General features: G+C 40.7%; 8 protein-coding genes across 9 annotated transcripts in view; 4 read left to right on the top strand and 4 right to left on the bottom strand.

Moving 5' to 3' along the window:
• Window positions 1-16,786: 16,786 nt before the first annotated feature.
• LOC113148398 (heat shock protein 30-like) lies at window positions 16,787-17,615 on the bottom strand. Its single transcript, XM_026340098.1, has one exon. The coding sequence runs from the start codon at window positions 17,541-17,543 to the stop codon at window positions 16,890-16,892; it is 654 nt and encodes a 217-aa protein (XP_026195883.1). The 5' UTR covers window positions 17,544-17,615; the 3' UTR covers window positions 16,787-16,889.
• Window positions 17,616-19,653: 2,038 nt separating this feature from the next.
• LOC113148411 (heat shock protein 30-like) lies at window positions 19,654-20,436 on the bottom strand. Its single transcript, XM_026340112.1, has one exon. The coding sequence runs from the start codon at window positions 20,408-20,410 to the stop codon at window positions 19,757-19,759; it is 654 nt and encodes a 217-aa protein (XP_026195897.1). The 5' UTR covers window positions 20,411-20,436; the 3' UTR covers window positions 19,654-19,756.
• Window positions 20,437-21,571: 1,135 nt separating this feature from the next.
• stbd1 (starch binding domain 1) lies at window positions 21,572-26,693 on the top strand. The gene is made up of 3 exons (XM_026340558.1): window positions 21,572-22,114; window positions 22,984-23,132; window positions 23,382-26,693. The coding sequence occupies exons 1-3, from the start codon at window positions 21,592-21,594 to the stop codon at window positions 25,713-25,715; spliced, it is 3,006 nt and encodes a 1,001-aa protein (XP_026196343.1). The 5' UTR covers window positions 21,572-21,591; the 3' UTR covers window positions 25,716-26,693.
• A 3,446-nt stretch (window positions 26,694-30,139) lies between these two features.
• LOC113147697 (phospholipid-transporting ATPase ID-like) lies at window positions 30,140-40,514 on the bottom strand. Its single transcript, XM_026338860.1, has 28 exons — window positions 40,182-40,514; window positions 39,191-39,274; window positions 39,019-39,077; window positions 38,799-38,912; window positions 38,375-38,473; window positions 38,184-38,245; window positions 38,011-38,083; window positions 37,848-37,918; window positions 37,691-37,773; window positions 37,026-37,184; window positions 36,308-36,396; window positions 36,004-36,197; window positions 35,704-35,912; window positions 35,564-35,607; window positions 35,302-35,467; window positions 34,986-35,174; window positions 34,506-34,621; window positions 34,232-34,396; window positions 33,961-34,072; window positions 33,685-33,790; window positions 33,294-33,444; window positions 32,872-33,055; window positions 32,539-32,762; window positions 32,332-32,415; window positions 31,952-32,197; window positions 31,642-31,780; window positions 31,366-31,496; window positions 30,140-31,194 (listed from the first exon to the last, which is right to left on the bottom strand). The coding sequence occupies exons 2-28, from the start codon at window positions 39,243-39,245 to the stop codon at window positions 30,928-30,930; spliced, it is 3,591 nt and encodes a 1,196-aa protein (XP_026194645.1). The 5' UTR covers window positions 39,246-39,274; window positions 40,182-40,514; the 3' UTR covers window positions 30,140-30,927.
• Window positions 40,515-42,076: 1,562 nt separating this feature from the next.
• On the bottom strand, window positions 42,077-92,614 carry LOC113147915 (protein unc-13 homolog B). 2 transcript variants are annotated; one of them, XM_026339242.2, is made up of 39 exons: window positions 92,589-92,614; window positions 87,782-87,881; window positions 86,134-86,251; window positions 85,640-85,763; window positions 83,084-83,157; window positions 82,660-82,717; window positions 80,899-81,112; window positions 68,059-68,352; window positions 67,860-67,950; window positions 61,825-61,874; window positions 61,562-61,640; window positions 61,277-61,282; window positions 60,606-60,680; window positions 60,242-60,461; window positions 59,883-60,110; window positions 59,603-59,744; window positions 59,173-59,342; window positions 56,825-56,940; window positions 56,509-56,672; window positions 55,826-55,976; window positions 55,659-55,727; window positions 55,229-55,318; window positions 54,578-54,715; window positions 54,223-54,353; window positions 53,914-53,999; window positions 53,001-53,127; window positions 52,721-52,817; window positions 52,395-52,538; window positions 51,945-52,022; window positions 51,721-51,798; window positions 46,841-46,929; window positions 46,601-46,747; window positions 46,199-46,322; window positions 46,053-46,106; window positions 45,819-45,896; window positions 45,499-45,646; window positions 44,914-45,006; window positions 44,625-44,784; window positions 42,077-44,394 (listed from the first exon to the last, which is right to left on the bottom strand). In XM_026339242.2, exons 2-39 carry the CDS (start codon window positions 87,784-87,786, stop codon window positions 44,109-44,111), a joined length of 4,596 nt encoding a protein of 1,531 aa, XP_026195027.1. In that variant the 5' UTR covers window positions 87,787-87,881; window positions 92,589-92,614; the 3' UTR covers window positions 42,077-44,108. The 2 variants fall into 2 exon arrangements, with proteins under 2 accessions (XP_026195027.1, XP_033181725.1); XM_033325834.1 differs by lacking the exon at window positions 61,277-61,282.
• An 8,753-nt stretch (window positions 92,615-101,367) lies between these two features.
• LOC113147720 (stomatin-like protein 2, mitochondrial) lies at window positions 101,368-105,043 on the top strand. The gene is made up of 10 exons (XM_026338897.1): window positions 101,368-101,518; window positions 102,405-102,557; window positions 102,653-102,752; window positions 102,874-102,932; window positions 103,077-103,178; window positions 103,289-103,423; window positions 103,533-103,677; window positions 103,828-103,907; window positions 104,015-104,143; window positions 104,274-105,043. The coding sequence occupies exons 1-10, from the start codon at window positions 101,477-101,479 to the stop codon at window positions 104,379-104,381; spliced, it is 1,053 nt and encodes a 350-aa protein (XP_026194682.1). The 5' UTR covers window positions 101,368-101,476; the 3' UTR covers window positions 104,382-105,043.
• A 550-nt stretch (window positions 105,044-105,593) lies between these two features.
• On the top strand, window positions 105,594-113,199 carry pigo (phosphatidylinositol glycan anchor biosynthesis, class O). Its single transcript, XM_026340236.1, has 11 exons — window positions 105,594-105,847; window positions 106,038-106,516; window positions 106,914-107,057; window positions 107,181-107,304; window positions 107,489-107,648; window positions 108,555-108,737; window positions 108,876-110,472; window positions 110,593-110,796; window positions 110,927-111,111; window positions 111,248-111,318; window positions 111,612-113,199. Exons 2-11 carry the CDS (start codon window positions 106,039-106,041, stop codon window positions 111,739-111,741), a joined length of 3,276 nt encoding a protein of 1,091 aa, XP_026196021.1. The 5' UTR covers window positions 105,594-105,847; window position 106,038; the 3' UTR covers window positions 111,742-113,199.
• A 21,078-nt stretch (window positions 113,200-134,277) lies between these two features.
• phf24 (PHD finger protein 24) overlaps window positions 134,278-144,179 on the top strand; it is a 21,924-nt gene continuing 12,022 nt past the window's right edge. Inside the window, exons 1-2 of the mRNA XM_026340081.1 lie at window positions 134,278-134,471; window positions 143,169-143,590. Coding sequence (XP_026195866.1) covers window positions 143,171-143,590 — 420 coding nt within the window. The 5' untranslated portion in view covers window positions 134,278-134,471; window positions 143,169-143,170. The remainder of the gene's footprint in view (window positions 134,472-143,168; window positions 143,591-144,179) is intronic.

A 144,179-nucleotide genomic window follows, 5' to 3' on the forward strand; every position in this document is an offset into this window, starting at 1 on the left:
CTGCTTGGCATGCAGACTTCATTTTTGCATCTAGTCACAAAGCCAACGCAAATATTTGTGTGCAGGAAGTAACAGCACAGGATGTTGTCAACAAAGTCCTTGTATGAGGTTCATGGGTGAGGTTTGGACTGGTCCACTGTACGTCCTGAAAAGTATTCCTTATGCATATGAATGCAGTAGTTTACAAACAAAATCAACAAAAAGTTTGATAAAAGTAAATATCCAACCACTTATATATAGCCAAACCATCTTTCTGTGATAAGTAACACTAACCCATGTAGAAGCATGGCTTTGCGGCTCGATATGTCAGTCTGTTGGTCGTCCCATTACTTCAGTCCAGACTGAAATATCTTTCATCTTCTCTAGTTCATGTTTTTTGCTTTTGGTGAAATGTCCCCACAACTTAATGAATTGCCATGAAATTGGGTGTCTAGTCATGATTTCTGAACAAATATCTGCAATGATTTCTAAACAAATAGACGTAAGCCTCAGCTGTGCTAAGGACTAATTAACAGATATTCTCACGCTGGCAAACAAATCAATATGGAGAACATGGTCAACTTCTTTTTGAGCATATTAAAATGCTAATGCTAACATTTACTGTGGCTCAAGGCACCACTGTGCTTAAGTACACTTGACAATGTGCCAAAACAAAAACCAAACTAAATGGTATGAAGCCTTTTCCCTCTCTGTGTGATATTTAGTTATGCAGATAAGGGAGGCCTGACATTTTGATTGTGTGTATTTAAGCAGACAAAGGTCCTTTAGTATGAACTCTACTGGTCAACAAAAGTTATTTTACATTCTCAAGCAATGAATGGCAACTCAAATCACTTCAGTTTCACAGATTGTGTTGACTGTGAGAGAGAAGAAACAAAGAAAACTACACCTAAACAGTTAAGAGGTTTGGGCACAGCAGAAAGAAGGAGAGGAAGGCATGGGGATTTCAAAGGGGAGTTCAATTTCAGTGGGAGAGCCAGAGCAAAAGAGAGCGAGGGGTTAGGTTGGGTGAAATGGAAGGAAAAAAAAGCAGAAGGTGGGTGGGGGGTCGGGGGGTCGAGGGGGAGACTACATAAACAGCCTGGGGGCAGGGAGATGAATGACATCACAGAGTAAACACAAGTCATATGGAGGAGCGTGAAGAGTGGTGATTATGGTGATCACTGATACAGATGCAATATGCTTGGATATGAAAGACGGACTGACTTCATCTGATTGGCCTCAAAAAAGAGGCTGAAAGGAAAGGATATAAATTGCTGTCCCCGCCGTATCTCTAATGTACAGTATTTTATGACCGCGTGCACAGTTCCTGCAGCACTTTATTATCTTTCATTACTTGGGTACTAAGCAACAAAAATGGATAATTTACAGGTGTTGACAGAGAGGACTTCCTGTGTTTGGGAGAAAAAATTGGAGTGAGGGGGACAAGTTTGCTCATTCAGTGATAGAAAAGAGGAAAAAAAAAGTTTATTTATTTGTTCATTTAGTTTAATTTAGCGTAGCGCTTTAGTAAACCTTGGGTTCTCCAAAAGAAGACAAGCTCCTGTAGCTACAAGATAAAAATTGTGACGACTGCAGTCCAACTTACACAGACCAAATGATGGACCGGTGATGTCCTGCTGGGTAACCGTGTATGCATGTGCCCTAGTCAACATCTCTCTCTCACACACGCACACACACACATATCACTATCTTCTCTTATTGTCAGGGTAGAGAAGAGCTATGAGCTAGAGATGACAGGTTAGCCATGGTGACGTCCTCTGTCGCAGGTGGTGATATGCAGTACCAGCCTCGCTCTGTCAATAAGCGCATCGGTGATGAAGTGTACCCTTTGTTATCAATGAACAGCCTCCAAATGCTGGCACCTAGACAACACAGTTTTGCAGCCATTGTCTCTCATCGCCGCTGTTGTACTTGAACGTGCTTTCTCAGGGGCTTCAGCTCTCACGCCACACATCTAGACGAACCGACCGGCTTTTATTCCACAGCTTGAGCTCCACGGGCACAGAAATAAAAACGTATGTGAGAATGGGTAAAATAAATAAGTTGCAATAATCACTTTCTGACAGAAAGTTAACTTAGAAAACTGATAAATATAAGGTTGACATAGGAGAACAGCTCTGTCCAACTGTAAGTGAATCTGCCAGCACTTTTACCAATTAAGATTTCATCCTTCTCTGCTGCTCTGCTGTACAATCTAAGCATATGGGTAACATATAATCTTCCAGACTGTTTCTTGGATGAGCAGTTGCTAGACAACCACTTAAACTTTTAGAAACGTATGACTCCCTGGGAAAACAGCAATATCTAGTTACGTTTTTGTACAGATTGAACAAACAAGATATAACTTGTTCATCAATGAGCTTGAGAGGCAATAAAGTCAGATTTGTTTTAGTTTTCCAGTCCTGTTTATGTAAAGTTCACTAGCCATCTGCCGGTTGTTGACTTGTGGTGTATTTAATGGATAAACGTATATATTAAAGTGTTGTCTACACTATTATTCAAAGGTTTAGGGTCAAATTTCTTTGTTTATGAAAGGAATATTTGATTGAATATTTGTTGTGTAACCAAGCCAACCAAAAAGTCAAAAGACACCATGGGCTAATAAATACTAAATAGTTTCTCCACAAGTGGACCACTTCTTCAATCCTAATCCATCACATTTGAATGCAGACACATACACACATGAACCACAAATTAAGGCAGAAGTGCACCCAGGTAAACAAACATGCAGTCACACAGTCACTACCATAGAGTGAGAGGCAATCAGGCTCAAATGCACGCGCACGCACACACACACACGCACACACACACACACACAGCTGTTATATCACAGCTGTTTGTTATTGAGACAGCGAGGTCAGTGAGGTCTGTTCTTTATAGTGTCTTAGACTCTCACTAAGAGCTTGTCCTCATCCATGTAGATGGATTGAAATGCTCTCATTTTGACCCACAGCAGTTTCAACACTTGATGACTTTTTTTAATAGGAAGAAGAACTCAAAAATTGATTTAAGAGTTGCAGTACCACTGCATCTAAAGACTGTCAACAGAGGCACAACTAGCCTAGTACTTTCTGAAAATGAAAAATTAATATTGATTATTCAAATTTCAAAATCTGTCAAATAATAAACGTGCATTATTTCAGACACAAATTCCTCTCACAAGTTATTTGAACTATTTGTCTTCTTGAATTATCTTTTCCAAATGAGTGATGAGGAAGTAATGTGTCATTTCCGACTGACAAGACTTAACTACCAGTTGTAAGGTAAAGTGGCAGGTAACATCTGTCTGTTTAGTCAACCCACATCACCTCCCACCCTTTATTTTCTTGGTTCCAGTGTCAGAAAAGATCTTTAGTTGTCAATGCTTTAATTATAAAGTAATCCCAAACAAGAAGTGTAATGTAATAGATTCGATTGTTTTGTCACAGAACCTCTGTTTTAAAATTGCCCTTGACCAATGATGCTAATCAGATCATCACAGTTGGTACCTTTGTGTTATTGCATACCTCTTAATTCAAAGCAGGTCAGGAGCCACGCTAGGATGCTAATGTAGCCCCCATCAGTCCAGTGCAGTATGGAAAAGCCATTATAGCTGACAGAAAGGCCTTGTATTTGGAGAGCTAAGCTCAGGTTCACATCAGGAACCAATTAGCTTCAACTGCTTTCCTCAGAAAGCAGCTGAAAACCCCACCACCACCAACACCACCCACCTCTACCTTTTTTCTGTGTGTCCATCCCCCCACCTCTCTTCTTCCTCTTTCTCTGTCATTCCCCTCTCTGGCCAGTGCCTACCACTCTCTATCCCTCCCTTTCCTTCCTTTATTCATCCCGCTCTCCTTCTCCGTTGTTGGCACCTCACTCTTTCGCCAGCCCTCCTCTTCCTTCCTGTCTCCCTTTCTATCTGCTTTCACTCTTTTCTCCCCCACCCTTTCCTGCCAACTAGTTTTACTTTTACATTTTTTGCCACTAATTTACAGAATTTTCTCACTTCATCATTCTTGTCATAATCTTTACTTACCAACTTGTCCAGCTCTTTCTACACTTTCACCCTGTCTCTTTTTTTCTTAGTCACATCTTACAGAACAGTCTAAGAAAATTACTATGATCATTGTAATGCAATGATTCACCATCACCACTCATCACATAATAATTCATCACAACTGATACCACACAGATTCCAAGAGATATTATAAGCAAGTGGGCTTCATGCAGGAACCTACATATGATCTTCATCATCTTGGTATAATGATTTAAACAGTTTAGTTAATTAGTCTGGCAGCTACATCAGGATCTTTAAATTATGCTTCATACATTACCCATGTCTGCAATGGTAGACATGTGTAGACAGCCACTAATGAGCCATCTCCCTGGTCTCAACCCAGGATTGACAGTTTAACCTCACCTTCTCTTTCATATTCCCTCGTCCATCTCATAAACTTTCACACGCAAATCATGAACCACGTTGGTTTACAAAAACCTTATTAGCATTGAATTTCAATGTCAAGCCATGCACCAAGCAAACCTCACACGTCAGGCACATTGTGACAAGCAAATAACCTGTATGACAAGATGTCCAGGATTTCCTCCAGAAATGTTTTGTCTTTTTTTATTTTCCTTTTAAAAATCTGGTTAAATCTGACAGGGTCACTGTAAATTTGCTGAACTATAGGAACCAGAATTTGAGTTGTAAAAGGGTACATCGTTCTGTAATCTAGTAATCCAGTAAGTACTGGCGCAGACATACAGTAAAGGGGATTTGGGTTTGAGCTTCACCTGTTTGTAAAACTAAATTAGTAATTGGTTTAATTAAAAGTAAGTTTACATCAGAAAATCACAGGTTTCACATTGAAATATACTGAATCTCTACCCGCAGGCATGCATGTGGTCAGCAACAGAGAATACACATGCACACAGCTGCACAGATCCACGCTGAGCGGTGCCATGTCTGTGGTTAAAAGCCTAGTGGTGTGGTACCATGTAAATACTCCACTCAGTGGCATGGTTGTGGTAACCCTCACACAGTTTCTCCCTGTTGCTCCCTATTTATCATTCCCTTCCTCTACCAGTCTTTCTGTTTTGTCATCCCTCTTTATTATGCCACTTTGTTATTATCTTCTGTGTCTTGTAAATATGTACAATTGCTTTTATCTGCACATTTCAAATTCGATTTTGCAGACGTCAGTCAGCATCGTAGACGGCACGAGAATATTTGCAGTTCGACATGCAGCTTCAGGCATGACATAGAAATGAAATAACAGGTAAATGCAGGCTCCCTCATACACACACACACACACACATAGAGAGAGAGACATTCTTGGATAAAGAGCTATTTGTTTTAATGGGTGAAGGGAGGATGTGGATCTACCACCCATTGTGTCACTGTGCTGACTGCTGCGGTTCTCAGGCATTGTGTGAAGAAAGTTAGCCCTTAAAACTCCACATTACAGACAATCATCCCTAAAAACTGCTTTAGCCACAGCTGGAGATCTGTTAGTGTGCACAAGTCCAATATACAGTTAATTAAACAAGAGCCCTGGTCAAGTTGTTCGTATTAAGTTAAATACCAGACAGTAGAGCATTGAACCAAATCTTTGTCAGCAATGTAGACGAGCTGCCTAGATGGTAGAATACACACACACACACACACACACACACTCACACTCACATAATGTTTATTATTCATAATACACAGTACGCTGGTCCAATTTAAACAGCTTAAGTTGACCAAACTCACAGGTTAGAAATGAATATGTACTCTACGTATGAAATCCCTTTTGTATTTATTGGACAGATGTTATCCTCCAGCACCAGCCTCCTTCAGATTGGTGTTGTTGTTCTTCTTAAATGTTACTGAGTAAAAAAGGAAGCAAATGTAATTTTTTATAATGAAGACTCGAAGGACAACGCTGGGAAATTCAAGCTACTCTCATGTAATAGTTAACTGTGAAGAGACAAACAGCTAAGACGCAGTATGAATAGGTTTAAAACTTTAAAAACACAGTATACGTTTCCTATCAGGAAAACATATTTAATTCTCGCTGTAGACAAGTAGCAGATAAAATCTAGTTCAATGTATTTTTTTTCCCCTCTTCCACAAAGCTGGAGTCTGGCATGTCGGTCAAGGCACTTGGGGCAAAGGTCACTGAGGTTATCTTGTAAGGGTCAAAGGCTTTACAACTGAAGACCAACTGGAGATGTTTGATTTGTAACAGGCAAGAGCCAAGGAAAGTTGAAATACAAGGAACACGTCCAGAGGGCATTGTTGGTTGGGCGAGAAAAGCACTTTGGGTAAGGTTTGTTTTGTGTCAATTTGTGTGTGAAGTGTCTTTTTGAATTATTCTCTATTAATATTTCAGTTTTTCTCACAGTGGACGTACTGATTAAGATTTTAGTTACGGTACACAAGTGAAATAATTAGATTCAACTGCATAGGGGTATGTACACAATCGAAATCAGCTACAAAAATAAATGTGCTTAGGGCTAGGCTGGCAGCACCGTGTTTATTCTACGGCAAATTGAATGAAAGACTTGCCTTTTTGTGCTGTTATTCAAATCTGTCAACATCTCCTCTGTATTTTATTACAATCCTCTTGCATTGTCACCTTCAGCTATCTTTCATTCTTTTTTGTACCTATCAATACTTTTGGTTCTTTTTGGTTTCTTTTATTTCTCATAGTGTTTTCCATTAAAGTTTCATCCTCAGTCCTATCTCTCTTTCTCTCTCTGTTGTGGCTGTGTACACGTATGTGTGTGTGTTTCCCCTGCAGTATGGTTAGTGTGATTTATGGGGAAGCTGCAGACTGCGGAGAGACTCTGGTTTCAGCTTTGAAGTCGCTGTGACCACAGGACCTCTGACTAACACACACACACACACACACACACAGAGGACCTGTGGATTAAACACACACTCTAAGTTCCTATGCCAGAATCCCAAGTCAGCAAGGGAGAGATGTGACAGACAGAGGGAGAGAGAGAGAGAGAGAGAGGGCGCACAAGAGAAAGAGGGCAAGGGAGGAAAGAGAGGAGCGATATAAAGACCTAAAGCAAGAGAGATGGAGGGATGGGGTGAGAGAGGGAGGAAGAGGGAGAGGGGGGAAGGAAATGGTCCCTGCCCACAGAGGTAAAAGACTCCCTTGTCTGTTTCAACAAAGTCACATTTTAGCCCTCTTTGGTCTCTTTAGTTTCTCTTTCAGTCCTGCTTGTCATTTACTCCAGATTGCCAGACATTCCATGGGCTCTATTTTCCTGCAGGAGCAACGCCAGCGTTAGACCAGAACTGCACTTTCTGTGTGCAAGTCTGTGTTTGTGTGTGTGTGTGTGTGTGTGTCTATCTTTTGCAAACCAAGCGAACTGGTTGTGCACCGGTGTGAGAGAAGAGGCGTGGCCGTGCTCCTGGTCATTACGAGGTGTATTACAACGGAAACAGTTATAGTGATAAAAAGAAAAATGATCAATTGACCAATTTCCTACTTATTAGTGTAATGCTGACTTCTGCAGAGGTGTTCTATATTAAATCCAAACATCCAAATATTGATTCAAAATGTTTTTGCAGCATGTGAAAAAGATGATTAGATTATTACGTTTACTGTCTTTCCTTCCTTCTGTCCTTCAGGTGAAAACTTGTGGACAGAGGAAAATGAAAAGAAGTGGTAAAATCCCACACTAAACTGTACTGGCACAGGACCGACAGAGCTCAACATGAACTGACCGGTTACATATAATAATTGCTAAATCAATCTCAGACCTGATCCTCAACGTTAATACACTGACACATAATTAAATATAGGCTCAGGGCAGCATCTCATCTAAGATTAAAGTTGGGTACTATCTGAACCAGTGTCCTCAAAGCTAAAGGTGTTGGTCTTCTTTTACTTTGGAAAGTGGCTACACCTCCCAATGACATGTATTTATGTACAGTTGCTTGATAAGAGACATTGCTGACTTGCGTAAATCTACCATCTTCTTTCTGGGGTCTGCACTGAGCTCTTTGGAGCTTCCTATTGCACTGCATGTTTATTCCAGTTCAGTAGACCATTTTCATGTTGGCACAGAGAAGCCAGCAGCTGTAGACAGTCAGAGGCCTTGGGTTGTAATGGTATGATGTGGTGTGTTATGTAGAATTTAGATCCTGTGCTGATTTAAGAAAACCCTAAATGAATTAAAACACATGCAGAGAAGATCAGTCTCACACAGAGATCCTCTGAAGTCATCACTGGTTAGCGTGTGCGTGTGTGTGTGTGTGATGGTGGAGGAGGTTTGCTGGACAGGGGAGGAGGCATGCATGATACTCTGTGTGATGCTCTTTGTGGCATGTAAAGAATGTGTAAGGGCACACACACACACACACACACACACACACACACACACACACACACACACACACACATACACACAGGAGCTGCTGTGCATTTACATCAAAGTGGTGACATTTAGCACCCGACTTCAGTCAGAGGTCAATCACTGCGGATCACCCACCGTCAAAGGGGGGGGGGGGTAAGAATGCCACTTCTTCTTGTGTGTTAGAGAGACGCAGACAGAAAGGGACAGTTGCCAAAGAGAGAAACGGAGAGAGCATATGGCTTCGGCGTTTTGCATGTCACAAGGTCAAAGGAGCCTCTTCACTCACGTCCTCTGACACACTGGGAGGTACGTCAGTGATTTTACCTGCTGCAGGTTAATGCAGGTTAAATATCCTGCCAAGCAAGGAGCTCGGCGTTCGTAAAACATGAACAGTACACAAAATGTCATTTATTTAATGACGTCAAGTGTTTTTAGGTCACTGTGTTTGTCTGACCCAAATCCTTTTGTTGCCTACAATAATCATTTATGTATTGCTACGGGAATTATTTATAGGAGGAATATCCCTGTTTATGTTCCTATTTTAGTTTCTGCATGCACATATGTTTATTTGGCTTGTAAATGTTTATGTCTGTCTATATATGAGTGTGCCGAGCGTGCATGCTTGTTGGTGAACACGTGTAAAGTTGCCAGAGCTGCCTATGAATTCATTAGAAGGTCTATCACACCATATTTATTCAAATATGTATTTGTGACCAATGTTACTAGATGATTTGTGACAATGCTGCAGGTCAGTGGATACTGACGTTTTTCGGCAAATGGCTTTTGTAGCGTAATATTTGATTACACACACAGGGTGTTAAAAATCAATGCTACTTGTGTCAAGTGCCTAACATGAGAGGGGAACAAATGAAATAAAAAGGGGGGCAGGGGTTGTAAAAATGAGGAAAATGTGAATAAATACAAGCAATGTGACAAAGATTAACCGCTTCACAGACTCACACACACACAGACACACAGGAAGAAAGCTGAGTCAAGCCAAGAGAGCCCATAAAAACATGTATTTAGTCCAAGGCAAATACAGAGGAATTGATCAGGGAGGAAGCGAGAATGAGACACTTTTCCCTCGCACTGCAAGCAGAGCAGCACTCTGACGTTGATCCCCGCTCACTGCTCATTTCAAACAACAAAAACTTGATGAAAAAAATAATAATAATTTTTAGTTTATTTGCTCTGCATCACTTTCACACTTTCCTTCCCGTCACATTTAAGTAACAGTTTCAAGTAGAAGAAGAGCAATAAAATACCAAACCGTGACTGCTTTTTCCGTTTTGTGACGAGAGCGCTGCTATTTGGAGTTGCGCCACCTGAACAGGCAAAAGCAATCACTGTTTTAATGCAGGAGTCAATGTCGTGCAGCGTTTTCTGCACTTGGGCCTTCGTCGCTTTCATCAGTGGTTCAATCTGAGGTCAGGGGGAAAACACACTGTGTTCCCTTCTGTCAAAGTCGTGTCTCACTGTTTTCCTGTCTCCAAGTTTCTCTCCTCCCATGTCTGTGTGTTACTGTGTGTATGGAAAAAAAAGTTTGTCACAAATTTCTATTTTTCTTAACACAGTGGCCAAAGTGTTTTCTGTTTGCTTTGATTTCTGCTCAGGAATACACATGATCACCATTTTAGCCACCTGTCAACAGAGTGAGAGGATGAACCATCATTTTAAAGGTACACAGAGTTATATCAGAATCAGTCCAAGTAAAGAAGAAGTCATCTCTAAACTGCAGATGTAAATACATGACTGCTGACATTAAATCACACAAACCTTTATCTACTGTAGTGCTGTAGTTAGTGGACCACACTGCAGGCACAATCAGACACTCAGTCTCCGTGAGGATGGAAGATAATTTGAAAACATTCATATCCAATCATTTGCAGATGAAAACATCTCTCTGATGTCTGTGTAAGGTCGATATGTGAAATCAAAGCAGAGCTTAGCCAGGCCTGCAATCACTGCGCTGTGTAATGGGAGGTTAGAGTATCATGACGGTACTTGGGTATTATCTGGTTACCGTGTCCTGCTGGTTATTCAAACAGAGCGCGAGCTTTCTCTGTGAAAGGAAGGTTGTAGGTGAGGGCAGGTGGCAGGGGAAAGTAAAAGAGGAAAGAGGAAAGCAGGGAAGGTCGATTTCCACCCAGCTGATTGTGCCTCTCATCTTGCATCCTACATCCTTTGACCTGGAAGTCGCTGAAGTTTCAAACTCATGGAGAACACTCAAATCCCTGGGATATTAAAAAGGCTTCCACATGTAAGGGACCAACAGAGTTAAACGTGTACAAACACCACACAGCCTTATTGAATGCAGGGCCTCGTTCATTTAACGAATATGCTGCTTCACAAATTACGCTCGCTACAAACCACTTTTTCCATGGTGGAAGTTGCAATAAATCCTTTTCTTTAAATCACCCAAACATGTAAAAGCAATATGACTTCACTCTTTCTGCTGCTGGGAACTACAACACTGGGGGACATAATTAAACTGGTTCAGCAGTATCAAGTGTTGGACCGACGGCCACGGAGACGCTGAGTGAGAGAAGTGAGTTGTGTATGAGTGAGGCTACATAGTGGAAAAGCAGGGTTTTGGAAACATGATTTCCTGTGGAAACAGTGATGTCATGATGGGTCTGTCTTTCACTATTTCACGTGCACGCACGCACACAGTCATTGTCTGCGTGAAGCAGGTTCTCTCTTGCAGCCACTCTGTTAATATCATTAACATAGCTTTTCCATGTCAACACTGCTTTGTGTTGTATTTTTTCATCCAGTTTTATGCCCGACTTTACTACAGTAGCTGTGGAACAAAGTTTGTCATTGCAATTCATCAGAGACTGATACATCACAACAGGAAGATGTATCAGTTTAGAACAGTCTTCATTCAGTACTTAATTTCTTTATTGGCTGTGTCATGAATCTGTTTTAATCGTTTGTATATGTATATGTACAATCAGTTTCACAAAGTGGATGTTGGTTCTCTTAAGTCACACTTGAAAGTGTCTCTCAATTCATTTGTCCATCACTGTGATGCTGCAAGTCGGCGAGAGTTCATGTACCATAACGTTATTACCAATAGTTCCATTATACTGTATGTATGTAGGCAGAGGCCACAATAACTATGACACAAGGAGGAGAGAGAGGAGGGAGCTTTGCCACATTATTATAATAAAATGATATTATATAAGTAGCATTGCATTCATTCTTTAACTGTATCAGTGTTTTCTGATCTGATCAAGGCCTAAACTGTTTTTGTGTGATTCCCTCTTGAGCTCTATATGTGGTATATGTAGTGCTACTTGTTGAGCTATTGTGGGGTAATTCCTGGTGAGCTAACTGAGCACATGCCTGCACTCATCAGCAGCAATAGCCACCGAAACTTGCTGACTTTCTGTTTTTCTTTCAGAAAGCTACTGTAGCTTGCGTGAGACAACACATCTAATATGATAACTTTCATCATATTGGACCCTCTTCCATTCCTGTAACGTCAAAACAGCACAAATCCACTAAACGAAGACACCAACATAACAACTCGATTCACTTCAGTCTGAACGGACTCACATTCAGTCATTGTTACAGTAGGAACACAAACAAATGCCACATGTTTTGGTATTGCTGTGGCAGATGTTAAAATGCACCAAGTATGTTTTATTACCCTCAAATCCACAGGCGCCAAATTTATTATATTGAGGGGGATGTCTCTAAAAAACACAGGGAAAAATCTAAGACACTCTAAACGTATCACAGAAAACCATCAGTAAAACCTGTGGGACCAAGACACAGAGTTTAACGTGACATCATGGATGTGGCACTTGTGCCTTTAAGCAAACTCCCGATGCAAGTTCAGAAGAGCACAAAACAACTATTGTGAGCTTCTCTTTTCATATGTGCAAAAATAATCCCGAGGTTTTCAGAGGGATCGCGAGACACAATTGAAAACAGATTCCCCCAACACACACTCACATGAGATGGTTATCCCTACAGGGCGAAAGAAATCTAGCTATTGAGTGTGTTGGCTCACTGCATGTTGCTATGGGATGAGTTCAATATTACAAATGACACATGTCCCTGCATGAGAACGATTCACAGACAATGTACCAAACGCTGTGAGTGCTATTTAGGAAGCAACTGGACTGGAGCCACTGTCTGAATGTTCTCATCCAGGAAGGTAGTCTCACTCAGCCAGGTATCCTGCCTCCTAGGGGGAGTGGGTGCCTCTCTTTTTTGCGCATTTAACTATGAATGCTTCTGCTACCCAGTCCTTTTTTTTTTTTTTATCCATTCTCAGTTGCTCTTGCTGGGAAAAGATTGTTCTTGGAAAACGACTAATGTAAAAACTTTTTATGACCCTGTTAGAGCTTTCAGACGCAAAGCTCGTCCTACTGCTACAAGCTTAAAGACAATGTTTGGCCACATATGGCCCCTGGATCGCTGTCTGCAGCCAAGTTTTATTGACGTCTTGTGCCAAGATCTCAGCTGATCAATTTCAGATCCATGTGAAATAATGTGTTGGGATTTTACTTCACTCTAACAAGGCCACTTTTTTTTTTTTTTTTTTTTTTAGTTTTCCTTTGCTGACTTGCCAACCTTTCAACAGTGAAACCACACACATTACTATTTTTACATAATTCCTGGTGCGTAGTTATTTATACGTTTAAGAAGAGATATAGGAAAAAAAACAGTGGATTAATTTTGCATGTCTGTTCCTCCCCCTGTAGTATTTATCCAAGCTGGCTTTAAAGCTAGTTTTCCATTCTGCCTCAGTGGCACAAATTCAGCTCACAGTCCATGACCTCTTAGTGTGTGTGTGTGTGTGTGTTTTTTTTTTCTCCTGCTCACCGTTTTTGTGTTTCTTTCCTAATCCCCAGGTTTTGCTGTTTCTGTGATATTCTCATAGTATTCAAATAAATATAACTTCATTCTCCCTTAATTTGTCTTTGTTTAATTCAAAATAAATGCATTTTATCTTAACTTATGGTACATTTCTCTTCACCCCTTCATCTGTTTTTTTAATAACGTAATTCTTATGTTTCTTCTCTTTCTCTGCTCCGTCTATCTCCCCGTGCGTTGGCCTCAGTTCTCCATCTCAGTTTTTGTTTTCTCGATGTCTCACTGTTCTCAAAAAACACACACACGGTGAATGTGTTGCTGGCTCTATTACAGATAACATCTCCCAGCTTATGGCTTGCGTTGGGATATTTCAGCTGACTTAACAATCACGCCAGTAAAACGTACACTTCTGCACTAATACACTTTTAACCTGCCACTCACACACACACACACACACACACACACACACACATATGGTCCACTCTCACTTCCACCTCGTCTGATAGCAACACACTCTGGTGTGTTTTTGTGAGCATGCGGCTTTACGTGTGTTTACGCCCTGCACGCTGACCTTATATGTGACTTTGACGGTGTGTGTGTGTTCGTCTACATGCATGTGTGTGAATGTGTTAGGGGATACAGACCACGATTGTTCTCTCTGGGTGTTAGCTTTCGGAGCAGGAAGTGCACATTCAGGTCAGGGGGGGATCTAGGCATGGTCAGCCTGCCCACATCTGTTCGAATACCACAGACCCTCAGAATCACACAGGAAATATGTGCAAGTGTGTGCATGTGTGTGAGCGTCTATGACACAGAAGCTGTTTGTGAGCACAGTTTATAAAAATATTTGATCTTTCGTTGCATGTAACGTGTTCCCACAATAACTCACAGAGGGAAGTTTGTCATGTACCTGCAGTAGTGTTACTGCAGAGGTTCAGTGCTGGATGGAGATTCAAAATAGCACAGTGGAGTATTAAACAGCTGATACAAGACAATTATTATAATAGCGCAGGCCTCATAAAGTATCTTTGCATTCTTTAATCTACTTTTTATAGAAATATTCAAGAACAAATTAAAGCTAATTCAAACAAATCTTCCAAAGAAAGCAAAGGATGTTGTCTTCTCTTTAACTGTATCAGTGTTTTCTGATGTGAGCAGCAAGACAAATCTGTTTTTGCGTGATTCCCTCTTGAGCTCTATATTATCTGTGCAGCTGTGTTGCGATTAAAACCGAGAAAAGATCATGGCTGTAGCATAAAGCGCACATTTCTTGTTTTGGCACTGAATGATAACATTGGACGCAAACGTCGCTGTGCAGAATCATCCAGTGTGGGCCGTCGTTTGTAAAATACCATAAAATCAAATCCTCATACCCCTACGATGCCAGCTGGAATCAGACAGCACTTGATCATTGGACGTTGCCTCGGCCTCTTTCCCTGATGTGTTCAGCATGGGAACAGCTTTGCATGACAGACTTTTCTTTCAGGTTAACACACAGATGTGCACGTAGAAGTGCCAAATGTTTCCAGGCCACATGAGCAGTTGTTAACACATTTTCAGACCCTTAACATGATTCTTCTAGTCTAGACTTCATCTAGTCGACTTTTTTACTGTAGTTATTATATTAATTCTATTATTATATTAAGTTACTATTATAATGTATTCAGAAAAATACTTCAGCAGTGTAATATTGGATTTGCAAATTAATAATAATAATAATAATTTCACATTGAATAAACTAGTGTTTAAATTGTCTGCAGCAGAGTCTGTGAAATCTGGACCTTTGGCCACTTTTATGGGCCAAACACTAAAAACACTCAATCCTACATTTCCCATAATGCAACTTGATAGCATCTTCATTCTCTCCTGGTAAGCATCTGTGTCTTTCCAAACATTCATACTGTAAAACAAAAGACAATACAGTAAACACTGGCACTACACTGTATATACAGCACCACCTGTAACACTTCCAGTCTGACCTCTTTCTTAGATGATGATGCAGGTTGTTAAATCGAGTCAGAGGCTTTTCCTTCATGTTACAAGTAGATTTAGCTACAATTCAACCTTTTTATATGTACAGTATGTATCAGGCAAATAAGGGAAGGTTAGCAAAATGTTTAATTCCTACTGCAAACGTGTACTGCAAAGGATTAGAGTTTGAAGATTCAAGAGTGAACTTGATTTGCAGCTGCTTTGTCCCAGCTGCAAATCAAGTTCAAACATAAAGGAAAGAATCCACAACCAGAGAAGAAGACTGACTCATGGGCTTTTGTAATAGCAATAAAAGCTGTCCGCTTCAAACACACCCCGTTGATTAAGAGTCAATTAAAGTGTCTGAGACGAGGGAAATGAGTGGAGGGGTAAGGATGGGGGGGGGATGTGAGGTGAATGTGACAAAGGGTGGGAGAGAGGGAGGCCAAGACCAAGAGAAAAGAGTAACCTTTAAGTAAAGAAGGAGATGGATGAGAACAATGGGGGCTGGGAGGGAAATGTTCCTTGAGGAAAGAAAACATAAAAGAGTGAGTAAATGTTCCCATGTGTCGCTGGCGTCAAAATAAAAGTCCACATCTTGCAGGAGGAGCGAGGAGATGAAAGCAAAGGACACCAAGTAAAAGAGACGTCATGGCAACGCCCAACCCTACTGTCACTGAGGAAGTAGGAGTAGGAGAGGAGAGGAGAGGAGAGGAGAGGAGAGGAGAGGAGAGGAGAGGAGAGGAGAGGAGAGGAGAGCACTGGTGTGAGGGTGGTAGACAATCTTGACAAGAAGAGAGATGGCTGGAGAAGAGATCAAAGCCAGAATTCAAAGCCGGACAAGAAAAGATAAAGGAACGAACTCAGGAGTAACCTCTGATATTTAAGGATTCGGTGAATAAGCATTTTGTCAACATCGCCATGATAAGCAAACAAAAGCAAAGTAAGTCCCTGAAGAAAGTTTGTCTCCTCCTCTGCCCACGTGCTGCCACGTTTATGAGACAATCCATCTATTCATGGAAAAGAATAAGCTGTGACAGCCAGACAGGAGCCAGGGAGAGACCATGAACCCATGAAACAACAGAAACAAGAAAAGAGAACAATAATGGAAGGGCAAGGTCAATAATGGTGCCCAGTTATTTATGATAAGTCTGGGAATTATTATTATGAATAAGGAATATTACTTTACATTTTATGTATTTTTTGTTTCATTCAGTCTCCAACTTGACAAACCCGTGATTCCATTTCAGATGTTTTTTACATTTGAATCATCTCCGACGTTGGAGAAGTAAAATATTACACTAAGACACATGATGATGTTTTCTGCAATATTACAAAATACACATCATCAACATCAGTAGTAGTAATAGTAATAGTAGAGAAGGGGGACTGTTTGTCTTTGCTCCGGGACAAGATGCTCATTGATCTCAGCTCTATACTGGACTGAAGATGACATCTAGTGGATGGTGATCAGCTACTGCAGCTCCTCAATTCAACATTTGTCTTTTACTTTTTAGACGTAAAATAGTTGTTGAAATATCACATGAAAGCAAAACTTAACAACATTTAATGTATTTATTGATAGTTTATTGATTTATAGTGAAGAACTAATGTACAAATATCTTTGTATGATGTTTACATTTGTACAAATTCAGTCATTTACAGGTTATTAAGAGCTACAAAAATACAAAAGGACGTGAAGCCACAAAGTGACGTTTGATTAAAACAAAATGTGTTTGACATCAGCAGCAGTGAGATGAGTCCATGTGTTCAGGTTTGTCCTGTGTGCTGTTGTGTGTCTCTGTGCTGCTGCCTTGTGTGTGTGAACACACACTCTGCTGGGTTTGCTCCTCTGAGCTCCTCCTGATAGTCAGCTCTCTCTCAGCCTCCTCCACACTCGGGACTTTGGCTGCCTGGATGTGGAGCTTCCCGTCTGGATCCATGGAGCAGGTGACGGCTTCAGGGTTCAGTCCTTCAGGCAGATCAAACTCCTGTCTCAGCTCCTGCAGTCGGTAAGAGTAGGAGCCTTTCCCGTCCTCCTGCTTCTTCTCCGTCCTCCCGCTGACCCTCAGCTTCCTGCCCACCTGCCTGACACACAGCTCCTCTGGAGAGAAACCTCGAGTGTCCAGGGTCAGGTCAAAGTGCTCTCCGTCTTTCTCCAGCTGGAAGGAGACCGGCTGCAGGGCCACGCTGCTTTGGAAAGGCTCCGTCTCCTCCAGGATCTTGTGTTGAACTCTGTCCATCAGCTCCAGACTGCTGCGCAGCTCCTGTAGGTTTCTCTGCAGTAGATGCTGCTGGTGGAGCAGAGGTCGGACCTCTGGCCACAGGCTGCGTGCGGGACAGTAGAAGTCCATGAAGGGACTGAGGGTGGGCTGAAGTGAACCAGAGCAAAGCATCTTCACAGAGTGTTTCAGCGTGTTGAGTCCTCTTGTTGGAGATGAAACACTGTCACCGTGTCTGTTCTCTTCGCTGCTGCTTGTGCTGCTTTCTGTCTCAGCAGTGGGACCGTCCCAGCTTTTCTACTCTACGTGGAGGAGCTCCAGAGAGTTCAGGAGCTTTCCTGTCGTTACCACAAGTCTCCAGCAGGTGGTGCTACCAGATATTTCTGGTTCTTTCAGGAAGTTTCTTCTGATCAAATCTCACATTGAGCTGCTCAAAGAAAACTGTTCACATGTTTTTACTGGTTAGAAACTCATTAGTGGAGAAAAATGTCAAAGTGACTGAACATCTGTTTTATCATTTGTCAGTACAAATATTAATTGTCATAAATCAACTTCTTCTTAATTTATTTTTAATGTTTTGTTTTTTTAAATAGACCTATATCCATCTAGTTTTTGGACATGAGAGAACAACAATAAACTGTGTCGTTAATTCAGAGGTTTGTTTTAATTACACAGTATCAAAGCTCTCTAATACATGTTGGTGTTTGCTTCCATCATTTAAACTGACAATGATCCACTGAAATACTTGATGTGTTTCTGTTCTGCATTGGTCACATGTGGAATTAACATATCTCTTTGATTTGTTTGTTCACTAATCTTTTCCTACTATTAAGAAGATATGTTAACTTATTGCTGGATATTTTAATAACAATCATTTTACAGATATTTACAGACGTGGAGGAAATTGTTGCTACTTTTCCATTAAAGAAGGAAAAACCCACAATGTTCACAATGAAACTGGAACCTGACAGAAGTTATAATAAATGAAATGTATTAAAAATTAACTTGTGAAAAATTCAGACATTGCTTTCGATTTGTGGTTTAACTGAAGCATTTAAAAAAACAAACCAATGAAACTGGTCTGGACAAAAATGGTGGTACCTAGAAAATAACTTGACCACAGGAACATGTTTAAATTAAAGTGTCACAGGTGTCTTCACACTTGTAGTCGGTCGTTCTGCCTGTTTAAAGGGTGAAAAGTGGTCACTGTGCTGTTTGGTATCATGGTGTGAACCTCACTCAACATAGACCTCAGAGATCAGGAGCAACCATTTCATCATACTGGACCTCAGTGATGTCACGCTGGTCGGATCCTGTCAGTGGGTGTGAAACACCTGAGTCCACCACACACTCCACCTGATTCAAACACACACTCCACCTGATTCAAACACACACTCCACCTGATTCAAACACACACTCCACCTGATTCAAACACACACTCCACCTGAGTCCACCACACACTCCACCTGATTCAAACACAAACTTCACCTGATTCAAACACACACTCCACCTGATTCAAACACACACTCCACCTGATTCAAACACACACTCCACCTGATTCAAACACAAACTTCACCTGATTCGTGAACATCTGTTATAAATATATGAATGAGTGAAGAGAAGTCACCGTGATGCAGTCAACCAATGAGCAGCTCGCACCTGCACCACTTAGCAGCTCTGCATTATTATTATGAATATGTAATATTACTTTTAATTCTATATTATCTCTCACGTTCAGTCTCCTACTTGACAGACTGTTGATTTCATTTCTGATGTTTTTCACATTTGAATCATCTCAGCAGCTGAAGAGGTAAATTATTTACCCTAAGACACCTTCTACTCAGGTGATGCTTTCTGCAATGTGACAAAAGACATCATCATCATCATCGTCATCATCATCATCATCATCATCATCGTCATCATCATCATCATCATCATCATCATCATCATCATCATCAGTAGTAGTAGTAGTAGAGCAGGGGGACTGTTTGTCTTTGTTCCTGCTCACAGTTTGCTTCTCTCCATACTTTCAAACTATAGAGTAGCTGAACAGGACAAGATGCTCATTGATCTGAGCTCTATACTCGATTGAAGATGACATCTAATGAATGGTGATCAGCTACTGCAGCTCCTCAATTCAACGTTTGTCTTTTACTTTTTAGACTTAAAATAGTTGTTGAAATATCACATGAAAGCAAAACTTAACAACATTTAATGTATTTATTGATAGTTTATTGATTTATAGTGAAGAACTAATGTACAAATATCTTTGTATGATGTTTACATTTGTACAAATTCAGTCATTTACAGGTTATTAAGAGCTACAAAAATACAAAAGGACGTGAAGCCACAAAGTGACGTTTGATTAAAACAAAATGTGTTTTACATCAGCAGCAGGGAGATGAGTCCATGTGTTCAGGTTTGTCCTGTGTGCTGTTGTGTGTCTCTGTGCTGCTGCCTTGTGTGTGTGAACACACACTCTGCTGGGTTTGCTCCTCTGAGCTCCTCCTGATAGTCAGCTCTCTCTCAGCCTCCTCCACACTCGGGACTTTGGCTGCCTGGATGTGGAGCTTCCCGTCTGGATCCATGGAGCAGGTGATGGCTTCAGGGTTCAGTCCTTCAGGCAGATCAAACTCCTGTCTCAGCTCCTGCAGTCGGTAAGAGTAGGAGCCTTTCCCGTCCTCCTGCTTCTTCTCCGTCTTCCCGCTGACCCTCAGCTTCCTGCCCACCTGCCTGACACACAGCTCCTCTGGAGAGAAACCTCGAGTGTCCAGGGTCAGGCCAAAGTGCTCTCCGTCTTTCTCCAGCTGGAAGGAGACCGGCTGCAGGGCCACGCTGCTTTGGAAAGGCTCCGTCTCCTCCAGGATCTTGTGTTGAACTCTGTCCATCAGCTCCAGACCGCTGCGCAGCTCCTGTAGGTTTCTCTGCAGCAGATGCTGCTGGTGGAGCAGAGGTCGGACCTCTGGCCACAGGCTGCGTGCGGGACAGTAGAAGTCCATGAAGGGACTGAGGGTGGGCTGAAGTGAACCAGAGCAAAGCATCTTCAGAGTGTTTCAGCGTGTTGAGTCCTCTTGTTGGAGATGAAACACTGTCACCGTGTCTGTTCTCTTCGCTGCTGCTTGTGCTGCTTTCTGTCTCAGCAGTGGGACTGTCCCAGCTTTTCTACTCTACGTGGAGGAGCTCCAGAGAGTTCAGGAGCTTTCCTGTCGTTACCACAAGTCTCCAGCAGGTGGTGCTACCAGATATTTCTGGTTCTTTCAGGAAGTTTCTTCTGATCAAATCTCACATTGAGCTGCTCACAGAAAACTGTTCACATGTTTTTACTGGTTAGAAACTCATTAGTGGAGAAAAATGTCAAAGTGACTGAACATCTGTTTTATCCTTTGTCAGTACAAATATTAACGTCGTGATAAATTAACTTCTGCATGATTCATTTTTAACTTTTGTTTTTCCAAATTCTATTAAAAAAGGAAAAACCCACCATGTTCACAATGGAACTCGAACCTGACAGATGTAATAATAATAATTACATATTAATAATAATAATAATAAAAGTGGTCACTGTGCTTTATCTCATCAGGTTGTGAACTAAACTCAACACAGACCTCAGAGTTTAACAGCAAGTCTCCAGCAGGTGGCGCTGTAGCAAAGCAGGACTCATGTTACCTGGCTTCTCAGGTTTGATTCTGAATTGTTCAAAATTTCTTATTTTCACTTTTAATCATTATTAACAGTTTTTGAAAAGAACATCTGTGAAAAACAGTAGATAAAAATATGTCATGACATTTTATTTCAGTTTTCAGACAAAATATAGTTTTGAATGAATGAAGCATTAAACACTTATACTGTATGATAAAATAAAATAAACTACTTTAAAATACTTTAATTTATGTTATATTTATTTTTTTAGACAAATACCGACTTTTTTTTTTTAAGATAAATGATTTTCATCATACTGGACCTCAGTGATGTCACACTGATCTAATCCTGTCAGTGGGTGTGAAACACCTGATTCAAACACACACTCCACCTGATTCAAACACACACTCCACCTGATTCAAACACACACTCCACCTGATTCAAACACACACTCCACCTGATTCAAACACACACTCCACCTGATTCAAACACACACTCCACCTGATTCAAACACACACTCCACCTGATTCAAACACACACTCCACCTGATTCGTGATCGTGAACGTCTGTTAGAAATATATGAATGAGTCAATGCGCGTCCCCGCGACGCGCTCAACCAATCAGCGGCTCGCACCTGCAGCACTCAGCAGCTCTGCAGCAACAAGAGGTGACAGCGGAAAACGTGCAGAGGACAGCGCGTCGTCCAGCAGCCTGCAGCTCCTCCAGCTCCTCCGGTCGGACCCGTCAGGCCTCCGTGCGCACAGAGACACAGTCGTTAGAGTCCAGATCATCATCTCAGGCTGAAATGAAAAACAGCAACGCCGTGGCTGTGGAGAGACGCGTGGATCTGGCCTCGCTCTTCTGCATGATCGGCCGTCACGGCCCCGCCGTGGCCCTGGCCGTCGTAGCGATGGTGTCCGTGCTGGCTGCGTTCATCATTTACCGGACCGTGAGGGGGAAGCGGAGGAAGGCCACAGCCACAGCCGCAGCCACAGCCGCCGACGGCGGCGACAGCAGGAGCCCCGGAGCGGTGACGGACGCGCCGTCGAGCCGAGCGCGGCACGATCCGAGTCCCGAGGAATCGACCAGCTCTGCGGGCTCAACAGGTAAATGATCCAGAAATAACCGGAGCACAGGTTGGATGGTGTGGGTTCCAGGTGTGGGAGCTACCAGAGGGATAGGATGTGATCGTGATTCGGTTTGGTTGAAGATAATAAAGTTTAAAAAACAGTGGAACAGGAGTGACTGAGAAATGATCACAGGCTGCTGCAGGTAATGTTACTATTACACAACATCCAGCTGTTACAGTTCTAATCCTGGAAATGATAATGATCAAATGGACATTTGTGGCCTATATGAGGTATTGTTAGAAATAAAACCACATCTACTGTATGTCTAAAATAGTTAAACACTTACAGCAGTGTATCATTTTTCACCAGTGTCCTGCATTGTTAATACTACTTATATTTAATACTCTAATAACTTTTAGGAACATTTTTGGAAACAACTTTTGCTTTTAATTGCACATTTTACTTATTTATTGAAGAGTCTCAGTTAAAGTGTGAAGTTCAAAATCAGTACAAACGTGCCATCACAGAACTCCCCCCTTAAATATTAGTTTTAATTTGGCATGATGTCAACATTGTGATTGGTGAGGGAACAGGAACACTCAACAACAAAGCCTTTGTTTTGTCTTTTTCAATCATTGATAGCATTGATTACTTGTCCTGTGATGTACTGTCCTGTCATTTTACAAAGGTACAAAGGTGGATATGACATCAAAAAGTATCTTACTTGTTTTTTTATCTGTCTTTTGTAAACAGAGAAAAACCACATCATCATAATCAAAAATAAAATGCAGTATAAGAAAATTTGAATTAAAGTATAGTAAAAGCTGCATTCATGTTTGTATCCTCTAAATGAATCAGATAAAAATCCACCCGCTAAAGCTGAACCATTTGAATGTCTTGACCAGATGTGAGCGACGAGGCCCCGTCAGACGGGAAGGAGGATGCTTATCTGATTCAGAGTCATCCCAATATCCGACTGCGCCGCGCTGCTCCTGATCAAAAGAAGCCTCCACCTCCAGAGAGTGACAAGCACGCCGCTACAGATGACACACAGGTGACGGCAGCCGTGCCAGACGCTATCACAGATAGCAGGGATGTAGGCAGAGGACAATCTGAGCCTGCAAAGCAATGCTTACCCAGAAACACTGACCTGACATAGACCTCATTCTCTCTGAGATTTCAGATTAGCATAGTCTGGGAAAACATTCCCTTGTGTACTCGATATAAAGTCTTGGCATGATTGTACCTGCAGTATTGTCTGACAGTTACTCCATATAAACTTTTCTCTTTATGCCTTTTTCAGATGTTTAAAGTAGAGCACAAGAATGAGGATCAGACCACGGACAAGGATGTTTCAGGCAAGCGAACCAGACAAGAGGAGGAAAACCTACAGCATGCTTTGAACCGTCCAGCGTACTGTGATGAAACCCCTCACATGAGTGAAAATATTGATGACCGACTGCGAGATAATGAGTGCAGTCCAGAGACTAACAATGAACAGCCTGTCGTTCAAAGTAAACATGTACCTTCCCCTCTCATATGCTATGACAAAGATGAAAAGTGTAAGGAAGAAATGAATCCTCCAGAAGTTACTCTTCACAATACACGTGCCGGAAATAATCAGCTCTCTTCAAAAGAAGAAAAGAATGAGGGTAAGGACGAAGTGATGACACCAGTAGAGGGTATCAACGGGGCTGATGATGGTGGTCCGGCTTCTGACGTGACAGAGGATGTTTTAGACAAAGACCACTTAAACAATTTCCCAGCTGTCAGTTTTGGCACCAACTCCCCTGAGTTGGACAAGCAAGAGGTAGAGACGGTCAAACAAAAGGATGGCCTGACATGCCATCCAGCGAATGTTCTCCCCATTGAGGTTGATCGAGTGAAAGAGAAAATGGTGACAAGTGACATCATTGCAGGCCGTGGAGAAGAATGCGACAGTTCAAGTCTGGTGCACAGCTCATCTCTGCCCTGTTTGAGTGAGCCCTTAAAGGTTGACGATCACAGCCCACCAGGTACTACTGACGCAAAAGCACAAGTCTCAGGCATTTTTGAGTTCGAGGACTGTCAGCGTGTACAAATTGAAGTGAAGGAAGACCAGTCTGACTTGGTATTTCCCAAGAAAGAAATTCAGTGTGAGAAGAATGAAAGCGTTGACCATCAAGACCAACAAACCATGATGAATGATGATGCTTTCGACGAGGCAAGTGACACTACTGCTCCTGATACATATGCATGTGATGAGAATATTGTTGCTCCTACACCTGCTGAAGTATCTTGTCCACGCGTCTTGTCGTGCTACAAAGACCAACAGTGTTTCCAGATGATAAATAACGAAGTCTTTGACTCTTGCCTTAACCTACCGTCCATCAGCGAAGTCCAGCAAAGTGACCACATGGAAAATGTGGAAGAATCTATCAAGTCAAGGGCTGATTCTGCTACTGATGCAGCTGCATATGATAATGCTACTACTACTGCTCCTATAACCTCTGAGTGTGTGTCTCGTCCTGATACGCTGCCTTCCATCGGACACCAACAAAGTGACCAAGTACACAACAACGAAGGCTTTTCTGAAGTTACATCTGGTCTTGCTCCTGTCTTGACTAATGACATTTGTAAAATGAACCTCCTGTCTTTTGAGCAAAGTCAGCTGAGAGACCATGACAAGGACAACACTTCATATCCTGGTGTTGGAGTAGAGAGTGGAATTTCAAGCATGGCTGTCAGCCCTGATTTGCAAGATGCTGGTAATGAGTTTGACATGCTCACCTCTGACGATGTAGCTTCATCTGGTACAGCATTTGAGTCCTACCAATCAGATTTCCTACAGAAACCCCATAGTGAGCCCACAGACTGGGCTAAGTATGAGTCATCTGCAGCCAACGAGGATATGTTTGGCCATGAGATTGAGGATCGTTACCACGGTGCACTGGACCAGTTTATGGCGCAGATTGCAACAAGTGTTACAACATTCACTAGTGAACTGAAAAAGAAGACAGAAATAAAATGTGTTATTGAAGGCACAGAGGTTAAAGGGTGCAGTGGAGTAAGTGCTCAGAAGAAAGTGGAAGTAGAAACGGAGAAAGAAGAGGAGTATGAAAAGACTGAAATCAGTATAATGGAGGCAACTATGGACAATAATGAATGGATCACAGATAGCAACTACCACGTTCTTCCCTGGATGAACATTTCCGTCTCATCTTCTGCTCAAGACAACACAAAAACCAGCCAGACTCCCACTGATAAAACCCACAGCTCCCCTCTCACAGATGCTGCTTGTAAGGTTACAGATACCACACCTTCCACTGAAGTCAAACCAACCAACACTCTGTCTCTCATCGAGGACAACACAGAAAATAGCAAAAAGGTTGTGGCAGTGCAGCCCATGCCCCAGAGCGTCAACGTGACCTTCCGCATCCACTACCTCACTTGTTCGCCGTACCAGACGGTGGCTGTCACGGGGAACCAGCAGGAGCTAGGAAACTGGAAGGAATTCATCCCACTAGAGAGGAGCCAAGGACGGGCACTGGGCCACTGTGATCAGCCTGCCCGCAGAGAGCCATGTGGAATGGAAGTTTGTGGTGTTGGACAAGGGCGAGGTGTGTCGCTGGGAGGAGTGTGGCAACCGCCTCCTTGAGACTGGCTTCGGAGATGACCTGATCGTGCACAAGTGGTGGGGACTCTTGTAGGAATTTGAGAGGAGAAAGCTGCAGAGGTGAGAAGGAGATTGAAAGATTTTGTGCTGGATACTGGACCAGGTACAATTCTAATAGGTCAGCACTGGTGTGGTAATTTGGGGAATAAAAAGATATCAGTATATCTAGGTTTCCTGTTTTTAGCTTTTCTCTGCAACTGATAGATCACTCAAACAAGTGTCGCAACCCTACTGACTGCAGTTACAATTAGAGACATAGGAAAAAGAAAAAACACAAGACATATCTAGCTCAGTTTTAACTTGGATAGCTTGATGTATTTTGACCTGTATATTCCCACGAGATAAATTGTCATATAATAGGACTTCTCTCAGAGGAGGAAACGTCTTCCTTTTTTATATACGACAAGATGTTTGATTATGCAAATTGCGCCTCTTTAAAAGTGGGTGAAGAGTTTTAATTTATATAAATTATATTATCCATTTGCTGCTTCCCAACAATCTATAAGGAATAAATGCACATAGTTCACTTTTACTACAGCAATAATCGAAGCAATATTTGTTCTGCAAGCTGTATGACTGGTGTTATCAGGTATTCTAACGTGTTCACCACTAAACTGTGACGGTTGTAACTTTGATGCTGCTTATTACATGTGGGACACTGCATGCAGGGTTGTCCCATTGTTGTTTTATGAATGTGCCTTTTTAAACATGATTTTTCTATTAATGTGTTGTAATGAATCAAAAAAAAGTGCATCTTTGCTGGCTTTCATTTCTTTGTTTCACTTTTGTTGAATTACAATAACGGTACATTTTGTTAAACGTATGCTATTCTCAATCAGCGTAGAATATAGTGTATCTATCAGATCTCATCACAGTATCTTAATATGCAATATTGTGAGGATAATGTTACTCTTGAATATAATCACGATGGAATTGCTAAATAATAAAATAAATAAATTTTCCAAGTCTCATAGCTGCGTGTACACTTCTTCTACAGGTTAACTTGAATATCTTTTGTAGGTATCTTAAGCATTTTCTTCAAATGAGTTGTTCCTAGTAGTATTTGAACTATTTTAGGAGACAGGTTCATTCAGTGCCCAAAAGCAAAATTGTTAATTCACTAATCTCCCAATTTGCATCAGAAAATCTATTGTGCGTGAGAAAATGGCAAACTATCAGATTTAATTTATACTGCAGTCATTCAAACTATTAACTCTCAAAAATATGAACATTAGTGAAAAATGTTAGATTTTTATTAGCAAACTTTGGTGGAATAAAAACAGGATTCTTTTTTTTTTTTTTTAAGGTACAGTGAAGATATTATTTAATTACTAGACAAGTGTGCTTGTTTTTTTGAAGAGAGACATTCTGTCTTAATGTTGCTTTCTAAATTTACAAGTACGTTAATCATCAACTGCTCTTGCAACAAAGCAGGCAGAGTCAGTCTCAGGTCTAGTGATGTAATGCGCTGGCAATCTACTGAAATGTTATTTATTTAAAGAAAAGCCAAGATCCTGACCTTGTTTTGTGTCCAGCTGGCTCAGAGGTGGCTCATGCTGGGGAAAGCATCATTAGCAGGTGAATGATCGTGTCGAGCTCCATGCTGAAGGTGACTGTGCTATATCTGGAAAATCACTGCTTTTCTTCTTTTATTTAGTGTCTTTGGAATTAGTGAACAGTGCACACTCACACTTATGGACGTGCAAAATGCAACTCTCTACCAGACCCCGCAAATGATTGATCTGCACTGAAGTGACCACGAGGCGCTATTTCAGGCCAAACCAAATGTAAGCAGTGCCGACAGAGGAGAGGAAGGTGCATTATGGGGTGAAAAAGAGTTTTAATGAGTTTTTCATTTGTAAATTGGACGTTAATGATTCATTGGCAATGCAGCAAATGGGAGAACTCAGAGACAGTCATGCACAGTAATTACTAACAAAGCACAACAATTGGCAAAGGCGCACAAATCATCATCAGCGTGAATGAGCAAGAAAAGAAAACGACAGGTGATGACAACAGCAAGAACAGGCTGTGATTAAAGCAACTGTGCGTCTAATGTAGTCATTTGAAAGACTCCTCTGCCTAATAGTTATTGGAGCCTTGAGGATCGAACCCTGAACCTAGATATGATTAACACCTTTCACCTCTTAGCCAAACAAGACCGTGTGGACCTTACTTCAAATGGGGTCAATAGGACTGTGTGCAGCTGTGACTCACGTGATTTCTGGTGTTTTTTTCTATCTAAAAACACCAGTTTAGGAAACCTTTGCCGGTTTGACCCAGTGTGGAGAGCCAGAAATAACAAAACATGATGGTCTATGGAAGCAGTGTTTATACTAAAGGAACACCAACTAATGTTATCTCCTGGGTCATGAGTGTTGGTTTTGTGGAGCGTACACGCTGTACACCGCCTCACCCCCCACTCGCTGCTGTGAGTGTGCGCACTTTCTAAGGTTGAAGGTAAATCCTTTATTTAGACACGGGGCTTTCAACTGACACCACTCAGGTTCTACTTATAGATAACTCTCTTTGTACGTCTCATATACACAGACAGACAAACATCTAAACAGTTAAGACACCGGTGGACCAGAGTTTGATCTCTGTTAAGGCAAAAGTCTTAACGCGGAGTCATCGGTCCAATCAGGAAACCCCCAAAGGTTACATACAGAGTCAAGTGAACGACACCTTCAAATCAGCACCTCACAATGCTTATTCACTGGATGTAACTTTCTGCTGGTTTGTTTGCCAGCTGAACCTATGATTTCCCATTTTCACCACTGGGAGATCTTGAGCATGCCCAGTACATTTCAGAGTAATCTGTCCCATTGACTTTAGGAACTTGTTGTAGGCATTTAAGGAAACAAAAACTAATTTCAAATATTGCTGTTACATTTCTAGATTGCATTTCAGATTTCTTGTAGTGGATTAAAAAAATGCTGATTGCTGGAAAACTATGACTTGATTTCCATTTGCAGCTTTAGGAACTGAACAGTGAACTCCCAGTCAGACGACATTTTAAGGTTTGGTGCTTCACAGAAATGCAGGACTGAACACAGAGTGATCCTCAGTTCAAGCTGGACCCGCCAAGTGTGAGATTCTCTTTCTCCTGAAGCTCAGCGTGCTGTCTCCTCTTACAGGCACCAACCAGTCAGACCAATCTGCCGCTTTCCACACTTTCAACTTTGACCTGGGAGGATTGTATGATAATATCTGAGTGTGTGCATGTACCTCTGTGTGTTCTGTGTGTCATTTCTACTTCACTGAGTCGTTTTTACAGGTTTGTACGTATGTAGCTTATTGTGACTGATGCAGTCCATCACAGCATTTTCACTTTTTTTTTCTCTGTTCCTGATTCCTCCTAGTTTCAGTGTGTCAGTGCATTACTGCATGTCATGGTTGTGGTTAGGGGTGTGTCACATATGTAGGCTATTTATACAGCATGTCAGTCCACTGTTGGCTCATGCAATGACCTTCACTGGAGACTGTCAAACCTGCTGACTTTGCAGCATAGCCATAAGAGGAAGAGCAATAAGCAAGGGTTAAATTGGAGGGGAAAAAGCTATACTGTATGAGCTAGGTTTTATTTTTGAGCCATTTGCTGAATCTACTGCATTATGCTAGGTATATGTGCCATTTTTCTAGTGCGAAGTGTTGTGCAGAATCCCATAGTACACTAACTCTTAGTCTTTTATGAAAGAAATATACAATAAACTGAGATTGTGTTTCTCGAAGTACCCATTTCTTCTTACATCCATAATCTAAAATATGCTACTGTACACCAACCTGCTTTATTATTGCATAGATCAGAAAGCAAACAAAGCTCTTCTGGATCTGTGCCATACTGGGACAGCCCTTCACCAGCAATGTCATCATTCACTGTCCCAAATGACACTCTGCAGCTGTGGGCTGAATGCAGTAGGTCTGTGTGTGTGTGTGTGTGTGTGTGTGTGTGTGTGTGTGTGTGTGTGTGTGTGTGTGTGCAGTACAGTGTGAGATGCATGGCAGAAAGGAGTGAGTGAAAGTGCACACCATAGCTGCATACATAATGCAAACACATCTTGAAGCGCCCCAAAAGAGGTCAGTTTATAAAATATATAGGACACACAGATATTTCCATCCCTCATTCAGATTCAACTCAACTCTCATGATACAAATACTACACTGTAGTATCTGTGCTTGCACTGTATGAATATTATCATTATTAATTTATCCTCAGTTTTGTGATGTTGTTATGTGTCTGTGGGGCTTCGTACACGTGCAGGACATAGTGAAGTGCATTTCCCGTGTTGCATCAAAAAGCAAATAAAAGAGCTTTTTTTTCATATTTTATATAAAAGCACAGAATTCTCCTGTAAAATATTTGTTTTTTTATTTACAAATGATCTCCCAAGTAGACACTGGGACAATTCAGTCAAAACAAACATGAGGCAACAGAGACATCTGCTCAGATGGGATGTTAAGAGGTCTAAAACAATAAAATGAAGGTCATAATGGCAAAATACAGTAGATGGCAGGACTGAAAAGGGTATGTTGTATAAGATTAGTGCTGTATACTGGCCTAGCTCTGGCCCTACTATGCTATGGTTCCAAAGACAACAGTGACCCCTAGCTGTGAATACTAATACTATCACTTTCTGCGTGATGACACAAGAAAATTCAAGCAGTGTTAACAATCTACCAAACATGAGCGCAAGTTCATCTCACTGGAATTTGTGGTTTCACAAGTAAGCACAATTTGGATACAGTCGACCTCGACTTGTTTTTGCGAGGTCGAATCTTGTTTATCCCACAGCTGTCCATCACAGTGAGCATCTCCTGTACATTCAAATCTGTATCACCTAAAGTAGTTCTCCACACAATGACTGAAAGCTGTAATCATGTAATTAATAAAAAAACAATATCTATCTGGATGGTTTAAATTCTACAACGGTCTGGTGCTCTTTGGCAAATGGTTGTTTATGTACAGTTTATGAAAGTTACATTGTGCAAAAACCACCAATGTGGTCCTTTAAGGCTGCTTGCACAGTGATATCAACATCCATCCATTTAAAGTCAGAATCTATTTTAAGTGTTTTTAAGTGTAAATTTTGGAAACTATCCAGGTAGTAAACTTTACCCTGTGCACCCTAACAGGAGTTTAAGCCACAGTACAAACTTTGGTCCCACATACTTATTATCTGAAGCGGTGCTTTCTCTAAGGGCTCTGTGCCTCCTCTGCCTCCTCTGTGATTGTGCGGTAGTGCTGCGGCTGATTCTGAGCCAGAGGAGAGTCCGTCTGGATATAAAGGACCGGACGACTCTTTATGGGTCGTTTCAGGAGGAACCTTCGAGATGTTACCAGATCACCATAACCCTGGGAGTGGGAGAAGGCATAGCCTGACCGACGGGTGCTGATTCGTCTGGCAGGTGGTCGGCGAGGTGCAGGAGTCGGCACCACCTCCTTTTGTACCTTATTTCTCACCTAGAACAAGAAGGGAGAGAAGTATCTACTGTAAATTACACAACCCCCCTGCATTAGGCATTGATGACGCCCTCAGGATAAACTGTGCTATATTGGACCAAATATAGATCAACGCTGATTATAAAAATACTCCCAAATACTACCATAATACAGTATTGTTTGTTACTTTACCTTGTCATTGATGGTGGGCCGAAGCTGAGTAAGTATGAAGCGGAAAGCCACCACAGGCAAAGTACAGAGGAGAGAAGTCAGTAATATGGTCAGCCACACGTTAGGCTGGTTCAGAGAGTTCCTTGCTGTGCCTGGGCTCCCAGAAAAATCAGACCAGAAGTCACAACAACATAGTGAAAAGGCTTTAAAGAATGATAATGATTATTAACCAGGGCACGAATGTTCTCAGGAGACCATTGTTCTCCCTGCTGCAATGAATGAGCTGAATGTACTCACCGATGAAGGGGAAAGAGGAGGTGAAGATGAGGAACATGCCATTGCTGTACATGGTGAATGTGATAGCAAAGTAGGCGGCCAGACTGCCCCACACAAAAAACTGGTTCACTGCTGTCCAGTAATGGGTGTCGAGGCACAGCTGGAAAAATTCATTCACAGTATAAATGTGGACATATTCATTCACAGTGTGTGTTATAAAATATATATCATATCTCCTAGTCGTGTAATCTATTACAATAGCATGTGAGGCTATTTGATAAAGAAATCAAGGTACTTCCACTTGTTCTGGTGACAGAGCAGCATTCCTCACCTGGATGCTCACTACAACTAACAGACATGTCTGTGCCAGTAAAGCGAAGGACTGATAGTCGGCGATGTCTTTGCCATCATCCCGGACTGTGTCGTGCATGGCGGCCCAGGGGATAAAGAGGAGAACGAGGGAGCTGTAGCAGCTGTGGATCATACAGCGAACAAAAGCTTTTTTATTGAAGTACTGGTTCAGCTGGCCTGGAGAGTAGAGCTGAGGATACTGGAAACTCCAACGGTCGTTCACATCCTGCAGAAACAGAGGATTAGAGAGAAGAGACGAGAAGATGCAGAGGATACACAAGCAAAGGAGGGGAATTACTAAAAACCTAATGTATACCTAGAGTATTTTAAATAGAGGTAACTCGTGGCTTTAGTACATACCTGGTCAAAGAGGCTCATGCCAAGCACAGGAAGTGCTGTGTAAATCAGGTTGTACAGGGTTATGTACCACTCGTCATACACAGTCTGGGAACAAAAGAACATGGAAACTGTAACGTAGACATATACTCATATTCTTTAAGGTGTGCGTCTTAAGTTTTACATCACACCAGCTCTGTGGTTCAGTTAATGTCGTAGCATTCTCGTCACCTGTGCAGAGAAGCCGCAGAAGAAGGCGTACCAGAAATGCACAAAAGTGAAGGTGAAGTTCTTGTAAAAGAAATATCGCAGGAACTTGCACATGCGTAGATAGGACCAGCGACCGTGCACCAGCAGGAGGCGCTGAAGGTAACGGAACTGGGCAAAGGAGTAGTCACTGGAAAGAACCGCCTGCATGCCCTCCTGACCGCTGATACCTACACCAATATGAGCAGCTGCAGGACAGAAGGGAAAGCCAGAAACAGGATTCCCACAATGAGTAACTGTAAGTATTTCCCCAGGTTCTACTGTGAAATACACAGTATCTGAAGTGAACGAGGTTACCCTTGATCATGCTGACATCGTTGGCCCCATCTCCAATGGCCAGAGTGACGGCCTGCTTGTATTTCTTCACCACTTGAACAACCTGAGCTTTCTGCAGAGGGGTGACTCTGCAGCAAATCACTGTCTGACACATGCACGCTGTCCTCAGCAGCTCCAGCTGCAGGTTGTTCTCCAGCGCGAAGGCCTGAGGACAAGAGGTAAAGTGTATAATTGTACTCTGTTTCCCACAGTGTGGTGACAGCTAGACTGGTGCATTTTTTTGGGGTCAAGCCTCCAAAATAGTTGTATTTAAAAAAAAAAAAAAAAAGAAGGCCATCCAACAGGACTTTTCTGGATCGAGGACAAATGGAGACAAAAGGGAACATTTTGTTGTTAATTAGCAGTTGCTGGAAATAGTGAAGTGCCTGAAAAAGCCTCCCTACCAGACTGTGTCCATTTATAACTAGGCCATATTCTCCATCTGCCCTCTCATCCTGCAAACACTCTGTCTTCTGAAGCCAGAACAGGCCTGCACGACTTTTAATCACAGATGGCTCCTCTGCTGTGTCTGGACACATTTTCCTTCTTGCGTTCCTAAAAGAAAAGAGACATGGACATTTTTATTTATTTGTTTATTTATTGTATTTTTATCCAAAGGACTGTCTGTCTTAATGACAGTTTGACAATAAGTAAACATGATATACATGAGTATGTATGGTGCTCTGTATTTTAAGGTTCTTCAAAACCAACAATACAAGATGAATGTTGAATCAGCTTCTGTTCAACACAACACACACTATGTGCTACAGTCTTTTTTTTTTATCACTGACTTACTGTAGCTCCTCTTTGACTCCTTCTGCCGTATTGGCTGCCACAATGAAAACGTCCTTCATCTCCTCTCTCAGCATGTTGCAGGAATAGCCAATATTCTCTGCTGTTTCTGTGTCAGAAATAGTTACTGTCACAGTGGTGCAGTTAATCTGTCAAACATCCCAATTAAACATGCTTCAGGGTATTAGGATCTGTTATATGAACCCTTGGAAACTGGACACGCCCGCTCCTGACACCTTGCTCATCTTAAAATGCATGGCTTGAACGTGTGACACTAACCCTGTTTATCTCCAGTCAACACCCAGATTTTGATGTCAGCTTTTGCCAGTTGTTCTATGGTCTGTGGGACTCCCTCCTGCAGCTTGTCCTCCACTGCCGTTGCTCCCAACAGCTAAAACAACACAGTACAGTGGGGTAGAGGAAGGAAATGTGAGAAGGAAATGTTTTGCACAGTTTTATTCTGTGATAAGAAATAAGAGCATTAATCATTCGCTTCTTTTGTAGGATACAGCAAACATAATATGACATTCTTCTCTAGATAAGCACTAACCAGCATGTCTTTCTCTATCTCTTCATAAAGTTCATCAAGCCTCTCCTCCCGTCCGTCAATGGCAGTGCTGGCCTCATGGTGGCGCTTTTTCCACTCATCCATGTACCCCTTATCCAAGTCCTTGTAGGCCAGGACCAGCGTGCGGAGGCCATCCCCTGCATACTCCTGTTTTTGTTGGACAGTTTAAAGCCCTGACATTTTTTCATAATAGTTCATACTGTACATCATTTTATTGGGAAAAACAAAGAGAACAAATCCAGGCGGCATCACTTACATTGAGGTGTCCAGTGGTAACTTCCATCAGTTTGTTACAGGATGGGTGCAGCCTTTCGTAGATGATGGTGTCAGCTCCTTTGCAGAATAAGGTCAGTTTGCCCTCAGGGCTGCTTACTGGAAGTAAGAGTGAAAGTAAATTATCAAGGAGAGTCATTATGCTTCAGATAAAAAAAATAAAACAAAAAACTTATCAGTGTTGCAGTGATTATTATTGGAACAGATTACATAAATGAAACTGAACCTTTTGAAAAGAATAATATAAGATTGATATCATGCTGCAGACATACAGTAAATCACAGTTGTGCTTGACTGTGCCAAGTGGATTTTAAAATATGGCGCCATTTAATTATAATCAAGTAGGCAACAAGTTGTCTAAAAAGAAATGACTCCTCCAAAACCCAATAATGATTCAAGCATCATTATCTAGAAACATATTAAACATTAAACACAGAAATGTCTCGTCTCTACTCTCTCTCACCTATGACTGACATCCTTTTGCGCACATTATTGAAGTCAAGCACAGCCAGAAGCTCATAGGTGACCTGTTTGCCCATCTCAATGACCGTGATGCTCTCTGGGGTGCGGGAGCGAAACACAAACCCAAAGTTTCTCGCTGCCGTGACCAGGGCACCTTCATCAGGGGACTGAGCCTGATAGAAGAGCTCTCCTGCAGATAAAAAAGGAGAGGGGGGAGAGTGTTAAAGACGTGGTATAGACATTGTCAAATCTTACACAGAGTGGCTGTAATATGTGGCGCCATGTAGTAATACAGATGTCCATTAGAGGACGCTCACCCTCTTTCTTTTCCTCAGGCATGACAGTGTGACACAGAGCCAGCAAGCGGAAGAAGGCTTGAGCCTCTGGGTTTCCCTCCCTCACCGTCTCCACCAGACTGTGGTCGTGAAAGACAAATTTTGGATCAGCCAGCTGGTTCCAGGAAAAGTCCACTTTCTCCGTCTTCTGCAAAGAAAAAATAATAATAACAAGACTTTGATTAATATATCATTTGCACAAAGAAAATATATATACTATCAGGTAGCAGTGTTCGTCTCTCACCTCTGTTATTTCTACCCTTTGTCTAGCAAAGTCGAACAGCTCCCCTGGAAGACAGAGAAATACGCCACAGATCAATCATTCATTCCACGCTGGTGCGTCCTATAACTCTGCAGGTCTTTTACATGCACAGTTCTGTTCACCATAAGCTTTCCCATTGATGGAGCACTTGTTGAAAGTCATGATGTTCTGAGTCAGGGTGCCCGTCTTGTCGCTGAAGATGTATTTGATCTGTCCAAGCTCCTCGTTGAGCGTGGTGGTCCTCGCCTGGGCAGGAGTGTCACTCTTGGGGTAATACATCTTCCTGTCCCAGTCTATGTAGAAGCTATTCCCCAGGCGGATGATCTCCACACTGGCACACACATAACACGGCACATGCAAGGACACTTTTCATGATAACTTTTGGGTTTCTCCTTTAGTCTTCTTTCCTTTAGTGAACGTACCTGACATAGAGAGAAATGGGCACAACCGTGTTGAGGATGATGACGTAGGACCAGAAGGAGAGGAAGGCTGAGAGGCCAGCACCAGCCCCTGATTCACGAGGGAGGAACACTGTGAACACAGAGCCTTCATTCACCTCCCAGATCGCATTGCCGATGGCCAGAACAGTACACATAGACGCAAGGAAACCGAAGATCTGGTAGATTAAAGATGCCACACAGCAGAAATGAAGAGAGGTTTGATTTTAGCCACACTAAGTCTAATTGCATTGATTTGTTTTGCATAATTCATGGATGTTAAACTCACACACAACACCAGGACATTCATCAGGTGATCAATGCTGGTTCGTTTGAATGTGGTTTTTCCACTGTTCTGCATCAGCTTGGTGTCAGGACCTGGAAAGGTTTAGAGTCTTGTTTAAATATCCTATCGACTGTGCAGACAGACACAAGTTTTCTACAGTTTTTGCTGTCAAACTACAGAGTATTAGTAGTAGTAGTGGTGCGTCTTATGTTCACTCAACTGAACAGACTGCTGGACGTTAAAGACCAATACATTTATATTATTCAAAATAAATATATAAAATGGGAACTCAATGCAGGTTGTGCCAAAGTGGTAATAAAACAGAGTCAAAGATAAGGAGCCTGAAGCGAGCAGCGAAGTTAATGATTATCTTTTAGTTTCATTTATTAATAATTGCTGCCATTTGTCAGTCTTTTGTTTTTTATCTCATCAATTTTTTTTAACAATGCCCTAAGTTACTTTTTAACAGTGACTTATGGCATTAAAAGGATAATTTTGATGTATCTCAGAGGTGGATAAACATTTGACTATTTATCTCCAAATTATGATATTTATCGTTTTAATCTTTTCTTTTTCCATCCCATAGGGCTGGTGTGGTCTGTGTTTATTCTCTTAGAACTAGAATAAAAGGTTTGCTGGAATCACAAGTGCTCATTTGCGCCTCACTCCTTACACGTGACACAACTACATTACACTAAAAGTTCCTGAGGAAAGAGTTTACCCCCGAAGATGACCAGACCGAAGCACCACTCAGTGTTCCTCAGAGTACAGCCTCTCAGCAGCACCTTGTCATTGTCCAAGGCGTATGTCTGTCCATCCAGAGTCAGGCTCCCTTTGAACTTGTCTAGACGGTTGTTCGGAGGCTCACATCGCACTTCACCTGACGGATAGAGATGATGTGAGGGAAAGTTTAGGTTGAAAATATTGGGGAGTACAGCCATGTCATGTCAAGTTACAGGCAGTAGTGAGGACAGAAACCGGGGAAATACCAGATACTGCTGGTATGGAAAAAAGGACATTTACTCTGGTACTGTACTTAAAATCATATTTAGGATTATTAGGAGTATGTCCTGTTTTTGGCTACTTAATACTCCCACTCCCCGACATCTCAGACAGCAATATCATTCTTATTTCACTCCACCCATTTTTTTCCTGCTATTGAAATAAAAAATGCTTTTCAAATTCCATTTCCACAGGTAAAATGACCAATTTATAAAATAAACTAATCAGTAGTGTTGTAGCAATTGTCAACACCTTGTTTGTACATTAACAAATTGGTAATATGGTGCCATTTTGCATCATTGGTACTTTATATTTTGTCATATAATTCTTTCTGCCAATATGTTTACATTTATTTTAAAATTTGGATGTAGGGTTGGCTCTCACCAGTGAAGCCTGCCAGTGCCTCGATGCTGTCTCCCATATCTCCAGTTACAGTCAGGGCCTGTTTCACCTTCAGATTGGTTTCACTGTTGGACACCAATGGGACATGGTAAGGACGAGAAAACCAAGACAATGTGAGACAGCAATGCAGCACACTCACCCATCTAACTCAGCTGTTTCCACATAGACCAGATTGAGAGGCTCACTGCTGGACAGCAACAGAAGGTCTGCCTGATAGATTCAAGTGTTAAATACAGACTACACTGTTAGATCCTGTTAAATAGTGTCTCTACTGGGAACTTGGATTCAGTGCAGTTACTTACTGTGACAAACTGATTATTCTCCAGTTTGATTATGTCTCCAACCTGAACGTTCATCCATTTTTCATTTCTCAGTCTGCCAGACAAATGTAAACATGGCATCAACATCATGTCAAGTAAACAAATACAGCATTAACTGCATGTGCAATGTGAAACTTATATCTTTAGTGACTCACTCGCCATCAATGAGGACGTTGACCCGGCGATTATTCACTTGATTGTCACTTTTGTGTCTGTTCTACTCGTTTGACATAAGAGAAAACAGTTTGTTTACATGCTTGACTGTAGTTCTATAATTTCTGTCTTAGCATTGTGCAGGATTCACACAACAAAGAGGTATTTTTCAGTGTTGCCCCGATAGACTCACTATGTCATCGCTGGCATCCTTGACCGCTGTGATAGCCAGCACCAGGATGAGAGGGACAGCCGTGGTGAACCAAGAGAGGGAGGAGATTTGTGGGATTAGCTGTCAACAGAACACACACACATACATGCACACACACACGCGCACACACACACACACACACACACACATACACACACAAACATATTTAAAAAGCTTCAATACATTAATACGTTGCATCTGTAGGATTAAATGATGCACTACTAAGATAGGAATCTGGAAGCTAAGGTCCCAGCAAACACTCAGTGTTGGATGGATGTTCAGATTAAGTGAGTTGGGCCAAGCTCAGTTTTGGGATGCACATTGTAAAGGTACATTCACTCGAATGTAACAGACCAAGTTTCTCTGTTAAAATCCTCAGTCAATCGCACAGTGACTGTAACGGTACCTGAAGAATGAAGAGGAACAGGAAGTAGGCATTGGCGAGCCTCCTGAACTGCTCAAAGAGGTTAAGAGGCAGGAAGGTGAAAATGTTGTATTTGGAGGTCTTGATGGCGTTGTTCTAAAGTAGAGGAGAGTGACAGATGATGTTACAGTGGGGAGACAATTCAGTTATGTTAAGGACAGAGCATAAAAAACGCGGTGAGTACATGTTCTTATCCACTCACAGCATAGTGGTAGGACAGGTTGAAAGGTCTGTCATTGGCTCGCAGGTGTCTTTCCTCCTCTGTGAAAAAATAAAAGATGGAAGGCAAGAGATGGAAGACTTTATGTTAAGAGCAGCTCTAGAAATGCAAATGTCTTTTATTTCATTTAAACGTTGCATGCATGGGATCTCACCTTGCTTTTTCTCTTTTCCACACAACTGGCCGAAGTACGATGCTACAGATCCCATCTTTAGCTCTGTGTCTCCATATTTCACAGCTACAGAAAGAGCATGTGTGTATGACATGCATGATAGTTAGTGATTTTCTTGGCAGTACATGTAAATTGCGATAGCAACTGAAAGAGGAAACGGAGGCGAAAGTAAAAGGGAAGCAATCTATTTACACAGGGTCACATACACGTGTAGTTCAGTCTAATAAATGTAAAGTCACATAGTTAACGTGTTATTGATAAATCGGATTCTCGCTTATATTATCCCGGTTAAAAACAGACTTTTGTGATAAATGCAGCCAACGATGTACTAAATACAGTGATGTCTCGTGTGTGGCTCTCTTCGAATCGTTCCATAGCATCTCTATTGGGTTGAGGTCTGCGCTCGTTAAATGACATATAATAACAATAAAAGACATGCACAGGGTTCAAAGGAAACACAAATGAAACATCTGTCTTTGGGGTAATGTCAGGTAACATCTAGAGAATCCTCCAGACTTTATGACACAGGGCTGTAAAGATACAGCCACTCCTTTCTCAACCCTTTGTACCAGAGTAAAATCTCTGGCAGATAAACATGACCCCACAGATTAAGACAATGATACGCACATTTGTCTTGATCACCAATCTACGGTCACAATACCACACAAAGAATTATAGAACAAAATCTAGCTTTAAAATAATCTAGTTTAAGGCTCATAGTTCCTGTATCTTGGTCCTGCTGTGCCACACAAACACAAAGAGGTTCCACTCTCTCATATTCTTGAAATTGATCTTCATTATTGTAAATTAGAAGTGATTGAGCCACTAGGCCTCAACTGTGATTAGCCATGTATTTCAAATAGATCCCCCTTTCCAAAGGCTTCAAAATGAGACTCTTTATTGTCTTTGCCCATAAAAGATCTGTGCTTCCTATATCATTTCAAGTGAAAACAAACGAAAAGCAACCACATACCTCAAACATAAAAGAAAAAGAAAATGTCTCTTCTGTTGTTTAAGTCCTCAACACAGAGACACAGGATAAACAGAAAATGAGAGGGAAAAAGGCTCAATCCATTGCTTCCGTCTCAGATTAGGTCAAACCCAGGCCCTTCTCTGGTCTCTGTTTGGATGTCCAGGCACTGGCCTAAACCCAGTCTGAGAAAGGGGGTTCGACTGGGGCCTCCAGCTGGATGAAATGTGCAGGATGAACGAAGGTGAAGTGCTGGAGTTGTGAGAGAGGCCCCTACATTAGAGGTTTCAGGTTCTTGGGAGGAAGAGCTGGGATCCCTGTGCGCCTAACCGCTCAGGGCTTGAGCAAACAGTGCAGCGATCTTTGGACCTGGATGGTGAAAGGGGGCAGTAAAACAACAGTGCAGGTGAATGGCTCCAACCAATGAGAGGCCATCATAAAGGCTGTGGTCTGGGCAGTCAGGTGTGTAACACACCCTGTGAAGCGTGCGCATGCTCCAGCTGAGGACTTTTTCCATTTTCAACATCACCTCTGTTGAGATCCACGTCCAAGTACTTTCAGAAACGCAATATAATACCTGGGCTCGAACACAAAGGAACACTGTGTCGTCCAGGGGACCTCAACATGAACCGCTTGCTACATTAGTGATTGTGTTTATGCATGTGTTCAGGTGTGTGCGCTCTCCACCTGCTAACGCTCAGACATGAACACATACTGTACCTTCACGCATGTACAAATGACCTGCAGAAATAACGTGGTACTGTGAAGTGGTACAATAAAACGGTTCTGATGTACTGCAACTATTGGAAAATATCCAGGAAAACAGAAGATCGTACAAGAGCACTCACTGGATGCAACCAAAATGATTTATCACATTTCATGACTGCATGGTGATGTATGAAATGTCACCGTCATTTTGGCATTTTTGCAGAAGGTGACACTTCACAATAAGGATAGATTTATTAACACTTGTAAATGCAGTAACAAGCACTAACTAACAGCTTAGTAATAGGTAACTGTTGCTTCCACTAATCACTAACTAATGGTGTTTATGTTAACTAAAGCGTTACCTTTGATCTGATATAATAGTTGATAATGATGCTGTTAACATTACTTTATGCAGTATTAACCATTAACTTACAGTTAAACACAACAATAAGCATAAAGTAACTGTTAACAGTCTTTGTTAACAGTTAGTTAAATCTTTCCTGTCTCTCTTTCTCCCAATTAATGTTTATAGACGTGTAATTACTGACCACTTACTTGTCCATCCTCTGACTTCTGGTTGCTAAAGGCTGAGATCAGTTGACTACCCAGTCAACGCATACAACCTGAGAGTCATGAAAGTGCAAACTGTGTTTAAAAAAAAGAAGAAAAAAACGAAATAGTTTACACAGAATGGAAATGAAATATTTCTTAATTGCTTTTTATTATTCTGCTGACTTCTTGCCATGTCTTTGGCTCAGTGGTCTTGCCTTCATCAGTTCATGCCAATGTCTACATCTTTTATGACAACCACTGGCAAACTAAACTTTTCTGGTCAAAAGGAATTTCTTTCTGTTGATGGTCAAACATGTCCTGTTCTCCTCCTCATATATGAGGTGGTTGAACATATTCAATTCACGCTCCCGTCTTTTCTTGGCTTCAAACACAACTTGCAAATGTTTGATTCACATTTCCAAGTGACATAGCCCGGACTGATAGTAGGTTATTGAGGCAGATGTCTCAATGTCATTGTGAATAAGTAACAAACACCACAAGGTGCTTCTAATATTAAAATAAAGGTCTCATTGAGCTGTTATTAAAAGGGACTGTACCTTGTTAGAAATGCCTTGTGGTCAAATGCAGATTTTGTGTAAAGTCACAAAATCACCATCAAAAGAAAGACAGTAGACATATTTATAGATACCTGTCAAATAGTTTATACAAAATTCATTAATCGGAATGTTTACATGATGACAACAACTTTTCAATGACAAAGAATACAAAGAAAACACAACAAAAATGCAGTTACTGTGACAAAGTGTAATTGTTAACTATTGCAGTGATTTAGTGATAGTGCAAGGGTTAACAAATATACAAAACATAGAAAAAAATCAAGATCAAAAGTGAACATTTGCAACTTGGCACAAGGAACATATATGTCACATAATGTCTATGAAACTTAACTCATAAACCAATAACATGTTATTCACAAGAATTAGTGTAGTGTAACAAAGAGGTGAATGACGTCGTGCTTTTTATAGTTTCTACAGAGGGTGGACAGTTTAAAAATAACACATTGGAGGTTCTCATAGCTATATCTTTCCTTCATTTTTATGTGTTTCCATCAGTTAGGAACAAATTCACTGGCAACACATCTCACTCACATAAAACTCAAACACATCTCACAATACAGTGATCAACATCACAAACTAATGAGGAGTTAATAAGGGAAGCGTACAAAATGTAACACAGACTGCAAAAAAAGTCCAGCCTACAAATACTCATCATAGTCAATAATTGAAGATAAAAAGTACAAAATAATAAGGAGCATCACTTATTTGACATCATTGTGGGCAAAGAGGTGACCACTTCTGATTGCTGAGGGCCAAAGAAAATACAAGGATAAAAAGAAAGATTTTAAAAGATACACGACGAGACTTTTCACCAAAGTAAGGCCACTAAAAATAGTAGAAGACAACTGAGCAGGAAGTTGCATGTAAACCATAAATAATTCTACACTCCATACTATGTGCTGAGCATCCAAATGTCCCGACATCCTTATTTATTTAAAGACAATGTTGTTACCTGAAAGTTCAACATGTAAAATTAAACTTCATTTACAATTCTGAAAGATGTTCTTATCTTATAAGAAACTTTAGGTTGCCACTTTATTCTGAGGGTGTATATCTGGCCGTGGATAGAAGCTGCTGTGTATGTGTATAATGATACAAAACTGAATCTTCCAAATTGTGCAAATTCTCAAACACACTGATCTGGGAAGAAATAAAAAGCAGCAGTAAAAACATTTTAAACATGGGCTTTGAAAAGCACAGGCAACAATAAATATGTATAAAAATAAATAAATAAAATGGCTACACCACCATGGTTATACTAAGCCACATGAGCTGAGAGTTTAAATAGGTATCACCTATACCATCCACACTGATGAGTTCATGTTACTTTATTCTTCCATCTACAATAAATTGGATTGTTTTTGATTGTTCACCTAAACTTGGAATAACGAGGCACATATTTAACTGACAAATACTTCAAATGAACGGCTTAGTTAAGGGTTATTACTTTATGTACCTTCTCTTTAAACCTTACCTCTATATGACTGATTTGTCAAATATAATCATCTTCTCTTCTAATATTTGACTTGAACTGTCTCCTAGCTATGAGTTTCTCAAACAAAAGACCCTATTTTTTAATAAATCAATATTTTCACATTTACTCAAACATCACAGTGGCGCTATAGAATAGGGCATTCAAAAGACTTCACACTTTCACAGCTTGCACAGTGTAAGGCATCAAACACATGACCACTTTAGGTACGGGTTACTGTACGACAACATTTGGGAGGTGTGGGAACTTGTGGGGCTATGGCGTAAGTAGAGTGGGTACAAAAACTGGTTGAATGACTGTGTAAATGCTCACCGCCTAGTGAGACAGCTGGTGACTGTGAAGGTTGGGTGAGTCAGTGTCTGTAAGGATGTGTGCGGTACAGCAGCTCAGTAAATATTGAGACTTGTTTGAAGAACACGGAAAGTGAGTGTTTGCCTAAAATACCCAGATTATTGTGTTGGTGGGCTTGGCAAGGTGCCACCAGTCAACAACAGCTAAGACACATCAAAGTTTTAAGAAAGAATTCACAAATAACCCCCTGCTTTTTGAGATCCTCCCCTATCATTCAATCTGTCTTTGACTTTCAATCTCCAGCTCTCCTCATCTGCCTTCCTCAGCCGATCGGGTTTCTGATTTCAGCCTAACAAACTCCTTGGCCACATCGTCGTTGGACCGCTGGGAGAGTATTCGCATGGCAGTGAGGCCGGTGTCGTCCATGTGGATGCGTTGTCCCAGCGCGCACCAGCAGGCACAGTTACCCTTCTCCATGATGTCTCTTAACTGTATCACAGTCAAGCCCACCACTCGGTCTGCACGGCCAAAGCAGTAATCTTTGACGCAGACTTGCAGCTCGTAGCACTCAAAGCCATCCTGGTTACCAAGAACACTGTGGACAGAGAACACAGAGTTTTGTACATCCAGTTATTCAATAACATTAGAGAAACAGGGTTAGTCAACTGTAAGATAATCTTCTTCTTAACAATGAACAGAAGAGATTTCTTCTCATTAGAAATCAGTCATCTGTCGACTTTAGGAAAATAAAATAAAAACTTCAGTGATTTTTTGCCTTGTTCCTAAACAATTTCCAGAAGCAAATACAGCTGTTTCTGTGCTTACAAGTGGAAGGTCTCGTTGAACTTGGGAGACCAGCTGTTGTTCTTGGATTTTGTCTGAAATTTGCGCTTTTTGTCGCTGAGGTGAGGACCGATCATGGTGACCTCTGTGAAGGGCCGGAACATACCAGACGTTTGCCATTTCAAATCACTGGCTCCCATAACTGTAGTAATACATGTAAACACACACAGCTATGTTAACAAATGCACATGGTAACAATTAAGACAGATGGTGTAACCAGATGAGTAAATGTTGTACATTTCAATGCAATTATAAGGAAACTCAAACTGACCTTTGACTGTAACTTTCCTCTCCCCTTTCCCTGAAGGAGTGTACAGCTCAATCTGGACAGACACCTCACCTATTGGTTTGTCCACTGCCAGACCTAGTTTAAGCCAGAAACATGAATGAGCATTCATTTGGCCTAATAAAGGCAAAAAACTAACTTTAATTCACAATACAGAATCACTATGATTAGGGGATACAGGTAGGAAGGTTGGATTAGGGTTGACCTACTGTATCTACCTAGTGGTACAGAGTGACAAAATGTACAAAGGGAGTGTGGGAAGGGAAGGAGAGGAGGGCTGGCAGATGATTTCAATGAAACCTACCCCTGCTGGGCTGTATTTTTTCATTAGGAGTTAACCTAATACCCTTTCCATTGTGCACTGGCACAGAGGCAGCACAGGAGATAAAGAAAACAGCAATAACATGACAAAAAATTCCAGCATTGAATTCACAAAACACAGGTTCAAACGTGAAAGTGTTCAGTGAAAGTTATCTTAAACCAAACACAGATTGTTCAGCTGGCACCCTCTCCTGGTCTACTATGTGAAAAGTTTTCTTCCTATGCCCTTCAGGAAGTGACTTCAACTACCTTGTGCATGCTGGGTGGTCACAAAAGTCTTGATGAGTGTGTCTGTTGTCTGAGTGTAGAGGGACAGAGCGTGGCGTAGCGAGGACAGTTCAGGGCTCTTCTCCAGGAATGCCTTTTTCAGCCCGTTCCCTCCAGCATGGAAGTATTGCTACCAATGAAATAGAGGGTTAGTCAGTGCATAAACATCTGTAGAAAAACGTTTGGAGGTTCACTCCTCATCTCATCCAGTGTACATGATTAATGGATGAATAGTTGGCAAAGCTAATTTGACCCCTTCACACTGCATCCTAATGAAACCAAAGCCTGCAGTATTAACTGACCTTGATAGTGTCCAGTGCCACATCCATGACAGCACACTGCCTGGGAGACAAGCTTTTAGCCTCCCCTGCCATGTGATCCTGCACAACCAAGTGATGAGAATAGAGATGAGTTAGACCCATAAAATTAGCATTCTCTCAATGAGTGATTCTATGGTCGGTTCTGTAGAGGCTTGTTAACACTGAGCCCCAGAAGGGAATTTAACATAGAGTGAAAAATATGAAGGCTTATAATACCTTGAGTTTGGAGAGCTGACCCAGTTCTTTTGCAGCTGAGAGGATATGTGAGCCCTGGAAAAAACAAAACAAGAAGTTGCTACTTTTCATTGTATTTCATCACTGAAAAGTCAACAAATGCTGAAGCAAACAAACATTAGACATACAAAGGTATCATTGCCCTGTGGCAGGACTATGGTCTTCTCCAGGCTGCTCATTACAATCCTCCACAGTTCCTTGAGCACGCGCTTTAATACAGTCTTCTCACATACAGTTGCAAACAGTGTCAGCCTGCAAAGAACATGCAAACACACAACACAAAAGTTACAAAACTCTGTTTTAGTGTGGACTTAAGAGAGTGAAGACAGGGGTTTTCCTGGGAGGAATAGGATAAACTACCCAAATCTAGATTTGCAAAGCTTACAGAGACTTCTACAAAATACTAAATTTATGGTTGAGTACTTTTATAACATGACAGATTCCAGTTTTTGATTAATAATTTAAAAGCACACAAACACTTTAGATTATTAATTAATAGAAGGAAAGTTCATTTTAATTATCGCACTCACTTTCCATCTAGGAAATCCATGAGCGGCCGCAACATGTTGTCAGAGTCGGCTTCCACTTGGTTTTTGTTGTTTGCATTGAGAGGTCCTTTGATTTGATATAGAAGAGACGCCATCTGCCGCATACAGTCGTTGATACGGCTCTGGAAACTGGGAAGAAAGAAAATGAATGATCAGCACTAATGCGTGCAAATTCACTGAATTAACTGCATTTGTTTGTGTATGTGTGTACTGCATATGTACCTGTTCCCAAATGTACTGCTAAGCTCATCCAGCACATTGTTCAACTTCACCTGCAGGTCATTCAATAAGTCACTGGCCTCAGTGTCCATCTGCAAAAAGACAGAAAGCAGCTTTCAGAAACCTGCAAAATGCGGAGAATATATGAGCAGACTTTCCTCCGCACATGTAGGATGTAGGAACAGCAGTTCATAAAAGGATTTTACATCAGGTTTTAGTCATTACCTTTTAACTTCTTACACCTGCGTTTCAATGAAAATGCTACAAATAAGCTACAAATAACCAGTAGTTGTGCCACATCATGTCATTATCAAAATAGGCAAGGCATCGGTCAAGCCAGTCTGCAGTGCTTTACACAATATCAAAGGATGTCAAAAGGATGAGAGGCAGAAATCGTAATTTAGATTTCTCTCTGGCTGCACCACTGTAATGGTGGTATTCTCTGTTCATGTAACTGGGACACCATAAAAAAGCAGCATGAAAATGTTTAAATTTAACACAAACATCTGAGAAAACCCACTTTTTAACTCGGAAGTCTCTAACTGCTAAAGGATCACATTGAAAAAAAGTTATTACGAGAGTGCCATTTACAAGTAGTGACTCTTACAAGCACAGAATGAGGGAACAAGTGGGAAAGATCCTTGTATTTCCTTTAGTATGCCTAACCAAAGCATACTGTGGTATCATCTAAAGAAGCACTGCCTTCAGGGGAGCTAAGCCATATAGATGCAGGCATGGTGTGGCTCATTAAGTCAATGATCCAATAGCCTTGTGATTCACGGCCTGTCAGGTCACCATTAGTGAGGAGAGAAGTTTCTGGTACGTGGCACAATGGGAAAGCTTCAGGGGAAGGAAACGGCATCTAGAAATGGATTGTGTTCTATTTGTACTGTGCTGGATGTACTTTGTCTTGCCTGCAAGTATTTCTGTATGGAAGGCAACATTAATATGCATGTGTCTGCACACCCTCACTCATCTTTTCTTCAAATGCATTTTCAGACTACAGCAGCACAGAAAGGTGGAAGGTAACACAGGACAACCTCAGGTAACTGGCATTACCCTTTCAAGGGTTGACTTTTATTTATATTAAGTGGAAACCCACCAATGATGATTACACAAAGTGCTCTGACAGCATGTAACCTACCTTTTCTACCGGAGTATCCATCTTTGTGTGGTGTAAATGTTTTGAGATAAAAAAAAAAAAAAGGAATAGAAATGGAAAGTGTCAAAAAAAACCTTTAGTTTCTATAAGCTTAACAAAATAAAAATGCCTATACAATAACATCATAAATGCTCCATGTTTTTCATACTGGAAAACATTTGTTGGATTTAAAACATCACACCCACCTTGTCCTTCACAGCATATTACAAAAAATGTAAATAAATACATTTGATTTTTTTAGGAATTTAAGATGAAATACATTTATGGGGAAATGAGTGACCAGTCTTGAGGAAAGACCAAGGAAAATGCTGCTGAATGTAGGGAAATCGCCACAGGTGACATGAAAATATGTTCACAATTAACTCCGCCTGTTCTCATGGTGGAGTGTTTTTTGTCAGTAAGGCTAAATATCACTGTGATGGTGCTGGAAGTAGGATCAGAAGGGAAATGGCGCATGGGAATAACTTGGACTCCAAGCACAATGTGATGTTGTTAAAACCACTTCAGACTGCAACAAACCTCAACCTCAGTTTTCTCTCCTTCCTCCCCTATTTCCTCCTCCTCCTCCTCCTCAATGTCCTCAGACTAGAAGTGGTAGTGAAAAGATAAAATGTCAACGATATACAACAACTTGTAAGGAAATATAATGTACATAAATATATTTATATAATATATTGTGTAAATATATATAAAAGATATGTAAAATATGTAAATTGCTAGCAGTAGAAAAATAAAACGTTTGTCAACCTTTTGGAATTCTGTTGTTTTCTGCATTAATTTGTCATTAAATGTAATCTGATCTTCATCTAAGTCAAGAGTAATAACAAATACCATGTGCCTAAGGTAATAACACAAAATAATTCTGATTGTTTATTTCTTTATTGAGAACAATGAGCATGGTTGCAGTCTGGGCTCTTACTTGGCCACTCGAAAAGGTGGAGTTTGTATTTCTGAAGCCATTTAGTTGTGGGCTCCAGTGTTTTGGGTCTTCTTGTGTGTGCCTAACTTTACATTCATGAATTTCTAAAGTCTTTGACATCACTTTGTGACCCTTTCCAGCTTTTTGTAACTCAACAATTACTGATCATAGATCCTCTGAAAGCTCCCTTTGGCGAGTCATGTCTCACATAAGCATATTCTTCTTTGAGCGGAGCAAACTCATAGTGCTAGTGGATTCTTTTTTTTCACTAGCACTATAAGGTTTTTATGGTTGTTTTATTAAAGACGTGAAAGATCAGAATTCCTTTTGTGTTATTATTTTAGGCACACAAGATCAGATCACATTTCATCACATATTAATGCAGAAAACCATGAAATTCCAAAAGGTTCACATACTTTTTTTTCTTGCTAATGTAATGAACTGTAAGGAGGAACTAGCTTAGTAGAGTGACTTCTGTGACTGCATAGGTAGGCTGCCTTTTAATAATAATTTGAAATTTATTACAAACCAAATAGTTATATTATTAGTTTATATATTATATTGATTTCATTACACATCAATAGTACTTGGACAAACTGACACTGAAAACAGATTTATATAGATATTTAGTAGCAGCTGGTTAGTGTAGTGGTAACATCACCGCATCCCATGTGGGAGACTGGGTTTCAAATCCCAGCTGTGGCCTAACTCCAGTAGGGGTCCTTAGGCGAGACCTCCTCACGCTTAGCCTGCCTACCATTGTACCCTACTTGTAAGTTGCTTTAGATAAAAGCGTCTGCCAAATGTAATTTAGGTGCAGTAGATGTGCTCCCTCCTGTCTTCTAATACTGTTTGTGTGTGTTGATTGCTGTTTTCATTGTATTTGGATTGGAAGTTCATTTATTCATTAAAAAGTGGAGATTCTGCACTCACTCTGTTATTTTCCTAAATGTCTTTCCTTTGCTATGGCTGGGTTGCTAGTCCTGTTTTCGCAGCTTTGTATCTGTTAGTATTAGTTGGAATGTTGGATTAGGTTTAGGGGACGCACCCAGCCATTGTGTGGATTGCCTGTGGGACTTTCCCGTTTTGTTTATGTTGTCCAGTCTGACATTTCCTTGTCCCCCCCCCTTTTTTTTACCAGTTTGTTTTCTTCTATTTGTTTTGTGTGTGTGTGGTTTAATGTAAATTTTGCTAGATATTTTTGTCAGTATTTTCATTTCTGTTGAGTTGTGCTTCAACTGTTGTCATGTGAGATGTTTTTATAGCAACTAAGATTATATTCTTCTGTCATTTGAGCGGAATATTACAAACTTGGTTCAACAAACTTTTTCATTTTCAAAGATTTTCTGCACACATCACAAGTAGAAATTACTGATTACACAAAGAAGATCAGTGTTCAATTGATGAGAGATAAAGGTTCAAATAAACCAGGTTTAAGCATAACGATAAGAAAACAAAAGGAAATCCATTTTACATGCAATTACTGTTGCATGTATGGTCAGCTACAGAGAAAGAAGAATTAAAATAAAAAAATTACACCATGATGAGCTTAAACTCTGTAGAACATGAATACTTGATGTTCAAAGCATTTCTGAAGCCACTTTGTCTTTTAGTAAGCTTTGGTGCAGTCAATTTGTCTAAATGAATGATTCTTTTCCCAAGCAAAAAATGTGGTTAAGCTGATTTTAATTTTTCAATCAAAAGCAGTGAGTCTAAAATAATCTTGCCATATACCATTGTTATTCTTTTAGATATAAACATGGATGACTTAAAATTCAATAGGAAAGCACAGAATGGGACAACTACGCATATATATGTAATAGACTATCTAATAGAAAAATATTCACTTTCACTCTGAATTTCACGAGTTAAAATATATCAATTACTGAATCTACAATGAACACTGAATCACATCTAGTACACTGCTAGTATTCACAGTACACACCAGAGCCTTTGCTTCCTCATCCTCAGCTATGACCTGCTGTCAGAGCCAGAGGCAGAGGAAATAATCAATAGAGTGAAATACTGTACCATAAAATCTAAAGATGCACTTTCATGTAAATACATAACTGCCTATATAAGCCCTGCTCAGACAGTGATGAAAACATACCTCCTCTCCTGCCTCTTCCCCCTCCTCTTCCACCAGTTCATTTTGCTTTAGTTGTAAAGTGAACAAACTGGTTGAAACTTAAACTATAGTGTCCAACAGCTACAGTCTTACAACCTATAAACACCACTAAAAGACTATACTACAGCTACACTAAACATGGGAAAGCACTACCTGCAAACATGTTAGTGATTTAAAGCAAAGAGTGGTCACTGCTGTAAGAGGCTACCAATTGTCCTTATTATAGCTGTGCTTAGGACACTCACATGGTAGACTTATTTAAGATTAAATTAGATTAAACAGCATATCTGTTGTAATATTCTCTATTAGGCAGCACTAATCTTTGTAACACATCAGGACAGCAAACAGACCTTTCTAAACAACAACATAAACAAGATCCACTATGGCCTATGCAACTTTACAACTATGATCATGGTCTCTTAACTACTGCTAATGTACATACCCGAGCTTCATCAGTTGCAATCTGATAAACAAAACACACACAAATCCAACCGTTGTACAAGAAAACTGTTCTAAATAATACATTTTAATTATTATTAAATTTTAATTTTTTTGTCTTTTTCTATTGAGAATAAGCCATTAACGCTAATCAGAATGAATAGTGTCACCCATTTTTAAATGACACACATTACACTCTGGTACCCTCACATCCACACCTTTTTCTTGTGACCTACCTGTTTGGCACCCATTGACTCAAACATCTTCTCCAGCTGGATTCGGAGTTGCTGGACATTATTCATCAATACACAGGGCTACAAGGGGGGACAGACAAAAAAGAGATTCAGTCAATGTCTATTGTTTTTTTGTACACCCAGAGTACACACAGTAGCTTCAATTCATTTAATAACTCAGGTACATAATGGCACTGATTTTACACAAAACAAGGGTAAAAACTTACAATCTTTTCCTTGTCTATATATGAAGGAAAATTCTTAGTGAGAATGGAACTGTACTGAAGAAGGACTTTGGCAATAGTCTGCAAAAATGATGAGAAAGAAATCATTAAACTGAGCATGAAACATAAAAGATGTAGCTTCATTTCAAATAGATTCAAAATATATTACGCTTTTGGGGAGCATGTCCTTGGATTCTTCTACTTGAGTATTAGAAACATTCCCAGTTGTCCCTTAATGCATTCCCAACATAAAACTGTGCTGTCGCTTCTTACCAAAAAAAGGTGTATAATGCCCAAATATTCATTTCTGTTGTTAATGAGAAAATTTTAATTCCCTTCACAATGAATTTGAATGTCCCTCCAGACAATGCTGAAGCTATTCTGTAATTTCCCTTATATGAGTTGCAGACTCAAACTGATGTATTTTAGAAAAGGTCAACTGTTGTGAGTTACCTTGGAGAAGCGGCGACTGTACTGGGCCATGACGTTAGGGTCAGGACATTCCAGTTTTTTTATGATCTCAAAGCTCTGGTTAAGCTGGGTGAAAACGTCCACCACAGAGCAGGAGAACAGGGCATGCTCAGATGTCTGTTGGAACTGAAAGCGCATACGTGAAAAACACCAATAAACACATTAAATATCCTTAGTTGTTAGCACCATTTATTAGGTGTATACATCAAACGTGGGTGTGTAAAGATGTACTTTACCATCCCCAATTTACAATGTCTAAGAAAACATAACATTTGGCCGAGGTAAAAGCTCAATTTTAATTTTCTTACTCCATCTTTTTTGTCTCTTTCCAGAGCGCCATGCATAAACTCCATAGACACATCCTCATTTTCGTCCAACCACTGTAGCACAAATTGTAGAAACCATCTACAAAAAATAAAATAAAATAAAAAAATAAATAAAGATGGCAGTTAGTTGTTTTTTTTTTACTTTCTTCACAATAATGAAGAAACCTTCAACTTTTACTGCTCATATATAGTATCTCTAACCCACACCTGAAATATGGGACAATAAATCAGAAGTTCAAAATGTTTTCACACAAGCACTTACGATGGGTAGTCAGGAACAACACCCATAAAGTTTGGCAGGTCCTTGACATATTCATTGTAGAGCCACTTGACCTTAAAGTGCAAGTTCATGTAGTCGGTGCTTTTACACAGTCTGTGCTTCTCGTGCTCTGCAGATAGGACATAGAGAGCCGGTGAGGTTTCTGATAAGTTTGTGTCTGGTGAGTGGAAGAGAATCAGAACCTGTTTCTAAAGAAATCATTTTCACAGTTGTTTCCATCTGATTCCTAAATCATCAGTGAGTCAGTTAGCTAACACAAGCAGGCCGACAGACTGCTAGTATACCTTACATAGAAATAGGACTAATCAAAATATCATCTGCATGTAAAATGTCTTCTAAAATGCAGACTGTCATTAAAAAATATATCTGTACAATTTAAATCACTGCAGATTTAAAAATGAAGAAGCTACTCCTCCTGTACTTTATGCAGTCGATTTATCTTAAAGGGGTTGGGATAAATGCTTAGTCCCTCTGGGGACAGGTGGTGCTGTGTAGTAAAATACTGAGCAGTGCAGAGAAGCTTCTGAGGTCTCCTGTATGAACAGATTTCAAAACCTGCACAGTTATTATTGCACTCTTTCAGTTCTTAAATTAACACTTTATTGACCCCCTATTATACATTTTTACCTAACTTGCTGGGTATTTTCCATTTCATTGGAACTTACTCTTAAGCTTTGAATGTTTTTCATTTAATTTCTAGTAGAATGCAACACAGCAGAACAATACCCTAAAGACTGTGATGTAGCTCTACCAGATACTAGAGAAGCTGCTCCAAGGAAATGGCATTGAGAGATATGATGACAGAGGTAAACATCACATCACGCTAATGAATTTTTACTTTATTGTGTTACTGATACAGAAAAACTACACACCTTGAGTGGACAAGAATACTTACCTTCCATAGCGTACTTCATGTCTTGCGCAAACAATGTCCACATAACCTCTGCTGACACTTTTCCTACATTTAATTCTTGAGGGAACCTGAAGACAAAGTGACAGTTTGAAAGTAATACAAGTATAATATTAAATCTACTAAATTCTGAGACCATGTAAAGGAAAATATGCCAGGGTATATGAACTTAATTGTTCTGAACTTCAAGAATAGTTTATTAAGGAAAACAAATGAAAAATGTATTGAAGTGGTCTGTATGCTCCTGCTATTTTAATACAGGAAACATACAGAGAGTGTAAGCCAGTTACTTACTGGTTGAGCACAGGTGTATAGGAGTTTCTGTCCTCCTCAATGATCGAGACAATGAGCATGATTAGTTTGGGCCAGAAGTCCAAATTCTTGATACTCGGACCCTGCTCCTCTAAAGGAAGCTCCTCTTTGTTCTGGATTAGAAAAGAAAACACAGTTAGTAAATACAAGGTTAAATTCAAGTTAACATGGACTGTTTACAGTAGGCTAGTTTTTAGTTAGTTATAACATTGAAATTTCCCCACTGTGGGACAAATAAAGGTTTATCTTATCTTATCTAGACATGTCTTTGGGCTAACATTGTTTTGGGTCTTGCTGATGGACATTGTGTTAGTTGGATAATTATTATGTAGCTCACTGTGTCCACAGGTTGGTACTGTCTGCTGTACAGTTCGTGGCAGTTATCAAAGATGTAGTCATACGTAGAGTTGAGACACGCCTTAACACAGTCCCGCACAACCTGGCTGGCTCTGGGAGGAGACTGTAATTCCTGGACCTGGTCAACACATGAAGATAGAAACACTGGCAGTGAATGACTTCAAACCCTAACTTGCACTTTAATCAGCTTGTTAAACAGAATACTGTGCATCCTATTAATTATGTAGTGACCTTACTGCCAAGCTATGGCATATAAAAATCAACCAGTTTTTGTGATCCTGTTGACGGCAACTATAGAAAAGACTTCTACTTTTCCTTTCAGGGGTCACCACAGAAAATCATCTGCCTCTTTTTAACCCCTCTTCTCTCACATCAACTAACTTCATGTCCTCTCTCACTACATCCATAAATCTCCTCTTTAGTCTTCCTCTAGACCTCCTGCCTGGCATATATAACATATTCTGTTATTCTGGCCAACCTCCATTACTCTGCTTCGTCATGATCAGCTTTATTCCTCCGTAGTTGCCACAGCTCTGCACATCATCTTTGTTCTTAAAAATCGCCACGTTAAAGAAGATCTACAGAAAACTATAGGAAAGACACAGTTCCAATAAATAACAAATCGTGCTACCTTCATCCTAAAGAAGGTGATACTGGTTAGAAGGTCCACAGTGGATTTCAAATCCTGCAGGCGATCCTTACTGCTGGCAGGGAAGTGGTTCTACAGGACAAAAATATGTTTACAATAACATTACAATGTCAGTAAGACATGAAGATAAGCTTTGCGTTCAACATAAAAATATTTTATACTACAGTGATCATCAGAAAATGTTTCAAAAAAATTTAACATGGTGCAACATGACAAAAAGTAACTTTTGGAAATGTTTTGATTTGACAAATATTTTACATTAATAGCTTTTTTAGGTTAATATGTGTAAACACTCATAAATAAAACATTATCATTATTATCATATAACATTATCAGCAATTCTGAAGCTATATGTCAATGTCAAGGCAGCAATATTGGTAATAGTTTTATTGAAGAACAATCATAATGTTACCCTGTATGTTGAGAGGTCAATGCGCAAGGAATTGTGTAGCTGGTCTAAGAGCTTGACAAAACGCTCTTTCTGCGTAGTAAAGAGAAGAAATAAATAAATAATGACAGTATATGTATTACATGTTAACAGAAAATGCTTGTGTTTGCAGGTGTTACAGTAATACCAACCCCAAAATTGGAGGCAGCAAAGCGGTCAGAGGCAGACACATTGGTAGAGGCAGTTGTGTGGGCGTAGAAGGCATTGATATTAGCCAGCAAGGTGCTCATCACTGCAGGAACACCAGGACACATATACTTTGATGACAGACATGCAAAGTGCCTGTAAAAGAAAAGCAGAAACTGAATTTGGTAAAGATCTAGGATGCAAGGCTTACTTTTGTCTCATTTGTACCTGTTCACACTTACAAAGACATTTCATGGAGAAGAGGCTTTGGCAAAGCAACACAAGTGAACAGCATGAATAGCTAAGGCTTTATTTGGTCAGCCTATGTCCTCTCAAGGGTCTTGTTTTTACTTAATGATGTCTATTAGGACGGGACATTTCATCTTCCAATTAGGTAGCTGGCACGTTTAGGCTGACGTATGGCCCACTAGAGTGCGCTTTCTGTGAATGATGAGTGGAGCTAACAGGCATCTGTATGGTGCATGACATTTCATGGAGACAAATCCATCCTCAGTCCATTTATAATCGACTTTCTTTCATTTGGAGGCCAATGAGGAATGACAATAGCGAAGAGAAGCACTTTGGTATGAGGAAAAAAAATGCAGAAAGACAGGACAAGGAGGAGTGGGGATGAAGAGACAGCAGTAAGGGGACAGTGTATATGTTCCCTGTCATATCTGAGACTCACGTCATGGCCTGGTAGATGGACTCTATCCCATAGCGCATGGCAAACTCATCCACTATTTCCTGTGCCACATCGTCAAAGTAAACTTTCCATGCATCGTCTCCACGAGCCTCTGGGATTTTCACCACACCCTGGCCAAGCATATCGGTTGAATGGTGGAAAAGATTCTGTAATAAACAGAAACAATGTGTTAAAGTCACACATGTGAAGGAAAACAGTACTTTATCAGTATATGTTTAGTATACAAATGGGTTAAAACCTTTCAGTAGGGTGATGTTTTTTTTGGTAGTGAATACATTCAAACAAATCCGACTAATACCTCATGCAAACAGGTGTACTGCACATGATATGGAGCTACTTTCTCCTCTCCTTTGATCTCCACGTTTATTTGGAGGCGGATGGCACCTGACACTGCTGATTTGTCGGTTCTCTTCTCTGTAATTTAACACAAATACTGAGATGTGGTTACATGATCACACAAGCACATAAGTATCTGCACGTTCTTGATTCATAACTCCAATCTAAATCTGTGACACAGAGGCACATGAAACCAGGTCTGTTAACACAACACTAATTACAGACTACTAACATGGCAGTTCTATTGTAAGGGGCTTCTACAGTTTGATGGCAGGGCAACGACGACAACGCTAATAGAAGTCCTCCAGCTGATAGTGAGAGAGACAATGGCAGTGGGCTGTATGAATCTGTGCCTTATCACCACAGACACTTGAGCTAGAGCTTCTCTGGAGGTGGAGTACTTGGCTGCTCACCCCTGCTATTTGCCCTGACAGGCACATCGTTAGGGGTAATTTGTACATGTCGACAGAGTGGTCGATTTCCGACTGGAGTGCTGCTATTTGATAATCACATATCAAGAGAAGACAGGGGACGAGTAAGGGAGGCTGGGAACGGAGAAGCAGATGACAGAGACCAAAATGTCTGAAATGGATTAATATCAAATGACTTAGTTTGAAATTCTAATTCCTAATTAATCTTAGCCACATTTTGTTCATATTATCAGAAGGAGAATATTCCATTAAGCACTTTCTATTCTATAAACAACAGCAGATTCATGGGTACATTCATATTCAATGCCATGAGGTCTCAGTGGCATATTTATTACTACCATAGTGAAATCAATTTCACTTCAATCAAGTAGAAACACTCTGTGCTTATAAACTGAAGACCTCAGTTCAACATACAATATGGATGTGGAAATGCGGAGTATTTTTAAAGGACAGAGCTCAGAGTAATATACCATGATGCATAGGGTGGTTACTTCTATTAATCAACTTCTGGGTAGCATTTATAGATCAACAGATTTGGATAAAAGCAATTTGACAACATCTGGCAACACAACACAGATGCCAAGCTCGTAATTCAGAGATATCATTCTAAATATCTTGCAGTTTATCTGCTTTATTATAAATGAGAATTTATTTTATACATTTTATCCTGAGATACATCCAATCTCCCTTTATTCAAGCAATGTAACCAGCCCTTCAAAAACAGCATAAGGGACTGGTTTAAGTGGAATTTCTTCCTACAACAGCATAAACAAAATTAAATTTGGAAAAAAAAAGATCATTTGCCATATTAAAAGATAACACCACTATAAATGCTTATGTGATAATAGTGTAATTTTTTATATGAGGCATTTACATTTCTGAGCATGCACAGCAGCACAAGCCCAATGTCTGACAGCAAGAGCAGCTTGTCAGCCTCCAAAGACAATCTAGACAATTCTAACAATGCCTGAATAAGGCAAATATCATTATGAAGGGATGCTGCAAAGTCAAACTAAAGTCAGACTAAACAGGAAACTACCAAGTGCCGAGTTTTCAAGTGCCTTGGTTTTTTTCTTTTAACTATACTGTTGGTACTGTGTAATAGCTCCGTCTCTCTCTAATCTTTCCGCCTGTACCCATCACTCTTTAGCTACATACAGCAAAATAAATACATAAATATATAATTGTCGGTATACAGTTAAGACCTGTGAGCCATGCTTGTGAAATAAGTCCACTTCCACTAACCGGGTTCCTTAAGTGCATGTAAACTCTACTATCTATAACGTGGGCTTTAGTGCACCTTGTTAAACACATCGCTCAACGCAAAACAGACATAAGTAATGAAGTTAAAAGAATGGCTGCATTTCCAGGTGACAGAATTTTTAGATGAAGTATGCGGTATGATTTTTATAATCATACAGCAAAAAACAATCAAAACAAATCATAATCAGATCATATGATTCCACAGCATAAAAATAATGTCAATGACTCACATTAATGATAAGCATTCAAATAAACATATACTGATCAGGCACAACAAAAAAACAACCTGGGACAGGACCAGACAGGGGTCAGCATACTGTAGGAACTTTGACTAGCTAACTGATAATTATTATTAATGCACATAATGTATTTTATCACACCTTTCCCCATGCTGACCCCTGTCCACTACAATATTAAAACAACCAGATTGCTAATCTGTGTATATATAAAATGAGAATATCAGAATTTAATTTCAGATGACTTACAAAGCATGTTTAGATCGACACAGTCTAAACTGAATGTCTATATTCATAGACATGGAGTTTAGACATTGCTCCTCTGTAAATATTCAGTATTTTTCAAAGAGCCTTTAAACACGACAAGACAGCATACTGACCAAGGTTGTACCAGACGTCCATTTCTCCGCTCAGTGTTCGAACTTCAATAATGCTCTGGCCAAGGAAATCATCCGATTCCCTCTTTAGACGCTGCTTCACTCTTGACTTGATGTCATCATCCTCGTCCCATACGCGGACTTTGATTCGGTCTGAGGAATTGTGGCACTCGCTAAAAAATAACATTTACAAACTTGAGACTTTGATTCGGTCTGAGGAATTGTGGCACTCGCTAAAAAATAACATTTACAAACTTGAGAATAATGTGATACTGGTTAAAATTTCAAAGAAAATATATTGTTTTTTGAAAATGCGATTACAAAACTATTGCATAGCACATAATAGCGGTACTCACATTGAAAAGAAGTTTACAAGTAAAGTTTTACATTTTACATATGGTCGTCATACAACCAGGAAATGTGGGCGACTTACAAGTGGAACTTTTCCTCCCAGACAGGATTAAGGTTTCCATAAATGGTTTTAGTTCTCTTCTTGGTCTTTCCCACCTGAACAGTGACATATGGATCACTGGATCCTGTCTTGTCTTTAGCCTGAAGTCCTTGGGCACAAACAACTAACATGATGGTGAAACAAAGACACCAGGAAGACATATGAGTACATAAGCGGATCACAACTTGTACTTGTACTTTTGATGCTTAAAAGGTGCAGTTTCAATAAAAAACAATGTGGTTGAATGAACTGCGAGGCATACCTGTGATGGTAATCTTTGCTGACCACTTGGAAGTCCCATCTAGTACGCTCTGTTTAATAGTCTTCATCTGCTGTGCATGAATGGCTTTGCTGATAACAAACACTTCTCTGATAAGTTCAAAGATTTCTGGTTTGTTCCTTTCTCTGATCTTCATTCTGTCCTTCATGGCCATAATGATATTCTGAGTTCGGTCTTCAGCTCCATGCTTAGAGCTCTTCTCTGCAGCACCTAATCATTTAACAAAAAAGTCCATGGATTTAGAATCAATTGAAATGTCTGTTGTAGTAGCAGTATGGACACTTCAGAGTTGAGCTCAGAACCTGACAACTTCTGTTAAATATTTTCTGGGCAGTACTCACGCTGTAAACAGTCAGCATTCAGCAATTCTTGGCACTTCTCATGGCATTTCACCCCACACTCAGAGCAACGCATGCCTTGGCGGGCAATTCCCCACAACAGCCCCTCGCACTCATAGCAATATGTTGGTGTAGTGGCAGTCCACACTTCAAAGTTATGTGGTGTAGTGCAAGATATAGGGTAGATAAGAGCCTGTAGGGTCTTCTTGTAGACATGGTTTTTCTGCAGAAGGGAGAAAGTTTTTCACTTGCTAATACACAGGGGCATCATAAAAGAAAAATACACTTTAAATGCATACTTTTTGTTGTGTAAATGATGATATTATCAACCTTTAAAGACAACAAAAAATATAAGTCTTATATTCACCAGCTCCTCATCCTTGATTGAGGACCTTGCAGCCATAGCAGATGCAATCCCCGCCTTCCTGGCTTGGACAAGGGCCTAAACAACAGTTGAAAAAATGATTTATTTTTTATATTCAATAAACGCATATAGCGACCACAACCAAGCACACCTCCAAAATAAAACTATGAAGTATGAAATTCAGTATAGTTTAAAAAGGTTGCCAGGAGCGTTATAAAGGTGGTGAGTAGGGTTATGTTTCTGCCAATGCGAATTCAATCCAAATGACTTAAAAACCCATGTGAGTATTATTAGTTTCACAAAACTAGTGAAAAGGAGAAGGATATACCAATGCAAAAAATAAAAATCAACACTATTAAATTTTGTGTTAGTAATATATTTAATACATATGTACTTTGTTGACTGCCATAGTTCAGCACATAAGAAAATCCAAACCAAAAGGGAAAAGAAAGATTTCTTGACTATTAATTTTAATGATAATATGAAGTAGGAAGAAAAGCTATTTATGACGAATCATGCAAATGTTATAATTTGTGTTAAACAAGAGGTCTGCGATCAAACACATAAACATGCTATAGCGATACATGTTTGAGGTAATTACCATTTTATCCGTCCTAATTGATATTTTGTACTTAAGTAGGAAAGGGAGTGGCATCTGGGTTCTATTAACTTACCATAGCCTGACCAAGGAGAGTGAATGCATTCAAGAGAGTTGTGGGAAATAGTTTGAGGTTTAAAAAAGGAGGGAGAGAGAAATTAGCAGTCTGATTTCATATTTATCTCCATTTGTTGATAACAATCTCATCCCAAATTCTGCCTAAAGGTGAAATAACAACTATAATGTCTGTAGTGGTCTCAAAAATAGAAAGACATGTGCCCACAAAGAAAGAACACAAACACGTCAATGCATGTCATACTGTACTGTACATATAGCATAGAAATTACAGATTAGTACTGACCACATCGCTGACCAAGGGAATAGGCTTCTTCTTACGCAGGTCTGGCATGCTATCAATTCCATACAGACCAGATCCTCCTCTGTGCACCAAGGAAAATAGTACCAAAGTGAATAAAAAGGCCTCACATAACAATCACAACATTGTACATCTATGACGTAGCCATACAGGAATTTAAATGATACATATTGCTGCCGGTCAAGTTATTTATTAAAATGTCACAAAAATGTCCAGCAAACCGTCTGCAGGCGTTAATTACAACTTACCCTGGTTTGACCCAAGCCTGTCTAGCATGTGGTTCTTCTTCATCTCGAACCTACAAGATTAAAAAGGTGACAATTTAAAATACTTATAATATAGCAGAAAATTAAAGGAAGACAGAGACAATAGGAAGTTAAATTTGGTTGAGTTTCACCTCTCTGATGTTACAGAACATGCAAAGTCAAATGAAAGTGATGATGGTTTTAGAACAGAAAATACTGCAACATAATTCAATTGCATAAGACATCATGTGAAATATTTTGTGGAAACAACAAAATTCAATAATATATTGTAATTTACAAGTCAAGATGCAAAGAAGATTTATTTAAATAAATCTGATGCTTTAACTGCTTTAAGAGACAAACTAGATAACTAGCAAGCAGACTTTAGTTAGGCATTCACAAACCATCAAAATATTAACTTGGAACTATGAGTTTCTAATAGTGTTTACAAACTGGGGAAAACGTAACACAAATGCACTTATACTATGTAATACTGATGGTAATCATACTCTAAAGCAACAACAAGAATAGAGCAATAATAAAGTATTTATTTTACAGTATACCTGAAGTTATCTAACAGTCAAACTGAGTATGTTTTCATTATATAAATATCTACCTATATGATAATCTTGCATGCACACAAGCACTGGAAATTGATAAAAATAAAGAAGGGAGAAAATGAGTGAAAGTGTCAATCTAAAAAATAAATAAACAAACTTAAATATGGAGCTAATGTTATATGAGTAACCTGATTATCTTCTCTCCCATACTCTGCAAAGGAAAAAATAAATCACAGAATAATTAGAAATCATGTGGAAATACTACAAACACATTTGAGCATCTTTGCAGAACAGTGTTAATGAGAGACAACAAATCAATTATTGCTTTTCACATCAAGTATTGATCAATAAATATTATGCTCTATATGAATTCGTAGAAGTAGATATTTCTACAAGATAATTGTATAGTGCAGATTTGCATTTAATTGGACTGTTACCCAATTTGAGACAAATGTATTACTTTATCTAAAAGCATCCTTAAAAATACCTGGTATGAACTCGTCTTGAGACTGTGATCCCTGAGACCCTTGAGAGCCGTGAGAGCCCTGGGACCCTTGAGCAGATTTGGACAGTCTATGATGCGTTTGTCTCTTTTCCCTCAGAATGCGCTGAAAATTAGCAATACGCTCTCTGTGGCTGGCATCAATAGGCTTCCCTTGGCCAAACTCATCAAGAATGTGGTTTTCCCTAATTGGACTTAACCCCACCTCATCTGTAGTGAGCACTGGACCCAATGGTCTCTCATTCTGCCTTGGAGGACTATGGGCAAATTTTGAGAGATCCGTATTAGTTGCGCATTCTTCTTTGCTCTTAGATACCTCTACAGAGGGATACTTAGCAGGGGTGTGGAGAGAATGTGGGGATGCTTGACGACTGCATGGCAGGTTCTCAGGATTGTCATTACAACCTACATAGACAGAAGCCTTGCTGTCTTTCTTTGGACTTCCAAATTGAGTGTGATTCTCTGTCAGACTAACTTCGCAATCTATGTACTCTGTACTGCTTTGCTTGTCCTTGGGTTCCCAGGTTTGCCTGACAGGGGATGCAGAAGCCTCAGATCCACTATCATCTTCAACACCTTCAGGGTTGGATCCTTCCAACTTTTTTAAAGCCCCTTTTAAAGCTGACTTGAAAGACACAACAGCCTTGCTAAAGGTTTTTACATCAAAACCCACAGTGTGCATCTTGGGTGTGCCCTGAGAATCAATGTCAGGAGACTCCTGTGACTCCTGTGAAGATCCTTCTGCTTCATCCTTAGAGATGCTGGGATCTGTCCACTCCTTGTCCAAACTGTCAGCTGATCCAAAATCAAGAGTGTCACCAGAAGATGGACAATCATCACCCATTGAATGTTGCTCAATGTAACTATCATCACAATCTGTTAACAGGACAGTGGAGCAGCTGAGGCTTCTGGAGGGTCCACTGTCAAGTTCATTTGCACAAGCATCCACAGTGTGATAACCTGAACTGCGTGAATATGGACAGTTTGTAGCACAGTCACATTCTGGGTTTTCTTTTTCAGTTTGTAATTTGAGAGGCCTGCAATCCACCATACTTGAAGAACTGGAAGGAGAGTTGTAATGCTGTCCAAACAGCAAAGAGAGGTGCTCAGAACTATTATGTGAAGAATTACCTGGTGTGCTGCTTTGTGTTTCCTCTGTGCCACACTTATTCCAAACACCTAGACAATTCTCTAGTGTTTCTGCACTATTTACACAAGAACAGAGGTCATCCTCATGCCAGTCTTCTCCACTAATACAATGCTGCATATCAACAGAAAGCCAACGGTCTAACTCAGTGTCACCAGAAAGAAAGCGTGCCCCTGGACAGTTGAAACTTTGACAAGATGACAAAGAGCTGGTGCTGTGGTAGTCATTATCAAGATGAAGCTCTAGATACAAGTCAGGTTTTGTAGGCCCTGATTTCATGTGCCTATGCATGTTTGACTTCTGCTCTTGATTGTGTTCGTCTGTTTCCTGGTTTGATTGGAGAGTGACTTTATTAGAGCATAAGTGTTCGGGTGATCTGTGAGATGGTACACATGCTAAATCTTTTCCACATTCTTCACAACTGAACTGACCGGTGTCTCTCCCATGAAAACAAGTGACTGCATTTTGTCTACCCAGGCTTCCTTGCCTGACACGGGGCATCTGAGAAATAGGACTTGTATAAGGTGCAGCTGAAGCCCCAGAATACAGCTCACCTATTTCACTGAGGACTGCATCAACACAACAAGAGACTTCATCCACTGAGCCTCGTACAGATGTTAGGTATTGTCGCAGATCCGAAATTTCTTCCTGAATCTTGTTGATGCCTTTCAGCTCTTTCAGAATATTTTCCACTATGTTACTAGAGTCATGATCAGCACCTTCATGCTCCATCGTTTTCTCCTCTTCTTCATTTTTGGTTCTTTCAATGAGCCTGGGTGTGTTATCCTCTTGAACCACAGTTTCATCCTGGCAATGAGAATTGCCGTTTTCCCCATATGGGGTGAAGTCTGCTTTACTGCAAGCACCATCCACTGATGAGAGGTCCGGAAGAAAGTTGTCATCTGGACAGTGCAGGCATTTCTGCAGTGATCTATGCAAGCTTTGCCCCACTTTAGGGCTCTGTGATCTCTTTGTCTGAAGGTCTTGTTGGTTAGATGATGAAGGTAATAACTCCGATTTGTAGGTTTCATCCTGTCTACTTATGTGTCCTCTGGGGAACATCCCTGAGTAGTGGAACTCTTGATCAGCTGTTCTCACACATGGACAAACCACTGCCTTAGTAACTCTGCCTTAGGACGGTGTAAACATAAGTCAGCATTTTAAACTCCAAATGACTACCAATGTGACTGACAAGAGAAAACCATATAATAGTATAAAGTTATTTAGTTTAATAAAGAACTAAAAATCTCCAAGCAAATACAAATAACTTATAGCTTAACTTCAGAATCACATTTGTAGCTAATTTATTTTGGCTCAGTTGCTATATTATGTGTCTATCATAAAACAACAACCAAATGATCACTAAATTGCCACAATCTGAAGAAATACTATCTAATCTTTCAGCCTGGCAATTACCTGGAGCCCAGCTGCATTGCAATGATTGCAAGCTGGACAAAGGCATGACACAACAAAGTACAGAAAGTAAAGAAAATACATTTGAAACTATCTATTGATATGACCATACAAATGCAATGTATTTGCTCTCCTTTCAATCTTCTATATTTTAATTAAAATTGTAAGATGAAATAAACAGTATTATTTTTTGAATAACAATCTAGACATTACAGAGGGAAAATAAACACAAATCAAAAAAAGAAATTCACACTGTCACTTTTTACTGTATATATTTCCTTTAAAACATGGTGGTAGCACAAATCCAGCATTTTTATCAGAGACTTCTTTCACAAATATTGACTGTACCTTTTCTGAACAGTAAATAAGTGATAGACAGTGTTGCTTTAACTGAATCTTCCCCTGCCAGTTTTGGTCAGAGTGGCAAAGGAATGAATGCCATACAGCTGCACAGATGTCTGTAATTAGGGTGCTTTAGAAAGACAGCATTGTAATTAGATGATAGGTCAATTCTTTCATCTAAGGCCATGTCATTCTTTCACACCCATGCCAGCTGCATGGCTCGATAGCTTTGACCCATTACCTACAGTGTATGCACTACAGGGATAATCGAATAGCCTAAAATATACAATTTGAATCTCTCTGATGGCACTGCATAGTGCAGTCTGAATATGCATCAAAATAAATTATTGCATGTCAACAACTGATTAAAAATCATAAATAAATATGATCATGTTTACAATACAGCAAAATGCCCACATTGAGCAAGTATCTCTACATAAGAATGTAAAAATAATGTTGCTTGAAACTCTGGGATTAACTGGGATAAAATACCATAATCTTGAGTTAAACCTTGGTAAGGTCTTCTGAACATGTTGATTTAACTTATATGGTTTAATTACAACATTAAACAATCTTCAACACCATATAATAGTTATTAGATATCTGGCCTAAGAATGATACATGTAGATTTGCTGTAAATTTCTCTACCATTATAATTAACTAGCTGACTAAAATTATTCTGCAAATTTAATTCATAAGACAATATAACAAGATTACAAAAATGCAATTTACCTTAAGTTTACATTTCTGAAGTAAATTCCCTATTCCATTAAGGAAGTTATTCCAACTAGTGAATAGTTATTAATTATACTAATCACACTTGCAATGGAGGTCACCAATAGGTATTTGAGCACTCAAGGTGTGTGCTAGCCTGATAAGGGTTTGGAAGGCAGAAAAGTAAAATGAAGTGTGCCAGAATAGAAGTTTCCTAACACTACTGAATTCACAAATATTAAGCTCAACTGATTTAATTCAGCTGAATATAATCAAATGAATGGAACCAGCATATGCAAAATTTATTGGGAAATTGTAAAATTCCACTATAAAATACTTTTTTTTATGTTCTGTCATTTTGGTCAATTCTTTAAAATTCTAACTTTTTTTTAAATAGTCAGTCCCATTTCTCTGTCCAGTCATAGTAATACCCTGAAACAACCTCTTTTCTAACATTACTAAATAGTCTTTCACTTGGATAAATCCAAGACATCTTACATGGAAGTAAGTGTAAGCCTTACCTTATAGAAAAAAAAATATAACCACGTAAAACCTGTAATTATCATCTTGCAAGATCAATTAAATCCATATAGATGATCAGTAACAGCGACTTCCATATTTTTCTTCTAAAGGTATCAGCAGGTGTGTAATTGGATTTCTTTTTCATTTGCCTTAAGCAAACCATAAGATCTTAACTGTTGGAGATCCCAAAGCGCTGCATTTCTACCCCTGGAACAGAAACTACATGAGTGGTAGACCACGATCACACAGCAGCTCACCCACGGTTAAAAAGCTCCCCTCCCACCGCCTTGCACACTTGCTCTGCTCTCTCTCTCTCCTTCTGCCCTCTGAAATGTATTTCAGCAGAAAGCTAATCTGATGATTTAAGCCTGCTAGATCTAAGTCTTATTTATAGGTCTCTTTCCACATCTGCCAGCTGCTGCTAATGTGATATAAAATATTAACTTTCAATCCAAAGAATTATTTTTTAATTCCAGTTTTTAAAAGTATAACCATGCTTGACAAACACATTTAGGCGCAAATATATATATATATATATATATATATATATATATATATATATATATATATATATATATATATATATATATATATATATACACACACATACACAAAGGTTTTGAAAAACTGTGGTTAAAATATGATTATGATAGATGTTCAGTGCATATTCTTAAACAACCAGAGAAGTTTAACTCAACCAATTTCAACAAAGTACAGGTGCTTTTAAATGTCTCTGTTATCTCTTGTAAATATGTAAGTCTTTGTTTGTTTGTTTGGTAAGAAAGCCATACCTAAAGGCACTGAGAGGATGGAGGATCTGAAAAGAACCGCTACCTACCTCCCGGAGTTGGACTCTGACTTTATTGATTGCCTTCAACCAACGAACTCTAGATGGGGAGAATGGTAATGGTGGCCCCTCATCATCAAACCTGGGTTTTTAGAATTAAGGAGTAAAGTGGCAGAAAGAGGTGAAGACTCACAATAATGTTTATTATAACAAATATAAATTTAACTTGAGTTTGGTACAAAATCCCTACCTTTGTAATTTAGAGGATCCTCTTTCTGCTAGCATGTCCTTTTTCAGGCCTTGTCCCATTTCAGGGGACAGTCTGTGCATATCCTGCTCGCTGACCATAGAGTTTCCATTCATGGGAATATGTCCATTAGAATGTGACTTTCCATTGTTGGAGGGGTGCAAGCCAGTATTGTGGTATGAGTGGAAGGACTCCTCCAGTTCTGACCCTCCAGTGCTCTCCTGGCCAGCCTCACTAAGTTGGGAACTTGTCTGGCTCAGGTTTCCTGATGACCCAAAGCGACTACTTTCCACTGGACTACAATGGTGAAAAAACAGTGAGGAAAACAATGTTAAAATACTTTTTAAGATTAGAATTGGGTGGTTTGTCTATTCTCTCTAGCAAAAGCTAGATAAGAGGGAGCTGTTACAAAATAATTATAATCACTGTAATTTAAGAAATAATTTAAATGCTCGAAGGTAAGTACGTTCAATAGGTTTTGGACTGTAATAAATCCCACCAATCTAATAAAATTATTTGGTAACATTCAAATCCGGCTGTTAACAGCATCCTCTCTAAAGGATTAATAGGTACAGTACACAGACCACGTCATGTTTTAAATGACACCCAACCTTGCAGGAGGCTGTTCCAGGATAGAAAATAACAAAAATGTCAAAACGTGATCAGTGTGTTAGTATGTGCATTATGCAGTGCATATGATTTTCTACATTAGAGTTGCAATTTTATGGGTGCAACATATGAATTATGCTGCAACTTTTATCCCTTACAAAATTTTTTTCTTTTTGCAGACAATTACCTCATACTGCATTTTTTATTGTCAGTATTTTCTTTTACCTCTCCACAAAACAGAACACAAAGAGTGCATGGTGTATGATGGCTAGTATGACAAAGATACTGGGTTGACTGTTTTTTACGAAATGTGGCATTTCACAACAGATTTTATTTTAAATGCAATTTCAGATATATGGTAAAATGGTAAGGATTTAAAATATATAATTTACTTTAATAGCCAACAGCCACCAAAATAAAAATCATTTTGAATCCACAATTTGCTGTCATATCTCTCTCATAGGTGCAGCAAATTAGATTATCTATCCTAAATAAACTTTTGAAAGAAAAAATCAGAAGTATGTAAATTTAGTTTTTGAATTCTGTTTTGAAATGACACGCGAAATTACAGATGCCACACACAATATGCCTTAATATCATAAAATACAAACACATACACTCACAACCTAAATATTAAACTAGTGAGGGTTGATTGTGGAGCTGGACAGAGAGCACATTTTTCCAAAATGTTAATGTATCACAAACAATAAGGGGTATGCCATTTATTATGCTTTTACTAGCCTTTTTGCAATCAATAGATCCTTCTTGGACTGGTTGTCCAGCTGCACTCCAGAGGTAGGACCTGCAGAGGGGTAGGTTTCTACAAGCCTTTCCATCTCCTTTGGGATCAGGGATGTTGAAGGATCTACTTCAGGAGTGGATATACAAATCTGGGGGTTTGCTATATCATCTGTAGAACCTACCGATTCATGCTTTTGAGCACCAGCTGTTGCCACCTTTTGTACAGTATGAGTTTCATCACCTGTTGACATGTTGTTAGTTTTGGGTTGAGAAGTTACAACTGGGGCAGCTTCTGGCTTAGGTGGCTCTGCCTGCCAAGGAAAGCCTATCTTTGTGCCAAATAGTGAAGTAGTAGACGGCTCCGGCTTTCCAGCAACAAGTTTTTCCTCTTTAAACAGGCTTTCAGAAAGTGTTTTTATTCCTGAAAACAGACCACTGCTTACTTCTGTTTTGGGCACTGATGGAAGACTTGATGCTATTGTTGGTGAAAAAAGGGATCCAAGAGTTTTGCCTGCATCATTTTGTGTTGATATGAACCCAAACAGAGACTTGGCTTGAGGTGGTTGTGCATTATTGGGCAACGGATTAACTTGAGGAGCTAATTCAGGATCTGTCTGTCGATTATCAGGTGGGATTACTTCCGCGCTTTCTTTAATCTCAGGGACTTCTTTAATGGGCATAGGCTTCTCATGTGTTATTACTTCCTCAACAGCTGGCTTTTGTATAGCAATGCCATCTAACTGATGGGTGGGGTCACATGAAGAACTTATTGAACCACTTGAAAAGGTTTCTGGACAAGCTCCAATGACATTACTACTTGTTAAACTGTCAGATTTTATTTGATTGTTATTTGGTAAAACTGAGTCCACCATTTTATTGATCCCAGTCTCAGTGCCAGATGGAGCTACTTTTGATGGCACACTTTCATTCTTAATCTGTGGTTGTGGAATCGGGCTAGTTGTTGGCTTTGGTTCAGTTGGCATTGGTTGGCATGGTTTAGATGCCTGTCCCATAGTCCCAAATAAAGATCCACCTATGCCACCAAGTACTGATGCTCCGGTCTGTGATCCTGCAGTCTGAGCAGTGACTCCTCCAAACATTCCTCCAAGTAAAGAACCACCAGAGTGTCCTCCACCAAACATCCCACTTAATACTGACCCTCCAGTGGTGGTGGTAGTGGTTTGCGGACCAGACTGAGGAGTGGACCCTTTGAATAAACCACCTAGTAATGATGCCCCTGAATGTGGGGCTGCTGCCTGGGTGTTTGACCCTCCAAAAATGCCCCCTAGTAGTGATTCGGCTGTCTGACCCGTGGCAGCTTGGGGTGCCGTTCCTCCCAGTCCAAAAAGAGATTTTTTCTGCTGCTGGTGACTTTCACTGTGAACAGCCGCTGGTTTGAAAAGGGAGGACATAAAGCCTGTAACAGCATCGGCTGATGAGTCACCAACACATCTCTCTGGTTCTGAAGGCATCTGTAGTCCCTGGACCATAGGACTTGATGACTGGGTAACTGGAGTTTCCTCATCTACTTTATGTGTTATTATATCTTGACTGGACTGACCACAGACAAACTCTGTTCTTACAGGTTGTTGTACTGGTTCATGGACTGGAGATTCTTTGGATTGTATACCTTTAACTAAAGCAGTTACCTTTTCATTATCTTGACATTTAACTTCTTCAATGTCCTGTGCTTTGCTTTCGATAATAGTAACAATTTCAGGTGTTTCAAGATGAGCTAGAGGTGAAGTAGGTCTACTGTCATCAGTGGGTTTTGTTAGAATAGGTATATCTGGGCAGTGGTGTGTAAGAGCTGTAGTCAACATCGAATTGTCCAGATGTTCATGATCAGATGTTGGAATAGTATTTGCTGTGGCTGGTAAAGGTGGAGTCAATCCTCCAAATGAGCTGCTGTGCAAACTTTTACCTAGTGTTTCATTAGGACCAGATGTTCCAGGTGAACTATTCCCCAAAATAGAATCATCAGACCGTACACTACAAGTTTGAGAGGATGATACTCCAAAAATACCTCCTAGTATGGAGCTACTATTCTGGGATGTTGACGTTTGGGTGGCAGCTCCACCAAAAATTCCACTGAAGGACCCACTAGTTTGAGATGCTGTATTTGAAGCTGCTGGTCCTCCAAAAATCCCACCCAAAATAGAGCCTCCAGGCTGAGATCCAGCAGCCTGGGGAGCAGATCCAAATAAGCCTCCAAATAAGGATGCCCCTGCCTGAGATTCTGTTGTTGGTGGAGCAGAACCCCCATTCCTAGTAGGACTACTTTGAGGAGAAGTCTGAGGTGCTGACCCTCTAAAGATACCCCCTAGTAATGATCCTCCTGTTTGAGAAGCTGGTATCTGAGGTGAAGAGCCTCCAAACATTGCCCCTAGCAGTGAGCTTCCTGGCTGTGAAGCGGGCGAAGAGGGCTGGGAGGCAGATCCTGCAAACACAGAAAACAAACCTTTGGTTGGTGGGTCCTTGGGGTCTGATGTTCCAGATGCAGACTCTTTAGGTGGATGAACTGTCTGGCTCGCACTAGGTTCAGTGCTGGGCCCAGAAAATAATGAAAGCAAACGTTTTCCTGAAACATCTGAAATAAATCCAACTTGGGAAGATGCTGTCTGGGTGCCTGATCCACTGATCATAGACAAAAGGCCAGAAGTTGGTGGCTTGTTACAGGAAGCAGGATCTTGGGCTGCACCCTCTGCACTTATTTCCTTTCGCACAAATTCTGTATTTGGTTCCACAGATGCGATATCAGTACCATCAATTGTCGCACTCTTTGTAGTGGTATTTGTGGTATCAAGTGTAGTATCGATGGGTAGACTAGAAAGTACTCCTCCAAAGTTAGAATTAGCTTTGTTCCTTAAAATTTCAGTTGATTCACCAGTAGTCGCTGTCTCTGTAGCATGGCTACTGCAAACAGATGGCATTTGCGAAGTACCCTGTTGTAAATTATGAGCTATAGTCTCTTGGGTAGAAGTAACAACAGCAGATGATAAATTAGGGATTTGTAGTGGAGGTGATATAACATTATTGATAACTGAGGGTATGTTCTTTTCATGTTCTTTGGCTGCTGCAGTCACTGGCATAGAAGACACGTTTGTACTTCCACCAGCTCCTGGTGTCTGAGAACTGTGGCCACTAAACATGGAAAACAGAGCTTTTCCTGGACTTTCATTAGAGGCTGGGAGACCACCCAATATTCCAGCAAAAACAGATGTGACTGGCTGCCCTTGTGTTTGTGGTTTAGACTGTGTCTGAGGTTCTCCATGTTGAGTTTGTGATTGAGCTACTCTTTGCTGAGATGATGTTGTTGATGGCTGAGACTGAGGAGGAGTGGGATCACTAAACATTGACAACAGTCCCTTTACTGGGCTTTCAGTTGAACTTGCTGACCCAGACAAAATTCCACCTAGAAGAGACCCTGTTTGGGCTTGAGACTGTTGGGAGGTGGGACCTGAAAACATGGAAAGGAATCCTGTAGATGTTGGCTCTTTTGGAGGAACAGTTCCCGGTTTCTGTGCCACAGAAGTAGGCTTGGATTGGGAAGAAGGCTGAGGAGGACTTAATCCTCCAAACATTGATAATAAACTTTTACCTAGTGATTCTTGCTGAGGAGGTTGTGGAGGATTCACTTGTGACAAGGGCTCCGTTTTAGGTGTAGTCTGTGGAGGATTTGGTCCACTAAACATTGATAATATACTTTTACCTAGTGATTCCTCTTGTGGAGGTGTTTGAGGGGTGGATCCCGACTGGGCACCAGCTGTCAACATCTCTCCAATTGAAAATCCGAATAGTCCACCAGAAGGTTTAGATCCTGCATCCTGTTTTGTCTGTTCTGTAGGTGGCAGAGTTTCTGACTGGCTTGCAGCAGGTCCTGTAGAAGAACTGACAGAAAGTACCTGGGATACACTTTTGTTAGGTGGCTGGCTTTGCATGGAATGGAAAGTACTACTTTGGTCCATTGTTTGTTGTCTCTGTATACCTTTAGATCTTGGTGTTGATGTCAGTGATCCCTCTGTAACACTAGGTTTCATTTGTTGTTTTTGTGGCGCAGAGGGCTCAGTACTAAATAGGTTGCTAATTGATCCAAAAATGTTTGACACTCCTTTAGCTTCTCTAGATGTCGCAGTGTTGCTTGGTAAAGAAGCAGTGCTGCCAGGTTTGCTCTGCTGATTGGGAGATGTCTGATTATGTTTCTGGTGATCTGGCTTAGTTTCCTCGAATCCTACTGCAGATTTCAGAAAGTTCATAAAGCCTGCCTGTGACTCTTCAGATTGTTTATCCACTGGCTTATCAGTTGCAAGCTCACTAGATTGTATAGGTTTAATAGGAGACTCCCTGGAACCTAAGGGCATTGTAACATTGGGCTGTGTTGGTGGGGCAGCCTGCTGTACCATGGTAGTCTGACGTGAAAGTCGAGGTTTCTGCAAAGTTGTATGCACTTGTGCTGAGGGAGTCACTTGCACAGTTGTCGGTACTGTGGGCAAAATTCTTCCCTGTGCAGTAGGTGACCTCTGCATTTCTTTAAAGCTTTCTGGTTGACTTACAGCAACATTAGATTCTTCTTTGATTATCTTTGACTTCAAAGTTTGGAAACCCGATGAAAGAATGTTTTTAGGATTTTTGTCAGGAACTTCATCATGGAAGGATGTGCTAGTTTTGTTTAATTCCACCTGTGATGATTTTCCCACAAAAGATGATATGAGGGATGAAATAGTTTTGACTTGATGATTAGGTTGTCTTGCAAAAACCCTTTTTCTCCATTCTTCCTCTGATACATCATCTACATGCTTCACTGTAACTCCAGTGGATGGCCTCCGCTGTTGGCTAGGTTGATAACAGCTGTAAGGCATATGCTGATTGGAATTTGCAATAGGAGAAGAGTTCAGAGAAATAGCAACCTTTTGAGCAAGAAATGTCTTTGTTTCATGGTTGTTCCAATAAGGGCCAATGTGGTCCTTATTATGACAGGAAAGGTCAATAGCACCTTTGCATTGGTCTTCATAGACATAGCAGTGCTGTCTTGGATCCATCCTGACTTTGTTTAATCTGTAAGATGTGAAATCTAAACATTGTTGCCCTTGTGATGTGAATGAATTTTCAAACATTTGAGAGAACTGCTCAAGATTTAAATTCATTATTTGATTTCCTTTTCTATAGGCAGCAGATAAATCTAGTGGGGCATTAAGAAGCTGAGAATCACTATGATCTTGTCCAGGTAGCCAAAGAAGCTCATCCTCATTGTAAAGTGGAATTTTAAAGCCACAGACTAAAACCATTTCGTTGTGCAGCCAAGCACTGGGAAATTTATCTAAATTGTGTGCATCTCCCCAAGACTCACCATCAGGGACACATGCATATACATATTCACCTGCTGCATCTGTAAGCAAGGCATAGATGTACTCATGATCTGTGTAAACAAAGTAGCCACAATCACCATCATCTGCGGCCCACCACATTCCTTGCTCCAAAAGCGAAAGCCACTGCTGATACCATTCAATGTCCTCTAGGTACAGGGAGTCTTCTGCATCAGCATTGGCATTTGGAGGACACTTTGAATCTATTGGTTTGTTCAAATTAAAATGACTCTGATGGATCATGCCATTGGTAGAACTTTGTAGAACTTCATTATCCATTCCATACTGCCAGTTAGCCGAATAGGATAAATTTGGTGCAGTCTCCTCGTAATAGCATTCATGATATGAAACCCCATTCAAACTGTAAGTGCTACCATCATTAAACGAATGCCACTTGCCAAACTTTGTATTCATTTGTTTAGTAGTTAAGTTCAATGCACCATCCTCATTAGGTGAATATTCTGCGTTTGCCAATTCTTCATAACTGCTCCATAATTTTCTTTTGGAATATGGATTGTCATTTCTGTGTAACTCAAACTGATTTGTTCCAGTTTGCTCTTGGTGACAAACACTACCTTGCCATGTAGGGGAGTTAAATGGCTGATTGATATTTGAGGAATTACAGCAAAGAGTAGATGTCTGTAATGAAGGAAACTCACAGGTACAACTATACCCTTGATCTTCTAACTGATGATTCAGTGACTCATTCTGAAATTGCTGCCATAGAGCACTTTCACGGATCCACTGGTTTTCATCATAGGAGGGACTTACTCCATAAGGGGACCACTGTCCTTGGTAAATACTTTGCTTTGTAGCCTCATACAAAGAGGGAGTGCTGCCACCAATATGCGAATGCATAGCTGTGACTGAAGAAGGTGCATGGCTTTCAAAACTAGAATTAATATTACCTGTACTACATGCCATTGGGTGAATTGGCTGAAATGAGCCAGGATAATATAACTCAGATAAATTACCTGAGCTAACTGAGGAATATGTCGCTTGACTTTGAAGAGATCTTGCAAAAGTAGCTGATGTTCTTAAGTCTAAACTCTCAGTATCAATTGAGACAGGTGTACTGAATAAAGCATGTCTGCTCTGTTGTTGATTGAGGTAGCCTCCTACCTCACATTTATTCATTCCTAAATCTGAGGTAGCATTTTTTATTATGCCTGAATGTAACTCATTGAATTTAGTTGATGGTGTCTGTTGTTCCATAAGCTGATCTGGTGTTTCAATCTTTTTATGAGTACCACAGTTCTCAGTTACATTTTTGCTAAATAGTCCAGATAAAAACTTTTGCTGGACAGTTTGTGGAACCCTGTTCTCTTTCTCTGCATATTCTTGTGATGACAGCTGTGTTACATAAGTGCATGGCTGGGTTTTCAGTGGAGTCTTCATTGAGACTGAATAACTATTGTCTTCCTGATGGAGTGACTGTGTGGTTGATGTCTGGAAAATTGTGTCAGTGTCTTCAGATGATTTTGTAAACTTGTTAAGCAACCCTGAGAGCACCTGTTTTTGAGCACACTGCGAATGTGGCACTTTGTTTAGTTGGTGTGTCTTGTGAATGATTTCCGACTGCTGTTGAGCCACATTTTCTGAAGAGGATTTGAACAGTCCAGAAAGTAGACCACTTAGTTGAGTTCTCTGTGTTGAGCTATTGTGTGGTTGATCTGTCTGTGTTTGATCGTGGCTGGATTTACTTGATGTAATTCCATGCTGTTGAGCTGATTGGTGTTGCTCTGTACTTATGTTGTCTGCTGAAGAAAATTTAAAAAGACCAGACAAAGCGCCAGCTCGTTGGGATCGTGGCTGCTGGAGTGGAACTGTTTGTTGTCGAGTAAAGCCTTGTTTACTTGTGTCCCGATGGACAACATCGTGGCTTGATGATCTATTGCTGAAATCAGGATTTTGGTTTGGACCTTGAGTATTCTGTTGGCTGACACCCTCTTGATAATGCTGATTGTTTTGTTGGTGTTGAACTGTTTGGCTGGTTGACATATTTTCAGATGATGCAAATTTAAGCAAACCAGACAACAGCCCCTTTTGCTGAGGATGTCTCTGTTGAGCTTCATACAAAGGCTGCTGTTGACCAGAATAATTGCCAGGAATATTCTTCTTCATTTCAGGTTCAGGATGATGTACATTCTGAGGTATGTTTTCTGCTGATGAAAACTTCAACAGCCCTGAGAGAACACCACCCATCTGTGGAGCTGAAGCATTTTGTTGTGAGGGGGTCTGTTGAAGAAACTGTGGGGTATTGCTGATCTTGGGTGATTGATTATTATGAGCAGTCTGCTGTGGCAAACAGCCAGATAAGTCACTGGTAGAGCCAAATTTAAGAAGTCCAGATAGCAGTCCTCCTTGTTTGGGTTGACTAGAATCCATATGAGAGATATCTTCATGTGAGCTTCCTTTAAAAAGACCTGTCAAAAAACTTCGTGATTCAGACTGAGTTACGGTTTGTTGCTGCATTCCATGAGGGGCTGCTATTAGTTTCTGATTTGATATATGTTGTGACAGAGATGACATTTTGCCCTTCTGAGACTGCTGATTACTGGTAAAATTCTGGTTCGAACCAGTGGGAGCAAAAGAAGGGTTAAATGTGCTGGACAACGACCTTTTCTCCGTGTTTTCCTGGAGCACAACAGACTTCTGTATAAAGGCAGTGGAGGTTGTTGAAGATGACTCTTGATATGACTGCACAGGATGCTGCAGTATATTCATGGCGGTACTAACATTTGCATTGGATGCAACACCACCCTGTGCTTTAAGATTTTGCTGAGTGGAGAGATTTTCAGAAGAAAGGAAAGGCAACTTAGGCTTACTAGTTAAAGGTGGGCTTTCCACTGGCTTCTCTCTTTGGAGATCCTCTGTGGATCTAAACACTGGATAAACTGTCACATGAGGAGCTCCCTGAGGTGGAATGGGGACAGCAGGTGTCATCAATAAACTTAATGATTTCTTCAAAGGGCTAAAGAAGGTGCTTGCTGATTGTGTTTGGTGATTTGTCCTTGCTGTGTCTGAAACAGGCAAATTTTCATTGTAAATCACTGAATTCTGTTTCCCATTTTGTCCCATGTGTCTCTCTTGTGAGGAACTTAATTTTTCGACTTTTCTACCATCTTCTGTTGTGGACTCTGGTGACTTTTTGTATTCAGCTAACTTGCCATTGTCTCCTGCTGAAAAAAGCTTCAAAGGATTGAATTTACCTAAGACTGGGTTTTCTAGAGCACACTGTGGTCTGTTTCCAAATTCATGGTCTTTTGTACTGGTTTGACTGTGGCTCATTATACAAGCTTTTGTTTCTTGATTATAAACTTGTGTTCTGGCATCATGTGGCTGCTGAGAAGCAAGCAAACTGAAAGATTTTTCAGGAGATGATTCCACGGGAGATACAATAGCTATAGGAGCAGAGCTATTTGATTTAGGGATAAAAGAGAACAGCTTTGTTAGGCCAGGTTGTGGGGGCTGTTCAGATGGTGCTTGTGGAGACAAAACAGGCTGCTTCGGACCTCCTCCAACTCTATCGGCAAGAGAACTAAATAATGAGCTCATGACATTTTTTACTCCTGAGATGCCCTGAGTGGAAGAAGTGCTGGGTGTTGTTTCTACTCTAGGATCCTTTGATGAACTATTTTTGTCCTCTCCAAAAGAATCAGTCCTATTGCTGCCAAGAGATGATAGCCTAGATTTGCTTGATTTAGGAAGGGAACCATATTTGCTAATTTCCTCCTCTTTTTCAGCAAGGTATTCAGAAACCGTTTCAACTAGACATTGGAGCTCATCCATAGGGTCTACATATTCATCACTTGGTTCCTCTACAGGAGAGAGCATTGCCTCTGGTGCCCATCCCCCAATTTTGGCTTTTCCACACTTTTTGGTCCGAATACCCAGAGCATTTTCTTTGTGGCTTTCACAGGAGAAAGAATACCTGTCTTTGCAATGTTTTCCATTTTCTTGGCAAGAGTCTTCTGCTAAAAAGGCAATGTCATCAATATCAATATCCTCCTCTGGTTCAACGGAGTAGTGTAGATTCTCAGAACTCTCTAAATCAAAATCAAACCATGCTCTCATTCTAGCATCTTGTTCTTTTTTGTATGCAACATAATTCTCCAAAGTGTGGTCCAGATCATTTTTTGCCCACATCCTTGCTTTGTAAAGAAGCCCATTTTTGTATGGTCTGAGGCATGATGTTTCTGGCTCATCCTCTTCTTGTGTTTTTGCTGCCTGATCTCTCTTTTCATGGAGCAAAGCATGGTCTCTCATTTTGTCCGCCTCTGTACTGGACAACCCACCTGGGTCCCTTATCTTTTTCTTTCGCCGTCTATCAATAGTCTCATATCCCTCAGGGTAAGTGGCAGGCAGAAAGCCACGATGGTGAGTATTTGAACAGACAGAAGTGTTTGGTGTCTGAGGGTATGGTCTTCCCATTCGAAGGATTACATTATCTTCCTCATCATCTAAAAAATCACTCAGGTGAGGCTTGCCCTGCCCTCTGTATTTGTTTTCCCAGTCTTCGAACCCCATTCCAGAATCTACAGGTATAATTCGGACCCTTCCTTTCTGGTTTAATGATCTAATTTAGGTATAGATTGTTATATAAGAACAGATTTAATGTGATGGAAAAGGATACAGGGACAGAAAAGAAGAAGCAAACAAAAAGAGAATGCAGACAAAAACACAAGTTAAGAAAGATGATATATGGAAAAATTAAGACAACCACAGTTTCATGCAAATGTAAAGAAACAGAAATACTCACATAAAGTTCACATAATAAGAATTAGAACAGAAAATTCTGTAAATACATAATTACGAGTTTCAAATGATCTTGTTATGACTTAATGACAGACACAAAAGACATCTATTGTTATCAAATGATGAACAATTGACTAAAAAATTGCATATGCACATGGTTAACAAAACTTAAAAACCAGTGTAGTGCAACTGTGTGTGCCTTTGTAAATTCAGAACTCTATAAATCCTATAAAGTACCAGCCACCCTAGTCCACACTCACAAACAGTGTTGATAGGAAATGCATGTTTAATTAAATACTGAATACTAAGACATGCATTGAACAATCACCAAACACCAAGCGTTGTCTTTTTGTGACATACCTACTCACTCTATGTGTGACAGAAGGATTTCCTCTGCAATATGTCAAACCAAGCTGAGAGACTTTGAAACTACCAGAAACTTTAACTAACACAACAAACCGTCAACACAAAAAGAAACATGAAAAATCAGCTTTCCTTGGATGTGGCCCAGTTGTGTTTTTACGTAGAATTATCCGGATCAACTCCCTATCAGTCCACACAGGCAGATTTGCAGCAGTCTCCCTGGTACACATATTCCATGACAATCCACAAATGCACAAAAGCAGATTCCATGCACTGAGGCCATTTGTTTAATAGACATTGTCTTGAATATAGCTTCAAAACTGTTTCATGTTTAGAATAATTATAGCATTTTGTTATTCTTATACCAGTAGTACAGCCAATATGGTATTTCCTTTAAAATTAATAACAGTTAATTAAGTAAGTAAATTAAGTAAATTACTTCTATAATTAGATATTTGGTTAATAATAATTATAGTAATCACAAACATACGAGCTTGTGGCCACCTCAAGTAAATTCTGATTTAAATTTTTAATCAAACTAAACAAGTCTGATATTCCTTCTATCATTCTGTCAGCAGACAGCACCAATAATATGAATTTAAACAGAGCTTTCCAGCACTTAGGCTTATGACACTGGGTGTAACAAAGCCCATTCTGCCTCTTGAGTTCAGATCCCTCCTGGTCTACTGAAGCAGCTGAATTAGCGTCCAACTACGACACGAAGAAAAGCCATCTCACAGACACAAAAAAAAAAGCACAAAGCTATAGCCACATTAAATTCTTGAACAAATTATAAAAAATATAAATGACTACTTCTGCCATAGTAAAGGCTGTCAGCACTTTCCAGAAGAAATTTAATTTTTTCTGTTTTTACAAGTAAATTACAGGCATAATACTTAATTTAGAGTACACTGCCCATGTGATTGGCTGTTTGCAAACGCGAGACAATTTGTAGAGTTACGGAGTGAGTGAAGTGGTTTATTGGTGTATCTGTGTATACGCTGTCTACCTGCTTCCTCTCTGATCCCTGTAGTCCAGATCAAAACTGTGGACAGAGTCAGTGCATGAGTCTGGGTGGTGTTGTGAACGAGGTCCAATGGGGTACTGGTGCATGGAAGAGTTTGGCTGAGCCGTTGTGTGGTAACGTGGAGGCAGACTGTTACTTGTCTCACTGCGGTAGTCACTGTCACGGTCATCTACAGCACTGTCCTGGTCATCTAGTGCTGCAAAAAAAAAGGATGTGTTACTTTTTCCTGAAACAAAAGTAAGCATATTCATACATTCGTATGACAGTAAGAATATATACTAAAAACACCCTTGTTATCAAACCCACAAGAATCCTAGTTTAAATTTTTCCTAGAGCTTTCTCTACATCTGAGGAAATACAAAGAGGCAAACTAGGGAAAGCAGATATCAAGTGAGTGAAGGGTTGATAGGTCAGGGCCATGCACTTTTAAAAAGACTGTGGCCCTTATACATGCAAGCTCTCCTGCCCAATATAAGACCATGAGCAGTGTCTTCATCTATGTTATATGAGTATATAACTGATATTTATTTACTTTTATTTATTTTACATGGAGGCTAGCGACAAAAATTAGACAGAGGAACAAAATGCAGTTTCGACAGTGTCAAAAACTGGTAAGGTAAAGGTAAACATTCAGTAATACTTGTTGTTTAGGCTAGGGAGCATCATATTAATAAATTACAGTCTTCTGTATGTGGGTAGGCATTACTAATTAGTTATGGATTAATTAAAAACTTTTGTCTTAGAGTTAAAGAATCAAAATTATAAGAGTTTCTGGTAAAAAGTAAATCCAACTTTTGAAAGTGACCTTCTTTTAAGAGTTTGGTGTCTGCTGGTGGGTACTGCTGAGCTAGGTTTTATCATTTCAAAACGATAAACTGAGAAGGTGAAGGATAAACAGATTCTGTTGATATCACCTAGGGTAACTAGAAGGATAACTAAACTTCATACTGATACTGACATAGCTCAGCGAAGGCCACTTATAAGTTTAATGAAACATTTTTTTGTAAAAGTATTACTAATCATATTCAATATTTTTGATATAAGAAATATTACTAAATTCACTCTTCCTCTTCTATAATGTGTGGAGACCCATTTCAGATTGATAACTGTTTCTGATGCTATGCTAAATCGGTAATGGATAATCTATACATGGATTATGGCAATATGGGATATAAAAAGGAAAACAAAAGGAGAAGCAAATTAAGTAAAACAGGGGCTCAAGAAAACAAGAAAGATCAAGTATGAGTGAAATAATGGGAATTTAATACATTGAAATATTACAGATTACATGTTATTGGGTAATATGGGGGGTTGGGACATGCAGAGGACACTAAGGATTGGCCAGAGGGATAATTTTGGCAAAGTGTGTGTTTACATACTCCGTGGATCAGCCCATCCGAAATAGTTGCCTGGTGAAAGTGCAGATGTTAAAAATGAGAGGTAGCATTAAAAAAGGTAGGGCTGAAAACAAATATATAAATAATAGTAAGAGGATAGGGGGGACTCCATTTATTCAAATTTCACTGTGAAAAAATATTTACTGTTTATTAAGTTTTTATTAGTATGGACAGACTGAATTTGATATGTATACTCTTAATTTTAAGATCTGCTTAAAATAGGCAACTAGTGTATTAATATGTTGGGTATTATGGCATGAACAAAATATCTAAGCCTGAGAGCTACAATAGTGGAGAATTGCCTCCATCTAGAGGCAGAGGGAAGTGGAGGCAGGCATTTACTCACAGCACTGAGAAGCTGCAAATGGCAGTGGGCGACTCTGAACATCATCCTGAAGAGGGTACTACAGAAGAAAGAGAGAGAGAGACAGAAATAAACAGCAGGCATAATTTCATTCCTAATTTTTTTCATTTCATTATAAAGTTATTACTATCACAGTAATTTACTATCAACACTTATTACTAATTACACTATGCATCCTGTAAATGTAACAATTCTGCATCAACAGCACAAAAAGTATTAAACATAAACATGTTGTTTTTCAGCCAAGGAGACAAAAAAGAACTTATTCCCTTGATTAAAAAAAAACAAAAAAAAAACAACTCAAAGCGACAGGAAATACAGTATGTTTACTGTGACAACACATTCATGTCCTGTTTTTCCTATCCTCAAAAAATAAATAATAGAACTGTATTAAGCTGCACTTTACCTCATCATGGATTCTCATTGAATTGATGCGTTCCAACTTGCCCGTCCAGTACTGTGCCTCATCATCTGGGATGTCTGGAACCAAAATGTGTCCAAGACAACAAACATGATGAAGTTTACATCCTGCTTCCTTTGATTTCATGCATGATAATGCAGAATGCCCTCATAACACATTTATGTCTGTTAAAATTTTCATGAGCCTCTTAGGAATGAAGAAACAAAAACGGTTAGGTTGGCAATGGCAACAAACTGTTGAAAGAGGAGGACCACAAATGTCTGAAATATTTTTCATTACACCAACAGAAATTCAGTGTTCAAAGATGCTGCAGTTTTGACCAAACACCCCCAGAGAAATTCAGTTACAGTATCTAAAGCATGATAATACATTTAAGAAACTGCCAAATATAAAAAAACTCAAGCAGGACAGTTTTCCACTTATTGCAACCGCTCCAACCATATATATAACCTGAGACTAGAAACCTGATCTGTAGAAGATCAGGCATTCTCACTTCAGGAGGATTTGCTTTATTCTACAGACAGATGCACATTAAAAGGCCACACACAAAAGGCCAGGGCTTCAAAGACACAGCGACTCACAGCTTTAATGAATGGCTCTGGTGGCACAGCGAGTCATGATGGCCTCCTGCAACCTTGAAAGGTCTCCTCTTAAAACAGAGGCAGTGTCCCATTCAGCAGACAGACACCCTGCTTTAACTTTGATGCCTTCGAATCACAAGGTTTGGGCTGTATATACAGTCCCGGCAGCAAAAACAGTGTAGGTAAAACTGTGGTCAGAGACAGTAGGAGTAGGTGTACTGGGTACATTTTACCCTCCAGTCAGGTACAGTTCTCAATTGTCACGAGAGAAATTATTGAAATTCACTGCTTAAATTACCTCATGATATTATTCTGAAACCCTTTTATCACAGAAATCTGGCAATTTCTTGGGTAAGCATACTGGCGATCAAAGAACCTAAAAAGAGATAATGCAACGGATGCAACTGTAATTACCAGTTACAGTTATCAGCAATTACAAACAAAAAAACAAACCAGAAATTATATTATAAATCAAAAGTATAACATTTTACAATAATAATAATTGCTTAAAAGTAATTGTAAGGTTTAAACATGCTACAAATGGCTAAATTGAAACTGAAGCATAATCCCTATAGAACAACCTCAATGCAACCTGAGTGAGTACATACAGTGATTGTGATTGTTAACTGTGTTAACAAGTAAAAGTGAGACTTCATAAAGACTGGGAAGGGTAGAAGAGCATCAGGAGGGTACTCAACATAAGCTGAAGAACAATTCCAGCATAGCTGGGACCTTTCCCTACAGTATTATTAGCCAAACATGTGTTTTTCCAGATCATCTAGCTCTATTCTCCTTGGGCTTTGGCTAAAAGCTAATGTAACTGTATTTAATGGACAAGATCTATAATTAGTTAACAATGTATTTAAATTGACCTGGAGTGTGCTCAGTTCTGTTATTATACAGCACATAAAAGCATTCCTAATGGTGCCTTAATCCTGTTGGCCATAGTGGAACAACCTGGCAAAGACAAAATTATATTTACTGAAACTAACTTAATAAAGGAAGAGCTGCCATTGAAGGGTCAAAGGGCTCACTTTTGCAGAACAAAAGCAGGCTCATTATACCCACTGGAACCAGAAAGGTGACATCAGACAGTAAGACCAATATCTAAGACAAATGTCTAAAGGTCTGATTTACTAAATGCTAGCGTATACAACAACTGTAAAAAATTTCATAGCACTCACAAAACACAGTGCAAACTGAGGACTGTATCTTTCAAATGGCTGTGATTATATCTGTATTGAATATGTTTGAAAGGCAGGTTCAGTTTGATGAGACATGTTTGGAGATGGCTGGCTTTTAGATTTCTGAAATCATCACTTGCATTAAAAAAAAGGAGTAGTATGTGTGGTTCTTCATTCTTCAAACTCTCCATGGTGGGTACTAGCAGAACATGACTGCTTACACTGTTTAGTACTAACTATTTGGGAGCTTAGAAAATCAAGCCCTAAAAGTTCCCCATTTCTTCCTTTCTTCATTTGTTTAATACCAGCTATAATACCAGATAATGGTATCGATTAAGTATGATATATGATATCCTACTGTCATTCTATACAGTCTTTACATTTTCCAATAATGCTTAGTCCATAAAATAGACGAGTGAATACCAGGTTACCGTCGGTCATCAGTTTGTTACACAGTGCCTGAGGCTAGATAGTTTGTCGTGTGTAGCCTTAGAAACCGTCTGCTGACATTTCAACAGGAAACATTTGTGGCCTTTGTGACTCAGTGGATCAAGGTTTGATTTGTCCTACAGTAACCAGGATCACTATAGCTCTCTCTACATCACTTACGCACTCACTGTAGTCAGAGCAGATACTTGAGATGACAGCATAGGAAAATATCTGACATAAACACTGGTACTTTTGAAAAGTGCAGTTTCTAATTTAAAAAAAAGGCTCTATATGCAGGTAAAACATAAAGCAACTAGAAAAAGGGACTGTAAATTCTGATATCTGACCAAAAGGCAGCTCGAAGCGAGTGTCCAGCAAGACTCGATGAGGTGTTGGGTTCTTTGTGCCGTATATCTCATCAGCCTTCATCAGGACCTCTGCATCCAGGAAAATCCATTCACCTGAGCCTTCCTGCAATTAGATATGTATGTTGTTATTTACCTAAGCAGAAAATTAAGATATTTTGTGTATTTCCACACCTACTTAATGCCAAAATGCATTTCATGATCAATTAACGGTGTACTTTTACTATATTACGGATTATTACAATAGGAAGCAGAGCAGATTAACATACTGGAAGCTAATAGTTGTTACTAATGATTATGACAGTAGGGACAGACAGAAAAAGCAGCTGTTTTCAATTGTTGGATGTATATCAAGTGGTATTTTTCCCCACATTTTAAGTATTTTGGAATGAAAGCATTCCGGTGCAGTATATTTTCATTATGCCAATTTATGTTGTGTACCGGTGTGTACATTGTGTCTGGGTGTATATTCCAACCTCATCTGATTGACGAATACTCTTTAGAGGAATCCAGGCAGTCCCCACCATGGTGTCCCAGATGAGGCCTTTGTTCCACACTTCAACAATGAGGCCAAGGTCCAGGCGGTTGATTTCACTAGAGGAAAAAAAGCAAATAAAGTTTCAGGTTTCAAGTAATGTCAAGCTCTAGATAGAAAATCCTTTCTTCATGAGCAGTGTGGAAAACATCAGTAGATAAACGAGCAAAACAATAGCCTTACAAATTGCAGCTTATCAGAATTCAAATACAAAAAGTGAGAAAACTTTCCAGTGTTATACAATTCACCCTCAGTGAACCAGAAATTTCTACATAATGACTGCCAAGCCCTACCACTGGCTCAAAACTACTTCCTCTTGTTGTTGTGCATTAGCTGTCAGAATCCATTCTAGCCTTGTTTTGTCATTCAATGTGCTATTCAAAGGGCTCAAAAACAGCTTGATGACAGCAATAAAAATGGCATATCAATTCTGAAAGGACCTGTGTGACAGGGACATTTGCATATTCTCATCTGTGGCAGTTTACAACTATCGACAGCCCAAACAATAGGAAGATGAGAGAAAAAGATAATCAAAGAGAACAGCTAATTGAGAGCGGTGCAGGGGAGGGCGCTGAGTATCCAGGGTGCCCAGGTGCAAAGATAAAGGCTTTCTAAATCATTTGCTCATGCAAAGTAGCAAAGAATAAATCAATCTGGCAAGGTATTTCAAATTAAACTGTTGCTAATTTTAACTGAGAGATTTTTTTTATTGAGCATGTTTAAATTCTGTTATGTAATATTGTTACACACACATGCATGTATTTTTATTTGAAGATTGTGAAGGCTATTTTCAATGCCCTTTGTCCCAAACATAAACATTTAGATTAATCTGATGAGCCAGAACCTCATGACCAGTTTTGCAGCTCCTCAACACGACGTGCATTTCTTTTATTTAAAAATAAAATATATCTTTTGTAGCAGGTGTTACTGAATATTTGCTGGAAACACAGATAAATGATTATGTTTTACATTGAATTGCACCTAGCCAACACATCATTAATGGACAGTAGAAGGATGAAGGTCTGGAAAAACAAACACTGTTGCAATGAGGGAGTTCACAAAAGACAAACAATGACACACACACAACAACGTGTTGGCTCTCTTGTCGTCATAGATACCTTTCACAGGGAAAGGAAAACGAGGAAATTAAGCCAATGAATAAAAGCAAGGAAATGAACAGCAGCTGTTCTAGATACCTTCCTAGAAGGAGTTGCACAACTTGAAAAACAAAAACTTTTCCGGTAGCTCTAAAGACCAGGTAGGTTTCAAATTTCAGGTCCCATTTTTACATTCGTTTGGCTAATTGCCTTTGATAAACAGTTTGGGAGCATGGACAGTGTGGCTACATTGCACAGTATTCGTCGGTCTCACAAGGATGCTCTACTGTCCGTACCATTTCTTAGATTAGTGTTTTTTGTTTTTTTAGTGTTTTCTAACAGTGTTTCTTTTCTATTGTCATTTTATACTCTGGGTCTTTATGCTTTGTCTACTACAAACCAATATTTTACAGTTGGTGATTATATTGATTACAGATGAATTAGCTTAATACATCTTGTGTGACCACAGTGTGCTTGTACTTAATAACTTACAACATGAAATCTTGTTCCCAGCAGGGATGGTCCCCCCGCACAGTAATAGTTGTGCTCTTCACATTCTGTACCTTCAGCGTCACATAGGTGTTGTACTTGTCTGAAAGAAAGAAATTATATGTAAAAAAATATTGAGGTGGTGGCAATACACTGAGAGAATATAGAGGGTCTAGTACTATGGTATAGTAGTATGACTATTACAAAAAATGAAGAAATAAATTAGCAATACAAAAGATACAGGTTATCGGTACAGTATTAAAATACTGTATCTGCAGCAGTGGTATCACATGAAATGCAGTTCGTGAAACAAACAGGCGGGGGATCAGATGTTTAGATTACTAACCAGTTTAGTTCTACTTTGGCTTTGTGTGGGAGAAAAATACATCAGGAGCTCTAGTGAGAGTGACAGCAGATAAGCCTCCTCCCAGCTATGTCCAGCCAGGCCAAGCTAGGCCAAGCCAGGCCAGGGTAGAAAACTGACCCTGTTAATCTCCAATGAGAGTCAACACATGTGGCAGATACAACTACAGCATCTAACATTGTACAATTGTCTGCTGTGTCTCTCCTACACTTTAAAGTACAGAATCTTTTGGACCTATAGTTACTTACTGCCTCAAGGGAAGCAGGTGATTGTATGATGTAAAAAAGTCTCTGCTGACCTTACAGATACAGAAAAGGTCTATGTCAACCCTGATACCATCACATCTAAAACTAAAATGCAGTTGGGTCAATGGTAATGTGTAAGTTGAAGTAATCTTCCTGTTTCTATAAACAAAGCTTAAATATGACAGTGGTCCAGTGTTGCTGGAACTCTGGTGTGTTAAAGATTAAAGTGCTTGTCAGTTAGTCTGTGTACAACTTTCACACAGTGATCACTGTCATACTCTTCTCAGCCAGCAGGACCAGATAGAGGAGTCACAACTACCATCTGTAACAGCTGTCAGCATTGGGCAGGATGATTGCTGAAAGGGATTAGACGGCTCGTGGCACAATCACCACATTTCATTTCCCCCAGCAGGACGAGCGAGCATCAACACGTGCCTGCTGCTGTGCTCAGTTTTGCTTTCCATGACTCCAACCCTGTAGCACTGGTGGTCCCCTTGAAGTCCCCCTTATAGTGGCATAAATCTAACCCCCTACCTGGATACAGAAACAGCTTTCATGATCTTGAAAACAGGTTGTATGATGATTAAAAGGAGTGAGCAATAAGGACACACATTATATGAAACGTTCTGTCCGTTTCTATTTATAAAACCAAAACGTCTTTGGTGTACAGAATAATACTTGCTAGTCTAATACTAATAAAATACAAAATAAAGGCACTACAACAGAATGTCCATGGCCTAGGTTTCATAGTAGTGATAAGTACAGTCAGGTCCATACATAGTTGGACACTACAGTGAATTGGACAGACAGATGAACAGACAGGTGCATCCACTGTATCTTGAAATTTCAACATTTAAATAAAATATTAAGTAAAATATTAACACATTAAGTAAACCCTGTGTGCTTCCTCACATGCAGTCCTACAGTGCAGTAGTGCCTACACATGCATAGAGCTGATCATAACAAGATTTTCTAGGTTACCCACCAACATATTGAAGCATAGCAGTTAAATACTGTAACTGAATACAAGTCTTGACACAATGAGACAGTAAACAGTTAACCAAATAAGTTACAATTAGGATTAAATTACACAACACCAAAAAGTTGCACTAAAAGCACCCAGCATCTCCCTGACATGGCACTGTCTAGGAGCATAGTTTATCTGCTAGTGCCACGAGTGTCACATATCTAATTAGTATCTCGAGCAGACAATAGTGACAAAACACAGGCATTATTACAAAAGAGCCTTGGGGGTGCTCAAACCTTTCCCTAATTAGACAGTCTACGCCTTGTGCCATACTTTGGCCAGCTCTCATCAATAGAGGAGATGAGATAAAGTATGAGGATGTATAAATTAGATAAGAGCCACTTAGTGGCTGTAGCCCTTTTACAGCACGTGCTGTCCACTATATTGACCTGATACAATCTGCACTGCTGAAGAGGAAGATATACATGATATTGAAACTAAAGCTATCATGATAAATCAGTCAATTTAACAAAAATCTACTAATTATTCTTGGGCTTTGGAGCTTCTATATAAATATATAAAAAAAAAAATATATATATATATATATATATATATATATATATATATATAAATATATATATATAAAAAAAGTCACACTAAAATAATATAGCACAAACATACAGTACATTTAGCCTATACCTAACCTAACGAGCTTAATATGTAGTAAATGCATCACAATACTGACATTACACATGACTACAGTATGTACACACATTTTCCCTCTCTCTCCTAGACACAAACTAACATAGAGAAAGCACACCAAGAACATCTGTGTTGTCAAGAGGAAGATAAGCTGAATTGCAGCATGATGCAGCCTGCTTTTCCTTTCCATGTTTTGGGACATTGTCCGTGTCAGTGAACCACCCACTCACTCCTGAGAACTCAGTCAAATGTCTTCATTCATTATTGATCTATGATGACTTTTTCAATAAATTAGGAAAAAGAAATGCAGGCAGTTGGAAAGCTGACATTTCAAATTCAAACTGCTCATTAATGTTGTATGTAATAAGACATAAACCTGTGGGAAGACTTTTCTGCCATTGCTGGGACGACCTCATGAGAAACCTATACCTTTACTGACTTCTAGCCTAAATATAATATGTCTACAATGTCTACAATGAACATTTTAACACACTAGCTTTGAACATCAGAATATTTCTAGACAGAAAACTTGTGGGCAGGAATGCAACAGAGATTAGACAAAAACACACAAATCAAGCAACACACAAGCCTTATCATACCACAGCTTCCTGTGGCAATGAGTGGAAAGTAAGACAGCTGGTCACTGGCCCATGCAAGGTCACCTTCAGTTCTGGATATGCACTATTCTACTCTATTCTATTCTGTTTTGTCATCTAAAAGCTACCCCTCTCCAAAGTGTGTGGAACCACACTGCAAACACACATGCCAGACCAGCCTTATGTAAACTTAGTGGAGTCAAAAACTCACACGACTTCCTATATAGAGTAAGTCAAGTTATCACAGGGAGGGAATTAAGTAACCATGTCATGTTATGTAATTGATTCCTTAAACCTGAATAAGCAGTCAAATGACCTGCTATTTCTGAGAATTCCAGCAAAGATGGGAAGTATGGTGCATGGGTGGCCAATAATTCGATCTCAACATACCATTCCTGTAGTTAAAGGTTAATATCCACAGAGCAAAATATTCTACTTTGATGGTTAGGTGATGATTTGAGTTGCAATTTTGTTGGCTGATATTAAGACCTTAGAAGCCTTAATTCATTTACCATTTCTGGTCTCTACTGTGTATTTCAAATATAAAAAGCACAGCAATAACATTTACTTCTTTTCCTACACTACACAAAACAAATATATATTTACAGCCATTTTAGAATTAACACAACCTTTGGCTTTCTATATCTCTTACAGGACAAATCCTTTGTCCTGTAGCCAGAAAGTTACTGATGTTTACATTTCACCTAAGGGAGACGACAGTCTTAACTGAATCACCCATGATGTTTGCTCTGGGACAGGTGTCACATTTGGTGTGGTCCACAGGAGGGAGGAGGGCACAGACTGTCTGAGAAAGCCAGCAGTGGCTGACGATCTAAAAAACAATATCGCAGTGCAGCAGAGCTGTGAGCTTCACAACACCTCACAAATCATAACATTTGAGGGATAAGGAACAGGAAACATACAAAATGAATCAATGTACAAATGTGCAGGACAATGAACTTCACCCTGGACAGTCGGGGACAGTAAAAATGTCACCGGCAGAACGGAAGCCACTTTGGCTTTCTGTCAATGCTGCTGCTTGATCTTGCCAGAAAACGTCACAGGGCTTTAAGGCAGGCGTGAGACTGGACGCTATGGGGATTTGCTTAGGTGGAGGGAATGGGGATTTGGACTTAGCAGCCACTGATCTAAGCTCACCTGTACTTAGGTTGGAGTGGAAGGACACAGTGTTACATAATGAAAAATGAACCCTAGGTGTCAGGGACTTGCCATAATTTGAGTGATTAATCTACTTGGGTAAATAAGCATACACTGATCGGCACAATATCAGAACCACGGGTTAGGACTGACTCTGTATTTTAACACCTACATAAACCACATTAGCATCAACATGACAGCTTTCAAAGTCTGGTCTGGTTATGTTGAAAAAGTTTCCAAAGTTTGGGTTATTCTCATTACTGAGTTAATTTCCCTGCAGATTACGGGTATAAGTGAATATTGATACACTTGATACTATGTTTACTTGACTACCATGTGATACTATGTGTTGTGATCTGTGCAGATTCTAAAAAATACTGTAATGATTTTTATTTAACAGCTAATATGCATATTGTTGATGTGTTAAATAGAAAGTCAACTTTTTAAAAAGTCACACCGCACATCGAGGTAATGTTTTTATGCGATGACAGTTTTTTGATACATCACAATATATTGAATTGCAAACCTTTATTATCATTATATCGCTATATTCCTGCCAATACGCAGCCATTCTAAAACACTAAATAAAAGTGTTGTAGATGAAGTGACATACTGCAGTATATAAATCTGCACCGAACTTCCACTGAAATTGAAAGACTGACCTGCACCTTTACAGGTTTCGCTTTTCCAGATATTCCATTTTCAAAAATATTAGGATGATAGATAAGTGTGTGACCAGACTGAAAAGTAAATGGTATACGAGTATACAGGTACTCACCCACATGTCCTTGGAGCTTGGCTTTCTTAACTGTAAAATACAATAAAAACAAACAATGATCAGGTCCACTGCAAAAACAAAATCATCTAATTAGGAATCTACTGACATATTCAGCAGGTCTCTATGACAAAAAATGATTTTCAATACACCAATGAGGAAAAACAAGCCAGAGATACACATATTGAGTCATGAGTAATAACAGCTGATCTCATGTTATTTAAGGCTGACATATTCATTGATATGCAGTCAAGTGAGCCACGAGTTCATGACTCGTGACACCTGAATCACACAAACACTTTGCTCACAATGTTGCCATGTACGAGCAGCCTAATAAGCTGGCAGGGAAATTATTTATGCTAAATAGGAACAACTAGAATACACCTTCAACTTACGATGACGATGGGATTCAAAAGTATACGATGAGAGGTACACGCAAATTTCCAGTTTAAGAACACACCGACATTGATTTATCTTTAAATTTAAGAAAATGAGACACTTGAGATTATACAGACATGATATTTACTGCACTGAGTAGGACTTCTTAAATAATATAAGTGGGAAAAGATAGAACTCCCACATCAGAGCTGACCTTGTTTTGTTGCAAAAATGTAATATGGTAATATATCAATAAACATACGCTTAGACAGCTGTATCCCAAAACTCAACAGCTGGTAAACACACACACCAAACAATGGCAAAAACAGACCAGGGCAGATGGGTATTAGATAACAGCTAAAATGTAAATATTTGTCAACAGCAGTCATTTCCTAAAACCTCAAATATTTAAGAGGCAGAAGACATGATTGCTTTTGTATTTTGGTTTATTTTTAGACTTATCATCTTTAGCCTCTTGATGCATCTATACAATAACGTTCATGGGATTGTGAAGCGCTTTGGAGGGGATTAATTGTGATTGCTGTGGCAGGGTTATGTGTTCAGACATGTAACCTACTAAACCTCTGGTGCCAGAGATGGCAGATGGGCAGAACGGGATGATGGAGGCACAAATGACACTTTCATATTTTCAGCTGCCATGCCTCATCTTATCTACACTTTACAACAATAGTGCAGGCGAAAAACGCCAAAAAAAAGTAAATATTTGTTGTCCCTTCTGTACTTTTAATGATGCTGTATGAATCAAAGCCCAACAAGCAACAGTGAACTCTGGATGTTGAATTTTGCCACAAATATGAAAAAAGAACAACGATGCAGCTGACTGGTCACTTTTTTACCTTTTTTTACTATTTCCTGTGTCACTGTGAAGAGGAAGAGGAGAGGAGGATGTGAGAGAAATAACTCTCTTTTTTTTCCCCCACTTTCCATCGAGGCTGTCAGCTGGGCAGCTGAGCTGGTACAGAAGCTTATGTCTCGATTTGCATGATGTTATTTATGGCTATGGTACAAAGAGAGGAGGGCAATAAAACAGAGCACCATTATAGTGGAAACTGATGCGTATCATTTTCTGTGCTGGGCCCTCAGTGGCTTTAGAGGCTATTTAGGTTACTAATTATTAAGGCCAGTTGTACAACTACCATGTCAACCTGGTTTTTTGTTTTTTCTTTTTTCCCCTTGGAAATGCTCGCTTTCTTCTGAAAATGCCTGAGACTTTTTTCACAGGGTACAGGGACACTCAACCAAAGCACAATCAATGTTAATAGTATTAGTAGTGCCTGTGCTTTTTCCTACTATGGCAAGACAAATTATCTGCTGTGAAAAGGGCTTACTGGATCAAACCTACTGTAGAGTCACGGTAATAATGACTGTACCTTGAAAATATACACTCACTGAGACACTGTTGCAGCAGGATATGTTCCTTCCTCACAAAAAATAAAATGTAATAGTAGTATCTTTTTAAAACTACCAGTCACATTTTTCATTCTCTGTTGATTTTATTATTTTGTCTATGCAAACAACCCCACACTGCCGCCTTTTATGCCTTTGGCATAAAATAAGTTGAGTTAGAACTCAATGATTGAAATGAAAATGTTAAAGCTTAAATTCAAATGAGAAAACTGGTTTTCAGAGCCATTGAGGAAAAGGGCAAAATGTTTGGATCTTCTACATAAAAGGCTGTCACCATCGGGCAAAGCGCAACACCGGAATCTACTACTGCTGCAGGCAGTGGCGTATTTCCGCTTTGCGCTGGATGCTGAATCTGATCAGGTGGAGCCAGTGTAAGAGGGAGGCAGAGCAACAGATGGCCAGGGGATTACTCCCACCATCGCTAAGCGCTCTCTCTCTGCCTCAGTTTGCCTCTTTCTCTCATAATTCCACTACTCTGGTGCTCGCTATACTCAACCACTCAGGCTGCAGTTACACTGTTTATTTCCCTTCACCTACACATCCTACTGCAGGACAAAAGTCAATAAACATGCTCCAAAACAAATGGCCTAGATGCATTTGTGATAATTAGTGCGATGCAGTTTTGTGTGTTTTTGATGCACAACCGGGATGAAAAAACATTTTCTGTTTTAAACAGCAAAGTGAAACAGATTTGACCAAATGTCAACAAAAGAATCAACACAAAAAAGGTGCAATGGTGCATGAAACAAGATCAACATCCCGTGTGGACAATACTCAGCTGGCAATAAAATTGAGATGTAGGAAGCATGGCATTGATTCAGCACCACCAAATAATTTGATACAGCTGAGCAGCTTTTTACTGAGAACATGGCCACAACAATTAATTGATCAAAAGTCTGATCAACAGTAACTTAATCCATGACAACAATTTCTCAGCTAAAATATCTACATTCATTATACACCCTAAAGCCGTGTTTGATTATTCTCCGTCTCCTCAAACCAATCTGTCCAATCTGAGCAGATTGTCTGGCCTGTGCAAGACACAGTGATTGACATCTAAGGAGACTCCGCCATCAAACCTGGCCACAACCACTTTTCTTTTAAAATTTACAGAGACCAAACAAGGAAGATTAAGCTCAATTAGTACCACAACTACTACTCTGTTGCATTAGATGTTACTAGGTATCCTGTCACTAGGGTTATGAAATCTGAATTTGTACTCATCCAATACTGCAGCATCATGGAGTCTATCTGAGCCATGCGTCTACTCAGCCCTCTCCTGTGGCACAGCAGGAGTCTCTTCCCCCACACCTCCAGCCCCAACCCCCCAACACATGTCCACTTGTAAGACAAACCACTTATCTGTTGTGTAAAGACATCGCCATGGAGATGAAGCTTCTCGACTAGCAATAAATACGCAACATTGTTAAGCAGTGCTATCAAGCAGTGAGTCACAACATCAGCTAATCATACTGTCCCTACCCCGAGCACCATTTGGTGTGTTATCTATGGGCTACGTAACTCCTACCCGTTTCCGTTTGTCCTGATCAATATGGACTGGACAATGAGCAAGCTCTATAGTGACAGGCTAACTTCAGTACAATAACATTTGACTGTCAGGACAAAACCAACTTTGTGGCGTTTTCTCTGCCAAGAGCCAAGAGGATTTCTTTTTCCCTGCTTGATGTATTGAGTTCAAAATCCAAATTGTTTTATTTATTTATTTATTTTCTTTAAAGGGAACAGACCACATTTAAACTGATTTTCTGACCAGATTTTAAAATCTGTAGTAATTCAGGAGCCATATGTGAAGGGGTTGAGATGCAGCCAGTCATATTTTTACTATGCACCAATCAGCTACACTAAAACAACCTGCTTAATATTGTATATGTCCCTCTCTGACACTAAAGCAGCTCTGACATCTGGCCATCCGGTAAGTCAGACATACTGTTTATGCCAGGTACAAAAAGCAATAAAAATACTCAAATCTACAATATGGAACAACATCCAAATCACAATAATTTTTATTAATATAGAAAATATAGAAGAATGATGACATCACTTTGAAACACTGCTCTGTGGACAGAGGTCAGCATGTGCAATTTGTGATACATTAGATCTTCTGTGGGATCAGACCAGATGGGCTACTCCCTGCTGCATATGCATATCAGTGAGTAATGGGGGCCGATGATCCTGTTGTTTGTTCACAAGACCTGCTGTACCCAAACGAGTCGTCTAGCCATCACCATTTGGCCCATGTCAAAGTCACTCAGACCCTCACCCTTGGCCATTTTTCCTGCTTCCAAATCATCAACTTCAAGAACTGAGTGTTCATTTAATGTGGAATATATGCCACACTTTGACAAGGGAAACTGTATCAATGTCTGTGTTGTTTACTTGACATGTCAGTGGTTTCAGTGTTGTGGCTGATCTGTGCAAGTTCCAGGTTCCCCACAGCATCATGAGTAGCCTAAGATCATGACTATCTTGCCTACTTTCCCATGAAATGCTTACATTTTTAAAAATATAATAATAAGTATATAAAATGTGAGTGAATACAAGCAACAATGCACCAAAATTTTCCAGAATGCACTACAGGTCAGAAAGCAGGAAGAAATCAATTTGTTATCATTTCTGACAAACGTAATAGCTACTTGGCCACTTGCTAGCTTACTTTCAATTTGCCAGTAAGCTTGACAGTTGAATGGAAATACCACAAGCAGGGAAAGGGGTGGTTAGCAGTTAGCAGCTGCAGGATTTGCAAAGTCACTCAAGCTGCCAAAAGTGAGCTGCACAGAAAATCCTGCAGACTCAGAAATTAAACATACAGGCAGTTGGCATGTCTACACAAACAACCCAGATGGTTTATGACTAAGCAGAAACATTTTGGAAAAGTTTGTGATGCTTCATCAGGGAGGAATTCTGATGAGATGAGGGGTCATGACAGTCACTCTCCAACAGTGACACAGATAAAGTTTTCATATAATATCAAGAGATTTAAGTATTATGATAGTGTAGCGATAAGATCACTGCCCTACATGTATGAGACCGGGGTTTGAATCCCAGCTGTGGCCGACCTCCAGTAGGGGTCCTTGTACATTGTAAGTCACTTTGGATAAAAGTGTCTGCCAAATGACTAAATTAAATGTAGGTGTTTGCCTGATCACGTGTTTGGTTGGAGGAGGCTAAAATATAGTTGAACAGAACAGATCATGAAGCCTAAAAGTCCCAACTGTGTTTACCATCAAAAATGTCTTATTGAAAAGTTAAGAGAACGGAAAACTATGATTAGGTATTTAGAGGTTTAAAAGACTACTCGAACAACAACATCCAGATAACAATAATGAAATAAATCAGGATTTATATATCGTAGGTCAATCCTCACTGCTGTGTGAAAAAAACTGCAAAGCTTATTGTAGGTTTTTGTTGCTGTTTTATGCAACTTTGAGTCATCTTTGATCTTTAAAAATGCTCAATGATATTTCACGCATCATTTCTACAAAAGGATGTCATCAACTTAATGAAGCCACCTGAAACGGATCAGAAATGGGACTGACAGTTATTAATATACTGTTGTATCTAAACACTTTATTTATTAAAAACATAAAAAACTAGGTAGGCACTCATTTGGATATTTTAATATCTGGAACAGTGCTTTAATCTTACAAAGCCTTGAATGTCACCTATTTATTTAAACGCAACTGAAAACACGATCCCATGGGCTTACCATAAAATCTCCTCTTAGGTCAACTAACTTAGGTTACTTTGGGGTGACTCTGTCATTACAGATGTGCTTACATGTGTTATTAAAGACTCCTGTGGCTCTGTTTATGGACCGCACCGCGTTGTTCTTCCTCTTCTTTTGCTCTACTAGCTGGCCTGGACCATTTTCCTTGGCACTAGTTTTGTCGTCAGAGAACTGGATATTGCATAATGTGCTTGGCTTGCTTTAAAGGATGCAAACACAGGAAAGGATTCTCCAGCTTTGTTTTCATGTACCTCAACCTGACTTGCGTTAGTCTTTCCATTGTGTCCGTCTGTGGAAGCTCTATGTAGCTTTGTTGGGTTTAGGTGCTATAAAGTGAATTATTGGAATATTATTATCATTTTATATGCATAAATATTTACTTATTTGTGTGATTTTATTTTTAAACTTTATCTGAGAAGAATATCTGTCTGTAATATTGGAAGAATAACACTGAGGGGACTGTAAAACTATAACTTAATGCTGCATTTCCATTCGTTTTAATGGATGGCTCATGGCTGCTGTTTGTCCACACTGCTGTGATATCCCAAAGTCAATATAAACCACAGATAAGTGGAGACTGCTGAACTAAAACAGCTGGTCTTCCTGGTGTGGGTGCATTTCTCCTGTACAATAGAGCTAACACTATATTCTAACCAGGTAAACAAATGTTATTCTAACTTTTAATGTCCTGAGAAACGGAAAATCACGACAGGACTAATGGACTAGCTGCTTGTCCGACGATACATTCATCAACTGAGAGAAGAAAACTTGCTCTGTGCGATTTGTTTTGCCACCGTCAGACTGAATAACTCGACAAATTGGGAGTTGAACGCGTTTAAATCAAAACTTAATGTAGTTTCTAACCGTGCAAACAAATACAAAGAAAGCCAAACGTACCTCTGACACACAGTAACGACATGGCAAAGCGCTCCAGGCGAAAATCCCGAAGCTTTACACAGTTGGCGAAGCACACACTCAAAGCAGATTGACTCCGTCCCGTAACATGATACTGTCCGTGAAATGGCTTTTATTTCACAGGTGATAAAGTCCTTTTCGAGGTTTTACAAGTGGTTTCCTGACACTGGACCTGGGCACGGAGCTGCAGCCCCCCACCACGGACGCGCCATAGTTCAAAGTGTCATCATCGGGTTCGCGGCTTCGGACTGACGGACAAACCTGAGGGCGCTGGAGGCACCTGTCAGTGACGTCTGGGTCGACCAATAGGAATGAAGCACCGCGGTGGTGGGCGGAGCCGCCAGAAGGAATCTAACCAATCAGTCCCAGGAACAGGTTGGCGGAAGACAGGTGACGCGGATAGATACTAAACAGACGCAACACGTAGCGCGGCTTCATGACCGTATCACTGCCTGTCACTGAAACTTCCTTATGCAGTTTGTTATTTTTACTTTCTATATTTATTTGATGCAACCAGGAACAATTTTTTACTGGATTGCTTGAACTCAGCATAATGATGCACTTTGTTTTTATTATGTTATTAGAACTTTATTATTAGCTGTCTATAAACATAATATAGCATTGATTTCTTAGTATAATAGTTTTTCATTATTTATAAACACTGCAGGTCCAAAAAAAAAAAAAAAAAAGCCACCACCTGGATTTATCTAAGCATATAAGTAAGAGCCTCCTATCCTATGATTATTTTACCCTAACTGATGCAGTGTGTAGCTTCTCATTTCTTAAACAACCACGTCTGAAAATATGTTAATCTGTTTCAAAAGGTTCAAATTATTAGCATCAAGCAAAGAAAACATCTATGGAGATGGATGAAACTGGGTTTGGAACTGTTCAATGGAAGAAGGTCTGATGAGTCCAGATTTACCCTGTTCCAGAGTGATGGGAACATCAGGGTAAGAAGAGAAGCAGTGAAGTGATTCATCCATCATGGCTAGTACCTACTGTACAAGCCTGTGGGGGCAGTGCTATGATCTGGGGTTGCAGCAGTTGCAGAGTCCAGACCTTAACCCCATTGACTTTGCGCAGCAGTCGTTTTAATTTTTTAATTTTATGATCATCAATTTGATCAACAATGTCATCACCTTTTAACAGGCCTAAAAAACAATTCAAGAAAAAACAAGATATATGTTGTTTTTCTGGGATTCATTTTTTTTTTATAATAATTGCTGTTTATTAATGTTTTTTTATATATGTTTGTCAGCTTTAGTTATTCACTATCCATTTCATCAGTATTTGATATCTAGTAAAGTGGGGTTTTCTGTGCACCTAACAAACAAACATTGTTTTTTAACACATTTAAATGTGTTTTTTTGACCATTGATCTCAAAGTAATTACAGTGCATCAATTTTGAGTCCAGTCTTTCTGTGGGGGCTGCAGTTGCAGCTGAACTAAACTAAAAACAACAACACCACCTTGTGTTTTGGTGAGTAATTACATCTGGGTCTGAGGCATTTATGGAGTAATAAAAGAAACATTAAAGATTAAAGGTATTTTCTGAGTGACCCTATTAATTACCCAAAATGGAAACTTTTCCATTATTCTACATTTGCTAGCAAATCTATGTTTTACCTGTGCTGTATCACTTTATTGTGTGGTCAGTTGCATCCTGTTTGCTAAGTTGGAGAAAGTTGAACTGATAACTCATCAGTCATCAGCTATTTTATCTGTTTATGTCCTAAAAAGTTATATAGATGATGGATCTACTTTGTTCACTTTACTTTACTCTATATTTTAACTGCAGGTCGATTTTTCATGTTTAGTGCAATTACACTAAACATTCACTATCCCTTTAACAGAGGGAGGCAGTCACCTTTTCCAAGTTGAAGATTAGGTGAATGTCGCTCCTGAAAGAAAAGAGTAAGGGATTGGGGGGAGAGAGGCAGATCAGAAATTACTGAGGAAGACAGATTGCTCTCTTATGCATATGCATATTTATTTATAAAGTTATTGTACATTGGTTCATGTTTATGGATTGGACGATGCTTTTGTGAACATTACAACCTAGTGTGACTCTGCAGATCATTTAACCAGTAAAATTGTCACCATTACTAAGACTAGCTTGAAAGCTGTCAAAACCATGTGGAGAAGCAAACAAACTCTGTTTTCTTGCCTTCCCAGTTATGAGCAACACTTTTTATGAATCATATTTTGTTTTATGTAGTGGCAGTAGACGGTATTTGTCTGCACGGAACCATTTCCGTTCTGTTCATGTTGCTCGTACTGGCGGATTTCTTTTAGCGCTGCACAAATGACGCAACTTTCATTTCCTGGTCGACAGAGGTTACTCACATGAGTGGAGAGTTTGAACAGAGTCAATCTAACAAGCTTAATCCTCTATATACGGACCCTTTAACATAAATCATGTTACGAACGCTGTGTCGGACCGGAGGAGCCCTGTTGCAGGTAAATGTGTGTGTTATTACATCATCTGCAGATTGTTAGCTTGATAAAAACACACGAAATGTCACTCTGCCGATAGACGTACAGTCCAAGTGAGTCCGTACTAATTTAACAAGAGAGAAGCAGTTTGGAAGGCAAATACTGAATGATATGCTAACCTTTGTTTTGGGAGTAAGCTGTTTGTTAAACCTCTTCAGTTCAGGAGTTTCAAAGGGTTGCATCAGGTGCTTGTGGCTCCAAGCATCCAACCTCAGACAGCCCCATTCATAGAACAATTAACTGATCGCCAACAAATCAGCCATTAGTTTCTTTAAATGACAAAAAACATACATTTATTCCATGTATTAGAAGTAATACAGTGAAAAGAAACCCTGGGCCACCCTGCTGTCGAGAGCCACTGCCCTCTTGTTTTATCAATTAACTATATATTAACTATCCCTGCCCTACCCACGGCTGATTACCTGAGCCAGGTGTGTTTAGTCACGGTAATGTAACTCTGTAATCTGTTACATAGAACACTTTAAAGATAATTCCTTACTAGGACCCGCTTGATGTGGTGTCAGCATGAAGGAAAACCCATTTGGAGATCGGGGAAATGAAACCCACAGATGTACAGCTGAGACCCTGCGCGTGGCTGCAGATGTTGCCTGTGGTTCTCACACGTTGTGCAGTTGTGACCTCGCATCTGCAGAAAGAACGTCCCCGTATTTCTGTGCTAATAGCTCTGCTGACTTTATCAAAAGCTGAATTGAGCCAGTTTTTTCATGTGTAAAAGGAAAAACAGAGGAATTTATGGCACAGTGACACATCTTTTGGGTTTGAAAACAGCACATTTTAATATATCAACTTTATTAATCAAGCATTTTACTATTATATTATGTCTCTGCAGCAAACTCAGCGGACTGTGCCTCGGTTGTGGGTAACACCAGCCCAGCAGAGATGGGCATCCACCCTGCCCATGAACACCGTGGTCCTGTTTGTGCCCCAACAGGAAGCCTGGGTGGTGGAGAGGATGGGGCGCTTCCACCGAATCTTAGAGCCGGTATCATTCATTCATTATTTATTTATTTAGTTTTTGTTGTTGTTGTTTTTAAACAACAATTTTAAACTGACTTTTCTCCCCCATCAATCCTCTAGGGTTTGAACTTCCTCATACCCATACTTGACCGAATACGCTTTGTGCAAAGTCTCAAGGAGATTGTGATCGATGTCCCAGAGCAGTCTGCAGTATCTCTAGGTAACATGACACCACTTGTTCTTAATTAGTGGGAGAAGTCCAATGATTTAATGTTCACTTAATAAATATACAGTTCAGTCTGAGTGACACAAAGTGTGAACTCATTTTTATGCTTTTACAGATAATGTAACTTTACAAATTGATGGAGTGCTTTACTTACGGATCCTAGACCCTTTCAAGGTAAGATAACTTTTATATATGCAAAGCTTTTTTCCCTGTTATTGTTATAGTATAATCATTGTGTGTGTGTGTGTGTGTGTGTGTGTAAATATAGATATAGTAAATGTCTTTCGTAGCTTTTAAATCACTTCTGTTTATTTCCAGGCCAGTTATGGTGTTGAGGATCCAGAATATGCAGTCACTCAGCTCGCACAGACCACAATGCGTTCTGAACTGGGCAAACTAACACTGGACAAAGTGTTCAGGGTAACAAACTACTGCTGTGCCTTCACACAGCTCCATATTCTTCTATTAACAGATGCTCTAGGTGATTCAGTTCTGATTCTGTTTCTTGTTTCTTTTGTTTGTTTGTGAAGGAAAGGGAGTCCCTCAACTCCAACATCGTCCACTCCATCAACCAAGCTTCGGATGAGTGGGGAATCCGATGCCTCCGTTACGAAATCAAAGATATCCACGTTCCACCTCGTGTCAAAGAGTCAATGCAGATGCAGGTGAGGTGAATATGTGGACGTAGATTACACTCAAGAGTCTCAAATGCTTGGAGCCTTCAGTGTAAGGGTTTCAAATGCCTTCACACACACACACACCTTACCTGTGCAGGTAGAGGCCGAGCGTAAAAAGAGAGCCACGGTGCTGGAGTCGGAGGGGACGAGGGAAGCGGCCATTAATGTCGCAGAGGGCTCTAAACAAGCTCAGATCCTGGCTTCGGAGGGTCAAAAGGCAGAGCAGATCAATAAAGCAGCTGGTAGGTGCATTTGGAGACCCGAGTGGGTTTGATTCCTGAGAGATCCTTGCGGGGGGGGGTTCTTTTTTTAATTTTCACAGCTAAAAATTACTAGAAAGTAGTTTGATTAAATTAATAATTGCTTAATACTGGTCACTGTGCTTCCACCAGGTGAGGCCCAAGCTGTTTTAGCCAAAGCTGAGGCAAAAGCAAAAGCTATCCGTATGCTGTCAGAGGCTCTGACAGAGCAGGTGACTGAAAAGCTTTTCTTTTTGTAACGGTGACAACAATAATCGCTCTCTCACTTATGAGAGAGTTTGCTTCATTTCTTGATGATTTTTAATTCTCTGTTGTGCAGAACGGCAGCGCTGCCGCTTCATTAAGTGTGGCCGAGCAGTACGTGTCTGCATTCTCCAACCTCGCCAAGGAGTCTAACACCATCCTGCTGCCATCGAACACTGGAGACATAAGTGGAATGGTCACACAGGTGTGCCTGCACGCATTCATGTTCACTTTACATATTATTCTCAGTGAAGTATAGTTTCTCCTTCTGTTCAAGTCTCGACAGCGACTGTTCTCATCCTGTTTCCTCTCCTCCTCCTCCTCCTCCTCCTCAGGCCATGACCATTTACAACACGTTGGCAAAGACGAGCCCAAAAGTAGAAGCAGAAGTAGCGAAGGACAAGAGCGAAGAGCTTGTGAACCAGTCGACGGCACCTCAATAACAAGAGCACTCAGTGAATGAACTCAAAGCAGTAAATGACACAGTTTATGTTTAGGATACAGGACATCACCTGCCACCTACTGACAGAACAAGAGGAAAGCTGCCAGGTTTACAAACTCTCCTGATGTCTTTGGAAAGTCACATGTTTTGAAGAGGATTTCTAATCCTAATTTCTGTAATTTCTTTTTTTTTTTTTTACATTCTTGCCATAAAGATGGATGACAAATTGGAATGGGATGTTAATGTGTTGACTTTGATCTGATTTGTTATAGCTTGTTTACACGTGCAGCATTTCAACTGTCTCGAGCATCACTGGGAACAGTAACTTGTATCTGTTACATGTCACGTCTGGCTGGATGTTTCAGAATAGTGGGAATAGCCCCGAGATATAGTTAATTGACAAGTTGTTTGAAAAAAACATCTGCTTGCAAAAGCTAAATTAATAGTTGCTATGAGCAGATTTACTATTTTAAAATGCTTTATTCCTTGATAACTGACTTAGAAAGATTATGATACAATGTGATGGGACTGAGACTGTGATGAATTACTGGTGTAAAAATACATAGTTTGTTTCTTATATTACGAAACAGAAAAATTAAGTCTTTTTCAGCACATTTTCATGAGCAGGATTGTTCCCAGAAAATAAAGAAACCATTGTTATCAAAGTGTCGGTTTCAATAAATATTTCTGTTGTATACGTTATGGCTTTAAATCAGCACAGGTACAATTGAAATATTCAAAGGTTTTTTTCCAATGGCCATGATTGAGTGCAAGAATTTATTATTTTATAACAAAGTACATTATTTTTTTTAAGTACACCAAATATAAAAACTGCTCAGGGGGTTTTTTAGTACATGAAGAAGGCATACCGTTAGAATTACCATTATGCATATGCTATACATTCTTTAATAGAACTGATTTATTACTTATTTATTTAATATTTATTTAATAAAATACAAATACTCCCATTTGTTTTGAATCTTTTTTTTTCGGTCTTTGAAATTGGGACCGAGTGACGCATCTTTGTAGGTCATCTCTGCGCCGATGTGTTTTTTCAGCCCTTTCCTTTGCCTTACAGACACGAACCACTGAGGTATGCAATTGAGTTTACGTTAAACTTTAATACACAAATGCAGAAGTAGAAAACAAAGCGTCCCCAATATATCTATCGTGTTTGTTAAGGTATCTGATATAAGGTATTTCTGGGTAATAAGTGCCTGAAAGTCAGAGAAGAAGGACAAAATATAATCGGAACTTTATGCGGTGTTACAACGTAAATCGTCCGACAGGAGTTTCCGCTGGGTTCCCAGCCTCCTAATCTCATCGTACCGGAATGGAGTCCCAATGAAGGTGAGGGTGGTGCCGCGGTCTGTGTTCACCTGAGACACCTGAACCTCTGTGCTGTGGACACACGCGTCCACGTCCGCCCTCCGGCAAAGAGAGGACGAACACACGACTCCGCACAAGGTCAGTGACGGGGCCGAGGTGAGCTAGCCTCGGCTAACCGCGCTAACTTGACGATAAACGTCCTGAGCACGTTCGCTGGGACGACGCGTTCGTTAGTTTAGCAGGAAAATGGAGGTTTGTGTCTGTTGAGCAGCGTCAGAGCCTCGTTCAGCAGGTGTCACTCTCTCACAGCACTCCCCGTGTGTTTTAGGATGAAGGGGCTCCCGGTGCTCTCGCTTCTCCTCTGGCTGTGTTCAGTCTACTTCGTGGGCATCTACCTGTTCGTGAGCGGCTTCCTGCTGGTGAGGCTGGAGGTGAACCGCACCAGCGGCTGCGGAGACGTGCTGCAGCCCGGACAGGAGCCCGCGGACTTCTGCCGCGTCCAGCCTCGTTTCCGCCGGGTCGTCCTGCTCGTAATCGACGCGCTCCAGCTCGACTTCGCCCGGTTCGACCCCGGCAACACGGCCCCCCGCCCGTACGAGAACAAGCTGCCCGTGCTGGAGGAGACCGTCTCATCCAGGCCCGCTCACAGCCGCCTGTACCCCTTCCGTGCCGACCCGCCTACGACCACCATGCAGAGGATCAAGGGCTTCACCACCGGATCCCTGCCCACGTTTGTGGACGTGGGGAACAACTTCGCGTCCAGTGCGATCCTGGAGGACAATCTCATCCACCAGTTTGTGCAAACAGGTGAGTAGCAGCACAGATGCACATTATGGGCTTTTGTGGCACAGAAGGGGAACAAGGGTTTTTTTAAAGATGCATTGACAGCTGATGTGAAACAGTGACTTTCAGACATGTGAGAGTGTAAAACACTGCTGCTCCTCTGCTGTCAGTGGGATGAAATAGAAAAGTCTTGTGCTCAGCAAGTGTATCTAGCCACACCCTGAGGAATGACACCAAGGCCAGTAGTTTGCTTCCCATAACATCAGCTGTGTCATCACTGACTGACTAATAGCATAGTAATAGGAAAAAGAGGGGTTCAGCTCTGCCATGCAGCTGGTTTATTATTAGTCTACATCATGTGGAAATGTTGTTCAAGTTTAGTTGCACACATGAGGTGAAAAATGCGTGTGTCCCGTCACAGGCAAACGGGTGGTGTTCATGGGGGACGACACCTGGGAGAGCCTGTTTCCTAAGAAGTTCCACCGCTCTCTGCCTTTCCCTTCATTCAATGTGAAGGATCTGCACACTGTGGACAACGGGATCCTCCAGCACCTCTACAACACCAGTATGTATTTACTTCGCTGTGGCGTTATTTAAAGAGAGATTACACACTTATACACACTACATATCAATTCTCTTGTATTCAGTGCCTCATATCCCACTTGTTCGTTTCTATTGGCTTTGACAGTGGTGGGTGACGACTGGGAAGTCCTGGTTGCTCATTTCCTTGGAGTGGATCACTGCGGTCACAGGTTCGGTCCAGACCACCCGGCCATGGCTGAGAAGCTCACCCAGATGGATGGAGTCATCAGGTCAGACAATAGACAATCTGCTGTGAGCTTGTTGTTCAGCGCCCTCCTGCTGTAGTGCTCATAATGTGCTGTTTCTTAGTAATGCTGATATTACATGATGCTGACCGGTTGCATTTATTTTATAGAAATCAATTGGTAGGGAAGTCTATCTTGATTTATTTTTATCTACCCCCCCCCCCCCCAGGTCTGTGATCGACCGTTTGCAGAATGACACCCTCTTGGTGGTGATGGGAGATCATGGGATGACAGACACAGGAGATCACGGTGGAGAAAGTCAGAAGGAGACGGATGCAGCTGTCTTCTTCTACAGTCCTTTCCCTCTGTTTGCTGGACCTCTCTCGCAGGTCGGTAGACAAGCTGATTTCTGTTATCAGAAACGTTCTGTGTTCATTTTAAACACAGTTATTAGGAAGTTTCAGGATTAACTTGGAATAAACAATAATAATAAAAACAGAATCACTATTAGAAATATGAAGTGTTTTGGTTCAACTGACATTTGGGGGTTTGTCTCACTTGCATCAGATTTCCTGTTCCTGTCAGTTTTTAAATACCACGTTCCAGTGACAGTGTCAACTAAATAGAACTGCAGAGAGTGAGAGAGAGAGAGACGGTGATAATACTGCTCAAAGTTTACACAACAAACTTGTTCCGCCCCGTTTATGTGCACTCGCCAGTGGCAGAAGACAGCTATACAGCACCACAATCGCACTGTTGAACATCAGCCATTTGTCAGAAGCAGCAGGAAATGAATATATATCGTTTACATCAGGTTCATATCTCCAGATCGCCAGACGCAGGAATAATGAAATCAGTCATTATCATAATCAGTCTTTCCATTTGTTTTTGTTCAGGACTGACTGCAGCTTACAGAGTCATTAAAATTCGATGCTGGCAGGTGGTCTTACATTAGAAAAGTGAACTTCACTGCTAATTTCCTATATTGCAGTGAAACTGGAGCGTTTCATAATACATTGTGGAAAATAATGTGCGCACGGAAAGACTATAAGGGAAAATTAGATTATTAGACAGGATGTGCTGTTAGACACAGAGACACTTTCCTGTGCAGCAATGTTTTTCTCCACACAGAGAGAACAAATCCACATCTTAGTGATAAATGTGACTGCACAGGCAGTCCTGCAGGAGTTAGCAAAGACATTTACGCTGCATCAAAAATATCCGAGCAGACGTTCGAGTATCAGATGAATGGAACAGTCATCTAACAGAGGTCTGTTATTTTCTCATGTTTGTAGAGTGAACCGGATGTGGTGCCCCAGACTGACCTGGTGCCCACCCTGGCTCTGCTGCTCGGAGTTCCCATCCCATACAGCAGCGTGGGACAAGTTCTATTGCCTTTATTCCCACCGCATGGGCAGACAGAAGGTGCAGTTGGAGGTCTCAGCCAGTTGGAGGCACTGTGGATCAATGCAAAGCAGGTAGTCTGCACAGTGGGGAGCTGTCTCACAAATTTTCTCCTAGAAAGAGCTACTGACGTCACATGTCCTAGAGGATGTTTCTTTATTTGTGTGTTTTGTATGTGTTTAATTTCACCTCATGTCATCATGTGTTTGAAGGTAAACCGTTTCCTGGAGACTTATTCCACCATGGCCAAAGACATCCCTCCAGAGAGCCTCTCACAGCTCAAGGATACATTCTCCCAACTCTCCTCTGAGTACCTCACAACAATCAGAGGGGGTCCATCGCCCTCCCCTGAACTGGCCACCTCCCTGCAGGCCTACCTCACCTCTGTAAGAGACACCTGCCGAGCTACCTGGGCTCAATTCAACCCATTTAAAATGGCAGCAGGTTTAGCCATCCTGACGTTGGCCTGCCTGATATGTTTTATCTTATCTGAGCTGTCCTTTGCGCTGAATGGGGAGAACAGATCTGGATTGAAGGCCCAGGTTGCCGTGGCGTTAACAGCGGGGCTCTGTGTGGCTGTTTGTCAGCTATATACTCGTGGCTACATCGAGGTCTTGTGGTGCGTGGCTGCCGCTGCCTTCAGCTCTGAACTTCTTTTCCTGTGGAGGGCTCGGCAATCTGGAGTTTGTGCCGTTGCAAAGAATGGATCCATAGCTCCAAAGTGTGCTACCTGGCTGACTCCACGTCGCCTCCTCGCCCCCCCTCTCTTGGTGTTACTCCTCCGCTGTGCCTCACTGCTCTCAGACAGCTATGTGGTTGCTGAAGGCCGGGTAGTGACCTTTCTGGTGTTCTCTCTGGCTCTTTACATCCCCGTTCATCTAAACTGGGACAGCCTGCTGTTACCCCCCAGCCATGACCCCCTGAAGCCTGCAGGCTTGCTGCCTTCCCCAGCACTGTCCCCGTCGACTGTGAGGAAGGAAAGCAGCACCCTTCTCTCCTGTTTAGGTCTCCTCATTGGCAGCCTCTACCTCTCCCTCTCGTTCCACAGCTGTCGAGAAGAGCAGGGCTCCTGCCAGCCGTCCCCGTTCCTTTCTCCTCTCTCCCGCTTGCAGGACAGCCAGCTGAAGAACCTCCATTACATCCTCTCTGTCGTCTCCCTGGGACTGTGCACATATCTCCTCAGATGCTGCCTCCGCCATTATGGTAACCTCAACTCCTCAGGTGGGACGGTGTTCACAGCCCGCTGCATTCTACCGCTGCTGTCTGTGTGCCTGGGGCTGCACTGGGCAGTTAGCGCCACTCCAGAGGACACCTTCAGGAATCTGACTGAGCTCATCAGCTTGGCTCAGCTGGCCCTCCCCAGAGCTGCCTTCTGCCTCTTGGGACTGGGTCTGTTCCTGATCTGGCTTGACCCTCTCACTGTGTTTGTGAAGACCCGGGCTGAATATTCTGCCAGAGGTCCGTCGCTACCCCCGCCTCGGTACCGAGCCAGCACCGGCATCAGCCCCCAGGCTGAGCTGCACCACCTGATCCCTCAAATCTACCAGCGCATGCGGCGTTCACTGGACGACGGAGAGCTGAGTGGGGGTAGCGAGGCGGAGAGCAGGCCCGCTGTGGAGGCCTACGGACTGGGAACCGTCTACTCTGCTCCTCTGCTGCTGTTCTGTGGCCTGCTGGGAATTGGTCTGCTGTTGCTGCACCCAGAGGGCATGGCTCTGTCTTTCCTTCTGCTGCTGCTAGAAATGGCAGCTCTGTTGCACATTCACGCCTCCTCCACCAACCTCAAAGGCTTGCAAGGAACATTTTCTGGTAAGATGTTCAGAATCCCACATATTTTCTTTCTTGCTTTCTCTGCTTGTGTTTCTTTTAGTTATTAGAAACGACACAATCATACATTCCACAGTAGTTTTATACTCCTCCTTGTTTCAGGTGGTTATAATGTACCCTGGACTCCAATAGTGCTGTGGTCCCTGGCTGCCACTCAATTCTTCCATGCCACAGGTCACCTTCCCACCTTCCCCTCGATCCAGTGGGGCGCTGCCTTTGTGGGATTCCCTGATGGGCACACTGGCACCACACTGCCCGCCTCATTGGTTACCCTCAACACCTTCGCTGCACACATCCTGTTTGCAGGTAGGTAAAATATACTGTAGTTAAAAACAAACAAAGACGACTTTATGTAGAGAGTTGTAACCTCAGTACCACACACTGTGATCCTGTGACTTACTGACTTCTATTTGTGTCCTTATCCCATTGTCTTCAGTGGGCTGTCCCCTGCTGCTGTTCTGGCCCCTGGTATGTGAGATACGTGGGAGCAGGGGAGGGAGAGCCTTCGGGGAAGGAGGAGAAGACGCTGTGATGGAGATGAGACTGAGAGAAAACCCGCAGCAGTTCAGCTCCGCTCTCCTACAACTCGCAACACGCTACCTCTTTATTCACGGAGCACAGGTTTGTCTGGTGGTGAATTTGACGCCACGTTCAGATTCCTAATTCCCAAACTGTTTCATAAATATCTGTCGACTCATTTCTCCATTTTCTGTGTGTATCATGTCTCCCTCTCTCGATATCTCGGCACTCTCTGCAGGTTTTTGCTTCAGTCTGTGCAGCTGCTATCCTCAGGAGACACCTAATGGTGTGGAAGGTTTTTGCACCGAAGTAAGTGCCTGAATGGATTTTCCAGCTCTTTTGAGGAAATGGGCACAGGACAATATAAATATTTACACTGGGAATTGCTCAACTTGTTTGTTACTTTCCTTTTTAATTAATGTTTGTTGTGCCTGTCACTTACTGTCCAGGTAGTGTATCATACATATAAAAGCATTTTTTAGATTTTTGGATTCAGAAAAAATGTTTAATGCCAATAATGAATCCAGTTTTTGCTTCTCACGTTCTAACCTTGAGTTATAAACCATAACAGATTTCTGTTTCTCGCTTTGTTCTCTCTCCAGGTTAATGTTTGAGGCCTCAGGGTTTGTGGTGAGCAGCGTGTTCCTGCTGGTTGGAGTCACATTAGTTGCGAGAGTAGATGTAGCCGTGGGCCGCTGGTTTAAGAGACTCATACCTGATGCATCCAGGTAGCAACGGGACTAGCTGCTGCTGCTGCTGCTGTTTCCCACCAGGACACCAGAGCTCACTGTGGCACAGAGAAAATGGACGTGGTGGTCACCGTTAAGTTGTTCTTTGGACAACATTGCCATAGGTGTCTAGGATAATGGTCCCCATGTGAGGCTGCTCCTCACGCTCACACCGAACTCGAAGCATCTGGACTTTTTTTTTTTTTTTTTATAGTTTTATACAGTGTTTTTAGTTGAAGCTCGCAAACCACTTCACACACAGACGTGATATGGTTAAAGGCCTTTGAGGTCCAGAGTTGTGTGTGTGGTTCGAGAGAGAACGGCAGTTTCTGAATGTTTCTCCTGTTTTCTCACACACAGTAGGGATGAAACCTTCCGAGCTCTCCGAGGCTAGACAGTCTTGCCAAATGGTTCACGGTGCCACAATTACAAAGCATCACTAAACAATACTGTTTACACCAGCTCCATGCATGTCGCAACTCTTCTTGCAGATGTCGTCAACGTTGAAATGAATCTGGTGTTTTTTATCACACCTATATGCACAAGTTTAATGTGAAAATGTGGAATTGGGATGTTTCTCTCTGGGAAACTTCAGTGTCTTACTGCAGAATTTAAATTCCTGACTCTCTAACTACAGGATGAGCCACTTTGAACCACTTGAAGCCAATTCCTCGACATCTGGATCATCAGTTTGCAAACCGGCCTAGTCCAAGTGCATTACTAAGCATGTCTGTCATTTAAGTGTCTTGCTGGTGGAGAATTGTCCATTTTCTTTTGTATGTTTTGTAATTTCGAGGTGTTGAAATAACCAGTTTTTCTGGTGACTGCCAATTGACGTAGTATTACTGTGCAGTTATTAATTGTTATGCACAGTTTTGGGATCTTAATCTGTCACAATCTTTTTATTTTTTTAGGGTTTTTGATTCAATAACTAATGCCTATTTATAATTCAGATTTTTTTTTCAAATCACAGTTGATGTGTTTTCTAATCCTAAATCAAATGTTGGTGTTAACTGGGCCTCATACACCTTTTTCCTTGTAATAGGTGCCTAGCTTTAACCAATGCCTTTTTTCTTTTTTTTGTGTGTGTGTACAGTACGTTGTTAATTTGGCTGGGTCATTGCACCCAGGACCTCCACAAACACTGTTGATTTATTGTGTGCAGGAACTCTAAGGAAGTCAGAGTTGGATGTAAGATCTGTTCTAGTTCTGCCTCTAAAGCTCATTAGCTAATGCACGATATTGAAGGGATGTTGAGCTCAGGTTGAATTAGCTACAGTGCAGTGGTGCTGCATTCCTCAGGCTGTTATATAGGAGTGTTTGGTCATGTAGAGCGGCTGCTGCAGTGATGGCTCAGCTTGGTTGCGTGTGGACAGGGCACATTGTTTGTTTTTTTTCTTACTGTTTTCAAATGTTTAATATATAAAATAACTGATTAACTAAAATGATTTTACATTCTGTGAAAGAAAAGCTAATAAAACATTTTTACATGACATCCTGCCCTCTCAGTAATCTCAGTGTAATTAGTTTCAGTTTAGCTCTTGTTGTGATTTATGATCCTGTGCCTGTGTTTGAACTTTGATTATTTATTGTTGCAGTGCAGCGACTTGATGGAGGAGATGGTTGCTGCCAGAAGTTTTTACTGCCCATCAGTCAAGGTGGTTCATTCATTATTCACATAGGCTTTCCACATTTCCACTGCCCATGACTGTGTGAGTTATTGCGAATCTCACTCGTGCACATATTCAAATTGTAAATATTTAGAGGCATAATGTGATAATAAAGAAATCGGAGGAAAACGTTCCAGTCAAGATGATGCAGCTGACTTCCTGTAAGTAACAGAAGATGGATCGTTTTTTTTTGATGGGAGAGAAAATGAATGTAAAGTAATGCCATTACAATAAGACAGAGCGAAACCTTCGAATTTGACAGTGATATGATTTTGTCTTTATTGGCTGTTAAACGTTTTTTTTATGAGAACATATTTATTTCTGGATCCCCTCCTCTTGTGGCTCATTTATAAAATGACATGATAGAATTTGATCACGGAGCAATGTTCACATACTAGATTGTGGTCAAAGGAAAGGGCATCGAATCGGTCATGACTAAATGAAAGCAGCAGCCACAGACGTGTATGGTAAGAGACAGAAATGAATAATGATAAAACGTGGGATATTAAAAAGCTGGAATTCTCATCACCTGCCAAAAGTAATAACCAAGTCCCTGGTGTTGACCAACAGCTCTTCGAAGCCACCACAGACATATTATGGTTATCTGATGCCAAGGGGCATGGAAATCTCACTTATATTGACTTTTCTCATATCTCCTTTGCAGATATGAGAATCGCCTGGGGTTAAGTGCTCAGTTGGCTGGAGAATGGCTTGGATGGACGCCGTTGGGGCAGTTTTTAATGTCTGTTTTCAAGGTATCACTTATACACTTATAACTAATCCCTCAAAAGACGAAGCCTCCTTAAAACTGCTTTACGTAATCAATTATTAAATGAATGCTTTGCTCCAAGTCGAGACTGTAACTTGTTTATAACTAAATAGACAAATGCTAATTTTCTGCTGGAGGACATTCCTAGGTTGGGTTTTTTACTCATAAGCTACATTCTGAATTGAATTTCCATCAAGAAAATAAACTGCAGCTCGGTATAAATTGCTGTTGGCTGCGTGAAAAATGTTCAGGATACAAGGTTTAAATAGAAAGGAAGGAAGAAACCATTTTTCTTCTTAAGCTAAAGACATGCAAGAGAGGCTCCCCGGCCGAGTCGCTCGTTTCTGTTTGAAGCTTTGGATGGCTTATTATTTTGGATGTGAAACACCATTATGACTAGAAGCCGCGGAGCGGATTGCCATGCTCTTCGTTCAAAGCATCAGCACTTCTCTAATTGCCCATCATTATCTGATGAGCAGCCCCTTCGGTTAACAATCCCCACAGCTTGCATCAACTTTTAAAGTCAGACCAATTTGTATTACGTGGATGGAAAATCGTCACGGTTGTTTGTGCTTGGAGATCTGTGTGAGGGGCTCGACGTGGTCGCATTGCCGCGTTGTATATGTGCTGCTCTCGTGTGAAGGAAGCAGACATTGTGCACTTTAAGGCTCAGTTGCTGCATCTGCAGAGGCGAAAAGGTCCACAGGGACACCTCTAACCTCTGTCTGCGAATCTGCTAAGAGTAGCGGCTGGTAAGAAGTGAAATATCAGCGTTGAAATGTGGAGGAAAATGTGAATTGTGCAAAAAGAAAGGAGCAGTTGTCAAGTAAGTAAATGTGCTTTGTTTGTTTTAAAAGCTGCCAATCAATTCTGGGACGATTCGTTCGAGTCTCTGCACAGCAAAACCGGCTTTCTTCTGATGGCACATGCAGGATATGTGAGAACAGGACACACAATGATTAACTCGTACTGTATAACGACACTGAACTGAACTCCCTGCATTCACATAAACTGACACAAAAGCTGCACATATTCCAGTTGACGGGGTTCAAAAAGAGTGAAACGTAAAGCTTTATGCTTGAAGACCAATCAGCCGGGTCAAATGACAGACACACACACAGGGGCGCTATTAGACACGATGAGTTCACACACGACTGCACTCCAGTTGCCTTTGGTCCTTTGGCACCTCTCTGTACATGGGATCTGCCTCAGCGAGCCGAATTAAAGCCAACACCAGGGTTAGGCAAAGTTAGCAGATTTCTTTTTTCTTCCACAGTGATGATTAGATCCTGTTAAATATACAGCAGCATTGCAACCTAACTTTATAAGATTCTTCTCAAACCTGAGTGTTTTAGGCTTCACACCAAAAATACAACATCGTGGGAGTAAATGTGTGTGTGTGTGTGTTTCTTTTAACAGCAAGCCTCACAAGAGAAACATGTTAGGTTCCATTTCTCCCAATACTCAAAGTCAATAATGACCATAAGATAATCTCACACTGTGAAATGACTCAATGTTTAGATGCAACAGGATTCAGCCCTGATCCAAACCCAAGTGTGGAAGATGGAGCGCTTCCACAAATAAAATGGAAGAAACCTGCAATAGCGCACAAAATGGTAAACGGGAATGGATTAAAACGGTTAAGGTCCACTGTATGCTACCTGTTCATTACCAAGCAGCACCTAGACAAACAGCCCAAGTGACCAAAAGCAGTAACACATAAAGCAAAATGACACTATCACTGTTGGATGGAGTCCCGGGCTCCACAGAGGCCAAAGGAGGGAGCTCAGCACTGGAGCTCGGATCCTACTGCAGTGTTAATTCGATGTTACAGATGGCAAACACAGATGGGCAGAAGGAGTTGTGCCCAGTTGGCCAAACACACACACAATGTGAGGATCTCTCTCTGTTTGGCACTCAGGCATCAGCTGGACCTAGATCCCACAGTGAGGACTGGAGTCAGGATTCTGTGTGGATGTGAAATAATGTCCCGTTTCGACTCCACTGCTCATTTTTACGGTCTTTCCATGTTTTTCTTTCTAGTTGTCTAAGGGGTCTAACTTCGCTATAAATTGATTTTCCCACGGGCGATGATATTATCTTAAACCAAAAGAAGAACAAAAACAGACACACAGCAGACAAAAGGTTGATGATTGGCCGAGTGGTTGTGTTTCAGTGCCTGGAGCAGAAATTGCTTGTGGGCGTCTGAAGTGTGAAAGAGAAGTATTGGCTGTGATAAGCTAGGCGCTGGCGTCCAGACTTTTTTTTTTTTTTTTTTTTTTTGTAAACATGAAAGAGGATTTCATTTCTTCTTTTTAAAAAGCTGATAAAGGTTTCCATGCTTGTGGGAGATCTCAGCTCAGCCTCAAGTCCGAGCCCTTCTGTTATTTCTTTTAAAGGTCACACGTATCTTCCAAGGAGCTGTTAAATGAGCCAGCAAAGTCATTTTTACTTCACCTCCGACGCTCTGAAGCGGGAGGAAGACCACGTGGATCAGATGCCTGCACCGCAGTGACATAGTGATTTCCCATTGATCCTCCTGGAGAGAAAAGTTCAAAACAGAATCAGTATTTGACTCAGAGGATGACGAGCAGGACATCTTCCTCCAGGGTACACAGACAGTTCTATAAAAGTGTTGAGCTACTGCTAGGATTTCAAGTGAAGGACACAGCCATGGTTTTAAAGAGATAAATTATCTATGCTTCTGTGCATTACTGTAAGTCAGTGCTTATCTCTCTATGTGTTATCACAGTGGTTAGTCGACAAGTAAAAATCACAGTCATGCATTTACTTCAAATGGAGACTAAGTCCCTGCTAAGTGTGGATACATATGCCTATATAAAAAGTTCCTCTAAAATAAGTATACATTTCTGAAAGTGACTCGAAAAACATGACTAGAAGGTATTAAGGAGTCAACAAGCTTTACTTGGTCAAGAAACAGTAACAGTCAACCAAATCCAAAAGGGAGTAAATAAACATAGAGTCAAAAGACAACAGAGGCAGGAAAACACGGCGACAAGGCTGAAATACTGGCACAATAGAAAATATGTTACACAATAAAAAATATATTATGTATGTAAGTCACAGCTACAGGAAATAAATAGTCTATGGGCTACAGGGGAGGTGATTTGGACACTGGGAGCAGGTGTGCAGCAGGGTCCAGAGATTGTGTGACGGGGACAGGCGGGAATACAACTGACAAGGAGTGAATGACGGATTCTAAAACAACAGCCCCAGGTGAATATAATTGTGTTTAGCTGCCTCAGTTTTCAGGGACCTGGTGCTGCACAGAGTGACTGTGTGTGTGTCACACTGTCACGCTACTGAGAAGAGGAAGTAGCACCTGCTTTTCTTACTGCAGTCAACATGACTGCTTAGAAAACACGTCCAACACCACCAGACTGTTACTTTATCATTCTCCTTCTTCTTACTATGTCATTATCCTCTGTAGTAGTACTCAACATTATTGTGAGTGTGATCTTCTCCATATAGTGCTCACTAAACGTCCCCTGGCATGCACACTGTTTTCTGTCCACTGCATTTATGCAACAGATTTAAAAACTTACTACTGCCTGACGTCAGCAGTTATTAGCAAATAAATATAAATAATGATAAAAATAAATAGCAAACAGCCCCTATTCTGATAGCGCTGGTGCTTATTTTTTTCTTCTTTAGATAAAATAAAACAAGCCCTCTCGTTTTATTCTGATGCATGTTTAGCTTTTCATCGACTGTCTCCTTATCACGCTGGCAGGCGCAGAATCTCGACAAAGTGGAGCGAGGTGCCCTGAAAGAGAAGTAATCACGACACCTGTGAAATAAACAGTCCCACACTCCACACACGTACGTATGAATTGCAAATGAAAGCAATCACACTGCAAAACTCTTGGGTTATTTCGTCCCCCCCCCCCCCCCCCCCCCCCCCCCCCCCAAGCTGCCAGGTAATCTGAAGAATTAGTCTCAGCTGTTCCTTCTCCTTTCCCGGGGGATTTTATTTTATTTATTTGTTTTTTCTCTGCGGCTCCCAAATGAGATCCCAGGCTTCCTACTGTTGACTCATGAGCAAACGCTCACAGACAAACACACTCCAGATGCCTCTCTGCTGCCTGGAGCACCGAGGGCACTAATATCTCTGAGGTCTGTTAAAACTCCACTTTAACGGAGCCAAATAAAAAACAATTTTATTGATTAAGAAACAGCAATGGACCACTGGTTTAACTCAAAAAGCGATTTAAGACAACGTTTAATATTTAATATCCAGCCCGGTGGACACTAAAATAAGTGGAGGTACATTTCCCAGCTCACCTCAAGAGGAGGTATGTTGAAGCTGGCTAAACCTCCGTCCTCACACTAATAACTTCAAGACAATAATTTGATGCTGTTTATTAGTGAGCAGCTGGTGTGTGATGTCTTGTTTTGTTTTTTTTTCAAGCTCTAATTGAATAAGAACAATTGGAAACATGGCTTAATGAGAGTGCTTTGATGAATGATATGAATATGGATGAAACAAAGTCACAAATGATGTGAGTAATCGCACATGCGGTTTATAATATAGTTTCAGTTTCTAATATCAACTGCTGTTGTGGATGGTGATGTGTCAGAAAAAGGATTAAACAGTTGAATTATGATCTTGTGGTAATATGCTTCCACCAGTGTGCATGTCTGTCTAGTGTAGTTAGTTTAGCAACATTCTTATGCTAAGTAACCATAAGGATGTTCTCACTCGTATTGCTGAATGTGTGATGCCTTATCATCACATGTGTGCATATTTACAATCTGGAGCAGTCAGCACTGGACCTTTCAGCTGCACCAACAGCTGTGAGGCATATGCTGCTGTGGCTCTGACAGATGCACCCGAAAAAAAAAAAAAGGATGAAACTAAAGTTGCACGTATGCATCATATATGCATGCACAGAGTACATAAGATGTGCGTAATTTATGTATATCCACTGTCTAGGTGAAATGAGTCAGCTAGGTTTAGCATCTTAGCATGTGATGGAATTATTTTGAGGCATACAAGCTACTAGATACGAGGGGATACTGTATGTTTATGTAACCTGGCCACTACGGTGCAATGTTTTCTTTTTCTACACAGCAGAGATGTGAAAAGAGAAAGAGCACATGACAGTCACGGAGGCATGGGGGATTTTCTGCAGAGTGGAACAGACCACATTAAGCTAATGGATGAAGCCAAAGTACTGCTCTACAACCCCCACAGTCTCCAAACTCCATCTACAACCTCTGTGCACTAATGTATCATCAATCCAAGGCGCGCTGGACAATTGCTATCCTCCCTAAGAGATGGGAAGCCTTTTTTTTTTTTTTTTTTTTTTTAATGGGCGTGTTTTGGTACAGAATAATCTCCTGAACGAGTGCACGTCGGAGGTCTGAGAAAGGTTCATAACAGCCGAGGACTGAAGCATTAGCAGAACAAAACCCTTCTCGAATGTCAGTATCTCATAATGTGGTGATCAGGTAACAGAAAGCAGTGTAAGAGTAATAACAAGCCATTCCTGCTTTTGTCCTGCGCACACACACACACACACACACACACACACACAGTCTATCCTTTGATAGATTTGATAGATTCCTCCTCCTGCTCTTGCTCCTTCATGATGGAAAGCAGCATTAAAAAGAACCGCTGCAGCAGCTCGTCTTGTCCTTTCAGCTTCGCCAGTGAAACTCGGTGAAACTTGTGTGTCTGAGCTGTAAAGGGGTACTCTGCAAACTTTTCAGAGCTAACTTTCCGTCTGCAAGCGGTGGCAGTATTTCAATGACATATTGAAGACAGGCCAAGAGGACAGAGAAACCTCCCTCTCATTATAGGCAAGGACAAAGACGGCACCCTGAGACATCATGTTGTTTTAGAGCTGGCAGCAGGGGCCTTGTGGGATTCTGTAAGCCAAGCAGAATTATTGATATGCGGTTCGTTTTGGTGACATATACCCATCGGGTAGGAAAATTCACCTTGATTCAAGGTGGGCTGACGGCAGGTTGTGCAAACAGACACTCCGCTCCAGCAGCTGCTCTCAAAAGCCGTTGAACTGACCATGAATTGGAGGTTCACGGAAGGGAAGCGACATTTGCAGCCCGACTTTGATGTGAGTTTATGAGCTCCTTACTTCCTGTGACATCCCCTGATTTGGCCTCCATAGGATAACATCCACGCTGACGTGCTGAAACAGGATAGATAGAGTGATCAGAAAAGCTCTTCTAGCTGTCTCTGTCACTTGCACTGACGCTTGTTGGTTTTCAGAGTGATGAACTACTGAATCTCTTCTAATTATGAGTTTAAGGTCAAGGGGTCCAGTCGACTGGAAGGAATTCTATATTTTATATTAGTGCCGCTTGGTAAAGTGCCAGTTGTGATTTCAGTGCCCCTTTGAAATCATGACATGAGCATTGGCAGAGCTGATCTTTGCTGCATATGCCTCCTGGGAACTATAATCATACGAAAGTTCACACTCTGCTGAATGGGGTCAAACTAGCCAGACAGGGTTTATCACATTCATATTATTACTGCACCTGTAGGCGGACAACAGGCAACACGGGCGAACGTGTGAGCAGAACAACGTGGCAGCTGAGGCTGTCTCACCTCAGCCGCTTATTTCCAGATGGGAAGAGAATCAATACAGTCGGTGAGGCTGACTACAGCGAAGATAAAGGCGATCATTCACACTGAGAGCAGGAGGAGTTTTCTTTTTTCTATGCTGCTGAAAATATCTCTAAAATTACAAAAGTAGAAAATGTGCACCAGAAAAAAACGTTCAGTTCAGTTACTACTGAAACTGGAATCTATGCAAAATGTGTGGAGCAGGCGATTGTTAACGATGTAGAGAGATTAGTCACTAATGGACATTTTAAAAACAAACTACTCATCAGAAATGTGCTGTTAGCGTCCAGCCAAGAAAGAAAAAGTTTCAATCCTAACAGACCAAAACAGCCACATTACAACAGGAGTGGTCCGCTCCACTATCACCACACTAAAACAGGAAGAAACTGAACGTTCTGCTCTTACAACGGATGAATTCAGAGCAGGTATTGTTTATGTATTTTATGTTTCCACGATGCCGTGTTTCCTCTACTGCTGCACGAATAATTGCTCTTTGGGGGAAAATTGAAACAATTACTGAACTGAATTGAAAAACTGGAATGAAATGTTTCTACAGGTCATATAACAAAATCAACCACCGCAGCAGAGATATTGTGGCCAGTGGAGGATACATTTTACTAATGAGGAGTTCAGCTGTGCTACTCTGCAGACGGTGTGCATGCTTATCAGTGGAAAAGACGTTTAAGCAGCAGGTTACAATTAGATGGTTGAAGGAGGGTTTTAAAAACAGAAATTTGTTTCATTAGCTTGTCACAACATATGTCAAATCATTGTTGTACCTTGGTATTGAACAGCCTGTTTAAGTCGGGATTGTGCACCTATCATGGTGGTATGGGTGCTTAGACTAGTCCTCATCCTAAATGTATCTTAAGTGCATTAACACCATTTAGTTGTGTGTTTTCTGGTCACAATCCAATCAACCAAGACATATTATTAGCAGATTAGTCAGTGTGCACCATAACATTTCTTGTCTATCCTCTTTGACTTCCATGTTCACACAATATAATAAATGAATATCGCTGGAGCAGAACAAAACAAGTGTCTCCAAACTGTATGAGTGGAAATTTGACTTGTGAAGGCTAAAATGAAACGTAGGATTTGTTTTAGTTTCAGTCTAAACCTTAGCTGGCCATCTGTTCAATGCAACAACAAACCTATTTTCAACTATATTTCTGTGTGAGGCTTTGTTTCCATGTAATGTATGAGAGCAGCTATAGGGCAGGTGATTCTATTTGAAACGCTTATATTGTTAAGGAAGAGAAGGAGGCAGCTCTCTGTGAAGCTGAGTCTTCAATACCCTTGTTTATAAAAGGCAAGGGGACATGTTGGCTTCCCACCAGCTGAGTTTCCTGGGACTGAACAGCTGATAGCTGCTATAAAACAATAACATGCCAGATTCTCGTGACATGAAAAATCATATATTTAATATGTCCATGCATGTACCACTAGGAGGCGCTGCGTTATTTCACCAGTGTAGAGCAATGAAAACATGATGTGAAATGAACAGTTGATTGAGAAAGAAGAATTGATTTTGATGCTGGAGGGCTTTTGCTGTGAAAATCCCAGTATTGTGAATAAGCAAGAACAAAAAACAAAACAATAAAAACTAATCCCTCGCAGCCATCTCCCTATCTGCTTGTTTGGCCGCTGTCTTCAGAAACTCATACTGAGAAAAGAGTAGTCATACACTTTGGACTCATGTGCTCACACGAGTGCCAGGGAATGTAAAAGCCAGGGAGCTTTGTATTACAAACTCAGCAATGACTGAAGCAGCTTGTATGAAAATGAAAAATACTTTTTGCTTCAACTGTTTATATTGATAAGTAGACCTCAAAGTACTGGCACAGAGCAGACTGGAGGCAAAATGGAATCAAGGATCCTGATCAGTATTTAAAGGCAACATGGCACGTTAAAAACACACGGCGAGTGGGAGGGATGTGTGTGTATGTGAGTGTGTGTGTGTGTGTCAGAAATACTGAGTAAGAATCAAAACAGCTACAACTGTTCAGCCATCAATAAAATAACAGCAAAAATAATAAAATATATGAAAAAACTGAAGCTGTTCCAGTCATTTGATGTTGTTTAGAGCTCTATTCAAGTGACTGTCATCGTCTCTTTTGCAGCATCACACAGGCAGATTGCAAAGAGCTGGGTGGGCACAGAAAACTGTATATACAGTATGTACAGTAAGATACTCATTGATCATGTAAGTGATACATATGGCTCTGCAGAGACAGTAAGTGTCATGACGTTTTGTTATTTCTCCTCCAAAGCAGGAGAAATCAACTCAAAAGACAGCACGTAGAAGTTGCAAACACGCCCCTTGCCTTTATTTGACCTTTTATAGTTGCGTGATTGACGACAGACTGGAGCAGAATGAGGAAAAAACATGCAAACCGACTTTCAATTCACGGTGGAAACATGGCCCGTGCCCCAGCCAGGCCCCTGCGCAGTTTCTTAATCAAACAAGTGTTTGAATCTTCTGGATGTGACTTGATGTGCCGTCCTATTTATAAATCCTCCCCCTTAACCTTTTTTATCATCGGTGAATCCATTTTAGCAACAGCCAGGGCGGCTTCGCATAAGAAACAAGACATCCATAACAGTGCATCTGCGATAAGTGGCAGTCCATTTCCTTTCGCATTAGAGTCCGGCCAAAGGGAAACGTTTTTTTTTTTTTTTTCTTCGTGTTTTTTTTTCTGCCTCTCATTTTGCACAACAGAACATCCGTCTTTCATCTAGTGAGTTGATCAATTATGCATGCAAGCTAAGCAGGCCCTTTCTTACTCGAGTGCATGACAGCATCGTGGCTGATAAAGTGCGACGCCAAGGTGTTTGTGCATAATGACAGGGTGTCTGCTGCGTAGTTCATTTCTCTCCTGCTCGAGAGCAGATGTTCAACTCTTGCGTTACAAGTGTCACCATGATGCGTTTGGTCGTTGTATATTTTGGCCTGAAGTTTGGCTTTACATCAACCAACAAATAGTCCCATGCAGTGTTGAAAGCCACGTTCACTGATGCTGCAAATACTGCTACATGTGAATTTGTACCTACATCCTGACATTAATGGTGATGCATTAAAACCCCCTGAGCCTATTTTGTAAGTCAGCTTCTTACTGCTGGTGTGGGGGTTTTGTATGGATTTTCTCCTAAAGTTTCTACTATTTTGCTTGTTGGACACGATCAGGCCGAATCAAATCTGATCAAAGCAGACACACAGCCCTGATGAAGTAGATTATTACAGTTGTATTTGTCTGAAACCATTTCTCACACTTAACCAGGATGAATGCACTGTAGGGGTCTGCTCTCTCCTTTGAGATGCTAAGGTTCATCCTTTGTGTTTTTACCCCGATGGTGTAGTCACTGTGGCCACGTTAGCATGCTGAAGCATTTAGTTCAACGGTCTGTGGCGTGCTTTTGACTGAGGGGAGAGAGGGATCAGGATCTGAAGGACAACAGAGCAGAAATCAGAAGAGCAAATGACTTACAGTAAGTGAACAGATCCATCACTACCATCACTACTCTAGACTCTTTTGCATGGCTGTAAATTTGTATTGCACCACACACCAGGATGTCCAGGATCTGTTCCAGACTCCACTTTTCTGGGAAAGCTTTCCATAACAGTTTGGAACCTGAATGTGTGGTTTTTTTCTCCAATTCAGCCACAAGAGCATTAGCGAGATTGGCCACTAATGTTGGGCGATAAGGCCGGACTCACAGCCGGCGTACCAGGTCAGGACAGAGGCCGACTTCTGTTTACTTCTTAAAAGCTCACTTGATGCAGAAGCATCATGACAGTTAGCCATTATACCATATCCCTTTTTTCATTCTCTCTATTTTAATGAAGCCGTGTGCCTTTAATTGCATTTGCAATGTAGGAAATATTAAAATTGCCTGGCTGGAAAACGAAACACCGTGACACACCGACAGATTGTAATACAGTACCTGCCCGACAACCTCACGTGGAGCTTCAATAAGCCTTCTCTCTTTGCGTCTTTGTAATAGAGTTGTTGCAGTAGATACTTTACTTATTAACATGCCCAGTGATTTGGGGACTCATCTGTCCTGTAATTGTGGAGGAAGTGCGGAAGAAAGTAATTAGATCACAGTGACGCTGTGTTTTGCCTGCAGCTGTCTGTTTTTCATCACTTTTTCTAAATGGTTTGTCAGTTCCCGCCTGCTCCATCCATACAGACCTCCAATTACATCTTTATTTGTTTAGTTAGCATAAGATGGTGTCTGTTTAATATGCGCAGAGCATGGCAACGAGCTCCCACGAAGAGCTTTTGATTTTGTGCTCAATCTAAGGTGTTGATTTCCTGCATGGGAATAGTTGTCTTTACTTCACATCACACCACAGATCTGAGTAGATGGCTTGTATTTGTCTGCTGTCTTGTATCGATTGGCACCCATATCCTGTGTTGTTGTGTTCTTCTGCCATCTGGTTCATCTGAAATACAAGGTTTCCAGTACAGGAAGGGGTCTTATCAACTATTTCATTGTGCTAAAATGCTTTGTTGGGCTGCTGTCAGTGAAATATGGACTGTGATCTGTACTCTAAACATCATCCACTGCTGATTTCTGGATGATTGTCTGCTTGCAGAAGAGGCAGGGAGATGGTTCTTATGTGCACGGCTAATGGCTTTTCCTTTCATTACTGCCTTCCTCAGAGCAGAGTGCTCAGAAATTAACCTCCATATATTAAAAGATTAGGATGTCATGCGGGGAAGTGAGTTGATAGTTTGTCTAAATAACAGGAGAGAGAGAAGGAGAGAGAAATCTCTTTGAAAACTTTTTAGAGGCTCTGTTGAAATAACAATAACTGGTAAACAGCAGGAGGCTGAACCGGACTCTCAGGTGTTCTCGGATCCTCTGATGTTTTCGTCACTTCATGTCTAATTAGAGGGCAGAGCCCTCAGCAGCAGAAGCAGGTTACCTTGGTAGCCGCAGATCTCACTAGAGGTGTGAACAGAAAGTACTCCAACGTGATGGTTGTGCAAATGTGCGTGCACTCCTGTTTACATCAATAAGAGGGCCACAGCATTGGAAACACCTCTAATAATAATAATGATAATAATAATGCACCTGAATATGACTCCTCTACTCACTATGACCTATGTAATGAACACAGAGTAGAATTATCACCTTTATGACAGTTTCAACAACAAAAAAAAGAGAGCTGCTGACTTCAGATGTCTCAATAATGATCAAATTGCTTTTGATTTTAGACAACTTCAAGGAAACTGGAAAGTATACAGCCTTCAAATGTAGGTTGTCAAAACAACTCTTGGCTAAACTAGATTTAGCTCATGAAAGGAGGATGACTAAGCACAAGTGCTTATCTACAAAATGCTCGGGGGTACAAAGCACTAGAAATGACACAAGAAGGAGTGTTTGGGCCTATGTTAGACACACACACACACACACACACACACACACACACACACACACACACACACACACACACACACACACACACACATAGGCTATATATCTATCTACATCTATATCTATATCTATATCTATATCTATATCTATATATGTATGGCTGATGCTTACTTACTATATGTCATAGGGGGAAGTAATACTACTGTATTTTGAATTCAATATGTCTACTTGAGGTCTGGGGTTGTTTTTGAGGAATTGATCCGGGCTACCTAGGTGCGGTTAAAGAGACCATACTCCTTTTCTGCCTTTCTTACAGAGCTAGATAAAAAGATCAATACTGTGAAACTAGAGTCAGCTGGTCATTTGCTTAGCTTAACACAAAGTCTGAATGCAGGAGTCAAAACTACACGAGGTCACTGGCCCAGGCAAGATGTAGGCTGTGTTCAACTTCACTCATTCACCACCCCCTGTGTAATGTGCATTCAGTAGGTCACTCAATAGTGACAGCGGGAGCTTAATTTTCTCATAAAATGCAAAACAATGCATTTTGGAAACTAAAACCTAAACTAGGCTATGCATGCACTTGTGATGAACTGAAACCCACGTTGTGAGCCAGGCATTATCGCCCAACATCAGTCGTCGACATCACTAACGCTCCTGTGACTGAATGGCACAAAACCCCCGGAGTCAGGTTCCAATCTCGTGGAAAGCATTCGGAGAGGAGTGGATCTTGTAGTAGCATACTAATGCCCTTAGCTTCAGAATACTTTGAGATTGTAATGCCTGAGTGCCCACTTACATTTCGTTTGGATGTATACATTCTTTCAGCCTTGCAGCATTATTCTGTGTTGCTTAGCTAGAAAAGACCAGAATAGATGATGTATTTATTTCAACTTGGGGATTTCAGATGCAGACGCTGTGCAGGGATCCTACGCTACATTCAGACTTTTATTTACTCATTATTTATATGAGTGCAACTGCATGAACACGTACAGCACTGAATTGTAGATCACTTGCATGTTGGAAGCTTCTGAGCCCATGAAATGAGAAAATAAAAATAGGCTTTGGGTTTCAACCGCTGCAGACAGATTGATTAAATATAGAAGCTCCTCTGTTCTGTCAAACACACGTTAGAAGGACGACTTGAAAGCCTGGTCGAAATGACTGCTCTGAAGAAACGTGGTGATTGTTTCTAGCACACGGTGGCCTGAGGGAAACTTTTATCTGCTCATGTAGCTTTGAATGCTGAACAAAAATAGATAAAACACGTCATATTTCATCAAATATATCAAATCACTCCACTTAGTGTACTGCATAATATAAAAAAAACAAGACATGAATGATTCTCAATCATTTATTCAGCCATTATGTTTGAATGTGATAAAAAAAAAAAAAAAAGCTTCCTGTGCTCCTCAATGTGCCTGGATAATGTGGGCTTTTTCAGCACCTATTGATTATCTCTGTCAGAAAATGAAGTTCATTTCACAGCAAATGCTCCGACGAATCTGATTTAGTATTGTGTGAGCAGCTTTCTGGTTCAATAGAAGAACATCACAAACATGCTCTTTGGCTTTTTAAATTCTAGCTGTTTTTATTCTCATATGTTGGCTCCAGATTTCTAGTTCGTAGAAATACAACTCAATTAAAATCTTTAAATGAAGTCGTACTTCTTTAAAGGACTGAAATGTTGTTATGTTTGGGACCGGCGGACAGACGATATCCATCCCGCGCTCTACAGCAGCCTTATCTTCTCTCGCAAAATCTACTTCACAAATCGTGCATTATGTTAAAGCCACAGCTCCGAGAGCTCCCGCTTTGAAAATACGTATCTCTGTTCACAGTGGGAGATAAATGATGCCAATTTTTCTTGCAGTGCTTGCAGGAGTTAGAGCCTGTCGCCTTTACTTTATCTACGCCATAAATAGGCAGTAACCTATGACACGTTTAATTAAATTCAAAAGCTCAATTTGTGTTTGGCCCTTCTGTCTATTGGTCCTAATGCATATTTGTGCTCCACAAAGCCTCAGTGCCAGATCCACCATGTCACCTTCGAGGAGTGATGCTGAATAAGGGAACTTTGTGAGATGTGATGAGAAATCGACACTGCCAGACAGAGACGTCAAACTGTCCGTGGAATGGAAAGATCCCCAAATTGTGTAACGTGTTAAAGATAATTTGCAAAACCATGAAGTAAACAATGCTGATCAGCTTTGATAAGTCGTTTTTCTTAGCAATGTCAACTAGCAGGTAGCATCTGGATAAAATCACACCGATTGGGCTGCTCAGGCAGGAGGTACGCCTCATGTCGCTGAGGGAGCTCCACAGTGTGACAAAGAGCAGCTGTGCTCCAGAAGCAGAGTTGCTGCCAGATTAGTTGGCGTTCTTCGTCTCTGCTTTGTCATACTGTTCTGCCGAGATGGGCAGGTAGATAAGAGATTAGCGTTTGGCAGCAGTCTATCGGATTTCAGAGCAAGCATGGAAATCCAATTACCACTTCATCCTATGCTATCGCGGAGGGCTGTGTGAGAGAGTGGGATAAGCTACTGCAGGAGAGTAGTTTTTAAAGGGAACAAACTCAATTCCATTTACAGCCACTAGCATTAAGGTACATGATTTGACATTTGAGTAGCAATGAACAAGTATTACATATGGTCGGGGCAGGCTGAAACGTCCCTGTTATCCTGACCTTTCAGGTATGATATCATAGTGAAATGGTTCATAGCATCACCAACTGCACGAATCACTCTTATCCATCAATAAAGTTTCCACCTTCAAGACAAGTTCAGTTTAGAGAAGCAGCAGCATCATTTTTTAAGGGAGACGAGCCTGCGATCAGTGACTTTGTAGCATAATAACTCGGATCTGTAGCTTAAAGGATATGAGCAATAAAATATGCATGTTAAACACATGGAGATTTCACCCTGAATAATAAGGTGTATATCTCCCTCTCACATTTGAGTACCTGCACCAGCACATATTGATCCTGTTTATCCGCTGCCTATCTTGCAACAGCTTGTGTGGAATAAAGGTTTTTGTTCTTTTTCTCCTCTGACTTACCGCCATAATATCCAATTTACAGTGAAGTATTTATCATTTGAAGGTAAAAAGAGTTGCTGTCTTCCTTTTTATCTAAAATGGCTTGTGCCTGTGAAATATTACCATGGAAACAGAAAAAAAAAAAAAAACTGAAAACAAAATTGAGATGTTCGAATTAGCATAATTGGAGTCCTGACAGTGACAATATGAGATTTATTCAGTTTGAAAATGTTACATGAAGTATCAAGATTTTTAAAATGATGAAAGGCAGATAGTTTCTGAAGATAAACAACAGAGGTGGAAGAAGTACTTTTACTCAAGTAAAAGTAGAAATACCACAGTAAAAATCCTCAATATGCACATTGGCCAATTTCACAATGTAAATTCATTACTATTTTAATTAATTATAATTATTATAATTATTGATTTGTCAAAAAAAAAAAAGTCATTTTATTCATATTTGAGTGGAGGAGGTAGCCAGCTGCTCTATATGTCTAAATACTGTGAGGATCATTTTGGGTGATTTCACAGGCTGAGCTCCTGTAGAACAACAACAAGTGCTTTATTTTGGAAAACTTAAATACTTAACAACTATTAACTTCCAAATGAGGGACTGTGACGTTTCTAAAAACCCTAAACTCACAATCTAAACTAAAAAAAAAACAATAATGGGCTGAATTGGAGTGAATCTAAATCAGCTGTGCAACTGATCTGTCGCCTGGCAACAGTCTTGGTATTGGCATTGTTGCCAGCGCTGCAGCCTTTAAAGATTAGGAAGGCTACGTGTGACAGCAATACTGCATGTATTTCTCAGTGAGAAAGAAATACTTCTTCGCTCTATGAGGTCATTTTACACTTTTTGCATGAGAAAATATAAAACACATTCTACAAACACACAGCAAAAATAAAATAGTGTTGAACTACTGTAATTTTAGAGCAATGTTCCACCATTCCTCAACAGCTTCCCATCTCTCTTTCCTCATCCACGTTGCAGGTGCATGCAGGAGTCAGCTTCAAGTTAATCTGATCATGCTGACAAATTAAACATCAAAACAGGCGTCACACATGCTGATCCTGAAGCTCCTCCAGTCACGCTCTTTCTATCAAATGTTGAATAAATGTTTAGTGTGACTTAAGGGTTACTTCCCTCAAAGCACAACAACTTCCCCTTAATTACTTTTGTTTCCACATCTATTGACAATGAGCATGTTTGATCTTTTTGCGCTTATCGCTCTTAGTTTAGTCATGAGAGCTGAATAAGTTTGGACACCTCATGTTAACATTTTGCATACGAGAAGATTAGTTTGTCTTATTTGTGACGGGTGACAGTGAAAAACAGAACAGAATATCAAGCTGATAATCGACCCGGCTGGGCCTTAGAGTCAACTGCTGTGATGTTGTAGTTTGTCCTCAAATAAATCAACTTAAATGTTTCGATTTGATTCAGTGGAATATGAGTCCAGATGAAACATTTATTCCAGAGCAAATGGTCTGTAGGAACTTATAAATATTAAAAAGACAGTATGTAGAGAAATCACAATATTTATGTCACCACGTGTACACTACAGCACATATATATTTGCATAACCTGCACTATGTTAAATATTTTGGTGGATTTATGGTTAGTAAAAAAACATACATGTACATATGTGCATATATATGTATATATATGCTCCAAACTATCTTAAATGAAATGCTCACATTGTTATTACACTACAACTTGCAGGCCTAATAGAACACTTCAACGTGCTTAATGATCTTGGGAAATTAATGCAAACACATTCAGTGTTTCGACAAGATAATGCAGCCTCCGTTTCTTTTTTATCAGTGAAAACGTGACCAGCATCACATGAGAAGGATGTTGAGAACTCGCCTTGTTCTCTTTAAGTGTCTGACCAAAAGGAATAAAATGGTGTTTGTCCCTCCAGCTTTCGGTAACACATTCAGCCTCTTTAATGTCAAAGCGCATTATCCGAGGGAACATTTTAGCGCCGAGCAACACGCGGTGTCAAAAAATATCACCTGGTATAATCACTGAGGTGATAGGATCAGCGCCAGGGGTCATGCAGTGCTGAAAGTTTTCCATTAGTCTGAGCAACAAAGACGGTTTCCTGGATGCAGCAAAACACCGGTAATGCTGTGAAGAAATACAGCTGCAATACAGGAAGCGTACATGGTGTATGTACAAATCTGTGAATAATTCATGAGAAAACAGAATGAAACAGGAGCGTTTGGAATGAAATATGAGAAGAGTGCATACAAAGTTATACTAGATGAAGCATGAGAATAATACGAATGGCAAAGCTGCCTGTAAAACCGAGTGAAGAGTGAAAATTGGAAATACAATTCTACTGGATATGACATTTGCTATCCAATTCAGTAATATAGAAGGTATTATAGTCTTATTTATACTGTAATTTTACAGTAGATCATCTGTTATTTATATATTTAAAGTTTCAGATCATACACATCACGGCTACATCACCTATTATGCGTTCCTTGGAAGTGTTGCTTGTAAACTATGTCAGTCTACAGTAAGTCAGGCAGTACGCAAGCCAGCTTGAGAACACTGGAGGTGGTGCTGCAGCTGTACACATATGCATTGTTAGAAAGAAAGTATGTTGGCAGCCAGATGCAGCAGAATCATAGGCTCGTGAGGCTTCTGTGGCTTTTGCGGTCTTTCAGTAGGCTTTTATCAGCTGCGTTAATTGCCTATCGTGTTTTCAGCCACCACTGAGTGGAGCTCCACTGCACAAAATTATTGAATCAGTTAGTAACTCTATTGATTCAGTGTGCTTAGGTTTCTCTGGTGTTAAAGATCCTTTCTTTGGGTGCATGGTTTAACATAAAGGAGTTGTGCAGAGTTTTATTAGTCCCTCTCCTGATCAGCATTCTTTTTCACTCATTTTGCCAACCGCCCATGTTTATTTTCTATACTTCCAGCACTAATGCCTCCGCCATACTGGGCTACGATGTAATTATTGGGGGAGATTAATAACATGACAGCGTCTGAACAGGAGGTCATTTCTCCAATTGGTGCTCTTGCAGTGAAACTCACTTCACCACCGAAAGAGAGCAAGTGACAGGACATATAAAGAGGAAGGCACAATTACTGCCCACTTGAACGGACCAATCAGGTGTCATCAGGCCCATTGTTCCCGTTCGGTGCTGAAAAGGCAGTGATTGCAGTGCTCGTAAAAAAAAAAAAAATGCAGCTTCAAATTCATGGGAATGCTTTTACGAGTGCAACCGGACTGTGAGTGGACTGCTAATAGTGTCCGACCGCTTTCCGAAAGAAGAACTGAGGCCGGTGCTATTTGCTTTCCCAGTCTTCCAGCTTGGCTCCTCTTGTGCCATTTGTCTTCATTTACAGTACATTTCTGTTAGTGTATGAAACACAAGCTTAAACAGGAGGTGGCCTCCCTCCAGTAGGGGTCGTTAGGCAAGAGCTCTTAATGCTAACCCTGCCTACCTCTGTACCTTATGATAAAAGCCTCTGCTAAATGACTAAATATAAATCTAAATAAATACAGGCAAAACAAGTGTGGAGAGGAAACGATACTAATGCAATTTAGCCAACACGGGTAAAAATCCAGATCCTATTTGTCTTGTAATGCATCAAAGTGACTGCAGGGGAAAAAAGTGTCATGTAGGTGCTGTAGGTGAGGGGTCAGGTTACCCTGTGTGACATGCCATAGCTGACTATTTCCTCCCCTTACCTCCTGCTGAGCACCTCAAGACCCGTAGGCAAGTGTGCACCCATGTGTCAATTAATAATGGATTGCTTTCCATTTGAAGTGGCAGCCTCTGGAACAGCACGGCGTGACACGGTGCATGGAGTTGTTCATACGTTAGCCATATGTTCTGAGACCCTGCCTGCTCACCCTGCTGGAAAGATCCTGACTCAGCTTAACGTTACGCGAGCTGCCACCTCACGTGTACATGTATTTTACCCATGTATGTTTAGATTCATGCTGGGTATTTATATGTCATGCACAGTATGTATGGCTTTAACGTTAGAAGAATAGTCGCTTGCAAAATGCCAAACATTTGCTGGTTCTAGCTCCTAAAATGCAACGATTATCTAAGCAGCTTAAATGTATGAAGCTATTTCTAACAGTCAATGTCAAATCATACAGAATTCAATTTACTGCACCCCGTCTGCCTCCATCAAGTGAAAGTGCTGCCACTTTCAAGCTAAATATGGTCTATTAGGGATAAAATATAACCACCATTAGGATAAATATTCATAGCAGGACCACAGCCAAAACCAACTTGATTGGTAATTTAGGATGATATTCATTATCCAGCTCAAGATGTCTCCTGCTGCTTAAGGGGAGATAGTTTGGACACAAATTACCAATTAAAAGTACTGTAGAGAAAAACAAAACACACAAACAAACAAACATCTGACAACACTTCAGGGTGATTTTGTTTTTCCAATGAGCTTTTCAATACTTTTGCAGATGCAGCTCTGCATGCGTAAACATGCCTCTAAGTTCTATTGTGACTCCGGGCTGTGTGCCAAAGCGCATCCGTGCACAGCCCTCGAGCTAAAGATGTGATCTGAAACCTTTAAGCTGCACTTCCATATTCCAAATGAGCCCCTATTACGTTTTAAATGCCTGTGTGATGTAATTGGCTGCTGAGGAGGCAACATTGCCTAACGTCATTATTTGGGGGAGCTGCAGAGTCCTGGTGGTCCGGGCCAATCAAGACGCACCAGGTTCAAGATTAAGGAGCGCGCAAGTTATTAACCCGAATGATCACGACGCACTAAACTCTGTGGGCTCTCGGGAGGGAGGAGCGGAGCGCAAATATGACGGTGATGCATCCGTGATTTAACTTTAGTGGCCGTCTGTCGGCGAGGCTGCGCTAAGGTCTCCTCCTGCCTCGGATGCCAGCGAGCTGAGGGAGTAGCTCAGGAAAAGGAAGGAGGGAGGACGAGAAGGGGAAGGAAAGATTTCAGCACCGGAGCTGTCCGCGGCTCTTGGAGAAGTCTCCATTCATACTAGGAGGTGGGGGGTGGGGTGGGGACGCTGCTTCCCACTGTAAATTTGCTCCGTGGGACCGTGAGAGGAAGGGATAATAAAAAGCTGCTGTGCCATTCATCTCTCTGCGGGGCTGAACGACGGGCGAGTCGAGGCGCACGCACTTCATTTGGAGAGTCTTTGCGATGCTGGACGGCCGGGCTTGACGCAGGAAGGAGAAAGTCCCCGAAAAGTCGCGGTGAACACCAGCCTTTTTCCCCATTCAAGGTGAGTCTGTGCTGACTATAGATTGCTCTTCGAAAGGTTACATAACAAACTGAAAGCTGCAGTGCCGGGACCAGAGGCTGCTCTAGTCCTCCAGTTGATGTTGCAAACATGGGCAGGGGACGGAGCTCGTATAGCCTGGGTGGATTTGCAGGGAAGCCTCATTAGAAATGCTTGAAGGGAAGCGAATTTAGGTCAGCATGCACATGGGTGTGGATGTTAAACTGAAGGAGTTCCAGTTAATATGCTTTTTTTTTTTTTGCATTTCCCCCCCCTCTCGTTTCAAGAGGGATCATTGTGTGGAGACACATAAATTCGGGGAGTTCTTGGACTATACTTGGCGCATGTACGTCACTGGGAGGATGACTGTTAAAGCACTAGGCTGCTGCCTTTCTCCACGACCTTATAAGATGTACCAGTGAGAGATGCTGCAACTGAAAGCAAGGTTGAGTGATTCGGAACTGATGCTCCTCTCTGCAGCACACACACACACACACACACACACACACACACACTGTAGTTTGTTCTGTCTCCAGCTGCCCACTTTTCCCAGCACCGTCCTGTGGGGAAGTGCTGCCGTCCATTAGACTCTCCATTAGTCTTTGTTTACAACCCTAGTGTTGTTATCTTTCAGTCCATCTAGGTCCACAAACAAGACAATTTCCGTGTTAACCTTGGAGTGAGTCTTGCTCCTGAGCCTGTGACAGATCCCCTGCAGCCCTGAGCGGATTCGCTGGTGCCTGCTTCTGTGCTTATTGTCAGACGCTCTCAGAGCGTTTGGCTGGCACAGGCTCTCTGCCTGGCAGCTCTTGAATGCCAACGTGATGTTTCCATTCTAATGATGCATTGAGATTTAAATTCCTTCTCCATTCAGACTCTTTTTTTTTTTTTTTTTGTCGGTCTGTTCGCAAGCTGAATTTCAAACCCCCATATGCCTCATATAGTTTCTGTGGAAAATGTGATTGTGCTCAGGTACAAGCACAAGGATGGGGGAAGAGGCAGTGACACGTTGCAGGGGAGAACTGTGTATCATGCACATAGCAGCTTCTTCCAGGAGCAGTGAGGAACACGATCAGTGCAGGCCAGAGGCAGCAAGAGAACCGTCCCGAGGCTCTGTGATCTGATTTATTTAGCTTCCTGTGCCCGAGTGCACGTACATCTGCACGTTTTAAATGGCTGTTAATGATTTCACTCACTCACTCGTTAGTGTAATTAGTTCCAGGTCTTTGCTTCCCTGGTCCGTGGGTGAGCGCTCTGGCTGAAGGGGGATTCATTCCCATGAGAAGGCATGGGTGATCCCATTCAAAAAAAAAAAAATCTCCCCCTCCTCCTCCTCCTCGGTTGAAACAAGCAATGAAAAAGAGGTCTGGTTGGGATTCTAATCAGCACATACCAGTGACATCCAGCAGCTTTTCAGAAGGGAATCATACACCCGGAGGAACACAAACCCACATAACACAGCAGTGAAGCCAGATAGAGTTTAGCATTGTTTTCAGGCTTTTAGGACAAACGCATGAATGTACAGTTTAACAGTGTGTGGATCTAGTGTGCCTAGAAAATAAGGTTTGTTTTATTGATTAGTAAAGAAAAAAAGAATGCAAAGCGACACATTTACTGTTGTTTTGTTGATCAGACCGACAGAACATGACTTAATATGAGATGTCACAAGATGGGTAAAAATGGAAAGAAAATAAAAGTTTTTACCAATTGAGGGTTATGAAAATGACCCAAATAATGAAATACAGACTTAAACATCCGAAAAAAGACTGCATGTCCACAATACAGCCACAGCCTGTGATTGCTCGGCTTTTAATGAATAGCAAGCCAAAGTGCTGGAAATCACTGATGTTGTGTTCTGTTAAGCTGAATATCGGAAATTATTCAAAGCTCTTTTGTCATAAAAATATCCATTTAAATAGTAGTATAATGTGTTCTAGTAGATTATGTCGGTACTTATAAATAAATAAGTAAATCCATTGGTAACACACAATTAAGTTGTCTTCGGGGAACATTTGGAATTCAAAGCTGAAGCTGTTTTAGCTAATTTCCTTGTCTTTCCCAGTGACTTTCGAGCAATTTCCTCCCAGGTTCGACACCTAGACAGAGAAATGTACGTATAATGACACCAGAAGTGACTGTTCAGTGTTGAGACTGATAAGCCCTGGACTCCTTTACTTAGACTGATAAATGGCAGTTATATGAGCTGCTGCAGATTTCAATAACGTCCCTGTGGTGACACACGGGCAGCAGAGGACTGAGGACTAATACAGACCTTTAAGGTGTCCCTGTTGGCCTTTTAATACACTGGTGCTTACAGGAGAAAATGGATTTCAATTCAGAGTAAAGATGAATTTCCTCTCTAAGAACTCAGCTCTTTCTACATGTAACAATAAATAAATAAATACATTCGACCAAGAGCGTTTTCTTTCTTATCTGTATAACGTGGAATTAGGAATTTCATAAACGCTGAATCCAGATGATGGAATCACAGGCCCCCTGCGCTGGATGCTGTTGTTGTGGTGACGTCTTGCCTGATGTGCTGTGGTAGTATTTAATAGATGAGTGTGGACAGATAACAAAAGGATTACTCAGAGGACCAGAAAAAAAAAATGGCAGGGATTTGAAGAGCACTTTGGATGCCACCTACCTCTGAAATGATCAATATTTCATTTAGCTGAGATGCTCCTGAGATGTTCTTCATGGGATAGCTCGACAAGTTGAACTGCTGACACGAGTCAACGCAGAGTGCCGGCTACTGAACCCAAACATGTTGAAAGTGTCAAACAAGTGGAAAACAAAATGAATCATCATATACTACTTACTGCTTCATATACTTGGCTTCATTTTGAAATATAGATGTAGATCATGTCATGTAACACACGAACTGATGAACTGCTGATGTACAAGACATTTCTGTCGCAGCACAGTTTGACAAAATACTATTTTTTTTGGCCACATATGTCAGGTTCTGCCTGAAGGAGTGGACCTGTTTTCCTTCTCTTCCTCCAGATCTTTTTTTATCCAGGGCCACTTAAATCATTCAGAGGGTTCTGGCAAGCAGAGCAGAGAAGCCGAGGCAGCTGCTCCTGCAGGAATCTAGTGAACAGCAAAGCCTGAGGGAGTTTTATCCCGTCCTCTTCAGCTTGCATTGTCGTCAAATGTACTATGAAGGGTTTGTCTGGATGACTTCTGAGCCTTAGTGGTAAAAATCTGACAATTGAAAGAACGTATTTGGAGCTTTGGCTCTCATGTGTGACAACACTGGACTTTTTGATGCAGAGAAAGACAAACTATGACATTCAAACGAATTGGAAACAACACTTTCAACTTTATTGAAAGCATAACTGAGAGTTCCTGGAATGCAAAATTGGTCCTTGAGTCTCAATGCTCTAGCATAATTTCACTGCCACCTGCTCCAAACTGACTCCTCTCCTCTTTACTTTAACAGTATAGACAAACCACCACCAGTCACGAGAGGTCGAAGTGGCAGGTTACGATTTGCCCATTGGAGTCCGTGAATGTACCATTGACCACTCCTCCTTGGCTAAATAAGAAAGCAGTGGTTGAGGGAGCTGAACAATAAATAAAGAGAGGGAGCAAGGTGAAAAGCTTAAACAAACAAAACCACAGCTCTGCACAAGCCTGCAGAAAGGATTTTCTTTGAATTCAACTGGTGCGCAGGCTACATCCTCCTGTCTGCTCTGTTCAGGTGTAACTGTGGTCAGAGACAAAGACTTGAACCTGGATACATGACGTGTTTGTAATGCAGAGCACTGACAGGCAATATTTAGGCTTAAATGGGACAGGGCTGCAAATTCTGCCTCTGGCGATTATATCACATCTAACACGGTAACCTTCACCCCCTAAAAAGAAAAGAATGCGAGCAAAGAATGGACCTCAACAACTGGGTCCAGTTCAGGCCTGCTGCCTTTTGGTGTGGCATTTGCATGGTCTCTCAGTGTCTGCGTGGGCTCTCTCTGGGTGCTCCAGCTACCTTTTACACTCCAAAGACATGCAGCTAGGTTAGGGTTAGGTTAATTGGTGGTCAAACTGTATTTAGAAGTTGGGCAAGCTCCCATGGACGTGTTAAAAGAGCTGGATATAACCCTGCCACTCAGCTCTTCAGCGAATTTTTCCTTGTGGGCACTTGCTCTATTGCAATAAAAATGTTAATGTTAATGTAAATTTTGTTTGTAAAACACGAGAAGGCATCTACAAACAAGGACAGGATTTTATATTTTACTCTTTACTCTATTACGGATGTTTAACCCATGGAGGTTTCTTGTTTCTCAGTCTCTAGCTTTAATTTGGTGGAAATGTCTATGGGCTGATTGGGACCAGGTGGGTGGGGGCTCAAGGGGAAAACACTAATGTGCTAATGTCTAACACTGATGTCCAAAAGTGATGTGCAGCAGGCGGCCGACTACACATATCTTTTTAAATAATTCTCTGGCTTATGCACCAGGTGAAATCTTTTCATCCAAATGACTGTGTTCCAATTTTGAGTGAAAAATGCAAAATAATTATGCAAAAAAAAAAAAGACTAATTAAACAAGTAATTACATTACTGATCACGCAAAACTAAAAGGATTAGTTACTCACACTAGTTACTGCTAGTATGTGCAGTCAACCTATGGTTTGAAGACATTTGCTGCAGTAAACAGCCAGCTTATGCGAGGTTTATAGTTGTTGTTTTTAGTATGATCGTCCAGGACAAGTACAATAGTAGGATATGATAGCTAAAAAACAAACGGATTGTAATAAATGTCTGTCTGACTGACATAGATGCATGTATTCCTTTACAAACGTACTCATGCCTGATGTGTGGATACGCAGTAGAAAGTTGTCATGGATGAAAAACAGGCACATCACTTATCTCTTTTGAGTGTGAAGTGCACACAGGTGTTCAGCTGTTGTCAGTCAGAAAAGAAAAAGAGGTTTGAGCAGTTTGACAGGCTCGTGGTCAAAAGCTCCCGGATCTCAGACTTGCCAGGCAACCAGGTGGCAGCTTACCCGGAGCTACCTTATAAACGGAGGTATCAAAGCCAGGCGATGACCCATTTGTGTCAAAATCAACTTGTACAGGGAGTGGGGAAAAAAATACTCAAGGTCTCATTTAAAATTCACAAGTTAACCTAAAAATGACAAGGTCTTCTGTGCGCTCAAATATTTCCCTCATCAGGAGTGGCTGTACTTTCAGCTCCATCCAAAGAATGCAAATACAGAGAGCTAAATGCTTTTCCTGCATTTATCTATTTCTTATTGTCTCAATCCATCATTGAATTGTTGTGAAATAGGAGTTGGGGTTTGTAAATCATTAATAACACAGGTAAAAGCTATATACAACATTGTTCCTGTTATGTATGAGCTCATATATATATATTCATATATATATGATCTATTTATTGTTGCCATTTATTTTATAGAGTTCACAAAGACCTTGGAACTTATAATAGCACTTAGTTTATTGCTGCTGTTCCCTATTTCCCTCCTGTTGTTTATGGAGACAGTTCACTTTGCTGGCCATTAAGGAACAACTTGTTTATTGTTGATTATCTCATTTAAAATGGCATGGTCCATTATCTGCACTGCACAGTAATTGAGGATCCAGCTGTGGTGGCAACATTTATCTCATATATCAACCTTGCCATAACACTATTTTAAGTCTTTAAGTGAAGTGTGAGTGCTTCTGAGCGTGTTTTATTTTTGGGCTGATGTGAAAAAAGTGCCGGTTTACAAGCCTTGCAGGCATCTCTGCGATCTAAAGGCTGTCGCTATGTGAAGTCTGTGCCAGCGCTGTTCTGAGCTGGAGTGCAGAGGTCAGTGTGGTGTATAATTAAGTCCCTATTAAAATGCCGTCATGATATCGTTCTGTCTTTGCGATCAAAACGTTCTCCTACAATATATTTGCCTCTGAGCAGTAGCGTATTCCAGTGGTCCAAATGAAATCAAAGCTAGTGCTATTTTGACTTTGTCTTTGTTATTTGAAAAATTATTGAAAAATGTTAAATGAAATCAACAGAGATAGGATAAGTTTTTTTCCATATTAAACCATTACCGCTTTATGTTAATATTACACAAAGATAACCTGAGTAAATACAATATACAGTTTTGAATATCAATTTAATCTATTAAGGTAAAATCCTGCCCTGGCTCACTGTTGGACGCTGAAAACTCATCCCAACTGCTACCATGAATGAAAGTCACTGAACAACCTTTGATTCTAAACTTGACTGTGTTCAAAGACAGCCCACTGAGTGGACAGTCATTCCTGCAGTTAAGATAATAGTCCTCCTAGTATTCCTCAGTCCTATACTGGATAATGTGTATTTTAATCGCTGTGTATTCTCAGCATGTTGCTGTCATTCATCGGGCAGCAGGAGGATGTTCTTGCTAGAATGACCTTTTAAGATGAAGTAATTGTCCTTGGAGAAGACACTCAGCATGTCTCAGTTTTTCCACAGAGCAAATCTTGGCAGTTAGTATAATTGGATCCTGTACAAGATTTGATGATGTTCATTTTTTGAAGATTATAATATATGTATATATTTTTTTGGAATCGCTATTTTTCATCAGCAGTTGGGCCGAGATTCTTCCAACAATGCATCCCACCAACAAGTATGCATGCTGACATTGTGGAGTATTTTCCCACCGTGGACATATTATACAACAAACTCGAGAAATTGTTGAACAAGAGGAAAGTTAATAAATCCATAGGTTTGTTTGTCAAGACATCTGGCCTCCCTATAGAGACAGATGCCACATATTCATTGCAGATATTCAGTGCAGCAATCAATAAAGTATCACATTGCCTCTGTTGTATGAGCATAAAAGCAAACCAAAGAGCTTTTCATTTTGAAGAGCTTGAACTGTGGTGATGAGCTATTTATATCTTGTTTGGAATATTTAAATTTGTGAAAACAGACTGTATCTATAAAACATAAGATCACCTGAAAACCTACGGCCTGCCGGCTATTAGGTGCCTGAGGGGAAGAGAGACGGAATGACTCCCATTTTACTTCAGATAAATGTGATTGAATTTCACACTAGCACTTATGTGGAGCGTGGATGGCCGAGATTGCATTTCAGAGCAAAGACACATGTCCCATAAGTCCTATGTAATCAACTTGACTCCACAACGGTGCCTTTTTTTTTTCAATAATGGAATTCACGGTTGCATCTCACTGTAGTGGAAGTGAGCACTAAGTTAGTTTCTGCACCTTGCTGCACGGTATAGAGTGTATGCTTTCACTTAATGTGTTTAAAAATGATGTAATGTCTTGATAATGTTTGGCACAGAGTTCTTGGAGTTTGCTGTTTTTCATGTAAGAAGTTTATTTTTTTAAACTTCCCAAATGCACAGTACTCGTAAATCAAATCATCATGTTTTGATAGTAAAGTCTCATAAATCATTTTGCACATTCCATCTATATGTTGTGAACCAATACACTTTTTTTTTTTTTTTTTATTATTGTGAAATAAACTTGGCATTGCAGATAAATGTGCAGCAGTCTAAAGCGTCATCGAAAACCCGCGGGGAGAGTGAAGAAAATTTTCTTCTCTGGCATCAATAAACCTGGTTTTACCTTACCTTATCTCCAGTCGTATCATTTGATGAACAGTTGGAATTGAAGAGAAGCGATGTCAGGTTGCTACAGCCGACTGAACTCAGCAAGTTGTGGTGATTGATTCTGTGTATGAGTATCCCACTGTGCAATCATTAAAAACGAAGCCCGGAGAAATGGAGGGTACTTTCATAGGAATCTTATGAACTATGAGCAAAATGTGGCGGACTGATTAATTTACCAATCAGGAAGGAAGTGCTGGTATTGGGTTGCCCTTTGGGTTGAGTAATCCACAATTTAGACATTTACAATGCAGCCAGATTGAAGTATGTGGACACTACAAATGTATTAAATCTGGGATGTTAAATCTCATATTTGATGTATGTGCAGTTCTTTTTAGTTTTCCAGTTGCAGAATTTACTACTACTTCAATAAAAGCAATATGGAAACAAACACATCAAATAATCCTGGCAGTATTTCTATGGCACCCACCTGAAGCATCCCAAACATTTTTGGAAATAAAGTGGAAATTTGTGCTATATATTCGGTAGAAACACAGATTTCTCAGTTTGCACTTTCAGAATTATCGCCTTTTTCAGACAATATCTACAAATCAACTTTTTTTATGAACCACTGCAGCGAACCACAGAAATATGGGACCAGCAGATGGGCAGGGTTTATTAGTAATAAGAACTGGAGTCCAGGGACACTGCGCCCCGATAGAAAGAGATGTGAGAGCCCAAGCTGTTCAAGGACTGTAGAAAATGTAAAGACATACAAAAAGAGAGTAAATATTTTCCTAGGTCGAGGATTTCATCTCTGTGTTTGACTGTAGAGAGTCTTCACCAGTGCATTCTTTCATCTTTTACAAGAAAATGATTGCACCTTGTTCACTTCTACTGCTGTGTACTATGTACTTCCATCAACTCCCCGTTAAACCTCTTATTTCAACCCCTCTTCTCTTTTCACAACAATCTCACTATCACATTTATTAAACTAAACTTTTATTTCATGGTAACTAATCATAATTATCTAATGATTTTAAGATTGACACCAGGCTTTAATCTTGTTGTTAAGGTAAATTGAGTACTAGTGTAACTATTCTCTGTTTCGTTCTCTCTGTATCTATCTCTAGCCATGGGAGTCCTCATGTCAAAGAAGCAGCAGGTGGAGAAGGTGCAGAAATGCAGCGCTGTCGTTTCTGCCTTCCAGGCAGGCCTCAAGGAGCGTGCTCCCAAACCGGCAGAAGGACAAGCGGAGGATGGCGAAGGGCCTGCCAAAACCCCAGTCAGTCCCGATGAGAAGAATGCAGAGGAGCCACACCAGGAGGAAGCGGACAACAGCGCGGGCCCGTCGACCTCGCATCAGACCTCGCCTCCAACAAGGGATGAGTGTAAAGTCAACCAGGAGGCCTGGTCAAGGTTACGAGACGGTAAAGGAGTGGAGCCTGAAGATCTTGACAAGAGCCATCAGCTCACGCCACCTGCATTTGTTCGACCCAAAAGGGAAGCCAATGATGACCAGCCTGTAGAGGTGGACCTGGAAAAGAAAGAGCAGGTATTACACAATGACGTGAATAGAGCAGTGTCGTGTGATCTTGGTATTCAGAATTATATAAAAAACACATTTTAGTTTAACCGAGCACACTATAAACCCTTAAGTCCTGGGATTAAAGAGATGTCTGCAAGATGTCAAAGAATCTCCATGGCAACGGGGGCGTATTATGGGTTCCTTCCTCGAGGTTAGGCCTTACGATACAGCATTCCTGCCAGGCTGTAAAGGGACTCTTAAGCTTTATCTAAACACTGTTTTCGAAGGTGAGACAGAAAGGGTTCTACTAGGCCTTTTATTTTCACTCTAGCTGTGAAATATTTTGTTTGTGTGTGCGAGAGCCGAGGGCTCTTCACTGAAAGTATCACGTGGGCGGGCAGCTTTGGCTGACTTCGAAAGGTGACCACATCCAGGGTGACGCTGACTAACAGGCGATGGAGTTCGCAGGAGCACTGACACCATCAGTTTTTCTGTTTTGCGAAGAGTAAACATTTCATGGCAACTTGCTGCCACGTGCTTGTGCTGCAATAACAAGAGGTACAGAAATGAAAGTGTCAACTTTTTAGTAGACACAGTAATAGCAGCTAAAAAAATG

The sequence above is a fragment of the Anabas testudineus genome, chromosome 22, assembly GCF_900324465.2.
Source record: "Anabas testudineus chromosome 22, fAnaTes1.2, whole genome shotgun sequence".
Classification (NCBI taxonomy): domain Eukaryota; kingdom Metazoa; phylum Chordata; class Actinopteri; order Anabantiformes; family Anabantidae; genus Anabas; species Anabas testudineus.

Excerpts from the sequence above, each read along its gene's own strand:
- LOC113148398 (XM_026340098.1), bottom strand. The coding sequence starts at position 17,543 with ATGCTTTGCTCTGGTTCACTTCAGCCCACCCTCAGTCCCTTCATGGAC.
- LOC113148411 (XM_026340112.1), bottom strand. The coding sequence starts at position 20,410 with ATGCTTTGCTCTGGTTCACTTCAGCCCACCCTCAGTCCCTTCATGGAC.
- stbd1 (XM_026340558.1), top strand. The coding sequence starts at position 21,592 with ATGAGTCAATGCGCGTCCCCGCGACGCGCTCAACCAATCAGCGGCTCG. Across the intron at positions 22,115-22,983 it reads CAGCTCTGCGGGCTCAACAG|ATGTGAGCGACGAGGCCCCG; the intron begins GTAAATGATCCA and ends TGTCTTGACCAG. Across the intron at positions 23,133-23,381 it reads CCGCTACAGATGACACACAG|ATGTTTAAAGTAGAGCACAA; the intron begins GTGACGGCAGCC and ends TGCCTTTTTCAG.
- LOC113147697 (XM_026338860.1), bottom strand. The coding sequence starts at position 39,245 with ATGGGATCTGTAGCATCGTACTTCGGCCAGTTGTGTGGAAAAGAGAAA. Across the intron at positions 38,246-38,374 it reads AGGATGCCAGCGATGACATA|AACAGACACAAAAGTGACAA; the intron begins GTGAGTCTATCG and ends TCAAACGAGTAG. Across the intron at positions 37,774-37,847 it reads GAAACAGCTGAGTTAGATGG|TGAAACCAATCTGAAGGTGA; the intron begins GTGAGTGTGCTG and ends GGTGTCCAACAG.
- LOC113147915 (XM_026339242.2), bottom strand. Across the intron at positions 46,748-46,840 it reads AGCAGTACATTTGGGAACAG|TTTCCAGAGCCGTATCAACG; the intron begins GTACATATGCAG and ends CTTTCTTCCCAG. Across the intron at positions 44,785-44,913 it reads GAGGAAAGTTACAGTCAAAG|TTATGGGAGCCAGTGATTTG; the intron begins GTCAGTTTGAGT and ends GTATTACTACAG.
- LOC113147720 (XM_026338897.1), top strand. The coding sequence starts at position 101,477 with ATGTTACGAACGCTGTGTCGGACCGGAGGAGCCCTGTTGCAG. Across the intron at positions 103,424-103,532 it reads AAGAGTCAATGCAGATGCAG|GTAGAGGCCGAGCGTAAAAA; the intron begins GTGAGGTGAATA and ends TTACCTGTGCAG. Across the intron at positions 103,908-104,014 it reads CAGAGGCTCTGACAGAGCAG|AACGGCAGCGCTGCCGCTTC; the intron begins GTGACTGAAAAG and ends TCTGTTGTGCAG.
- pigo (XM_026340236.1), top strand. The coding sequence starts at position 106,039 with ATGAAGGGGCTCCCGGTGCTCTCGCTTCTCCTCTGGCTGTGTTCAGTC. Across the intron at positions 106,517-106,913 it reads CCACCAGTTTGTGCAAACAG|GCAAACGGGTGGTGTTCATG; the intron begins GTGAGTAGCAGC and ends GTCCCGTCACAG. Across the intron at positions 108,738-108,875 it reads TGTGGATCAATGCAAAGCAG|GTAAACCGTTTCCTGGAGAC; the intron begins GTAGTCTGCACA and ends ATGTGTTTGAAG.